The sequence below is a fragment of the Dryobates pubescens genome, chromosome 29 (genome assembly GCF_014839835.1).
Source record: "Dryobates pubescens isolate bDryPub1 chromosome 29, bDryPub1.pri, whole genome shotgun sequence".
Lineage (NCBI taxonomy): Eukaryota > Metazoa > Chordata > Aves > Piciformes > Picidae > Dryobates > Dryobates pubescens.
The window spans coordinates 1,467,334-1,596,613 of record NC_071640.1 but is presented as its reverse complement, the minus strand read 5'-3'; the positions used below and the strand labels follow the sequence as shown (position 1 = coordinate 1,596,613).

The 129,280-nt window shown below is 50.9% G+C and overlaps 1 protein-coding gene across 1 annotated transcript; it reads left to right on the top strand.

Moving 5' to 3' along the window:
- The first annotated feature begins 27,488 nt into the window (after positions 1-27,488).
- MED27 (mediator complex subunit 27) lies at positions 27,489-125,555 on the top strand. Its single transcript, XM_054174462.1, has 8 exons — positions 27,489-27,713; positions 30,796-30,940; positions 67,349-67,479; positions 92,378-92,471; positions 103,032-103,139; positions 110,262-110,303; positions 123,465-123,542; positions 125,334-125,555. The coding sequence occupies exons 1-8, from the start codon at positions 27,508-27,510 to the stop codon at positions 125,466-125,468; spliced, it is 939 nt and encodes a 312-aa protein (XP_054030437.1). The 5' UTR covers positions 27,489-27,507; the 3' UTR covers positions 125,469-125,555.
- The last annotated feature ends 3,725 nt before the right edge of the window (positions 125,556-129,280 follow it).

Genomic DNA, 129,280 nt, shown 5'->3' with positions numbered 1-129,280 from the left:
ACAGGCTGCCCAGGGAGGTGGTGGAGTCTCCATCCCTGGAGGGGTTCAAGAAACCTGTGGCCATAGCACTTGGGGCCAGGGTTTAGTGGCCATGGTGGGGTTGGGTTGAAGGTTGGCCTGGATGATCTTGAAGAGCTTTTCCAACCCAAACAATTCCATGATTCTCTGACCTTTTTGACTTGAAGAGATGGTTTTCCTCTAGGCTAGAGCTAGAAGTAGTGGAAGCAAGATACAGATCAGGCTTTAAGGACTGGAATCTCCAAGCTTTTTCTTGTGCTTCTGCTATTAATTTAATATGCAGTGGAAAAGCAATATCCTGTCTGTCACCAGAGAGGAAGAGAGGAGCGTGAGTGTAAGCACACAGCCAGTGCTGCCTGGGGGAGCTTTCCCCCCTCCATTTTGCTGGGGTTTTTTGGGGGGTGGGGTGGTGGTGGTGAAAACTCCTGAACTAACCCCAAAACTCAGGCGCAGGGAGGATGGATGTGAAACACCGAGGAGGCCAAAGCAGGAGATGTTTCCTCGTGTTTTCCTAGCTCATGGGCTCTGTGTGTAAGAGTGGATTGCATGGCAACTGCATTCACACTTCTCTTTAATAAAAGCTCCAAGCAGATGGCCCCACTATTAACGTGTATCCCCCACATTTGCATATTTCATATTCATGCCAAGATGGCACCGAGCACACGTGGGCTGAGCAAGGCTGAGATAAACACAGTGGCACCAGATTCATGCTCTGATCAAAGGGGATTGTCCCAGCACCCCCAGCAGGGCCTCCAGTCAATATTAGTTATTAATATCGTTACACTCCAGCCGGAGTCAAATTAAGGGCTTCCAAATGTAGTTGGGCAGGGCTCTTAGGTACTACAAGTTGATGAATATGTTATGAATCCCTGAGAGGAGGCTGAGGAGCAGCGTTTGCAGCTGAGCTGCGAGGAAGCCAGCTCTGGAAACGTGCAGACCCCGAGGTTTGGTCCTTGGCTGTCCTGCAGTCGGAGCTCGCTTGAAACCCAGCTCTGATCCGAGACCTGGGTCCGAGCGGCTGGGAGCTGAGGTGCGGTCACATCTTGCCAGCAGGCAAACCCCTCTGTAGCACCTTAGCAAGCATTAGGCACTACAAAGCGGTGCTCTGGAGCCTAAAAAGAGGCTTGGTCCCATTGTTCTAGCCCATTAATCAGGCGGCAGGCTGCACATACTAATGGGCTCCAGCCCGGGGAAATATTTATGAATGAGCATTGTTGTGACTGCAGAAATTAAACACAGCAGGTTTTAAATACACAAGATCTCGGGAAGGAAAACTTGATTATCTCCTGTATCTCTGCTGCCAAATTCAGAGTGAATTTTAAGTGAATCTTAGGTAGTCTGTGCTTGAGTAATTTACACCTCCCTCCAGCTCCCTCCAGCGTGTAAATTACACCTGCTCCCACCTCTGTTGGCTCTGACCCATTGCTCTCAGGGCACTAATGAGATGCTGTGGCACCAGATAATGTGGTTGCAGAGAGGAAGGGGGACTGAGCGCACCAGGAAGGTCCTCAGGGTGCACAAAGCTCACACTCACCTCTGACATCCTTGGGCTATGTCTGCATCTGCAGCTCTCCAGGGGTATAACCCCCCCCAGAGGCACTGTCACAGCTGCTGCCTGCAGGGAGGGGAGGGGAGGGGAGGGGAGGGGAGGGGAAGGGAAGGGAAGGGAAGGGAAGGGAAGGGAAGGGAAGGGAAGGGAAGGGAAGGGAAGGGAAGGGAAGGGAAGGGAAGGGAAGGGAAGGGAAGGGAAGGGAAGGGAAGGGAAGGGAAGGGAAGGGAAGGGAAGGGAAGGGAAGGGAAGGGAAGGGAAGGGAAGGGAGAGAAGGATTAAGGCTGGCAAAAATCTAATAATAATCTCCATAAAAGATGCTACAAAAATCATGAACTGCTGCCCACCTCCAGCAGGGTAGGACAGAGCTTGTGGGACTAAAGAGCAGCAAATGCAATTTGGGTTAGACTTTGGGGGAAATGTTCCATCTGTAAGAACAGCTCCTGCCCAGAATAGACTGGGGAGCTCATGGAATCTCCTTCAAATCCTCCAGGGATGAACAGGTCAGAGAAACTCCTGTCAGGACTGATTTAGGCAGGGTTGGTCCTACCCTGGGGGAAGGAGATGGACTAGGTGACTTCTCCAGATCCCTTTCCCTCTGCTTCCCTGCAGTTCTGTGTGAGCTTGGAGGTGAGACTGGGAGAGCAGAGAGCTTGGCTCTGCATATTGGGTAAATATTTCACATTTAAATGGAGGAGTCTTGTTTGCTTGTCACTCTGTTGTTGTTCCAGCTTAAACCTTCCTCCTTTAAGCTGAATGCTGAATTAGAAACTACAGTGATGGGTGTGTGAGGAGGATCTGAGGAGACAGATCCTGAGACCTTTCCTCTATTGACAGCATTGACTGGAGTGCTGCCTTCAGCACTGCACACTCCTAGTTTAAAGTATGTCTGAAAGGACTCTTTTCAAAGCAACTTTGCTTTCTCACCTTGCAGGAATTCTCCTCCCTGATAAGTTTGTTTGTGTCCTCAAGGAAAAAGGTTCTACAAGGGGAAATGATGCTGACACCAAGAGCAAGGATGAAACCTTGTGCTGCCACAACAAAAGGAAACCATCAGTGTTTAAATGAAGCCAGGCAGTGGTCTGGCTGTTAATTAATGAACATAAGTGGTAAGTGATGGCTTGGATAAAAAACAGATCCTGAGTTCCCAGAATGGTTCTTGCTCCTTATTTAGGTTGGATATTAGAAAGAATTTCTTCCCAGAAAGGAATATCAGGCACTGGAACAGGCTGCCCAGGGAGGTGCTGGAGTCACCCGCCCTGGAGGTGTTTAAAAGGTGCATGGATGTGGTGCTGAGGAATATGGTGCTGAGGGATGTGGTGCAGTGGTGATGGTTTAGCAGCAGTGGTGATGGTTTAGCAGCAGTGGTGAAGTTGTGAGCTCCAGGTGAGCAGCTGGGCTTGATGATCTCAGAGGTCTCTTCCACCCTCAGCAGTTCTATGATTCTATGATCCAGTACTTGAAGAGGGCTACAGGAGAGGGACTGTTGATAAGGGTCTGTGGTGGCAGGACAAGGAGCAACAGTGTTGAACTAGAGCAGAGGGGATTGAGATTGGACATTAGGAAGAAGTTGTTCACTATGAGGATGTTGAGGTAGTGGAACAGGTTGCTCAGAGAAGTTGTGGACACCTGATGCCTGGAAGTGACCAGGCTGGATGAGGCTTTGAGCAACCTCGTCCAGTGGGATGAGTCCTTGCCTACAACAGGGGGTTGGAACTAGGTGATCATTAAGGTCTCCTCCAACCCAAACCATTCTGGGATTCCATGATCCCTCTTAGCATCCCACCAGCTGCTTCCTCCTGGCAGCACAGCCCCTCCAGCATCAGGATGCAGCAGCTCAGGGCTTGGCAGTGAAGGAGGACCCTGGACTGGAAGTGGCAGTGGTGGTGGTGAGCCCCCCAGCAGCAGAATCTCTGCCCACAAATTAACGTGCTCCAGACCCAGGGGTTCTGCACTACGGACCGAGAGAGCTGCAATGGCCCTGAGCGGCAGAACGCTTCCATCTCTGCTGGTGCCGCTCGCAGCCCAGACTGGCAGGCTCGCAGTGCCCTCTAGTATCGCAGCCGAGCAGTGCCCGCCGCTGCCAGCCAGCGCCAGTGCCGCACGCCGCGGGGACCGGGCTGAACTGGGCTGGCTGGAGCTGGGCTGGGGCTGGGGCTGGCTGGAGCTGGGCTGCCTGGGACTGAGCTGAGCTGGGCTGGCTGGAACTGGACTGAAACGGGGCTGAATTATCTGGAAATGGGCTGTCTGGAAGTGGGCTGTGAGCGCTGGCTGCCTCTGCTGCCAGGCAAAAGCAAGACCCGGACCTTTCTGCACCACGGGCGCAGGATAAAGCTCCACATGCATGTCAGGACACAAGTGGAGGTGCAGATCCAAACCACAGAACGGAAGGGCTTGGAAGGGACCTCTGGAGATCATCGAGTGCAACCCCCCTGCCAAGGCAGGGTGACCTAGAGCAGGTTGCAGGTGAGGATCCAAGTGGCGGTGCAGATCCAAACGCACTGCTTAGCGGGTGGCAGTGAGAGGCAGCTTGGGAGGTGCTGCTCAGCAGTTTGTGGCAATTTGGCAAAGTGATTTTAATAACCATTTGCCTTGAGGTGGTCCTCTGCAGCTGTTGTGCATAACCACTACCTAGCAAATTGCACCCTGGTGAAGGAGAGTGAAGGACAAAGGAGCAGAACCTGAGTCATGTGAAACCCATTAGACATTACCCAGGACCACATCCTCACTAGCTGAGGTCACTTAAAGCAAGGACTTCTTAGAGCTGTGACCTTCAGCCTCCCAGGGGTTTCTCTGTGGAGTGGATGCAGGACAATTCCTTGGTGGAATCAGAGGTGGCACCTCCTGCAAGAGTGGGCAGGTTTCTAAGGCACCTCCAGAGATTCCCAGCCACTGAAGGAGCCTTGGGAAGCTGCCTGTGTAAGATGTTGTGCAGAGTTATTGCTGCTCTGAACAGTGCTGTGGGAAAGGTCCTGTTCCTGTGGAGGCAGGAGGAGATTTTTGCCTCCACCCCAGAGCAGTGCTGTGCCCAGAAGTCCTTCCCCAGGAACCTCTTCTCACTGAGCTCTGAAAGAGCTGCTCCATCGGCTGTGACTCTCAGAAGTCCTGCCAGCTGCTGCTGGGGAATGAGCTGCTTCAGGTGATGCCTGTGTCCCAGAAACCCAGCATGGTGAGGGGTGGAAAGGACCTCTGGACATCCTCCAATCTGATGCCTGTGCTCCAGCAGGGGCAGCCACAGCAGCTTGCCCAGGATCACAACGGCCAGGTGGGTTTTGGAATCTCTACGGAGCAAACTCCACGACCTCTCTGGGCAGCCTGCTCAGAGGTTTCTCCTCCTGTTCAGATGGAGCCTCCTGGGTTCCAGTTTGTGCCCATTGTCCTTGTCCTGTCACTGGGCAAAGTTGAGAAGAGTCTGGCCCCAGCCTCTTGCTGCCCACACCCTTTCAGCTCTTGCCGAGCATCCCCTCTGGGGCTGCTTTTCTCCAGGCTCTCAGCCCCAGGGCTCTCAGCCTTTGCTCCTCAGAGCTGCTCCAGGCCCCTCAGCAGCTTTGGAGCCTCCTCTGGACTCTTTCCAGTAGCTACCCTGAGACAGATCTCTGTGGAGAGCTGGTGAAGTCCAGCAGGCACAATCAAGCTGTTGGTTCATGGAAATGATGAAGCTGCACTAACTAAGCAATTGTTTAGTTAATTGCACTAACTAATTGCTTGTTAATATCCCTTTTCAGCTAATTCCCAGGGTTTTACACAGCTTCCAATGAGATCATCATGGACAAAACTGATGGAGCTCTCCTAGAACCCAGAACAACTGGCACCTGCACTTCCCTTTGAGATCCATCACCCCAGGAGAAAGCTTCCTTCACCACAGGCAGCCACTTCTAGCTGCTTCAGCTCCTGGATTGCAAGAGGACACCTGAGCCAGCCTTGCCTGACAGCACAGGAGAGAGCAAAAGCTGGTCAGTGGCAACTGTTGCTAATATTTTTGGAGAGGTTAAGGAATATTTCCTGCTTTGAAACAATCTGGGAGGGGTATCAGAGAGCTTCAAATGAAGCTGGTGCATGGAATGGCCATCAGGCTGTGCCCAGGGCAGGCAGGAGCTAGGAACAGTTGTAGTAAAATGAAAGGACAGTATAAGCAGGAGGTGTAAAAGTTAAAGAGGAGTCGTGAGGTGAGGCCATGGGGATGCAGCTGAGGGCTGAACTGAATCTGCCTTTTCATACTGGCTGGCAGAAATCAGGTATTTGGTGTTGTTTCCTCTCTTTCCTGGTGGAGGTCAGTAGGAAACACACAGATGTCTGTGTTGTCTTCAGTGTCTCAGCTGAACAGGGAGGTGGTGGAGTCACCGTCCCTGGAGGTGTTCAAGAGGGGATTGGACGTGGCCCTTGGTGCCATGGTTTAGTAGTCATGAGGTGCTGGGTGACAGGTTGGAACTGATGAGCTTTGAGGTCTTTTCCAACCTTGTTTATGGTTCTATGAGCAAGGGCTCAGTGGGGATAGCCTACATCCCAAACAACCCTCAGCCTGCTCTGGCAGGAGGTGCCCCTGCCCATGGCAGGGGGGTCGGAACAAGATGATCTTTAAGGTCCCTTCCAACCCAAACCATTCCATGGCTCTATGAACACTGCCCCTCACCCCCCACACCCAGACTCACAGCATGATGACAGCACCTAGGGAGGGTTTTTTCCTCACACCAAAACATTTTCCTGCCCTCTCCTATCCTCTGCACTCAATGGCAGTGCTGAGCTTTCCTCACTGGTGACACAGTTTCCACACACGGAGCCAGGAGAGTCGGAAAGGAGAGGTCTGGAGCCCTTCCTGCTTTACATTCCAGCTCCTGCAAGCAGTGCAGGGCAATGAAGAGCTCTCTCATTGTACATGCAACGTGAAAGCAGCTTGACAAGGATGTCTCTTTACAGCTGAAGTGTCAGCTTGGAAGAGATGGATTGTTGGGGAGGGGGGGGCTGCTGTCTTGAAAGGCAATGCTACCCCTCTCTGCATCATCCTTCATAAAAACTTTAGTAAGTACCTGAAATTCCTTGCACAGCAAAGCAGGCAGAGCCCTCAGCTTCTCAAGGGCACCATGGCTTTGATAATGAATACATTTAAACAAAAGGAAGAGGGGGGGAAGAAGGGAAAAAAAGCCCCTACCAGCTCCTTTGCTGAGCACGAGAGGCTGCAGCTCTCTGCCTTTCATGTTTCGTGGGACGCGAAGGTTCATCACTTATTGAAATGAGCTGGAGGCCGCCAGCAGCATCCTGCCTGGGATTCATTTGCAGAGCAAAATGTTTTCTTTACAAGGGCTTGTGGTGATAGCAGGAGAGGGAAAGGAAGAGGGGAGATTGAGGCTGGAGATTAGGAAGGAATTCCTTGCAGTGAGGGTGGGGAGACACTGGCACAGGCTGCCCGGGGAGGCTGTGGCTGCCTCCTCCCTGGAGGTGTTCAGGGCCAGGCTGGATGAGGCCTTGAGCAAGCTGGGCTGGTGGGAGCTGTCCCTGCCCATGGCCAGGGGCTTGGAACTGGATGAGCTTTAAGGTCCCTTCCAACCCAAAGCATTCTGTGATTCCAGAAAACTTCCAAGGTGCTGCTGTTCCCAGACAGGACCCTTGTGTCCAAGCTGTGTTGCAGCTCTCTGGACTGTCTCCTCCCTCTTGCTGGGCTGCTTTCTTTTGCCAGCTGAGAAACCTCTCTGAGAATCCTTTTTTCTCCTTTGTGTTTACAAATTATATACTTCAGGTGGGCAAATTTCCACAAGACTTCAGGGCTTCAGGTTTGCTCTTATTTCTCCCTGGCCAACAGGCAGATTAATCTGGTGAGAGCTCAACCCTCCACAGCTTCTATTACCTAGAAAGGTTGGACCAGATGATCCTTGGGGTCCCTCACAACCTGGCATTTGAGGAAGTCTGAGGCAAGCAAGGCCCTCTCAAGGAATACCTGAGGTCAGCTAATGAGTGGGCACCCCCTGAGTGATATATTCCTCATCCTTAATGACCTGAACTCCCTGTACATGAGCAACACCTTCAGCTCCAGATGTCACAGGACATCTTCACTGCAGCAGGAGGACCAAAGCTGCCAAGAGCTTGTAGCCTGCAGAGCTGGGCACTGCTGGACAAACCCTGTGGGGAGTATCAGTGAGCTGATGTGAATGAGGCACCTGAATGTCAAAGCCCAGGCACAAAGCCCAAGGGAAAAGGCTGGAAGTGCCACCTGATCCCCATCCCAGGACAGCCAACTGATGCCAAACTGTGCTGGGGACTGAGGGCTTGGAATGAGGAGCAGACAGAATTTGCTAGCACTAGAAAACCCAGGAGAAGTCCTCTCTGTTTCTGAGGCAGCTCTCTTGCCTGCAGGACTCCCCTGACATCCAGGCTAAGTTGTGCAATGGATCCATTCCCATCCCAATGAATCCCTCAAATCCAAGGGCTGCACCCACATCGCCTTGCAATGGGCTGCTTGCTGCTCCCACACACTAACGGGGCTGCTGGGTGTGTGGCTGCAGGATGGAGCTCAATGGAAGCTGCAAACCACTGTTTGGGTGGCTCAGAAGCTCTGTTTCCTCACAATCAATATTGGATTAATGCAGTGGTATTAGAGTGGAGGCTCCACGCTCCGGGAGCTGCTGGCTGTGAGATGAGGCAGGCAGCTGAAGGGTACTTGTGATACCTCCTTGTAATATTTTAACAATCCAGGCAGAGCTTTGTGAGGCAGCTTATTAGTTGGACTGCGAGAAGCAATTGCAGCCAGAGCAAGCCAGGCCTCTCACTCTGATCCTTGCCCCTGCATTTTGATTTCTGGATGAGCTCCCTGGCTGCATGGTGTTGCTCTGCATTATTAAACTCCCACTATTTCCCACTCCAGGAAGGGCTGCATTTAGATTTAGATGAACTTTGGGTGGAGAGGTTAATCTGCAAAGATGCTCTGCAAGGCTGCAAACTATTAATTACTGTTTGTCTGTGTTTGGGCTGAGAACCCACAGCAGCAGGGAGAAAGTTGGTGCTAAGTTACTCGATACCTGCACTCTGCCTGGGGTAGGGCAACTTCCTCTCCCTCTTTTCTCTTTTTCTTTCTCTTTTCCTCTCTTTCCCCCCCCCCCTAAAAAAGGCCAGGACCAAGGCTGTTCAGCTCTTTCTCTCATTGCAAATGGTCTCCTAAGCACAGAAAGGTGGCTTGGGAGGGGGAAGGGTGGGGGCTGCCCTGAAGCTGAGTCTCTCTCCTCAGCTGGTCCCCAACTGTATTCACATTTATGAAGCCATCTAAAGAACCCTGAAGAGCAATATATAACCTGATGATGCAACAAGCCAGGAGACCAGAAAGGAGAAAACATAGCCCATTAAGAGGACAAAGCTAATCAATACTAATAGCAAAGCCTGGGGTTTTAAAAGCCTCTCAATGAAGTCAGGCACAATCTTACCAGGCAGTCAATGAAAAATGAAGTGTGCCTAGGGGGAGGCTGGGGGGCAGCTCAGAGGAGACCTCTTTTTAGGAGAGACTGGGATGGGATGGTGCAAGAACAGCAGCACTCAGAGGGGTGAAATGCTGGCAGCACATGGGAGATCAGTTGGGTCCACTCCATGAGTGTTTGAGGAGCCATCTCCAGCTCCTTCAGATCCCTCCTATTTGCTCACTTTCTATCCTGCTCCTGCCCACCATGCTTTGTCTCCTCTCTGCTGAGTATTTTGCCCTCTTCTATTCCAGCTGGAGGTAGCACCCCCCTCTGCCTCTCACCCCAGCCCTGCTCCCCAGAGCATCCTTCCCTCACCCTTTGCAGCCCAGGCAGGCAGGTGGACAGAAGGGAGAGCAGTGTCCTGCTGCAGAGATGGGCATCCAAACACAGCCACCATGCCAGCTGCAGCTACAGGAGGCTGTGTCAGCAAGTTCTTCACTCTCAGACAAACCTGAGAGGACTCAGCATCTCTTTGCCCTGTGTTTGTGTGGTGCAGAGCAGAGCCAAGTCTAAAGGCATCAGCACTACAGAATTGGTACCAAGAAGGTAAAATGGCAACCAAAGCTTCCCCCACCCCATGTGTCAGCACTGGAGCCTGGCTGGGAGCTGCCTGTGAAGAAGAGGAAGGTCACTCAGCTGCTGTAGTTCTGCCAGACCTTGGCCCCTTCTACTGAATCTGCTACAAAGGCAGAAGAAGGGAGGGGGAAAAAAAACCCACAGACCCAAACCTCACCTCAGCCAGGACTGAGGGAAGCAGCAGCAGCAGCGCTCTGGAGCTGCACTGGGATCCTGGGGGTGGTTAATATTCAGCAGGCATAGCACTAAAAATGCTAGGGAAGAAAAGAAAAACAAAAAGAAGGGGAGGAAAAAAATGAAAAGGCAGCCAAGCCCAAGCCTGCACATAAGTCTTCCTGGCAGAGATATTAGCAGTGACAATGTTGTTTGTACAGCAGACAAGGAAGGGTCCCACAAGAGCAGCACCACTGCCACGCCGCAGCTCGCTGAGGTCATCCTGGGGCACTTGTGGAGAGTCCTGAGTAGCACAGGCCCTGTGCAAGCCCAGGGATTGGAGATTAAAAGCTGTTTGCCTGCTTTGCTGGCCCTCCAAAGGTGACTCTTCTGCTGTGGCACAGAATAGCCTGGTCAAGCTGACACGGTGCCTTTGGTCGGGGATGCAGCATAGACGGCAGCGAACAGTGCCCAAGCCTCCACACAGGCACACAGGGAGAGACCCTGCAAGAAAGCGAATTTAAGCCATTAAAAGCCAACCAGAACTTGAGGAACTCTTTGAAAAGGCCCTCAAGTGGAGAGCAAGGCTGCTGCCATCATAAAAGCAGTATGGCTGGAAAAGGGATTCTTGATGTGTAGAGAAACGCTGTAGTCTCAAATGCCTTATCAGGCAGAACCCCCAAGTCCCTGGGAAGGGCCACCCCTGGCTGCAGTGCAGCTCTGGTCTCTCACCCAGACAGCTCTGATATAGGACTATTGCTGCTCTGCAAGCTGCAGTAAATATTCAGCTGTCAAACTGTAGCTCCCCACTGGCCCCAGAGTTCAGGTTGGAGGCAGGAGGCAGCCTGGCAGAGGAGTCACAGCCCTGCAAGGGAGCCAGAGCCTTGGATAAGAAATGCTGCTTCTCTTTGCAGTGGCTGCATCCTGTGCTTCCCTAAAGGATCACCAAAACCTCCATTCCACGCTGTAAGAAAGGCTGTGCTGGAGGCTGTGCCTTGGAGCAGTGATACTTGCCCTTCAGACTGTGCTCACTGAGAATCTGCCCTCCTGCCACTCCAGCATCTGGTTGTCCAACCCCTCAAGGTCATTCCTCACCAAGTGACAAGTTGTGTGTGAAAAGCCCAAGGTATGGGTGAGAGGAAATGGCCTGAAATTGTGCCAGGGGAGGGTTGGGTTGGAGTTTAGGAAGCATTTCTTTGCTGCAGGAGTGGTCAGGAGTTGGCACAGGCTGCCCAGGGAGGTGGTGGAGTCCCCACGCCTGGAGGTGTTCAGGACACCTGTGGCCATGGTGCTTGGGGCCATGGTTTGGTGGCCATGGTGGGGTTGGGTTGCTGGTTGGGTTTAGAGGTCTTTTCCAACCTTAGTGATTCAGTGATGCTGCAGAATCTCTAACAACAAGCTTCAGGGGGTTTTAAGGAGCAGCCTTCCCAGCCTGCTGCTGGAAGTGGCTGTTTAACTGAGCCTCCCAAGCACTGCAGACAAGACACTCAAATGCATTTCAAATCACCCACAGCAACACTCTGTAGCCTAAGTAGTTTGCCAGCTCTGGCCACAAGAGCACAGGTAAGTGGGCTGGTAAATATTTGATAAACTATTGTTACATGGGCTGGTAAACATAAATATTTAGTACAATATTTATTTACACTTCTCTCCTGTGTTTAGAATATGATCAGCTCTAAAGGCAAGCAGGCACTGGGATGTTTGGTCTAGCACTGCTGCTCAGAGCCACGGGCTTGGGGAAGATGTTTAATGCCTTGTAGTGATGCAGGCAGGGAAACTGAAGGATTAGTGTCTAAGAAATACCCAGAGAGAGAGGCCCAGGGTTCCAGGCACACACTGTAGCCTTTGTGGGGTACTTGCACTGTGAGAAGGCAATGCAAAGCAACCACCAGAATCTCTTTGCTAGCTGGGACACAGAATCACAGAATTGCTTGGGAAAGCCCCCTGAGACCACCCAGCCCAACACCACCTTGGCCACCAAACCCTGTCCCCAGGTGCCATGGCCACGCATTTGTTGAGCACCTCCAGGGACGGGGACTCCACCACCTCCCTGGGCAGCCTGTGCCAAAGCCTGACCAAAGCAGACTGAAGAGGAAAGGGGATTGTGTCCTTCCATTGCAGCATTCAGAGTTCTTCCATCCTTGTTAAACTCACTGCTCTCCCAGCCCTGCTGCTCCTGGTCACTCAACATAGCTCCAGCAGAAGCAATTTGCCTGCAATTAGTCAGCAGAGCAGCTCAGCTCTTGGGCAATCTGCAGTGGCAGCAATCACAGTTCCTGCTCCCCCTCTTCTGTCTCTGAGCAAAGTTCCACATCCTTGTGATGCCAAAGGCACTTGCCCACAGGAGATGACCAACCCTACTGCTGGAAAGCCATTGGGAAAGGCTCCAGAGTGATTTGCTTCAGATGGAATGGCAAGAAGGTAATTTGCAAGGTTTAAAACTTTGTTTGGGAAGCTCACTGCAAAGTTATTCACAGAAACACAGAAGCAGGAGTGAGGAAGAAGCACAAATCTTTGCTTCTGTCACAGAATGGCTCAGGTTGGAACTGGCCTCAGAGATCCTCTACTACAACCTCCCTGACATGGGCAGGGACACCTCTCAGCTAGACTCAGCTGCTCAAGGCTTCATCCAACCTGGTCTTCAACATCCCCAGCCAGGAGGCAGCCACAGCCTCCCTGGGCAGTCTGTGCCAGAGTCTCAGCTCCCTCCTGCTGAAGAACTTCTTCCTCAGCTCCAGTTTGACCCTGCTCTGCCTCCGCTTCAAACCATTCCCCCTTGGCCTGGCTCCAGACACCCTCAGAAGTCTCTCTGCAGCCCTCCTGCAGGATCCCTTCAGGTACTGGCAGGCAGATCTAAGATCCCACTGGACTTGTCTTCCCCAGGCTGCACAGCCCCAGCTCCCTCAGCCTGTGCTCACAGCAGAGCTGCTGCAGCCCTTGGATCATCTTTGTGGCCTCCTCTGGACTTGCTGCAGCAGCTCTGCATCCTTCTTGTGCTGGGGACACCAGAAGTGGGGACACAGTATTCCAGGTGGGGGCCTCAAGAGCAGAGTGAAGGGGCAGAATCAAATAACCCTTGAGGCCAGAGGTTGAAGCAGTTGCCATTTCCTTAGTTTCAAAGGAATGAGCTTTTCTAGGTCAAACTGTAACCTGATGGCTGGCTGCTAGGCTGGAGAAAAGCTGGCCAAGCACTCCCCAACCACAGAGTGTCAGCCAGCAGGGCTGAGGGAGGTGAACTTGGAAAGGAGGAAGAGACTGCAATGAACTTGGGGAAGGGGTTTGTGTGTGTGTGGAAAAAACACACCACACACCAAAACCCACACCCCCAGACCTCAAAAGAAAGCCATTAAGTGCTCTTTTTCATCTTAACCAAGTTCATTGTGAAGGGTGGTTGGGGAAGGGGTAATATGAGACTTTCTTATTGAAAAAAAGAAAAGAAAAAGCAGCTATTGATTGGCAGCAATCAATAGCATTAAAAAGCTGTGTCTTAAGCACCAAGCTTTGAAGGTCTCCACAAGCTTTTTGCCTTCGCCGTCTGTTCTCCTGCCAGGACTTTGATAGCTGCAGCCCTGCAAAGCTGCAAGTGCAGGGATTTGATGGGGGCCAAGATGTGTTTAAACAAAAGGAAGGTGTCAGGGATGTGTTTTATCCCCTCTGCAATCAGAGGGACTCGGAGCACCGGGTGGGTCACCAGTCAGATGGGTCACAGACCACCGGAGCCGGCTCTCCAGAGGGGCTGTGGAGTCTCCTCCTCTGGAGACTTTCAAAGCCTGTCTGGGTGCATTCCTCTGGGATCTGAGATGGTTTGTGTGGTCCTGCTCTGGCAGGGGGGTTGGACTTGATGATCTCTTTGGGTCCCTTCCAACCCCTGACACCCTGTGACTCCCTTCCCTCATCCCCTTAGTGCTCAGTCCAGCTGTTCCCCCTGGAAAGGACTCTTCCAAGGAAATTGCTGTGCTGAGGTCACACAGCAGCACATCCAGGTGGGTTTGGAATCTCTCCAGGGATGGAGACTCCACCACCTCTCTGGGCAGCCTGCTCCAGGGCTCCAGCACCTTAAATTACAGAAGTTCCTCCTCATGTTCAGATAGAACTTCTTGTGTTCAAGTTTATGCCCCTTACCCCTTGCCTTGTTCCTGGACACCACTGAACAAACCCTGGTCTTATCCTCCTGCCACCCACCCTTGAAGTATTGATCAGCACTGATGAGATCCCCCCTGCCTCAAGCTGCTCTTTCCCAGGCTTAAACAGCCCAAATTCTCTCAGCCTGTCCTCCTCACCAGAGATGTTTCAGTCCCCTCAGGATCTTTGCAGCCCTTTGCTCCAGCAAGCCTCTGTCCTTCTTGCCCTTTCCCGAGCAGGTGAAGCTCGGAATTGTTTTCCCTCTCTTCCAGCAAGCTTTTCAGCAGCGTTTTCAGTCTGTGTGCCTCTGTCACTCGGGGAGGAGAGTGCCCAAAATAACCCGGTGAGATCTGCAATTATTGACAGCATTGTAAGCTGTAACAGCCAGGCGTTAAATAGAACAAACCCAAACGCTTTTGAGGGGGACTGTTGAGACATGAATGATAGCGAAGGCTCTTAGTGGGGATTTATTTTCACCCAGGCAAAACTCAGGCTCCTTCTCTAATGGTGAAATACGACCTGGCTCCTGCAGAGAGAGTCGTTTGCTAATTTGTTTAACGTCGTTATCTGCGGCAGAGAAGCCTTGCAAGGGAGAGAATTCAAACGGGCCAGAAAGTGCAGGTTGCTTTAGGGGTGAGGATGAAGCCACTTCTTCTTCTTCTTCAAGGCAGTGATCACATTCCTTTGTTGGCAGCTGTGAATGCTGAGGAGAAAGCAGCTTGTCCTGGTCAAAAGCTGCCTTATCAGTGTGCTATTGGTTTGTAATGCAAGAGATTAAACTCATTTCCTGTCAACAAAAGCCTTCTGCTGAGGCAGGGGAAGTGGCTCTACTAGTACAGTTTTTATTGGGAGGACAGGAATGAGCTATACAGCAGGAGAAATATCCTTTTGCTAGTATCCCCATATAGCTACCTTGGCAAACCCTCCTGGTTTAGAATCCCATCTCCCATGTCTGCAAATAGCAGGAGTTAGCTGGCACAGCTTGGAACAGCTCTCCAAAATAGTGTGGTGGAGAAAGTTAGGGAGGAAATATCTGCTGAGCATGTATGGGTCCTGTGTGAGGGCTTCAGAACAGCTTGGTAAACCTGTTAAGAGATGATTAATCACCAGGGTTTGGATCAGGAAATGACAAGGGTGGCTGCAGAGGAGTGTAAAAAGGAAGTCTCTGTAGGAGAAGAATGTCTGCTGCAGAAGTGATTAGAAGATGAGCCTCAGAAGCATGGGATTGAGAGGGAAGGAGAGAGAAGGGCTGGAAGGCTGCAACATTCACACACCAGGTGAACCTCAGCATGTAGATTCATGGAGTGGTTTGGGTTGGAAGGGACCTTGAAGATCATCCAGTTCCAACCCCCCTGCTGTGGGCAGGGACACCTTCCCCTAGAGCAGGTGGCTCAAGGTCTCATCCAAGCTGGCCTTAGCTTGCTTGGTGTTGGTTAAGACAGTGCCTCTAGAATGCAGTCTGTGATTCTCATCTCCAGGTAGCTCCTGCAGCTGCAACATTCAGGGCTTTTGGCTCTTGTATGAATTATTCTGCTGTGCCTCCCCAGCTGGAGTGGAAGGGGGAGGAGGGGGGAAATCAGGGAGAAGGGGGAACAGAATAGCACTGGTTATGGCCAGTGCTTGCTTTTCCCTTTTCTAATCCACGTGGGCAGTGTCCCAAAAGGGAGTGACCCAAAGTCACAGTGAGGACTGGGGATGAATTGCATCACTCGGTCTGGATGCCAGAAAGATCTCCACAGCGAGGGTAGGGAGACGTGGAACAGGTTGCCCCAGGAGGCTGTGGATGCCTCCTCCCTGGAGGTGCTCATGGCCAGGCTGGATGAGCGCTAGTGCGAGGTGTCCCTGCCTGTGGTAGGGGGCTTGGAACTGGATGATCTTTAAGGTCCTTTCCAACCCAAACCACTCCATGATGACTGGGAGGAGGAAGCTGCAAATAGCAGTGAGGTGCCATGGGCTGTTCCTTCACTGAAGTTCTTTGCTTGCCTCTTTTCCAGCTCGTGTGTAAAACTTACCCCTGGTTTATAGACGCTTCGAATGTGCCTGGGCCACATCTCAGCTACTACCTGGTAAGGGAAACAAGCACAAAGAGATCTTTTAGCTCCACAGCACAGCAGCTGCTGTAGGAATCTGGTCCTGACTGCTCCCCACACTAAGTGCATTTCTGGTTTGTGAGCTGTGATCCATCAGGGAGGTGCATGACAGCTTCTAGAGAAAGCTTTCTTGGTCTCAGAAGGATTCCCACAGGCATTATTCAGCCATCAGCTTCACAGCCTCTGTATCAGCACTTACCCATGGAGTTGGCTGAAGTGAAGAGCAGCATTTATAGAAGTCTGGCTCTGTTTAAAATAGTAGATGTGTTTGAGACAAGAGTCTGCTGCTTGAGAACAAGCAGGATCCACCTTGCATCTGAAGGTTTTGGGGCTTGGGTTGTTTGGGGCTTGCTTGTTTGTTTTCCCTTTTCTTTTCTTGTTTGTTTGTCTTTCAGTTTCACTCTGAGCTCAGAAGGTGACCAGAATGAATCCTGTGTCTTAAGTAAAAAATCCCAGCTGTTACAGAATCACAGAATGGAAGGGTTTGGAAGGGACCTCTGGAGATTATGGAGTCCAAGCCCCCTGCCAAGGAAGGGGCACCTAGAGAAGGTCACACAGCAACACATCCAGGTGGGTTTGGAATCTCTCCAGGGATGGAGACTCTGACACCTCTCTGGGCAGCCTGCTCCAGGGCTCCAGCACCTTAAATTACAGAAGTTCCTCCTCATGTTCAGATGGAACTTCTTGTGTTCAAGTTTGTGTCCCTTACCCCTTGTCCTATCCCTGGGCACCACTGAACAAACCCTGGTCTCATCCTCCTGCCACCCACCCTTAAAGTATTGATCAGCACTGATAGGATCCCACTCAGCCTTCTCTCTTCCCTCAGTCTTTCTTCACCAAAGAGATGTTGCAGCCCCTTCAGCATCTTTGTAGCTGTGCTCGTGGATCTTTGGAGTCTGGAGTGCTCCAAACCCTCAGGGTAATTCTTTCCACTCTCTGTGGGGCTTCAGGAAGCAGAAGAAATCTTTCCAGGATGCGATGGGAATCCTCAGGACAGCACCAGAGAGCATCTTCACCACAGGAGGTCATGGGAGGTTTGCTTTCGAGACCTGCCTGGCAGCCCTTCCTCTTCCCCAGGCAGCTGTCCCTCTTCTCCAAGTTTTCCTTTGCATCTAATGTCTTGGTGGCAGTTCTGGGTGACCCCTCGTAGGCTGAGCTGCAGGGAGATGGCATTTCTGTGCCGTTCCTGCTGCCCAGCAGGAAATGCTTCGTGTCCACAAACAAATCAGCCTCTGGCAGCTTCCCTCTGAGCGGGGAGGGAAGCAATTAAGCAGCGTGAGGAGGAAACCCAAGCTTGCTCAGCGCCTCTCCTGTCCACTCGCTCCTCCTGCAGCTCAGGAGAGCCAGAGCCAAGCAGCTGCTGGGCCCCACTCACCCCTGATCAATAGCAGAAAAGATAAATCTGCAGCAATTGACTGCAGGCTGCACTGCCACTAAGTGACGCTGACAAACGAGGGCTGCTCGGATGCCCTGCGTCTTTATCCTGAGCTCCTTCAATGGAAGCAGTGCCAAGAACAGAGCACTAAACAACCTCTAGATACAAAGGAAAAGATTTTCTGGTTTAATTTTTTTTTTCCTTCCAAGAGGGAAGATGGATGGCACAGCTGGGGGGCTTGGTTTGGGGTTTGGTTGGCGTTTGTGTTGGCTTTGGGGCTTGGGTTTGTGTTGACCTTGTGGCTTGGGTTTGTGTTGGGGTTTGGTTTTATGGTGGGGTTTGGGGTTGGTTTTGTGTTTGGGCTTGTGTTGGGGTGTGGGGTTTGGTTCTGTGTTGGGGTTTGGGGTTGGTTTTGTGTTTGGGCTTGTGTTGGGGTGTGGGGTTTGGTTCTGTGTTGGGGTTTGGGGTTGGTTTTGTGTTTGGGCTTGTGTTGGGGTGTGGGGTTTGAGGTTGGTTTTGGGCTGGGCTTTGGGGCTTGGGTTTGTGGTGGGCTTTGGGTTTGTTTTGGGTGTGGTGTGCTGTTCCCCAGAGACCTTAAATACTGAGGTATGGAACCTGTCCAAACAAACAGTTCCTCCCTGGAATTTGCAGGTCAAGCTCTGTCTCCTTTTAGGAAAGGGCTGGCTGGGCTCTGCTTGCAAACAGAGCTCAATTCCTCAGCATGAATGCACCAGGGGAACTGTAAGTGGAATATGCAGAAATAATATAAATAAGGATTCCCCTCCCTCCTGCTCCTTTGGGGATAATATATCTCTGTGAATTGGATACAGCTGCCAGAGATGGCCTTTCTTCACTTTAAAATATCTCTGACCTTTCCCTGAGCTAAGTGGATGCAGTTTACCAGATTGGGCCCAAGTAGAAAGCAAAGTCTGTTTCAGATAATAGCTTCTGGAAAAAATCCAACCTGCTCTGTCTTGCTGACCACACCACCCAGGGCTCTGCTTCCCCCCTCTAGCCCATGGGTGCTGTTAGCTGGCACACCAGGGTGGCAGCAGCCCAGTGACTAGGACTCCTGCCCCTTCGTGTTGCTCTTGAGTCTGCTGGGCTTGGTGGCACAACAGCCCAGTGGGGCAGATGCTCCCTGGGGGTGCTGGAAGCAAAGTGGCCCCACTGGGTGGGCACCCACTCAGATTCTGTCCTGGCAAAAGGAATCACAGAATTGTTTGGGTTGGAAGAGACTTCTGAGATGCTCACATCCCAACACCACCATGGCCCCAAGTGCCCTGGCCATGCATTCCTTGAACACCTCCAGGGGTGGGGACTCCACCACCTCCCTGGGCAGCCTGTGCCAGTCCCTGACCACTCTGGCAGTGAAGAAATGTTTCCTAATCTCCAACCTAAACCTCCCCTGGCAGGTAGTCATCTATTTGAAGTCAATTTATTTCCACATCACCAACTATCTCCAAGTATTGATGTCCCTTTTATCCCATATTATGAGACAGCAGCAAACACAGTGGAATGCTTTTGACAACACCAAATTGATTAACTTCTCTTTTTTTTCTTTGCTCATGTGGGACATTTTCCATAGCAACATCTCCAGGAGTAGAAGTTTCTGGGCCAAAAAGATGCTCAGAGGACTGGAGCACCTCCCCTGTGGGCACAGGCTGAGAGAGTTGGGGCTGTTCAGCCTGGAGAAGAGAAGGCTCCAGGGAGACCTCAGAGCAGCCTCCCAGAGGCTCCAGGAGAGCTGGGGAGGGACTTTTTACAAGGGCTTGGAGCGATAGGATAAGAGACAATGGCTTTGAGCTGGAAGAGGGGAGGCTGAGACTGGAGATGAGGAAGAAATTCTGTAGAGTGAGGCTGGGGAGGCACTGGCCCAGGTTGCCTGGGGAGGCTGTGGATGTCCCCTCCCTGGATGTGTTCAAGGCCAGGCTGGATGAGGCTTTGAACAACCTGGGCTGGTGGGAGGTGTCCCTACCCATGGCAGGGGAGTTGGAACTGGATGACCTTTAAAGTCCTTTCCAGACCAACCCATTTCTGTGATTCAGTTGTGTCCTGTTAACCTCTGGAGAGCTGCAGTGACTCCTGGCTGCTTTGGGGAGGTTTTTGGATGGGTGCCTGCTACATGGAGCCCACTCCAGAGGAAATATTCTGTTGGTTGTGATCTGAGTTTGGTTTAGCAGCCCTACAGACTCCAGAGAGAGGGTCCTGGAGCAGGCAGCAGGGCTGTAGACAGAGCTATCAATCGAGATGTCCCTCTGTGTGTGTGCTCCCTTGAATAAAGGTCAAGAGGAAGGACTGAATTTCTGAAGGGCTGGAGTTGTGAGTATCCCACAGCTTTCACAGAGTCACAGAATCCTTTTGGCTGGAAGAGAGCTTTAAGATCATCAAGTCCAACCATTAACCCAGCTACTGCCAGGTCACCACTAAACCATGGCCCTCAGCACCACGTCTCCACAGCTTTGGAACCCCTTCAGGCATGGGGACTCCACCACTGCCCTGGGCTGCACCTTGACAAGCCTTCTGGGGAAGAAATCGTTCCTCATAAGCAACCTAAACCTCCCCTTTGATTTATTCAGCCTGGTTTGTCTGGGTTTCTGTTAAAAAGCAGGGCTGGCTGTCCTCCTTCATGGGCTGATGAACAACACTGAGGGCGAAACAGCTTGAAGGAAAACCCTGCTTCATGCAGGCTGCCTTGTCTGGAAGGTTCTCTGCTCTCCTTCAGCATATTTGATTATATTTCTCTTCTGCTGTTGGCTTCTCTCTTTTACAGCTGGGGAAGCAATGAAAGAAGGCATGCAAGGGAAGACAGAGGCAAGGAGGAGAACCTTGCTGGTTCAGGCAGGCTGTTGCTTTAAGGGGAGATCAGCCCAGTCTCATCTGTTAAAAATCCTGCTGAGATTGATTGGTTTATGGAGAGGTGATTATAAAAGCCAGCAAGCAGCTTAATTAGGATGGAGAGTTATGAGAAGTAGTTTGGCTTTTGTGAGAAGTGCTGGAGCAAATGACTCTTGGCAAGGGGCTGGTGGAAGGGGGAAAGGAGCTGGGCAGGATGACTGCCTGCTTAGCATGCTGCATTTGTCTTTAGAAGGGATAAAGCTGAAGATTGCCAAAACCAAGCCTGAACCTGGTTCATGTCAGGCTTTATGGTCCTGAGACTATGCTTTTCCCAAGTGATATTTACTAATCAGGACCTTCAGAACTCTTGGAACTTGTCTCAAGGATTGTTCCTGGGTCAGCTGCTTTTTAAAGAGCCTGGGGGAAAGCAACCTCTGCTTTTCCAAGCTGTAGGTTAGAGTTTGCTCCTGGCAAGAAGAAACATCAGATATTGTACCATGAACTCCATCCTGTTTACTGTCAGCACAGAGGATGCACAGCCATCTAAAACCTTCATGCTCCTGTTCAAGGAAGAGCAGGAGCTGGGGGCTGCGCTCAACCACCTATCCAACAGCCACCAGGCTTCCCCTTGCCTTCTGCAAACTCCTACCTCTGCAAGAAGAGGCTGAGGAGCAGAATTCAAGCATTAGATATGCAACAAATTCTGCTGACTGCTGCTAGGCAGTGAGGCTGGAATGATGGTGCCAAATCCTGGCCTTTCATTGTAATGGAAGTGGAATTTTCCCCAGAGCAAACCAGCCACTGAGAGAAAGCCCAGGGGGCAAGAGAGAGTGTTTGAAAATACAGCCCAGGCATTCAAAGGAGAAGGGAAGTGGTGAAAGTAAAGGAGATACAAATAGCCCAGAACTCCTGCAGTCTCTGGACTGGGAGAACAGTGAGTTTAAGTCACTCTGAGACTGCAGAATCATCAAAACACTCCAAGAAGAAGCAACTGGGTCAGTCTGTCTCAGCCTGTTGCAGAACTACTCAGCCCTTCTTCCTTTTATTTTCTCCCTTCTAATGTCTTTATTTAACCTGCTCAGGGTAGTTCTCAGTTTGGAAATGTGCCTAAAAAGATTATATGTGTGTATATATATATATGTGTATTTAACTTGAACCCCAAGGTTTAAAAGTGCATCTGTTTGTGCTGGTGTTGCCAAGGGACAATACCAAACTGGGAGGCTCGGCTGAGACCCTTGAAGGCTGTGAGGTGATTCAGAATGATGGACAGAGTGAGAGCTGGGCAGAGAGGCACCTAACGAGGTTCAACAAGGAGAAGTGCAGAGTCCTGCAGCTGGGCAGGAAGAATACACTGCAGTAGGACAGGTTGGGAGGGGACCTGCTGGAGAGCAGCCCTGTGGAGAAGGACCTGGGAGTGCTGATGGGCAGCAAGTTCTGCATGGGACAGCAATGCGTCCTGGGGGCCAAGAAGGCCAATGGGATCCTGAGGGGCACTAAGAGTGTGTCCAGCAGATCCAGGGAGGTTCTCCTCCCCCTCTCCTCTGCCCTGATGAGACCTCACCTGGAATATTGCATCCAGTTTTGGGCTCCCCAGTTCAGGAGGGACAGGGATCTGCTGGAGAGAGTCCAACAGAGGGCTATGAGGATGCTGAAGGGACTGGAGCATGTGCCCTATGAGCAGAGGCTGAGAACCCTGGGGGTGTTTAATCTGGAGAAGACTGAGAGGGGATTTAATAAGTGTTTATAAATATCTGAGAGCTGGGGGGTCAAGAGGGAGGGGACAGGGCCAGGCTCTGCTCAGTTCCATCCTGTGTTAGGACAAGGGGCAATGGATATGAACTCCAGCACAGGAGGTTCCACCTCAACATGAGGAAGAACTCCTTCACTGTGAGGATCACAGAGCACTGGAACAGGACCCCCAGAGAGGTTGTGGAATCTCCTCTGGAGACTTTCAAGCCCCATCTGGCTGCATTCCTGTGCTATGACTCTGCTCTGGCAGGGGGGTTGGACTGGAAGCTCTCCAGAGGTCCCTTCCAGCCCCTAACATCCTTTGATCCTGTGATCCTGTGAGGGGGGCATCAACAGAGAGACTGAAAAGCAAGGCAAAGACAGAGGGGTTTTGGTTGCTTTAGAGACTGAGTGGACTAAATGCAAAGTGAATTTGTCTGCAAGCCATCTGTGAGCTCTGGTATGTATTTTTTAATCTTTTTTGATGCCTTCACAGCTCTAATTTTAAGCAGTCATGTAGCCTTTAAATAATGATGGTTTCTTCCCCTTAGGTTTTTCCATCAGATTCCACACTCCATCAGGGAATGTTTAAAGAAAAGAAGGGGCTGAGTGTGCTTCCCTGCAGCTTGCACACACACACACACACACATACAGACAGAGAATAAAACAGCAGCCTTTTCTTTTTGCAAGTCAAATGTGACATATTTTGGGACAGGATTCCACATGCATAAAATAACAGCAGGAGTTTTGCTGGGTTTACTTTTGTGTGCGTCTTTTGCTTTACAGTTCTCATGTGAATTCGGTGCTGGGATAAGGTGTTGACATCCCCCAGGGCTTGAAGCTCCAGAAGCAGCGCAGCAGCACTGCAGTTCTCTTTGAATTAGCCTAAAACTGCTATCAGGGGTGCTGGTTGCATCAGGCAAGAGGGGATGGAAGAGTCGTAATCCACCCAGTCCTTGGTGGGTCTGCAGACGAATCTGTTGTGTGCTGGCTTTTCTCTGGGTGATGTGGGTGCTTTGGAACTGTGAACTGAAACAAAACCTAGAGAAAACAAAGCCTGGAGAAGACTCCAGGGGGACCTTAGAGCTGCCTGCCAGTACCTGAAGGGATCCTGCAGGAAGGCTGCAGAGAAACTTTTCCTGAGTGTGTCTGGAGAAAGGAGCAGGGGGAATGGTTTGAAGCTGAGGCAGAGCAGGGTCAGACTGGAGCTGAGGAAGAAGTTCTTCAGCAGGAGGGAGCTGAGACTCTGGCACAGGCTGCCCAGGAAGGCTGTGGCTGCCTCCTCTCTGGAGGTGCTCAAGGTGAGGTTGGATAAGACCTTGAGCAGCTAAGTCTGGTTGAGAGGTGTCCCTGCCCATGGTGAGGAGGCTGGAGTGGATGATCTCTGAGGTCACTTCCAGCCTGAGCCATTCTATGGTTCTGTGAAAACTCTCTGGATAAGGAACTGAATAACCACCTGAAACTTGTAGTTCCTGCAGTTACAGTGAGCCCTGAAGGGGTCTGGGAGGCCTCCAGGTTTGGTTTTTTTGTGAGGGAAGATCCCTTTGAATGTGAGCCAGGTCACCCCAGAGCCTGAAGCAATACTGAGGCAGCTCCCCCAGGAAAGCTGTTGATAAGGACATCATTGTCACCACAGTTCATTATTTCACTGCTCCTGCTGGCAGGAGTGCTCAGATGAGATTTTCACTCACTGTTGTTGGATGCAGTGGGGGATTCTGATTCAGGGAACAATAGGGAAGAAATAGCACTGAAGATCACATCTGGAAATGCCACCTTGTCTAACAGGAGGCAGGACACATCCTCTTGTCTTGGCAGAAGCCTCAAATCTGAGTCAATAACCCTCCAGCTTCTTTTCTGTTTCGGTCATACCTGTAGGAAACTCTGTGGCTTACTGAAGGCTGAAAACCTGACAGAAATTAAAGCAAGAAGAATATCTGTTACCAATGCCACCACTGAGCACCACAACTGTTTGAACAACAACAAACAACAACCAAAAAAAAAAATCAGTTTATTATATTTATCTGCAGTGCTGTCAGGAATGTTGCAATGAAGCATGAAGAAATGAAGAGGCCCTGGTGATGAATATCAGACCAGCTTGCCACAGAGTAAAGATCAGCATTTATCTCCCTCAGAGGAAGATAAAGATTGCTCCTTATGATGTCAGTTATTCCAAATGTTGTCCAGACAGTTCATGAGAGATTACCTGCACGTGGTATGAAACACAATAACCACCATTAGCTGTCTCTCCTGACAACAGAATTAATCTCTCCTAAATGAGAATGCCTTTCTAATTGGGCACCTCCTTCCCTAACAAATTGTTTACAGTACCTCTGCAAGGAGTCTGAAATCATCTTTTCCCCTTTGATGTTGCTGATTAATTACAGCCCTCTTGGTTCTCAGTAGCTGCAATTTGAGTGTTATTGCCATGCCATACTTTGCTGTGAAAGGTTCACCTGAATTACATGCTCCCCAATCAAGCTTCTGCACTGCTCTGCTCAAGCTGTGTGTGATGTGATGCCAGGCTGGGTTGTTACCTGTTCCTTTCTTCCCTCCCCCTTTCTCTCCAAGTCAGTTCAGAGCTTATGTGTGTTAGGAGGCTGACAGCACCCAAAATGGAATTCTCTCTTTAGCCACAGAACAGATTCCAACCTGGCAGCTCACCTCAGCCTTCTCCCTTCCCTCTCTCAGTTGATCTGCTCGGCACAGCGCGGCAGGGTGTGGAGATAACTGGGTGGCTGTAGTAGCACTGTGTTAGCACTATGGACTGCCAGAGCTCATTACCAGCACCAAGAGGCAGAGTTTATTAGTCTGGTCAGAACACTGAGCTAGCAGAGCAGGTTGCTGCCAGGACTGCAGCTGTGCTGTTTGCATCTCTCTGTGCGACGCTGAGTTGTGCAGCGTGGCTGTGCTGCAAGTGTGCCCTGTGCCTGGGAGGAGACCACCAGGTCCTAGAGACACAGAGTAAGAGAATGGGTTGTGGTGGAAGGGCCCTTAAAGATCACCTAGCTTCATGGGCAGGGACACTTCCTGCTAGATGAGGTTGCTCAAGGCCCCATGCAACCTGGTCTCCATGAAGGGACCATCCTGGACTTCCCTGGGCAACCTGTTCCAGTGCCTCACCACCCTTATGGGGAAGATTTTCTTCCTCATGTCTCATCTAAACCCAGGTTCTTCCAGTCTGAAGCCATTACTCCTCATCTTGTCACTCCATGCCTTTGTCAAAAGTCTTTCCCCAGCTTTCCTGAAGCCCCCTTCGAATCCTGGAAGGCAGCACTGAGGTCTCCCTGGAGCCTTCTCTTCTCCAGGCTGAACAACTCCAGCTCCCTTAGCCTGTCCTTACAGCAGAAGTGCTGCCATCGTTGTGGTCTGCTCTGGCCTCACTCCAACAGCTCTGTGCCCTTCTTCTGCTGGGGACACCAGAACTGAACAAAAAATAATTAATAAAAAGAGAGTAATATAAAGGAGCAGTAAGAGGAACAGGAACTCTTGCCTCCTCCTTTAGCCATTATCTCTAGGTGTTGAAGCAGAATGTTCCTTAACTCCCAGCAGAGCTCTTAGTGTTCTGAGTTGCTCCTTGTCTGTTCAGGAGAATTGGCTTCTCATTTATGCAAGGAAAAGCAGATCCCTGGAGCAAAAAGTGTGAATGCCCTCCTCTGAGTTTCTAAGCCAAAGCTGTGCTGTGCTCTTTGTTCTTTGGGGGCAAGTTCCAAATGGTTCCTCATACATTTCTGAGTTGGATTTCCAGCCACTCTTTTGCCCTCACAGTTTAAAAATAGCAAAACAGCTGCCAAGCTCTTTTATGGTGGGGAGCAGGATGTGAAAATCAGAGATCCTTACGCAGGGGCAGGGATCTTGCAGATAGTTACAATAAATGGGACATTAAGAGCTGGAAAGAGATGTTTAAAAACAATAACTCTTGCATCAGAGGGGGAGGAATGGAAAAGAACCAAACATTTCCAAGGGTTAACATAGAAAATGAGGCTCAACAGGGCTCTGGGCAACCTGATGTAGTTGAGGATGCCCTTGCTTACTGCAGAGGGGGTTGGACATGGTTTAGTGGCCGTGGTGGTGGTGGGTTGATGGTTGGGCTGGCTGGTGCTAGGGGTCTTTTCCAACCTTAACAACTAACTCAACGGTTTTATGACCTGACCTTCATTTTCCAATGTTTGCAAAGCACTGCAAGGTTGAAGAGCAGTATCACAGCACCAAGCAGAGCACTGGTTTGCTTTTGTAGGAGCTGCTTATGCCTCTGATGCCACTGCCAGTCCTTTTCACCCTTAGAGTGCAGCTAAAACAAACAGAGCTGAAACAAACGAAGCATTCTCAGGCCAATAGTCCTCCACACAGAGTAAATTGCAGCACAGGGCTGGGGTGTGTGTGTGTGTGTGTTGTTTTCTCAGCTTCTAAAGTAAATAACAACCTCTTTCATGCAGGTATTAATTAAATGCAGTAAGCACAATCCACACAGCCAGATCCTTTAGTCAGGGGTGAGGTTTTTTTTTCCTCTGTAAAATGGAAATGAATCTGCCAAGGAACAGCAGATGTGTCAGTGGCCAAGTGAAGCGAGGCTTTGCCCTCCACTCAGTGACACTTCTCTGTCATGACACACACACACAAAATGCATCTGCTCAATTAAATATTCCCAGACATGTGAGGTATTGATAAGTGAAACCCTGCTGCTGAGCATGAAAAATGAGGAAATGAAAGGGCTGTGAATGAGAAAAGAAAAAGGCTGTGGCTCTGCTTCTCTGGAGCTCAGGAATGCTGTGGCTTGAGCGCAGAGGTGAAGCAAACCTGGGAGCAATGCAGGCTGAAGAAGCGCAGCTCAGCCTACACAAGCAGTGAGACGTAGAGAGGTGTGCTTCCAAGAGTCAGCAATGGGCTGAGCACACTCAGAGGGGCAAATATGAAGAGGAAAGGGATAGTTCTTTATGCAAAAAAAAAAACCCAAACCAATCAACCAACAAACAAACAAGCAAAAAACCAACCAACCCCCTGCCCCAAAACACTCAAACCCCATAATGAATCAAAGAACAGCAGCCAGAGGCAGAAAGAGCAGGACTAGTTCGAGTGGGGTGGCTGTTTATGGATCTCTAATACTAGTTCTGTTAGACCCAAGCTACCTTTCTTTGGACTGCAATAGATTGCTGAGGAAGGTGCTGTGCTACTGTGTGCTTGCAGGATGGAAGATCATTCTTTTTGCCTCTCCCTGCATAGCCCAGACTCTGGGTGCACTTCGCAGCTGTCTGTAGCATATTTTCATAGACTCATACAACCGCAGGATAGTTTGGGTTGGAAGGGAACCCCAAAGCTGCATTAATCACCGCTGGCTCTTAACCGTCTCCTCGACCTCTGCTGTCACAGGTGGGTGGGCGGGGGCACGGGGCGAGCGGGGCACAGCTGCCTTCGCCGAAGGAATCCCTGAGGTTAGGGAGGGAGGCTAAAAGCTTTTAAAGGCAGCACTTGCGCCCCGGGCTCGGTCGTTGGCCGCCCGGCCGGGGCGGTCCCGGAGCTCAGCGCAGCGCTGCCGGCCGCCCCCTCCCTGCCTCCCGCGTGGACTCCGTTTCCCAGCGTGCCCCGCGGCCTGCCGCCGGGAGAGGCCGGGCCCGGCCGGCCAAGATGGCGGACGGGGTGCTGAGCCCCGGCGTGAACCTGGAGGCCTTCTCCCAGGCCATCGCCGCCATCCAGGCGCTGCGCTCCAGCGTGACGAGGGTCTTCGACTGCCTGAAGGATGGGATGCGCAACAAGGAGACCCTGGAGGGCCGCGAAAAGGGCTTCGTGGCCGCTTTCCAGGAGAGCCTGCACTCCGTCAGCCGCGACCTGGGGTGAGCGGCTGGCCCCCAGGGGCTCTCCCCGCGGTGTCGGCGTGCGGCTGGGCCCCGCGGCTCCGCGGGGGCGGCACGGGGAGGGAGCCGGGTCCCGGGGTTCCCATGGCCGTGCGCTGCTGTCTGCAGGGCCCGTCCCCGCGGAGCAGCCCGGCGGAGCCCTGGCCCCGCCGGGGAAAGTTTTAGGCAGGCAGCTGCGGAGCCTCTGCCCTTTGGTTCTTCCTTCTCCTGCGCCTTAGCCCCGCGGGGTGGCCCCTTCCAAAGCGGGGCGAACGCGGCTCGTCACGTTTAGGTGGGATTCGGTTCTTGTCTTGATTTCAAGAAGAATTGTTTAGGCAAGGTGAATCCTTTTGGTTGCAGGGAGATTTCAACCCCCCCCCCCCCCCCTTTCCCCCCTTCTTTTGAAGCTTTTTGGTGAAAATCCAAAGGCTGTCCATAAAGAACCAATTCGTCACCGAAACTTGCGAGGCTGGGAAGTGAGCGCAGGTGAGAAGGGCTGGTGAGCAGCAGCACGCAAAGGGAGACAAGCTGAGGCTGGATTGTCCCTGTGACTCCTGGTGGTGAGGCCATAACTTTCAGTTATTGAAGCAAACCTCTCTGAGGCTTTAATCTGAAGCTTTCAGGGAGAGGCATTCTTAAAAACAACCCTAAACCCCAGACCCTGTTCACATCAACTTTAAACAGCCTTAGAAGATAGGACTGTTTGTAATGGCTTGATGCATCCCTGGGTTCTGTATCCTCCTGGGAGCCATCAGCCCTGTCCAGAGAGATGCCCAAGGGTAGGTGAAGTGCATAACCAACCTTTCCCACCACATCTTCTGACCTACAGGGATTTGGTGTCCAGGGCCTTGGGTGCAAGGATTTTTCTTGCTGCCTGTGAGGCCTCACTGATTACTTTTTTTCAGTTCTGAAGTGGTAATGTGTTTTGTTCCCTGCTTCTTGCCTTTTGGGAAGGGTGGTAGATGATCATTCCTCTGAGTGATGTTGCTCACAGCTTCATAGCCTTTGCTTTTTACTGTTTCCAGGTTGGGGGAGGCTTCATGGTCTCCTTGGAAGCCCTGCAAGTCCTTTGGTTATCCTTCTTGTTCAGTTTTGTGAGGAATTACCTGGTATCATCCCAAAACCTCCTTCCCAAGCAATAATAGATAGCAATTGGCCCTGACCTAGCTTGTCTCATGTGTAGTGTTTACACTCCTCTTGCTTTCCAGTTTATCAACCACTATTTATTTCAGTGCTGTGATGCTCTTGTGAGTCCCTCTGCAGCCAGCCCCTGTCCTTAGAACCATACCTGACAGGAGCTTCAGCTGCAAACTCCACCAGTTCTTTCTCTGCCATACCTTCCACAGCCATTTGTGGCTATGCTTCTCAGTGCTTTGACCATTTCTTTCCTGACTGCTTACAAGAAAACTTCTTTAAAAGTCTTTTTTGGTTTAGTCTGGAGAAGAAGAGGCTGAGAGGGCATCTGAGCAGTGTCTATAAGTACTGGGGGGTGGGTGTCAAGATGAAGGTGCCAGGCTCTTTTCAGTGGTGGCCAGTGATAGGATAAGGGGCACTGGATACAAACTGGAACCCAGGAGGTTCCACCTCAGCATGAGGAGAAACTTCTTTGGTGTGACGGTGCTGGAGCCCTGGGGCAGGCTGCCCAGAGAGGTTGTGGAGTCTCCTTCCCTGGAGGCTTTCAACAGCCACCTGCATGAGTTCCTGTGCTTTGGCAGGGTAGTTTGACTCAAGGATCTCTGGAGGTCCCTTCCAACCCCTACCCTTCTGTGATTTTGTGCTAGGGAAGTGCAGAAGTCTTTCAGTTAGCAGTTCTCTGCTCCTTGGTGTTTATATTCATAACCTTCATTAAATGCAGATGGAGGCACTGAGACTTTTTTTTCTCTTCAGAGTGATTTCACAAGTCACCCTTTGAAAGGTCTGAATCCTGCTTTTAATTTAGTGGCAGTTGTGAAGTTCAGACTTGGATGGAACATTCAGAAGTCAAAAGGGAAGGCACCTGATTAGTCCTGTCACTTGAAGCCCTGTGTGTGATCTCTGTGCTGAGTACCCAGGGCCTTTCTTCTCCAGCTGATTGATGCAGGTTTTAAACATTGCTTAACTTCTGTTATTATTAAATGGAGAGTCTGACAAATGAGCTGTGAAGCCATGACAGAGGGCTTCACAGTGAGGAGTTTTTATCAGGGGGAAATGGTGCTGCTTTATACTCCAGCTGAGTGTTTCATGCAGGTCATGGAAATCACAGAATGATGAGGGTTGGAAGGGACCTCTGGAGATCATCCAGTCAGAAGTTAACTTCCTTGCACTGAGAACTTGGAATGTGTATGTCTGCTCCAGAGACTGAGTCTACCCCCACTTCCCAAAGCAGCATCACCTGGTGCAGGTCACATAGGAAGACATCCAGGTGGGTTTTGAAAGTCTCCAGAGAAGGAGACTCCACAACCTCTCTGGGCAGCCTGCTCCAGGGCTCCAGCACCCTCACACCAAAGAAGTTTTTCTCCTCATGTTGAAGTGGAACCTCCTGGGTTCTGCCTTGTACCTGTTGTTGAGGCATCACAAACTTTGCAGGACATTCTCCAGGCTTAGGCCTGGTGTCAGTTCTTCATGAGGATGATATTAATTCCTAGCTCATTAATGATGAGGCTTCTGCTTGATAGTTGAAAGGATCTTTCTACTGCTGCAGGCAATGCTGAAGTCAGAATTGTGCAGATTCTGAGGGTGTGCATTGCTCAGATGATGCCCTGGGGTCTGGAAGCTCTTATGAAGAGGACCTGCTGTAGTTTGACTCCTTCTGGGTTGTCTTGCAAAGACTCTTGGTTGGTGCTTTGTCTCCTGAGCAGTGCTGAGCTCCTCTTGCCTTGTGTTTTCCTACAAAGCTGAACAGCTAACAGACCACTTTGCTTTGTTGGGTAATGAGAACAGTTGGCTTGTATCAGGTTGGGGAGGTATTTAAAGCTCCCTGGGATGTTAGAGTTTGTGCATGATTGCTGTCCCTGCAGGACTGTGGATCTCAGATACCTGTACCTGCACAGCTGACCTGGGGGGTGGAAAAAAGGCTTCAGATTGCCCTTTTGTTCTCTTCCAGTGAGCTGGAACGGCTGAGCAACCTCGTGGGGAAGCCATCTGAGAACCACCCTCTGCACAACAGTGGACTGCTGAGCCTAGATCCTGTCCAGGACAAAACCCCTCTCTACAGCCAACTTCTTCAAGCCTACAAATGGTCAAACAAGGTAAGGGAGTACAGCAGTGTGACTGTGTCTCAGTCCCTACAGAAGGTTTGGTTTGTGATTTTGAGCTGGCTTCTGAATGTTGGAGACTGTCAGAATGCAGGGGGTTAATGAAGCTGAGGAGTGTAGAATGGCTCAGGTTGGAAGGGACCTCAGAGATCATCTACTCCAACCTCCTTGCCAGGGGCTGGGTCACCTCTCAACTAGACTTGGTTGCCCAAGGCCTCCTCAAATCTGGCCTTAAACATTACCAGGGTGGAGACTTCCACAACCTCCCTGGGCAGCCTGTTCCAGAGTCCAGAGTAAGAACTTTGCCAGAGCAGCTGTCAGAGCTGCCCTGAGCTGGCTGCAGGTGCATCCCAGCCCACAGCTGTCCTTGCTCATTATAAAGGGGGAATGTTGCTGAGGATGAGGAGCTTCCTGCTTGGGCTCCTCCTGACCCTATTCCTCTTTCTTCTGCTGCTGTACCTTTGCTGGGCTCTTTGGATGCTCTGGGATGAGTTTTGTTGTTTTCAATTCAGCCCAGCTTGCTTTCCCCAGCTTGCCCTTCTGTGCTGGGAAGGGGTCAGTGGGTGACAGAACTGCTGTGGTTCAGTCCCAGACACAGGCTAAATATGGACACAGATTCTGCTTTCAGAAGGCAGAAAGTTTTGGCATCCTGTGTACTCACAATTAAGTGTTCCAGGAATAAAACACAGGAGTTTGCCCCTTTATTTCTGTTATCTTTGACTTCTGTTTCCCAGGTAATATAAAAGATGCTCTTTAAGTTGTACTTAAATAGCTGCTCTCTGCCTGGTGATGGTTCTGAGCTCTGCCAGCAGCCTTTCTGGGGTCTGCAGTGACCAGCCAGGGGTGGTTTCACCCAGGAGATGGGAGAGGTGTGAGCTGCTGGACTTAGCAGCAGCAGCAAAGGCCCTGCTGCTGCTCCTGCAGGTTGCTGCTTCATTCTTCATTGCTCAATCCACTTCTGGAGTTAATTCACTTCCCCCTTTTGGCTGCCTTCCCTTCCTGTTCTGTGTAGCTGGTGTTTTCTGTTGCTTTGGAGGGAGGATTGAGCTGTGGTGATGTTTCAATCCACTTTGTGTCTGTCCCCATTTAATTTTTAATTTGTGACCCCTCTGTGGCTTGCTTGCTTGTATTTTTGATGAGCTGGGATCAGGGCATTCTCCTCTCCCTCTCAGACTGCTCATGCATCACTGCTGGCGTGAATAGCCCCACGGCTGCCCGGGGAGGGGAGACGGAGTGTGGAGTTCTGGGGCTGTGCTGCAGTTCCACAGAGGCAAATGAGCACACAGGCTGTGCTGCATGTTTCAGGGCATTCTGCTTGGTTTTAAGACCTGGGGAGGCTGGTGGCAGTGGCTTGTAGAGCAGCAGTGAATGAGGTTGGTAATAGCAGCTGGGCTGTCTCAGCAGAAGCAAAGTGTTCAGCATATCAAAGCACTGTGGATTCACAGATTGCATCCTGTTGGAGGGGACCCTCAGAGGCCATCCTGTCCACCCCCCTGCAGTGAGCAGGGGCATCCCCAGCTGGATCAGGCTGCCCAGGGTCACAGCAGGTACTAGATAGTTAACCCCCTGCCAACTTTGCTGTGGTTGTTCTGTGTTGAAAGAAACTTAGGACTGAAATGGTTGTTCTTAAAAACAATTCCCAAGCCCAGAATCCCAAAAGCTCAAGCCTGAACACCCTCAGCTTTGCAAAAGTGATCTGATTCCAAACTGGGAGCGGTGGCTGACACCCCCTCAGGCTGTGCTGTCATTCAGTGAGACCTGACCGGGCTGGAGAGCTGGGCAGGGAGAAATTGAATGAAATCCGACAAGGACAAGGGTAGAGTTTTGCATCTGGGAAAGAACAGCCCCATGGACCCCATGGGGACTGATCTGCTGGAGAGCAGCTCTGGGGAACAGGACCTGGGGGTCCTGGGGGAGAGAAGGATGCCCAGGAGCCAGCAATGTGCCCTTGCAGCCAAGAAGGCTAAGGGGTGGATGAGAGAGGCTGTGGTGAGTATGTTGAGAGAGGTTCCCCTGCCCCTCTACTCTGCCCTGGTGAGGCCACACCTGGAATCTTGTGTCCAATTCTGAACCTTCTTTTACCTGCTTCTGTGAGTCTGGTTCTCCTAGTTCCTCTGTTTCTGAGGATCTTATATCTGCTCTGCAGGTAGAGAAAAGTAGAGTAGGGGCAAAAGTAAAAGTTTCCTTGCAGAGGTGCTATGTTGGCAGCAGTTGTTATTTATCAGCACCTGCTATCTTGATATTTACTTACTGTAGTTTGCCCAATAGTTCTGCAGATGGTGAAGTTGTCAGGATAATGGAAGCAGCTGTTTGGCAACACAACAGCTTGTCAAGTGCATTAATTACACACCCATGAAGCTGTAAAGGAACTTTCCTTTTCCAGGTGTTGAACAGAGCTCACAAGCTATAGCTGAAAGACACAGGAAGTTGATCTGACTGCAGGCAAGAGCTAAATGCTGCTTCTGCTTTGCTTTAGCTTCTTTTGGTGTCTGAGGAATCCTACAAGTAAATGGCATTGCCTGAGGGGTGCATGGAGGCATTTAGCAGCCATGCAACAACATTTGGGCCTGCTTGTTAATCCCCCCCCTTCTTCCAGTTTATTCAGTTGTTAACTTCATTCAGTTATTAATTTTAGGTAAGAAAAGAGGTTTTCTTATCATTGTTTTGGCTGGAAAAGACTAAGATCACTGAGTCAAACCATTTACCAAGTCTGGTGCTGAAGCATGTCTCTCTGCATCTTTTAAACACCTCCAGGGATGAGAATAGAATAGAATAGACCAGACCAGGTTGGAAGGGCCCTTCAAGATCATGTCCAGCCTGTCATCCAACACCACCTAATCAATTAAACCATGCAACCAAGCACCCTGTCAAGTCTCCTCCTGAACACCTCCAGTGATGGTGACTCCACCACCTCCTCAGGCAGCCCATTCCAATGGCCAATCACTCCCTCTGTGTAAAACTTCCTCCTAACCTCCAGCCTAAACCTCCCCTGGTGCAGCCTGAGACTGTGTCCTCTTGTTCTGGTGCTGGTTGCCTGGGAGGAGAGACCAGCCTCTGAAGTGCTGCTTCTCAGAAGGATCCATATGTGGCCTCTAATGTAATGGTGAAGATACAATATTAGGTGAGAGGGGAATGAGCTCACATTGTGGAGGGGTAATGCAGCTGAAGTGTTCCTGGGAAGCTAGGAGGCATGTGGGAATCAGAGGGCATCTTCATGGGCACTGTCTGTTCAGTGATTGCAGCTGGATTCTGGGTTTGGGAGCTAAATGCTTCTTAGCTGCTGAATTTTGTGTGTGTGCTGTGATTGTTGTGTCTGAGCAGCTGGGATCTGAGCTGACAGCAGCAGTCAGAAAGGTTTCTGATTTGTTTGTGTGTGGCTTGATGCTACCTGGAGGAGCCAGGACTGGATCTGCAGGGTGCTGCTGCCTTGCCTCCCGTTACCAGGTGCTAGCTGCTTGCATTCTGTTGGAATTCAAAGGAAGCTGCCCCAGGGGAGAATGCATCAGCTACAAGTTTGGATGAAAAGAATGTTTAAAAGTCACTTACAGGAGTGAAATACTGATGAAGTTCTCATCTGGGCTTTTTCTTCCTAAAGAGATGTGACCTCATTTGTGACAGAGCCCTTGAACAGCCTGCTTGCTTCTGGTGCTCTTCAGGACACTTCTAGAAGTGCTCTTCCAAGCTCAGGGGTGCTGCTGCTTGTCTCAGGAGCTGAGGCAGTGGTCTCAGGAGTAAGAGCATCATTTGCTGAGCACCTCTGTGTGTTTCTTGGTATTTGTTCTCAGTATTGGCTGGCAAAGGCATCTTATGGGGTGGGAAAGAAATGGTCAATGATGTGATTAAGCCAATATGACACACCTCATAGAACAGGAGTGGTTGGAAGGGACCTTAAAGATCATCCAGTTCCAACCCCCAGCCATGGGCAGGGACATCTACTCAAGACCCTGTCCAACCTGGCTTTGACTTCCAGGCTTGGAGCCTCCACAGCTTCTATGGGCAACCTGTTCCAGTGCCTCACCACCCTCCTAACTGTCTTCATCATGTCTCATCTAAATCCAGCTTCTTGAAGCTGTTCCCCCTCACCTTGTCCCTCCATGCCTTGGAGAGACATTCCTCTCCATCTCTTCTGCAGCCCCCTTCAAATCCTGAAAGGCTGCTCTGAGGTCTCCTTGGAGCCTTGTCTGAGGGTGAGTTACTTCCCCATCTACAAAACATTTAGGAAAGCTTCTGATGGTGTAGCCTGACCCAGCCCCAGTAATGCTGGAGGCCAAAGCAGCTGCAGGGTTTTGGAATCCCTGAGTCTGAGCTTGTTCCTGAGTGGCACAAACTTGGTTTCCATCTGCTGCCTTGGTAAGGTGGTGGGTTTTCTTTCCTTACCTGTGGTGTGCACTTGTTCATCCTCTTTGCCCTTGGCAAAGCATTTGTCAGCTCTGGCCCTGTGCATGCCCCAGGCAGTGCCTGTTGAGGTGTTGCCATTGCAGTGGAAGGGAAAACACCCAGCGTGGTTCCTACCCACTGAGCAAGGCAAATGCTTTCTGGGGTGAGCTTCCCCTCTCTTCATGGGGTGCTGTCAAGTAACTCATGCCCAACATCTGAGCCTTAATCACTGCTAGAGGATTGCTTCCATGCTCTTATTTGAAGGGTATATGCAAAATGCATCAGCTACCAAACCCCAACAGAGTTTGCCTTTCTACCACACTTCAATATTGAGTTTGGTGGAGAGCAGCAAACAAATCTTCCCTGAGCTGCTGAGCAGTAGCAGAGTTTCCTTGCCCAAGTGAAAATTCTGTCTTCTAGATGTTGTCTTTCCTTCCCCTGCCCCCCCTTTTGCAGTGAAGACTCTTTCAGACTTAAATGCTGTTACCAGCAGGAGAAGTGAAGGCAATTGAGAGCAACTGTAGCCTTGAACAGATATTTTGAATCTTGTCCTTGATTTTTAACTTCACTGAAGCACAGTGTTTGCTCTTGCATGGGCTTTACAGTGTCAGGGTATTATAAATGTTCCAAGGGGACGTGAGGAAGAAGTAGCCCAGGGAGGTGGTGGAGGCCCCATCCCTGCAGGCATTCCACATCCAGCTTGATGGGGCTCTGAGCAGCCTGATCTAGTTGGGGGTGTCCCTGCTTACTGCAGGAGGCTTGGACTCTCCTAGGATGGTGAGGCTTGGACTCCCCTAGGATGGTTTGGGTTGGAAGGGACCTTAAAGATCACCCATAGGCAGGGACCCCTCCCACCAGCCCAGGTTGCTCAAGGTCTCATCCAACCTGGCTTTGAACGCTTCCAGGGAGGAGACATCCACAACCTGCCTGGGCAACCTGTGCCAAAGTCTTCCCACCCTCACTGTCAAGAATGTCCTCCTAATCTCCAGGCTCAGTCTGCTCTCCTCAAGCTAGACTGGAAGAGCTTGGAGAGTCCCTTCCAACCCAGTGCAATCTCTGATTCTGCGAAGTGACCAAAGCCGGACAGGAGCTGTCAGCAGCTTGCGTCCAAGTAACGTGCTGGCGAGTGCAGGAGGCCCCGAGAGAAGTGCTGCTGGGCTGCATGCTGCAGCACATGAGGCTACTTGGATTTGCATTTGTTACCTCCTGGCTTCCTCCTTGGTTTTCCATAAATTCCAGCTGGAGCTGCTGCGATTGTCAGTAATGAGGCGAAATGATTTTCTGTCCCGTGACAGAGGAGCAGAGGAACAGATAGGCTTTGCTTATTAAATTATTGGGATGTGTCCACTGATAAATTATTTGTCTAAATTGGGTTTGTTGGAGGTCTCCAAAAGAAATCAATAGAGCCTGTAGAGAAAGTCCAGACTGGTTACAGCTGCCCTTGGTAGCTTGCTATTGATTAGACACAAATATTGAGTTTAATGACAATAAATGACATGAAATGTTAACCAGAACAGGAGGGGAACACTGCTCAAGCAAGCTTTTTTTTCCTTCTTTGTTCATCCTGATTGTAAAGTGAAGTGTTCATTCCAGAGAGCATTAATTCTAGTCCTGGGATGTGCTCAAGCAGTCAGAATGTAATGTAGTTTTCCAGTGGCATGGACAATGTAACTGAATTACTGCCTTGGCAGCTCTCTGGAAGTTCAGGCAGATGGCCAAGAGTTTTGTCCTTTCAGGACTTTCTTCATCCAAAACATGCAGTGCTACAGTGGGGTGAGGCAGTGCTGTGTGGAGATCAGAGAGGCACAGAATGGTAGGGGGTGGAAGGGACCTCTAGAGATCGCTGAGTCCAGCTCCCCTGCCAGAGCAGGGTCACCCAGGAACACACCCAGGTGGGACCTGAAAGTCTCCAGAGAAGGAAACTCCACAGCCTCTGTGGGCAGCCTGCTCCAGCAGCCTCACACCAAGGAAGTTTCTTCTCATGTTAAAGAGAGTCAAGGCTCTGCTGGAGAGAGTGGGACAAGGAGCAGTGGATCCGAACTGGAACACGGGATCTTCTGCCTCAACATGAGGACAACATCCTCGGCTGTGAGCCTCCTGCTGCAGGCTGCCCAGAGAGGTTATGGAGTCTCCTTCTCTGGAGACTTTCAACCCCTGCCTGGATGCACTCCTGAGTGACCTGCCCCAGGTAATCCTGCTCTGGCAGGGGGGTTGGACTTGGTCTTTTGAGGTCCCTTCTGACCCATAAATTCTGTGGCTCTGTGACCACCAGCATCTGGTTTGTTCACAGAAGGGAACTAATGGAAAAGCAAACCTGGATTTGAAGTGCCAAGTCCCCACAAGGACTTCTCCATTGCTCTCTGGAGAGCAGGTTTTAATTGCCTCTGTAAGAGCAGAATCCATTCTTCAGAAGGGAGCTGGAGTGGAAAGGCTCTTGAGGATTCCTGACTGTGGGAGCTGATATTCCTGGAGAGATGAATGATCCTTGTGCATGGGGCACAAAGATGAGCCAAGGGCTGGAGCAGCTCTGCTGTGAGCACAGGCTGAGGGAGCTGGGGCTGTGCAGCCTGGAGAAGACTCTGAGGACCTCAGAGCTGCCTTCCAATACCAGAAGGGATCCTGCAGAATGGACTTTTCCTGAGGGTGTCTAGAGACAGGCCAAGGGGGAATGGTTTGAAGCTGAGGCAGAACAGGGTCAGACTGGAGCTGAGGAAGAAGTTCTTCAGCAGGAGGGAGCTGAGACTCTGGCCCAGGCTGCCCAGGGAGGCTGTGGCTGCCTCCTGCCTGGAGGTGTTCAAGGCCAGGCTGGATGAGGCCCTGAGCAGCTGAGTCTGGTTGAGAGGTGTCCCTGCCCATGGCAGGGAGGTTGGAGCAGATGAGCTCTGAGGTCCTTCCCAACCTGAGCAGTTCAGTGATTCTGTTCTTGCTTATGAATGTTTGGTGTAACCTTGAGCAAGATGCAGGACTTCTCAAGTTGGTTTTGTATTTCCCAGTGCCTCATTTCCCTGCAGGATAAAACAGCCTAACACTTAACCTACTTCTTGGGAGAGTTTCTAGTCTAAATGTGTCTCAAGTGCATTGGGTTCTTTGGCCAGAAATGCTTTGGAAGTGCCAAGTATTGTGACTAATGTTTGCCTGGCAGGCTGCAAAAATTGCCCTTTATGGGCTTTTAATTTTGTGCTGTTTCAGGCAACTGTTTGGGTGAGATGCCCTTGCTGTGCAGAATGCCATCAGCAGTGGGGGGTGGTTTGTTTGTTTAATGGGAGCAGGAAACAGGTGGTTACCTCTCTGCTTCCAACTGCTGGAGATATTAATTACTGCTCACTTCTCTGCCTGGAGAATATGGAATTTTGTTACTGCAGGCTTGATTCTTAGTGGCAGGGGTGGCAACTGCAGGGAGTGTGCAAACCTATCCTTGAGATGGGGAGGTGGGGGGAAAGCACTGGGGAAGAAGCTGTGATGGGGAAAATTTGTTCAAAATGTAAAGGGGAGAGGCAGGAATTTCAAAGCCTAATTATGCTTCACTGGAGAAGGAGGAAGGAACTCACAGAATGGGTTGGGTTGGAAGGCACCTTGAAGGTCATCTAATTCCCTGCCATGGGGAAGGACACTTCCACTTTTCCTCTGAGGGTCTTTGAGCTCTGCAGTGATAGCTGAAAAGATGATAGAAAACAGTGAAAGCCAGGATGAAAGTGGGGGAGCAGCAGTGAAAGTAAAGGCAGAACCAGCTGCAGGTTGGATGGGGTTTCTTCTCCCCAGAGATTCTGCCTCAAGCAGCACCTGGGAGCATTAGGGGTGGATGAGATGAGTGTTGTCCATCTTCTTGGAGAATGCATCTCCCCTCCTCAGCTGCAGCCCTGGGAGTCTGCAGCTCCTGGAGGTGTTTCTCTGCCTTTGATTCCTATGCTTGTTTTGAACAAAAGCCCAACCTGGGGCTATCTTAACAGTTTTATTGGTACCATCTATAACTATAAAAGTGGCTTTGACACCTGATAGTTGGAACAAAAGGAAATGAAAATTACCAATTCCTTTTTTTCTTTGCACTGCTGGCAAGCTGCTTTGGCAGGTGAGACTGTGCCACAGCACCTGCCTTGTGCCAGCCTCTGCCTTTGACTTGCTCTGACGGGAAGGGCAATGAGGCTGATGCAGGGCCTGGAGAACAGGGCTGGTGAGGAGCAGCTGAGGGAGCAGGGGGTGTTTAGCCTGAAGAGGAGGCTGAGGGGAGACCTCGTTGCTCTCTACAGCTCCCTGAAGGGAGATTGGAGTGAGGTGGGGGGTTGGTCTCTTTAGTAGCAGGTGATAGAACTTGGAGAAATGGCCTGAAATTGCACCAGGGGAGTTCTGGGATGGATATTAGGAACAATTTCTTTGCTGCAGGATTGGACAGGGATTGGCAGAGGCTGCCCAGGGAGCTGGTGGAGTCCCCATCCCTTGGAGGTGTTCAGGGAACCTGTGGCACTTGAGGCCATGGTTTAGTGGCCATGATGGTGCTGGGTTGAAGGTTGGGCTCAGGGATCTGAGAGCTCTCTTCCAACCCAGCCAATTCTGTGATGTTTTGGGAGCCTGAGGTTAGTTTCTTTCTTTGGAAGGGTGCTGATTAACTTTTTGCTTAAAGAGAGCTCAGCAGCCTTTGACTGTGGCTTGCTTGTTAGCCACTTCGACTCCTTTGTGATCTTCTCAGAGTTGCAGCAGTGAGAATTCACACCAGGATGTTACTGTGAAATTGTTTGGACACCTCTCACTTTTTTTTCTTTCCATGTTTTTGTGTGACTGTTTTGTTGCAGCTCTGAAGTGGCCTGGGAGCAGGATTCTGTGTTTATGAGTTTTGGTTTGGGTTTCTTTTTCCTGTTGTTGTGCCTGGTTGGTTGGTTCTCACCAGGATTTTACAAGGCTCTGAGCAAAAAATAATGCTGTGAGCAGCCCTGGTCTCACCCTAACAATGGGAAGTGATGTATCAGTGCACACCATGCTCAACCACAGCCCTCTTGTCAGCTGGGGAGAAACTATTTAGTGCTTTGCTAATGAATGGGGGGTTCCCCCCCCCCACTTTCTTTGAGTATTTATATTCTAGCTGTTAGCTTATTTCAGGATGGAAATGATTGATGTTGCTCTATTTTAACCAAAACACTTCTGCCCACTCCTGGTTCTTCCTCCCATAAGTCCTTTTTTCCCCTTCCTGCAAGAGCTCTTCGTGCAGTTGATGTTGGATGGCTGAATTATGCAATGTGGACGTCAGTGAGCACTTTCTGAGCTGCAGGGTGGGATCAGCAAACCAGCTTGGTTAAAACTGCTTTGCTCTGTGTAGAGCAGCCCTGGAATCACACTGAGCCAGGCACAGGCACACAGATCAAGTGTGTGGCTTAGTGAAGTCGTGGTACAGCCACAGCTAGATTGGGAAGAAAAGGCTTTGCTTGTACAACTTGAGAAATGGCACAGGATGCCATCATGGTGAGGTTGGAAGGGACCTCTGAGCATCATCCAGTCCAACCCTCCTGCTAAAGTAGGGTCACCCACAGCAGCTTGCCCAGGATCACAAAGGCCAGGTGGGTTTGGGATCTCTCCAAAGGAGGAGACTCCACAACCTCTCTGGGCAGCCTGCTCCAGGCCTCCAGCACCCTCACACAACAGAGGTTTCTCCTCCTGTTCAGGTGGAACCTCCTGGGCTCCCATTTGTGCTCACTGCCCCTTGTCCTGCCCCTGGGCAGTACTGAGAACTCTGGCCCCATCCTTCCTCTTGCCTCTCAACCTTTAGCTCTTGCTGAGCATTGCTCAGATCCCCTCTGGGGCTGCTCTTCTCCAGGCTCTCAGCCCCAGGGCTCTCAGCCTTTCCTCTTCTCAGTGACATTCCAGTCCCCTCAGCACCTTTGTGGCCCTTTACAACAAAGTGTAACTGCAAATCCTTGTTGTCAAGGGATCAGTTGGAGACTTGTGTAGGCCTGCAGAACAAGAGCAGGGTTGTAAGAAACCCTGGGACCCAGCATGCCTTTGAATTTCAGCTTTCCCTGCCACCCCAGCTCTCGGTGGCTCACACTGGTGCCGCAAGCCTGCCTTACCTGCTAGCTGGTGGCCACTGTGAAAGCACAGAGGATGATTCCAGAGCCTCAAAAGTTGTCTCAACTTACTTTGAGGCAAGGTAAAGGTGTTTGTAAAGCATTTGGGGACCTTCATGTGAAGGGCATTGAAGGCATATGAGCACCAATATGAAATCACTGCTGGAGGTGATAAGCAGCCCATTGCTATTCTTTCTGGGGAGAAGATTTCCTTTGAGCTCCTAGAGGAAATCAAATAAAATGGAAAATTTCATGATGTCACCTTGTTGCTCTCCACTGTTGTTGTTGTCAGCTCTTTTTGTGTGACTCCTTTGGTGTGTTTAATGCAGAGGTGTTGCTCCTCTCTAATCTTGTTTGGACTTCTCCGTCGGGCTGCGCTGAAGTTGGCGGCCGCGGTTCGCGGTGCTGCAGCTGCTTCAATCACACAGAAGCAATACCCGATTCTTCCCTCTCTTATCTTCATCAGATACTGCTGAGAACTGGGCTGCAAACATGGAAAGCACCTCAAAGCTAATAAAATTGACAATAGGCTGGGGAAGGAGCTGTGTGTGATGAAGAAGGCAGCTGGGGTCACTGGTGTGGCTGCCGCTCCGTGGAAGTGTGCTTTGCAAGGATGTGGCAGCAGTTTGCTGTTCAGCAGGAGCTGATGCTCAGCTTCTGATGTCTGTAGGCCAGAAGGTCTGGGATGATTCTGGAAATCTCTTGCCTCTTGGGATTGACAGATGCTGGGTTCTGTTTTCCTGGGAGGAAGGGATAGTCTTGCCCTGCAGGAGTGGTGTTGGTTTGTTGTTCTGGTGCTGTGACCATCAAGAGTTGCCCAGGGAGGCTGTGGATGGCCACCCCCTGGAAGTGCTCCAGGCCAGGTTGCATGAGGCCTTGAGCAACCTGGTCCTAGTGGAAGGTGTCCCTGCTCATGGCAAGGGGGTTGGAGCTGGATCATCTCTAAGGTCCCTTCCAACCCAAACCATTCTGTTCTGAGCCTGCTTTTTGGTTTGAACCTAGAAGGGCACTGCAGGAGCTGAGCACTTGCTCCCAGCTGGCTTTTCAGAAGGAATTTGCTCATTGCAAAATAGTCCTGTGATAAGAATATGAAATTCTGCTTGATGATTGGAAGCAGGTTGTCTCTTCTCCCCAGGGCTGTGAGATTCCACTGATAACATAAATAAGCTATCAAGGAAGTGCAGGAGCTGTGGCCATTTGACTTTTCTTTGGGGTGTGCAGGTGAATTTTGCTTCAGCTCCTGCTGGTACCTGACCAGGTTTTTAGGGACACTTGGTTTTTCCTCTGCTGAATGATGCTTGATGAGCAGCTTCTACAGAAGACCAAGACACTGGGGTACAAAGCTGCCTCTTGAGAAATGGCTTAGGGTTTTTTCCCTCCCCTTCCCTCCTGCCCCTGTAATTCTCCTGTCTTGGGGCAGCTGGGAGTAGAAATGGGGAAAGCTACTATTCCAAATGTGGTACTGAACTGCAGCCTGTGTGACTTTATGGCTTGCTTGGTAGCTGCAGGAGCAAGTCTTGGCTCTCCTGGCAGCCTGAGTAGTGCCACAGCCAGGCAGGCTGGGGGTTGGTGGAAGAGCAGAGACAAGATTATGAATGTTGCCCCCAGCTGCTTCCCTCCTAACTCCATTTGAATCGGGTGCCTCTTGTTGGTAGGAGCATTTAAATCTATCAGAGCTGTGAAATCCTGAGGTTGGGGAGATAAAGATGATTTATCAGTCCATGTTATCACTTCCTCTGCCAATACAAGATTAGCCCAAGCATGCTTAGCAGTTGGTTTGATCTTATCTTAAACACCTGAATGGGAGGGATCCACTCAGGCACCAAACCAGGAGTAAAACCTTCTCCCCACTGCCCTTTGTTCAGTTAGAGTGCACCTAGCAAAAGCTGTCCTGTGAATGAATAAAAGCTGGAAGGAAAGCTGCTTGATTCTAGCAGGGGCTCATCTTCTCCACTTCTGAGCTCTTCACAGAGAGATCAAAAGTTTCTGTCCCCTGAGCAGCAGTTGCCTTTTGTAAGGTTTTTGGCTTGGTGTGAAGCATCCTGGCAGGCTGTGGTGCTCCACTGAGTTTGAGGACTCAGGGACTGAGTTAAATGCCTCCAAGTAGACAGTGTGAGCTGAGCTGACAGGTGAGCTGGCACAGGACTGCGGCTGCTGCACGCTTGCCTGGTGCCTCAGTGAGTTCAAAATGCATTCCTTGGAGTGTTTCATGTTTTATATGCTCCTGAATTGGCCTCTTCCCAGATAAGTCTTCTTCAAAAGCACATAAACTGACAAGCTGACAGTAATAACCAATAGACTTATTGGGTGGAATGAATAGAGATCATGGTTATGAAAAGTAATGACCACATGGCCCTGCTGAGGCTGCTTTCAGGACGACTCTAGCTTTGGAAAGCAGAGCAATGGCCACAGCTTACAGCATGCAGTCAGACCAGAGGGCTCTTTGATGCTCAGAGCTGCACTTTGGGACAAAGCCAGCCCCAGCCTTGATTTGTTTGGTGGCTGTGTTTGCATTCTCTTGAGCTTCTCTGACTGGCAGTGCCATGGTGTGAGGTGCTCTCTGCACTGCATGGGCTGCTAGACACAAAGGAGTTGATCCAGCTGGGACATTGCAGTGGGTTCTAAGCTGGATGGGTTTGCTTCTTCAGTGCCTGTGGAACTCAGTGCTGAAAACAGGCTCTGAAATAGTGTGGCCAGCTGGAGGAGGACAGGGATTGTTCCCCTGTATTCAAGACTGGTGAGGCCACACCTTCAGTACCAGGTTCAGTTTTGGGCCCCTGACTCCAAGGATGACATTGAGGGGCTGGAGCAGGTCCAGAGAAGGGCAACAAAGCTGGGGAAGGGTCTGGAGAACAGGGCTGGGGAGGAGCAGCTGAGGGAGCTGGGGCTGTTTGATTTGGAGGAAAAAAAGAGGCTGAGGGAAGACCTCATTGCTGTCTACAGCTCCCTGAAAGGAGGTTGGAGTGAGGTGGGGGTTGGTCTCTTCTCCCTAGGCTGAGGTGATAGAAGGAGAGGAAATAGTCTGAAATTGTGCCAGGGGTGGGTTAGGCTGGAGATAGAGAAAAATTGCTTCAGGAGTGGTCAGGGACTGGCACAGGCTGCCCAGGGAGGTGGTGGAGTCCCCATCCCTGGAGGTGTCCCAAGAAACCTGTGGCCATGGCACTTGAGGCTGTGGTTTAGTGGCCGTGGTGGGGTGGGGGTCACTGGTTGGACTGGGTGATCTTAGAAGGCTTTTCCAACCCAAACAATGTTATGATGCCATGAAAGCCTCTTAGGAGCTGCAGATGTGCCCAAGGAGGAGCTGTCTGTAGGTGCTGGTACAAGAGATGAGTTCAAGTGAATTATTTTCATCTCTCTGTCAACAGCAATTGAGTTTCTTTCCCTTCTTGCAGCTCCCTGCCACTGCTAGGGGAGATGCAGAGCAGAAAGTATCCTCAGGTGTCTTGAAACTTGTTTTAAGCTGCCCATGCTTTGAAACTGTTCAAGAATCTGTGATATGAGCTGTTTGACATTTTTCCCTTTCCAAATGCTGAAAGGAATAAATCTACATAAAGAGTGCTGAAAGGGAGAGAATCTTTGCCACAGTGTCTGGAATCTTGGAATGCTCCTTTAGTTTTCTCTTTTGGCTGACCACCACCAGAAGCAGCTGAATCAAAGAGCTGCTTTTAGCTACCAAATGGATGGTTTGCTTTTGGGGGTGTGGGGGGTGGGGGTGTGTCTTGACAGCTGCTTTCTAGTTTTAGTCTCGTTCAGGTTGAAACAGCTGTTCCTCATCTCTGCAAACCAGGGGGGTTGGGTTTTTTGGATGGCAGTCTTGATGTTCCCAGAGTCACAGAAACATCAGGTTGGAAGGGACCCTCAGGATCACCAACCAATAACCCTGCTCTGCAAGGTTCACCCCTAAACCACAGCCCCGAGCACCGCATCCAAACGACACAATCCACACATCAGCTCCGGCGGCCTCCCCGGGGTCTCCGGCGGCCTCCCCGGGGTCTCCGGCGGCCTCCCCGGGGTCTCCGGCGGCCTCCCCGGGGTCTCCGGCGGCCTCCCCGGGGTCTCTGGCGGCCTCCCCGGGGTCTCTGGCGGCCTCCCCGGGGTCTCTGGCGGCCTCCCCGGGGTCTCTGGCGGCCTCCCCGGGGTCTCCGGCGGCCTCCCCGGGGTCTCCCATTTCCCACTTGGCTTTTCCTTCTGTTACAGTCTCGCAGTATCACCAAGGTTGGAAGAGACCTCAAAGATCATCGTGTCCAACCTGTCACCACAGACCTCATGACTAGACCGTGGCACCAAGTGCCACATCCAGTCCCCTCTTGAAGCCCTCCAGGGATGGGGACTCCACCACCTCCCTGGGCAGCACATCCCAGTGGCGAACGACTCGCTCGGTGAAGAACTTTCTCCTCACTTCGAGTCTAAACCTCCCCTGGCACAGCTTGAGACTGTGTCCTCTTGTTCTGGTGCTGGTTGCCTGGGAGAAGAGACCAACCCCCTCCTGTCTACAGCCACCTTTCAGGTAGTTGTAGAGAGCAATGAGGTCACCCCTGAGCCTCTTCTTCTGCAGGCTAAGCAACCCCAGCTCCCTCAGCCTCTCCTCACAGGGCTGTGCTCAAGGCCTCTCCCCAGCCTTGTTGCCCTTCTCTGGACACCTTCAAGTGTCTCAATGTCCTTCCTAAACTGAGGGCCCCAGAGCTGGACACAGGACTCAAGGTGTGGCCTAACCAGTGCTGAGCACAGGGCACAATGACCTCCCTGCTCCTGCTGGCCACACTGTTCCTGATGCAGGCCAGGATGCTGTTGGCTGCCTTGGCCCCCTGGGCACACTGCTGGCTCATGTTTAGGCTCATGTTTCTGCTGCAAGAATTCTTCATTCAGAGGCAATGTCCCTTTTGTCTCAGCTAAGGAGCAGTGAAAAGGAGAACAGCTTCCACCCTGCTCCTGTGGTTAGCTCCCAGAGCTTGGGTAGATGTTTCTCCTACATGACTTGAGGAGAAACACCCCGGTGTGCTTTACCATGAGTGACATTTGTGTTCTGCTCCTCCCTTCCCTCCCCATCTGCTTTCAGTTGGGTTCTATTTAGAGGTTTCTCTGCACTCAGACCTAACAAGTTCTCTGCCTTGCCTTCTGGTTTACTTTTTACTCTGCACTCACATCTTCTATTCTCAGGCTTTGCAGCGTAGCGCTCGCAGTTTGCTCGGTGCCGTAGCTGCTGTCTAACTGCTGTGGAGAGTCCCTGTTTGCTGGCGGGGGGGAGCTTGGCTGCTCTGCCTGGTGCCTCTTCCAGAGGTGTTTGTAGACATTTCATAGACCACAGAGCTGATCAAGCCCTCTTGTGCCTGGTGAAGCAAAAGCCAACCTTCCGCTGCCAATCCTCTGCCGCTGCCCTGCAGCGCAGTTAATGACTTCAAGCTCTCGCTGTGTGGTTGGGTTGGGGCTGTGGTGGTACTGTGTGGCCACTTCACATGCTTGGGGAGCCATAGGATTGCTCTGGTTGCAAAAGCCCTCTAAGATCATCCAGTCCAACCAGCAACCCAGCACCACCAGAGGCACTAAACCATATCCCAAGTGCCCCAACCCTGGAGGTTTCTTGAACGCCTGCAGGGGTGGGGACTCCTCTGCCTTCCTGGGCAGCATATTCCAGTCCTTGGACCTTCACCTGAAGGGCATTCAGGACACATGAGCAGTGAGGTGGCTGATGGAGGTGGTGAGCATCTCATTGGTGTCTGTATATGGAGAAGAGTTTTTACAGCTTCTAGAGGAAATCAAATCAAATAGAAAATTGCAGGCTGGGGAGAGTGAAGGCTTTGGAAGTGGCAGGGTGCCAAGCTCCCAGGGACTGCAGGCACTTGGGTTGTGCTGCTGCTTCTTTCCTCTCTCCTTAGCTCTTGGGATGAGGTTTCACAAGACACTTTGTTGTCCACATCCTTGTTTTCCCACCTATAAAATCAGGCTTGTGCTGCAGACTGAGTACTGCAGGAAATCCTAAGAGGAGGATCACTTGTGGTGCTGAGCCCACTCCTGAGCCCAGCAGGGACCAAAATCCATCCTGCCAGCCTCCTTGGGGCTCTTTTGTTGAAGCACAACCTCAGCCCAGGCGGAAGCTTTGCTGCTTCAAGAGCTGCTCAAAGCAGCTCCAAGTTCAGTGTTTGCTGGCAGAGGCTCCTGGAGTGTTTATCAGGGCTTTTTCTTTGCCTTTTGCTTTTTCCCACAGTCTAAAGGACCTGGCTGGACGTTGGGTTAGGATTAAGTGAGCTTAGTGGCCTCTTCTTTCCATCCCTCTTGTGTACCTTGTATGAATACATCCTAATAACTATTGATACTGCATTCATCCTGCCAGGAGCTGAGACCTTTAGTGTCTGCTGATGCTGCACTTCTGGTGTTATGGCTTTGCTGCTTTTTTTTTCCCCTGTGCAAGTAAAATCAATTGGAGACAAATCTTGGTAACATCTCCAGCAAAAACGAGATGAGTGTCCCAGGCAGCCCCTGGAAGGGGCAGAAGTGTGGCTCTGCTCCTAGCTCACACCCCCAGGGTTGTGCCAGCAGAATCGATTCGTTGATCTACTAGATTTTAAAGGTCAACTGTAATCACTCTGTGAGAAGATTGAAGAAGATAGAAAATTGCTACTCTGCTTCCCTGGGTTGTATCCTGGCTTCTGGTGCTCCTTGCTTTTCCCCTCTACAGCTTCATTTACTCAGCCAGAGCATCACTGTATGAAGGGCACAAGTCCTTGGGCTTGCTTTCTCCTTTTGATGAAGGAGCTGGCCACAACCTCCCTGGCAACCTGTCCCAGTGTCTCCCCACCCTCACTCTAAAGAATTTCTCCCTAATCTCTGGACTAAATCTTCCCTTTTCCATCTCCAAGCCATTGCCCCTCACCCTGGCACTCCCAGCCCTCGTCAAGTCCCTTCCCAGCTCTCCTGTAGCCCCTTCAGGTACTCTAAGGTCTCCCTGGAGCCTTCTCTTCTCCAGGCAGAACAATCCCAACTCTCTCAGCCTGTCTCCACAGGAGAGGTTCTGCAGCCCTCTGATCATCTTGGTGGGCTCCTCTGGACCCACTCCCAACAGTCTGATGTCCTCCTTGTGCTGGTGGCACCAGCACTGGAGGCAAGAACTTGCTGCTCTCTGCAGATCTTCCACAGAGAAGTGTTTTAAATGGAAGAGATGTAATGGTGTGGGAGCTGGTCCTGAGTGGGGGAGTGCTGCACTGCTGAGGGAACATCACAGACCACAGAATGGTGCTTTTAGCTGTTCCTCAAACGTTGCAAAGTACCTTGATGATTTGCTGCTCCTCCTAACTGCATATTTGATGATGGCCACGTCCTGCAGAGGAGTTGGTTGCACTAACAGTGCAGGGGAAGATGATTCCTTTTAAAAGCCATTTTCTCCCCCAAAACCTTGTAGAGAACATTAGCTGGTTGACAAAGGTTATTTGTAGTAGAACTTCCAGGCCCTAAATTCCCTCTGAGAACTGTCTTTTAGCGCATTTTTTTCCCCCCTCCCTATGTGCTAACTTGCAAAATGCAGTAATCCCCAGCTGGCTGGGAAGGAAGGGTCTGTGGCTTTTCACTGAGCAGCCCTGACCTGCTTTTAAACTGGCAAAGAGCAGTGGCAGCAGGCTCTGCTTGAGTGGGCTGAGGAGGTGGTGGTGGTGCATTTGTTGGAGGTGGCCCTTTCTGCCCAGGCATTCTTGCCCTGATGGCTTCCTGGCAGTCAGTGTGGGCTTGGCTTTGTCAGGCACAGTGTGAAGGCTGGAAAACTGCTGGCTTGTGTGCACTGCACTAATGGTAAATGGGGGGGGGGGGAGGGGAAATGATTATTTATCTATTGAAATAAGGAATTGACCAGGTAAAGTTCTCAGAGGCTTGAATGATCCAACTGGAGTAGCAGCAAATCCTTGGGGGGTTTTCCTGCTGGCTGGTGGAGTCAAACAGTGCCTGGAGTAACTGGGTTTGTTCTCTTGCAAGTTGCTTAACTCTGTTTAATGCTGCAGAATGGGAACTCTTGATGCCTGCTTTGGGTTTGTTCCACAAATGAAGTAGATCTGCCAGGGAGAACCCCCCCCCCAAAACTCAACAATCCCCTTCTTGGGGGTGCTACCCAGTTGCAGTCTGTGCCATCTCCATGGTTTTGAGGCTTCACTCTGCAGCCTGCACTCAGCACACTTTTATTTAAAGCAGAGCTAAAAGTAGCAGTGAAGAGCTGACATTCAGAGCTGCTGGGTGTGATGCAGAATGGCTGGGAGGGGGATGAGACAGGAGAGGAGCACTGCTAGTCCTGCCTGGATGAGAATCATGGTGTCTTGGAAAAGACCTTTAAGATCATCAAGTCCAACTCCTGTTGAACTCTACCAAGGCTGCTGCTAAACCACCTCCCTCAACACCACACTGTAAACACCTCCAGGGATGGGGACTCAACCACATCTGTGTGGAGCCTGTCCCAGTGCTTGAGAGCCCTTGCAGTGAAAAAGTTTCTTCCAATGTCCAACCTCCACCTTCCCTGATGCAGACTGAGGCTCTTTCATCCCCACTGGTCTCTCTCCAGCAGTTCCCTGTCCCTCGAGCTGGGGAGCACAGACCTGGATGCAGTATTCCAGGTGTGGTCTGACCAGGGTAGAGTAGGAGAAGTTGAATGAATTGTGGGTTGTTGATGTTGCTGAATTATTGGCTTGATGAACTCAGCTTTGGGAGGCAGGGACTGCCCTCATCCACAAGGGATTTTGCAGCTAGAGACGTGACAGAGCTAAGCTAATCCTGGTTTGAGAACAGCAGCACTTTCCCTCTCCTCAGCCCTGTTTCCTGCAGTGCTCACCACTGTCATGCTGCTGCTGCTGGGATTTCATACAGAGAGATCCTTTGGGCCCTGCAAGTATGAGCTCTGCTGAAGAGTTCAGGAGACTCTGGGAAAACAAACTTTATGCTGTACTCAGTATAGAATTGGAGTAACAGGGAAAACAGCCTAGAACTGGGCTGGGAGAGTTGGGGCTCTTCAGCCTGGAGAAATGAAGGCTCCAGGAGAGCTTAGAGCAGCCTTCCAGTTCCTGAAGGGGGCTTCAGGAGAGCTGGGGAGGGACTTTTGACAAGGGCTGGGAGTGAGAGGATGAGAGGGAATGGATTGAAGCTGGAAGAGGGGAGACTGAGACTGGAGATTTAGCTTTTCCCATGGCTCGAACTGTGTCCCACAGCAACTTGACAATGGCTCAGGCTCCAAGTGCTCAAACTCTTCTGTTAACATCAGTGCAAATTCCTGGCTAAATAAAGACTCTGTAGTGTTTTTCATTTCCAAAAAGTACTTTCCACATTCTCTTGTGGCATTTAGTGATCAGAGAATCATAGAATGGCTTTCCTCTCCATGTGACCTCCAGCAAGTCCTCAGACCTCTTTGCATCTCATTCAGTGCAGCTGGAAAAGCTAAGTAAACAGCAAGAGCCTTGCTGGAAGCCAGGAGCCTCAACTGAGTTATTCTGGGGAAATGAAATAAATCATGAACTAGAATCAGGTGATGCAGATTGGGTTGCTCCAAAGAGAAAAGAATTCTGTACATCCTAGAATGGCTCAGGTTGGAAGGGACCTCAGAGGTTATCTGCTCCAACCTCCCTGCCATGGGCTCTCAACTAGACTTGATTACCCAAGGCCTTATCCAGCCTGGCCTTGAACACCCCCAGCCAGGAGGCAGCCACAGCCTCCCTGAGCAGCCTGTGCCAGAGTCTCAGCAGCCTCCTGCTGAAGAACTTCTTCCCCAGCTCCAGTCTAACCCTGTTGTGCCTCAGCTTCAAACCATTCCCCTTTGCCCTGTCTCCAGACACCCTCAGGAAAAGTCCCTCTGCAGCCTTCCTGCAGGTGCTGGAGGGCAGTTGGGGTACTGTGGAGCCTGTGGGGTGGGAAGGTTTTCTGCTGAATACAGTGCCAGCTGCAGCTGTGGTCTTCAGAAGCCTGGCTGTGACCCTTGGCTCTTTCTTTCTCCTCCCTGCCCCTCTGCTGAGCCCAGTGGAGAGCAGGATTTGCTTTCTTGCCTCAGCTGCCTGGGTGTTACCTTGTGAAGCAGAGCAAGGTCGTGTGGTTTGGATGGCAGCAGAGGAGCTCTCAGGTGGTGTCTGAGCTGTCAGAGCTTCTCTCTCCCCTGTGATCTCTGCAAGGTTTCCATGCTGCACATGGTTAACTGTGGGTTGGTGTAGCTGTGCCTGTGCCGCCGCTGCTCCTCCTGAAATTGGTACTGTTATATTATTAATAGTGCAGATGATGCCAAGAAGGTGTCTTGCATTTAATGCAGAACATGAGAAGGTTGCCCTCCCCCCTATGAAAATTTCAAATTGGAGCTGAAGATGCCTATGAAAATTTAAAGGGGACAAGGTCAGCCTGAGAAATCACTTACTTTAAACAGCAGCAAATCATCTATTTTTAACACCAAACTTCCTTACCTGTGCAAATAACATTTCCACCTATTAACATTTGAAGGAAAAAAGGAGGTTTGAAGCAGGGTTTTAATTGTGAGACTACTTAGTTGCCATTTGTCTAGGTGCCTGTTAATTTGAGCTCTTTGGGTTGAGAGAGACATGAGGGCTGATCAAAAGCATTTGGCTTCCTGTGGCTCCCGTCTGATCAAACCAGTTCAGTTTCTCTCATTCAGAAGAGGAAAGCTAACAGGTGACTCACTTGCTTTGTACCAAGGTCTTTAGTGAGGAGGAAGAAGTGGAGAAGAGGGCACTTCATTAGAGCAAGCAGAGCCCCCCCCAGAAATGCAGTAATTGAAAGTGGAAGTTTAACAAATGCAGAGTGCAGCTGAGAGCAGGCTTTAAACACTCAGGGTAATTAAGCACTGGGAGAACTGGAGAGGGGTGATGTGGGGGCTCTGCTCCTCTGGAAGGTTTGAAAGGTGAGCACATGCAAATTCTGGGTTGTTTTTCCCCTAACTACATTTGCTAAATTATAACCACAAAAGTGACTGAAATTAGGGAAGAGGCAGGACTAAAAGGTTCCTCCAGGCTGACTTCATTTCCTAGGGAGCTCGTGGAAGGAGTCAGCTCCAGCTGGCCAGGCTCTTAACCACGGTGTGAGTTGTCTGTTCTGTGCTCTCCAACTGCATCCCTTCCACTTTGAGGACTCCAAACCAGAGGGGTCTGTACCCATGAGCACATAGTATCAGTCAGGGTTGAAAGGGACCACAAGGATCAGCCAGTTCCAACCCCCCTGCCATGGGCAGGGACACCCCACACTAGATCAGGCTGGCCAGAGCCTCACCCAGCCTGGGCTTAAACACCTCCAGGCCTGGGGCCTCAACCACCTCCCTGGACAACCCATTCCAGGGCTTCACCACTCTCATGGAGAAGAACTTCCTCCTCACCTCCAGCCTGAATCTCCCCACCTCCAGCTGCATTCCATTCCCCCCCACCCAGATCATAGAATTTAATCTGAAAGCTCAGAATCTGTTTTTGTTTTCAGAGATGTCTTTTATTTCCAGTCAGTGGCTGATGAAGAGAGAGCAATGGTGAACTGCTGCCAACTAATCCCTTGTTTCTAGTGAGGGGAGAGGTTCCAACCTTGCCATGGAGAGTAGGGTTAGGGGGGAGCTGAGAAGAAGCTCTTCAGTAGGAGGGTGGTGAGACTCAGGCTGCCCAGGGAGGTTGTGGCTGCCTCCTCCCTGGGGGTGTTGAAGGCCAGGTTGGATGAGGCCTTGAGCAGCTGAGTCGAGTTGAGAGGTGTCCCTGCCCATGGCAGGTGGGTTGGAGCAGAGATCTCTGAAGCCCCTTCCAGCCTGAGCCATTCTATGATTTGACTTAAAGCCTTTCCTGGCTGCTTCAAAGAATCTCTGAGCATCTGACTGCAGTTTTTATCTCTAGGAAGTCTACTACAAACATAGTAAATAGTGAGAACCATTTAGTATTCTTAAAAATCTGAGGTTGCTGTGCTCCACACCCAGCACTGTTAGAATGAGAATTGTGAAGGTAAATTTAACTGCATTTGCAAAGAAGCAAGATAAAGCAGGAGAACCTCAGAGGAGACAGGAGAGAAGCAAAGTGTGGGCATGGTGTGAAATGCTGTAAATAACATTCTGTGCATGCCTAGCAGGTGCTGAGGAGCTGCCTCTTCAGCCAACCACTATGAGGATTTGAGGTACTGTGGAAAGAAGCACAGAATGCTAGGTGTTGGAAGGGACCTCTGGAGATCAAGTCCAATCCCCCTGCCAGAGCAGGTCACACAGGAAGACAGCCAGGTGGGTTTTGAAAGCCTCCAGAGAGGGAGTCTCCACAACCTCTCTGGGCAGCCTGCTCTAGGGCTCCAGCAGCATCACACCAAAGAAGTTTTCTTGTCATGTTGAGGTGGAACCTCCTGGCTTCCAGCTTCTACCCATTGCTCCTTGTCCTATCACTGGGCACCACCACAAAGAGCCTGGCACCTTCATCTTGACACCCACCCCTCAGATACTTACAGACATTGATCAGATCCCCTCTCCTCCTCCTCCTCTCCAGACAAACAACCCCAGGTCTCTCAGCCTTTCCTCAGAGCAGAGATGTTCAAGTCCTCCAACCATCCTTGTAGCTTCTCTTGGACAGCCTCCAGCAGATCCCTGTCTCTCTCAGACTGGGCAGTCCAAAACTGGATGAAATCCTGAATCCTTAGCTGAGGCAGGCTGATTTGGTTTGCACAGGCAATAGGGGATTCAGGCATTTCCTCCTCCCTGAGTTCTGCCTCTGTAACCTGAGCAACTCGTCCCATTTCTAGCACATGTAACTTGGAGAGCCACCACTCCTGCCCTCCAGGGGGCAAACCTTTCTTAGGTCAGCACAGCAGCTCAGCTCTCTTTGCAATCCTTGTGTTCCAAAGACAATGGAAAGCCTTGGGAGCAGATTCCTTGCTTTGGGTTCCAGCGAGAGGGAGGTAAATAAGCTGATTGCTGTGCCCTGGTAGCTGGAGGCCAGGGGGGGTGGGACCTGTGCTTCCCTTCGGCGTGCAGCTGCATTTGAGCCCCTCGCCTCCAGCAGCCACCTCCTGGCAGCAAACCTTGTCAATAGAGAAGCCTTCAGCACTTCATTATTGCTACAACCTGAGTGCATTTGCAAATTAATTGATGTGTGGGAGGAAAGGCAGCTGCTGCTGTAGAAGCCCTCCCCTCTTGAAGCAAAACTAGCAATAAACTGGGGGACTGTAGTGAGCTGCTGCAGGTGTTGGAGCTTCTCGAGTGCCTTCTTGGCCATTTTCCTTTGCTACCATTTTTTTTAACAATACTTCTGTGTTTCTTCAAACTGCTCACTGAAACAGGGAATCACAGAATTGTTTCTGTTGGAAAAGCCCTCTGAGATCATCCAGTCCAACCATCAACCCAGCACCACCCTGGCTCCAAGTGCCATGGCCACCTACTTCTTGATCACCTCCAGGCATGGGGACTCCACCACCTCCCTGGGCAGCCTGTGCCAATCCCTGACCACTCTTGCAGCAAAGAAATTGTTCCTTGTACCCAACCAGTTTCAGACCATTTCTTCAAGTTCTATCACCTGATACTAGGTAGAAGAGACCAAGCCCCACCTGGCTCAACCTCCTTCCAAGGAGCTGTAGAGCACAATGAGGTTTCCCCTCAGCCACTTTTTTTTCTCTAAATCAAATACCCCCAGCTCCCTCAGCTGCTCCTCACCAGCCCTGTTCTCCAGACCCTTCCCCAGCTTTGTTGTCCTTCTCTGGACTTGTTCCAGCCCCTCAATGTCCTTCTTGGAGTGAGGGCCCCAAGACTGAACCCAGTATGTGAGGTGTGGCCTCACCAGTGCTGAGCAGAGGGGAGAATTGTGACCATGGAAACAATCAGCATGCTAAAGAAAATGACATCTCTACTTCTATATGGGGAGCTAGCAAGCAGGTTTGTATTTCTTGCTGGCTCAGCACCAAAAGAGCTTTAATTAGACCCATCATGAATGACTGGGAGCATTTAAAAGCCTATTAATTAACTAAATTACAACAGAAGATTGTAACAGCATTGTAAGCTCCCATGAAAATAATGGGAAGTGTGTTCCATTGGGTTTATTCCTGAAGGCACTTCTGAGGTCCCCCAGCTTCATCTCAAATACTTTGGATAGGATGGGAATGGATTGAAGCTTGAGGAGGGGAGATTGAGACTGGAGATTAGGAGGAAATGCTTGTGAGGCTGGTGAGACAGTGGTTGCCCAGGGAGGCTGTGGCTGCCTCCTCCTTGGAGCTGTTCAAGACCAGGCTGGATGAGGCCTTGAGCAAGCCAGGCTAGTGGGAGTTGTCCCTGCCCATGGCAGAGGGGGTTGGAACTTGATGGTCTTTAAGGTCCCTTTCCAACCAATCTGTGAAGTCTTCAGTGCTGACTAGAGGCAACTGCAAGTCCACTTCTTGTGCCATCCCACCAAGCCTTCTGCTCGGGCTTGGTCTCTCTGAGCTGCTGTTTGACCTGTAAACTGGAGTAAGTCCTTGCAGTGGTGGGGTGGAGGTGTTCTGTAGCCTGCCTGGCTCACTGTGGTGTTTCCTTGTTGTTCTGCTTTCTGAGCAGTCAGCTTACCCCAGCAGGGCAGCTGAGAGTAAGAAGCTGGGAGCTATTTTCAGCACTCAAAGATTCCAGCAGCTCTCGAGCTGTTACTCTTTGTGCTGTGCTAGGAAGGGGGGGAAAGAAGTGTAGCACAAGAGGTGTTTGTGGGAAGCATATGGCTCTGACACGAGCTCAGACTACAGTCAGTTTTGGATTTGGTTGTAAAACATCTCTGTGCTTTTTGCACTCCCTAGTCAGAGTGTGACATCTTCAGCAGATGGACAGAGCAACTTTGCAGAAGCTGTGGCTTTCCTTGCAGAAGAGGAGATGAGATTCTCATCTGTAAAAGTTGTGGAGGAAAACCTCATCTGTCTGAGCCTGTGGTGTGCTTGGGTGGATGTGCTGGATGTGGAGCTGAGCACTGGAGTTAGGGGCATTTGGGGCTGTATCTTTGCAGCTGGAATGTCAGGTCTGCTTCTGTAGGTGCTTCAAGCCTTATTCTGTGGCAGAGCCATGTGGAACAAGCTGCTTGTTCTAATTCCCCTTCTCTGTTCTGGCACAGTTGTGTTTCCTGCACTGTCAGGATTTCACAGGATCCCAGCAGGGTATGGTTGGAAGGGACCTCTGGAGAGCATCCAGTCCAACCCCCCCTGCAAAAGCAGGGCACCCACAGCAGCTTGCCCAGGGTCATGATGGCCAGGTGGGGTTGAAAGCTCTCCAGAGGAGGAGACTCCACAACCTCTCTGGGCAGCCTGCTGCAGGCCTCCAGCACCCTCACAACAAAGAATTTTCTGCTCCTGTTCAGGTGGAACCTCCTGGGTTCCAGGTTGTGCCCACTGCCCCTTGTCCTGTCCCTGGGCACCACTGAGGAGAGTCTGACCCCAGCCTCTTGCCCCCCAGCCTTTATCTTTTGATGAATATTGCTCAGCTCCCCTCTGGGGCTGCTCTTCTCCAGGCTCTCAGCTCCAGGGCTCTCAGCCTTTGCCCCTCAGCAGCTTTGCAGCCTCCTCTGGATTGAACTGGAGAGCCCAAAACTGGACCCAGTACTCCAGACATGGCCTGGGAGAAGAGAACCTGCCTGAACCTTCTACTTACAAATTAGAGCCAAGCCTTGTTTCCAACCGTGATTAACCCTGCTGGGGTGGCAGAAGTGCCTTTGTTTGTGTCAGTAGCTTTGCTGGCCCCCCCCCTCCCCACTTTCCATCCTCTTGACTATGAGAGATTTTGTAACTAGTTTGGAAATGCCAGGCTGTGATGTATGGAGCTCTTTAACATTTCCTTGATTTATGTGCACTCTGCTGAAAAAAAGCAGAGGAAGCATATTATTGTGGGGGGAAAAAAATGGTGCCAGTCTTCAGGGTTGGGTGCTTTCCCCCCCCCCCCCCCCCCCCTAGTTTTAGTTAAAAGCTGTACTTTTATCAATCAAACCTGATAGATTCTTTTCTTTGTGTTTTTCATTCCCCCCAAACATTCATAACTTAACTCTTTGAAGCCTGAGGAAATCATTTGACTAAGGGCTTTCAGTAATGTCTTCCAGGGGGTTTGAAGGTCTAGCTTGAGGCTTTGAAATGTCTGACTTGGAGCTTGAGGAGGGGAAATTTAGGCTGGCTCTGGGCAAGGAGGGCTCTTCCCATCAGCATAACAGCAATTGTGTGCTTGCTTTTTTGTTTAATGTGGGCTGAAGAACCTCCCCTGTGGAGACAGGCTGAGAGAGTTGGGGCTGTTCAGCATGGGGAAGAAAAGGCTCCAGGGAGACCTCAGAGCAGCCTTCCAGTAGCTGAAGAGGGCTACAGGAGAGCTGGAAGGGGCTTTTTACAAGGACTTGTAGGGACAGGGTGAGAGGGAATGGATTGAAGCTTGAGGTAGGGGAGATTTAGGCTTGAGATTGGGAAGAAGTTCTTTGCAGTGAGGATGGGGAGAGACTGGAACAGGTTGTGGCTGCCCCCTCCCTGGAGATGTTCAAGGCCAGGCTGGATGAGGCCTGAAGCAGAAAATGGTTTGGATTGGAAGGAACCTTAAAAGATCATCCAGCTCCAGCCCCATGCCATGGGCAGGGACACTTCCCACCAGCCCAGCTTACTCAAGGCCTCATCCAGCCTGGCCTGGAACACCTCCAGGGAGGAGGCAGCCACAGCCTCCCTGGGCAGCCTGTGCCAGTGTCTCCCCACCCTCACTGGAAAGAGAGTTCTTAGTTGATTGACAATTTTGGTTTAGCTGGAGAGACTTTCCAGTGCACCTTGTCAGAGAAGGGAGAGCTCAGACTGCCTCTAGTGAGCAGCAGGCTTGCTCTGTCTCCTAGAAGCCAAGGTGAGGTTGAGAACAGGATTCAGATACCTAGCATGAATTTTTAGCCCCAGGATGCTTGAGTAAGGGCAGAAAAATTGCCTCCTGGGGTAAAAAGCTTCAGGCTTGATGACCATGGCATCTGAGGGCTGGATGCAGCTGCTGAAGTGTTGACCAGAACCCTGAAGAAAGTGCCACCAGTTCTGCTATCTCTGCATGGTAAAAAGCCAAAGACTTGCAAGCAGTATTGGAGTGAAGGGAGCACTGATGCAGTCATTCATCAGCAGAACTTCAATGTTTGTGAAAGGAAGGCATGGGAAGAAGGTGCTTGGAGGCTGGAATCTGACACTAATTGAAACAGCACTCTCAGCAAAAGCAGGGATTCAAAGACAATGGAATAAAAATGTGGTGAAGAGAGAGATGATGAAAGGAAGAGGGACACACAGCAGTGCATTCCTGCTCCTGCATCTTTGCCTGTCTCAAATCTGAACTTGTTTTTGTGTTCCCTAGCCTTGGGAGGAAGGAAGAGAGGCTGAAGGGAAAAGTTGGATTGCCTGTGAGGGGCACTTGCAGGTGGATGTCCTCAGGGTGCTCCTTACCTGCTGTCTCGTTGAGCAGAGTGAGGCAGTGGCACTGTGCCTCTCAGAGAAGCAAACAGCAGCTGTGGCACGTGAGAGGCTGTGAGCAGAAGTGTGAGCTCCTGTGTGCCTCATTCCAGCTGCATCAGGGGGGTTGGGAGTAGATGCAGTGACTTCCAAAGATGCAGCAACAGCCCAGAAGCCAACCTTGTCCTGGGCTGATCCTCAGCAGCATGGGCAGCAGGTGGAGGGAGGGGATTCTGCCCCTCTGCTCTGCTGAGACCCCACCTGCAGTGCTGGGGCCAGCTCTGGAGCCCCAACACAGGATGGGCACAGAAGTGCTGGAGTGGCTTCAGAGGAAGCCATGAAGGTGAGCAGAGGGCTGGAGAGCCTCTGCTGCAGAGAAAGGCTGAGTGTTGGGGTTGTTCAGCCTGGAGAAGAGAAGGCTCTGGGGAGAACTTAGAGCAGCATTCCAGGATTTGAAGGGAGCTGAAGGAGCTGGGGAGGGACTTTTGATAAAGGCATGGAGTGACAGGACAAGGGCTGGTGGAAGAAGCTGGATTTGGGGTAGAGGAAATCCTTCCCCATGAAGGAAGTGAGGCACTGGAACAGGTAGCCTGAAGAAACTGTGGAGGCTCTAAGCCTGGAAGTGTCCAAAGCCAGGTTGGATGGGGCCTTGAACCCTGACCTGGTAGGGTCAGACACAGAGGGACAGGGGCTTGGAACTGGGTTTTTAAGGTTCCTTCCAACCCATTCTGTGACTCTATGAACTTATGCACAGGGATGAAAACCCAAATGGCATGGGAGTGGGGGGCAGCCTTTGTTCCCACCATGGGCAGGAATTTGTTGATTGAATGTCCCTGTAATCTAGAAAGAGTTTGGGGGGAGGCATAAATGCTTTTGAAAATACAAACAGCAGAGTGGTGTCCTGGTGGAACTGTAAAGCAGAGCCAAGGCCCAACCCTGAGCTTTGCTGGGTGCTGTTACAAGGAGCTGGAGGCTGCCCCTTTGGTTTCTTGCTGCTGTTTTGGCCAAGCCAAGACTTGAGCTGTCCTGAAATGATCAAACATGGTTTGGAGCAGAAGAGAATTTCCAACCCCAGCCTCATTATGTCTGAGAGAAGCTTAAAAAAGAAAAGAGAGAGGGGGGAAAAAAAACCTCTCAATTAAGGTGGTGTAATTTCTCTCTTCCCTGCTTTGGTCTGCAGAGATGAGACTGGGGGAGGGTCCTGCTGGCTTGCTCCTTGCTCTTCTCAAAAGAAGCAGCAGAGTTTTGTCATAATGGGCAAAGCCCTCGTTAGCTGCTGGGGAGAGAGCTTAATGATGAGGAGCAGAGCTCTGGGCATCTTGGAAGGAGACTGAGGGGCACGTGCTTGGTGGTGCAGGGGGCTGCAGGGCTGGGGGGGGCTGGCAGCCCCTCCTCTGAAACTCCATTTCTGGGATTAAAAACTGTGAAGTCCACTGGCTTCCCTGGGGGCATCAAGAGGAGTGTGGCAAGCAGGTTGAGGAGGTTCCCCTCCACCTCTGCTCTGCCACAGTGAGGCCACAGCTGAATTACTGTCTCCAATGCTGGGCTCCCCAGTTCAAGTTCACAGGTTGGACTTAATGATCTCTGAGGTCTTTTCCAACCTTATTGATACTATGATTCTAAGAAGGACAAGGGCTTGCTGGAGAGGGTACAGCAAAGGGCTGCAAAGATGCTGAGGGGACTGGAGCACCTCTGTGGTGAGGAAATTGAGACAATTTGGGCTGTTTAGTCTGGAGAGGAGCATCCTGAGGGGAGATCTCAACAGTGCTGATCAATACTTCAAGGGTGGGTGTCAATAGGATGGGACCAGGGTTTGTTCAGCATTGCCCAGTGACAGAACAGAGGGTAACAGGAGCAAACTTGAACATCAGAAGCTCATCTGAATGGGAGGAGGAACTTCTTTAATTGAAGGGTGCTGGAGCCCTGGAGCAGGCTGCCCAGAGAGGTGGTGGAGTCTCCTTGCCTGGAGGGATTCAAAACCTGCCTGGGTGTGTTTCTGTGTGACCTTCTCTAGGTGCCCCTGCCTTGGCAGGGGGCTTGCACTTGATGATCTCCAGAGGTCCCTTCCAGCCACTACCCTGCTGTGCTTATTCTCTCTATTTAAGATGCTGCTTCTCTGTTTGTGTCTGGTCAGGAGTTCTTTGCATGAGAACGGTGGAGAGTGAGGATGGTGAAGAAAAGTCCTTTTGCTCTCACTCTCCAAAGCAAACCTATTGCTGCTTCAGAAGCTCTAAATAATGATGATGCCTACCATGGAGGTGCAGCTGTCTGTTGACACAATCAATTGTCCATTTCCCTCCCCCCCTACCCTCTTGTCTTCTTCCTACCCAACCTATTTTCCCCAGCCTTAAATGGCCTTGTCAGTAAGTGGAGTGTAATGACTTGTTTGGTCAGCAGTCAGCACATGCAAAACCTCCAGCCCATGAATTATGGAAAGTAAAGACCTTCAGACCCAGCATGATTCTAATGAGGAAGCTTTAATTTGAGGAGTTTTAAATTAGCACCATGAAGCATGGCTGCAGGTTCAGAACATCACCCACGGTGCTCCTGCAGCTGCCTCCAGCCAGTGGGTGCTGGCCAGAGGAGCCCCACTGCACTCTGCTGCTTTACAGCCTTTAGTTGCAGTGGAAGTTCTCAGCTCCAAGCCTTGCAGATCTTCTTGCTCTCTGCAACTCCCTGAAGGGAGGCTGTAGCCAGGTGGGGGTTGGTCTCTTCTCCCAGGCACCCAGCACCACAACAAGAGGACTCGGTCTCAAGCTGTGCCAGGGAAAGTTTAGGCTGGAGGTGAGGAGAAAGTCCTTCCCAGAAAGAGGAATTGGCCATTGGGATGTGCTGCCCAGGGAGGTGGTGGAGTCAAGAGGGGATGAGGGGATTGGATGTGGCACTTGGAGCCATGGTTTAGTTCATAGTATCAGTCAGGGTTGGAAGGGACCACAAGGATCATCTAGTTCCAACCCCCCTGCCATGGGCAGGGACACCCCACACTAGATCAGCCTGGTCAGCCTCATCCAGCCTGGTAGCTGTCAGAAGGTGTTGGGTGATAGGTTGGACTTGATGATCTCTGAGGTCTTTTCCAAGCTTACTGATTCTATGATTCTGCAGGGACTGGGACCTTTTGGGGGCTCAGAGAATGGCTCAGGTTGGAGGGGACCTCAGAGATCATCAGCTTCCTCCTCCTGTGCTCACAGCAGAGCTGCTCCAGCCCTTGGCTCATCCTTGTGGCCTCCTCTGCACTCACTCCAGCAGCTCTGTGTCCTTCTTATGCTGGGGACAGCAGACCCAGAGGCAGTACTCGAGGTGTGGTCTCTGGGTAGCAGATGAGTGCTGCTCATCTGGGGGGAGGCTGGTTCTTGCTTGTTTGGGTCGGTTTAGGGACTGCATTGCCTTGTTGCTGGTTAAGAAGAGACTCACCAGGGCAAGATAAGTAAGAGAGATTCTGTGATTAACCTTTAAAGCCATATCAATGCTTCTGGAACTCACTGCAGGCTGTGCTTCTCTAATGCAGCCTGCCTTTAACTAGTTGAGGTGAATGCCAAAGCTATCTCTTCTGTGAATGGAGGGATTGCCCTCCTTACAATTACAACTGTGAGAAATGTGACTCCAAAGTGTGAGCTCTGCGGTGATGTTTCCCTGAGGGAGGAAGATTGAGAGTCGTTAATCTCTGAATGTGCTTCTCAGCTGCTGAGGAGCACCCTGAAAATGTGAATTGCAGCACCTGTAAACCATTGGTGCTGATCAGCCTCACCCTGAGCTGGCAGTGCCCAGGAGGCAAATCATGTCCTAGGCTGCAGCCAGAGCAGTGTGGGCAGCAGGGCAGGAGAGGGGATTCTGCCCCTTGCCTCTGCTCTGCTGTGACTCCATCTCCAGTCCTGCCTCCAGTTCTGCTGTCCCCAGCAGGAGAAGGACACAGAGCTGCTGGAGAGACTCCAGAGGAGGCTACAAGGATGATCCAAGGGCTGGAGCAGCTCTGCTGTGAGCACAGGCTGAGGGAGCTGAGGGTGCTCGGCCTGGAGGAGAGAAGACTCAAGGGGCAACTCAGGGCTGCCTGCCAGGACCTGAAGGGATGCTCCAGGAAGGCTGCAGAGAGACTTTTCCTGAGGGTGTCTAGAGCCAGGCCAAGGGGGAATGGTTTGAAGCTGAGGCAGAGCAGGGTCAGACTGGAGCTGAGGAAGAAGTTGTTCAGCAGGAGGGAGCTGAGACTCTGGCACAGGCTGCCCAGGGAGGCTGTGGCTGCCTCCTGCCTGGGGGTGCTGATGGCCAGGCTGGATGAGGCTTTGGCTAATCAAGTGTAGCTGAGAGGTGTCCCTGCCCATGGCTGGGAGGGGGCTTGGAGCAGATGGTCTCTGAGGTCTCTTCCAACCTGAACCATTCTGTGGTCCAAGAGACCCCTGCTGCCATTAGCAGAGAAGAATGAAGGGATTTCAAACAGAACAAGATGTGAGACCAATCCCAAGCCCTGGTTTTTATTTACCCTCAGGTAAAGCTTTAGTGTGTACTGAAGTGTTATTTTTCCGTCCTTCTCCTCCTCCAGCCCTGAGAGCTGGAGCCCTTGGATTTGAGTTTTGGGTTTTTTTTTTTTTTTTCCTTTTTCTTTCTTTCTTTTTTATTTTTCAAATGTGGAATTCACACATTTCACTTGGAACCACAGCTTGAAGGAAAAAATACCAGCTCTCATGAGCCTCATCAGAAAGCTGTGCAAGCTGGCACTGGTGTAGATCCTGGCTGCTGTTATACATGGATTTTTTTTTTTTTAGAGGTTTTAGGGGCTTTTTTCTGTGGCAGTGGTGCTGCTGGGGTTTATTGCTTCCTCTTCTGAAACAGAGTTTTGTGTTTCATCTGCATGGATCAGGAAGAGGAAGGGGGGTGGGGGGGGAATAGCACTCTGGTTGAAATTTTACAGGGGAATGTTTGATTAGGAAGTAAAGAGTTTAGCTTAACAGGAACCACTTGGAATCCCCCAACCTGAAGGAAGTGGATTTTTGCTGCAGTAGAGCCTCTGAATGCTGGGGCAGTCTCTAGCTGCTGCTCCAGAAATGGTTTGCAGTTCTACCTGGTGCTGCAGCAGTGCTGGGGTTCAGGGAGTGGTTAGCATCTTGGATTCATGGGATGAGTTGGGTTGGAAGGGACCTTAAAGATGATCCAGTTCCAAGCCCCTGCCATGGGCAGGGACACTTCCCACCAGCCCAGCTTGCTCAAGGCCCCATCCAGCCTGGCCTTGAACACCTCCAGGCAGGAGGCAGCCATAGGCTCCCTGGGCAACCTGTGCCAGTGTCTCCCCACTCTCACTGCAAAGACTTTCTTCCCAATCTCTAGTCTCAATCTCTCCTCTTTCAGCTCAAAGCCATTGCCCCTGATCCTGTCACTCCAAGCCCTTGTCACAAGTCCCTTCCCAGCTCTCCTGTAGCCTCTTCAGCTACTGGAAGGCTGCTCTAAGTTCTTCCTGGAGCCTCCTCTTCTCCAGGCTGAGCAACCCCAACTCTCTCAGCCTGTCCTCAGAGGAGTTTTTGGTTTGGTTTCTGCTCTTCTGAAGAGATGAAGAAACAATTCCTCAACCTCTTCAGTTAAGACCCCCCCCCAAAAAAAAAGGCTGCATTCTGTGCACTCCATTCTGTGATGCTTTAATAATGCATAAATCAAGCTGGACAGAAGCTGCCTGTCAGTTTTATTAACTTTGACCTTTTCTCCCATTATAAGGAAGGTTTGGTAAATATTTAATGGCCCTTATAGATTTTGCCAGTTGGATTTGCTTTCCTAGGAGCCAGGGCAGATGATAAAGAAATAATTAACCAAAATAGCCTAATCACTGGCAGGCAGCCTTCAAGGGCAGAGTTGCTGCTTTGGAGTAGGGTTATTTTTAATTCCTTTTCTTTCTGTGCCTCACCATGAAATGCTTGGTTAGCCAGGAGGTTCTGAAATGGTTTGAAAAGGGTGGGTTTGAAATGGAGCTGTGATTAGCACCTGCCATGATCTCCCTCACTGAGGGAGTGTCCACATGGTGGTTCTGTGCCTGTTGGTGCCTTGCTGCACAGAGGTCACAAGTGAGGCTTAGATTTACACAAGTGAACCCCAAAAGGTTGAGACTGGAGGTGAGGAAGAAATTCTTGACAGTGAGGGTGGGGAGACACCGAAACAGGTTGCCCAGGGAGGCTGTGGCTGCCTCCTCCCTGGAGGTGTTCGAGGCCAGGCTGGATGAGGCCTTGAGCTGGGCTGGTGGGAGGTGTCCATGGCTAGGGCAGAGGGTTGGAACTGGATGGGCTTGGAGATCCCTTCCAACCCAAACCAGTCTTTGAATCTGTGAACAGTGTCAGCAGCAGAGAATGGCTGAAGGAGGGCTGCTGCTAATGGGATGCAAGAAGAGCTGTTCCTGCGTCGGGGAGGGGTCTTGTGCCAGAGCTGTCTCTGCCTTTAATTCCCTGCATATTGCACTCACTGCAGATTCTGCTAGTGAAGATTGAAAACTGAGCCCCTGACACTTTGAAGCATTGCCTCTCACATCTGCTGGCCACTGCTCTCATTGATTTTCTTCATTTCAGAAATCTGTCAGAGAAAACCAAATTTGAGCAAAATTTCTTGCTCTGAGTGGAGCTCTTGGGGCACTCCAGTGCCCCCCTTCTCTGGCCCTTCATTCTCTTCCCATTAGCAGTGCAGTGTGTCTCCGTGGTGTGCCACGGCCAGGAGCCTGTGGCAAAGCAGCCAAGGAGGCCAGGAGCCTGCTCAGCAGCCTCCTGGACGTTCTCAGCTCTCCCACTGGAGTCAGATTGGCTCACAGCATAGCTTTGCTCATTCTGCTCGCTGCAGATCACTACCAGGCTTTGTTTTCCTCACTCTCCTAGATTCACACAATCACAGAAGAGATTGGCTGGGAAAGAACCTTAAAGATCATCCAGTTCCAAACCCTTGCCATGGGCAGGGCCACCTCCCACTGGAGCAGGTCCTTCATGGCCTCATCCAACCTGGCCTTGAACAGCTTCAGGGAGGGGGCATCCACAGCCTCCCTGGGCACCCTGTGCCAGTCTCTCCCCATCCTCCCTGCAAAGAATTTCTTTCAGTCCATACCCTGCAGCTTTATCTCAGTCCCCTTTGTTTTCTCAGCACTTCCAAGCTTCTCTAACTGTAGCCTTTTTGTAGGTCCAGACCATGGGGGCAGAGTTGTTAAGGTGCTGCACAGTTCCCCTTGCTCAGAACAAATCTTGAGACAAGTTGATGAAGACCTTGATGTGGTGGTGAAGGAAATTGCATGTCTGGTGCTGAGTCTCATCCTCCCTCTTGGGTACTGAGGTGCTCAGAGTGGGAATTGCAGCTGCTTGGAGGTGAGCTTGGAACCTCTTGCACCTGAAGCTGGTTTCAGTTCAGATCCAGCACTTGAGCTGCTCTGCAACCTGCTAGCAGTGGGAATGAGCTCCAAATCTTGCAGGTTCCTGTAGTGTCCTTCATAAACTTGTCTGAAGGCTGTAAGGAAAAGTTAGAGGAGAGAGCTGCTGAATGTCAGTCTCGCTGCACTGCTCCAGAGATGTGCTCACAGGGCTTTTCTGTGCAGGGGGAAGAAAGTTGTCTGTGGTCTCTGCTTTCAGAAGGAAAGATGAGTGTGAGTTGTGAAAAGCTGCCTTGTCTAGTGAAAGGGCTGCAGTGCTGCCTCCTTGCTTCTCCCAGAAGGAAGAGTGCTTCATCCCTTGAGGGCAGAAACAGGCTGAACATTTCCAAGCACGCCTGAGATTCAGGAGAGTTAGGACTTGAGGGGAAGGCTTTGATACCTCACCTCTCTTGCCCTCTAGCACCATTTCCTTGTAATACCTATTTCACAGCAGCCTTTTTCAATATGCTTTTGTTGGCATCATCTTGCATCCAAGCCACTGACAGGGAGCACCATACCAGCTCACCTGGGAGTCCTGGTGGGCTGCAAGTTCTCCATGGCACAGCAGTGAGCCCTTCTGGCCAACAGGGCCAATGGTGTCCTGGGGTGCAGCAAGAAAAGTGTGGCCAGCAGGTCTAGGGAGGTTCTCCTCCCCCTCTACTCTGCCCTGGTGAGACCACAGCTGGAATACTGGGTCCAGTTTTGGCCTCCCCAGTTCCAGAGGGACAGGGACCTGCCAGAGAGAGTCCAACAGAGGCTAAGAGGGTGGTGAAGGGACTTGAACAGCTCTGCTGCAAGGAGAGGCTGAGAGCCTTGGGGCTGTTTGGCCTGGAGAAGAGAAGGCTGAGAGGGGATCTGATCCATGTCTATCAGTCTCTGGGGGGTGGGTGTCAGGAGGACGGTGCCAGGCTCTTTGTGGTGGTGCCCAGTGATAGGACAAAGAGCAATGGGTAGAAGCTGGAAGCCAGGAGGTTCCAGCTCAACATGAGGAGAAACCTTTTCACTGTGTGGGTGCTGGAGGCCTGGAGCTGGCTGCCCAGAGAGGCTGTGGAGTCTCCTTCTCTGGAGACTTTCAGACCTCACCTGGATGTGTTCCTGGGTTACCTGCCCTGGGTGACCCTGCCCTGGCAGTGGGCTTGGACTTGGTCCCATCCAAACCCCTCCCATTCTGTGATTAACTTGCTGGCTGCAGTGTGGTAGGGGCAGCAGAGGTGTGCAGAGTCAGAGCACTGCATGTGGGCATGTTTTCACCTCTCTGCCTTTCCCCCCCAGCTGCAGTACCACGCCGGGCTGGCATCCGGCCTCCTGAACCAGCAGTCTCTGAAGCGCTCGGCCAACCAGATGGGGGTGTCTGCCAAGCGCAGGCCCAAGGCCCAGCCCACCACTCTGGTCCTGCCTCCTCAGTAAGTCATGGAATCTTCTCAAGAGCTTGCCTGGGGGAGGATTGCTTTTTCAACTCCTGATTTTTAATGATTGATTCCTTTGCATCATCACAATAGCAGCTTTGTGCTTGCCTCTTGGATTTGTGGGAGGTGGGCTGCAGAGCCTCCCCTGTGGGCACAGGCTGTGGGAGCTGGGGCTGCTCAGCCTGGAGAAGAGAAGGCTCCAGGGAGACCTCAGAGCAGCCTTCCAGTACCTGAAGGGGCTCCAGGAGAGCTGGGGAGAGGGATTTTGTACAAGGGCTTGGAGTGACAGGACGAGGAGCAATGGATTGAACCTGGAAGAGGGGAGATTGAGACTGGAGATTGGGAAGAAGTTCTTTGCAGTTTGGGTGGGGAGGGAGACACTGGCACAGGTTGCCCAGGGAGGCTGTGGCTGCCTCCCTCCTCCTTGGAGCTGTTCAAGGCCAGGTTGGATGAGGCCCTGAGCAACCTGGGCTGGTGGGAGGTGTCCCTGCCCATGGCAGGAGGGTTGGAACTGGATGAGCTTTAAGGTCCTTCCCAACCCATTGTGTGCATGTATGACTTGTGGTCCTTGGCTGGATGGGCTGCCACGTGGAACCACAATTGTGTTTCTTCTGTTTATGGAGGCACTGTGAGACCAGAAAGGTTGCAAGGGTTCATCTTTGCAGCAGGTCCCAAGTGTTTACCACAGGAGATTGTCATTGAGGAGTGATGCTGCCCTGATCGCTGTGACGTGAAGCTTCAAGCAGGACTTTTCTGAAGGTCCTAAAAGGCTGAAGCCAAAAAGTCTTTGGTGTGAGAGCTTTCTGGACAAATGTCTGCTCAGAGTCCATCTGTTCACCATCTGTTAATTCTGCATTGGATCTAAACCTCTTTTACAGGTGACAAGCAATTATGAGGACACTTAGAAACTGTTTGAGGACACAGAGTATCAACACTTCAGGCACTCTGTGTGCTGGTGCCAAAACCACACAGAGATGTCCACATCTAAGCTTATGAATTACTAAAAGTGCTTTAAAATATTTAGCCACCTATAAGAAAATGATTATTCTGGAGAAAATGGTGTGCTAAGCAATTGTTCAGGGCACTGAGCAGCCTTGGAGCTTTGGGAAGTGCCTCCCAGGACAAGTCACTGATGGACAAACACTGCTGCTGAGAACTGTGCTCTTGGGATAGTAACTGCCCTGAGTGCCCAGCCCTGCACTGCTGAGACCTCACCTGGACTTCTGCATCCAGCCAGAAGAGCCTCAACACAAGAGAGGCATGGCCCTGCTGGTGCAGGTCCAGAGGAGGCCAGGAAGGTGATCAGAGTGCTGGAGCATCTCTGTGAGGACAGGCTGAGAGAGCTGGGGCTGTTCAGCGTAGAGGAGAGAAGGGAGACCTTAGAGCAGCCTGAAGGGGCCACAGGAGGGACTTTTTATAAGGGCTTGGTGTGATAGGATGAGAGGCAATGGACTGAAACTGGAGCAGGGGAGATTTAGGCTGGATGTCAGGAGCAAGCTCTTCATGGTAAGAGTGGTGAAGTACTGGAGCAGGTTGCCCAGGGATGTGCTTGAGGCCCCATCCTTGGAGACATTCAACATCAGACTCCATGTGGCTCTGGGCAACCTGCTCTAGGTGTCCCTGCTGGCTGCAGGAGACTTGGACAAGGTGACCTTTGAGGCTCCCTTCCAGTGGGATGCAGGCTCTGAATCTGAAGTTTAGAGCATCTTCCTTACATGAAATGGGGTGGGGGGGGAAAGTGAGTCACCAGGGAGAGCTTTCCCCTTGTCTATTAACTTCACAGAGCTGCTACTTCAACAACCCATAAAGAGCTCTATTGCTTCACCAATACAGCAAACAAGCAGGAGGGCTTTGAGGGGCAGCCTTGACAACCAGTGGTGTTCCTCTGACACCTGGGAAAGAGCAGGGTGCACTGTGACAGACTGGCTAATGAGATTCCTCCCTTTGCTGGGCTGTCAGGTTTGTCCAGAGCTTGGCATGGACATCCCCAGACATGGACATCTCTAAACCAGGCTGCTGTGCTCCCAGTTGTCACAGAGTCACAGACTGGTAGGGGTTCTTGTGCTGTGGTCTGCAAGTGAGAAGCTGTAGGTTTTCACTAGTAGATCTCTGGGACAGCAGCAGCAATTTTGACTCAAAAAGCTGTTTTTCAGCAGGAAGGTCTCTGCCCTATGCATCACTACCAGAACATTCCCAGCCTCTCTCTTTTCCTTATCTGAGGGCTTCTGAGGGTGCTGAACGGCTCTGAGGACCTGGTGGTGAGTTTTGCTTTCCAGAATTGGTTTTCACTGGCTCAAAGTGCAGAAAGGAATCCAAGATTGATCACTGTCTCATTTCTAGCCAAATGTAGCTGTATGAGAAGATGACTAACTGCTGGCTGCTCTGTCCCTCCTTCTGTCTGCTATTAACAAGCCATCTCCCTGTACTTGCTAATAGATGCGTTCCCTCACATGCTTCTCATCTGGCTGCTGGCTCCTTCCTTCTGTTAAAGAAGCTCAGAGCAGTGTTTGCTGAAGTGCTGAGAGCTGTCAGCTCCTTCCAAGTGACTGGGGAAGCACAGGCATCCAACCTTCTGAAAACCAGGAGGGCTTCAGCTGCTTTGAAAATCAATACGTGCGAGAAGCGATGGCTCCTCACTTCCCCTCGGTTCATCAAAATTAAAGTTAATTAAAGATTGGCAGTGCTGCTCAAGAGCAAATTTCCACTCAGGAGGACAGGCTGAGGGAGCTGGGGCTGTGCAGCCTGGAGAAGAGAAGACTCCAGGGGGACCTTAGAGCTGCCTTCCAGTACCTGAAGGGATCCTACAGGAAGGCTGCAGAGAGACTTTTCCTGAGGGTGTCTGGAGACAGGGCAAGGGGCAATGGTGTGAAGCTGAGGCAGAGCAGGGTTAGGCTGGAGCTTAGGAAGTTGTTCTTCAGTGGGAGGGTGCTGAGACTCTGGCACAGGCTGCCCAAGGAGGTTGTGGGTGCTCCCTCCCTGGGGGTGTTGAAGAAACTTGTGGCCATGGCAGCTGGGGACATGGCTCAGTGGCCATGGTGGTGCTGGGTTGCTGGTTGGACTGGGTGACCTCAGAGGGCTTTTCCAACCCCAACAGTTCTGTGATTCTGTGAACTCTGAGCTGTGCTTTGGGGCCTCCAGTACTGAGGAGCAGAAGAGCCAAGTGTGTGGCTGGCTTCCATTTTTGAGAGGAGTCCTCAGAAGTTCTTTGTGCACTTCTCCAATTGTTCTCTCCCCTGCCTGGCAAAGCTGCCTTAAGTATCAATATTCATTAAATACCACCCAGATGATAATGTAATAAAGCAATAATCCTCAGGCCCACAGCTCTGCTTCTCTCCAGAAGAGCTGAGGTTGAGGATGTAATTAAAAATTAAAACTCTGTTTGCATTCTGGAAGATGGAGATGTCTTCTTTGGACATGGTGGGGAATTGTGTTAATAAGGAAGAGATCAGTTGCCAATAACTCTCAATACTGGGAGCTCATTTCATATCCCTGTTCACGTTTAAGGTGCTCCTGCTTCTTCCTTGAGCTTGACTTTAGCAAGACAAAGCAAGAGGAACTGTTGCTGAAGGAACATGTTGCTGAAGGAACATGTTGCTGAAATCTGGGAGCCTTTTTGCTCCACAAATTAATCCTTTTTTATATGAAGGGGGGGAAAAAAAGATTGGTGGTGGGGGAAGATGAATTAGTTCTTTGTGTTGTAAGACAATCATTTACAGGAGTGCCTTTAATTACTCAGCAGCCCTGGGGTGGAAGGTTTCGTGGTGGTGTTTGGTTTCTCCTCCCGTCACTGGGCTGGGTTGGGTTTGTTTGCAGCCTGGATGGATGAACAGCTGTGCTGCAGATGTTTAGCAAAGCTCTGTCGGTGGCAGCTGCTGTGTGTTGCCCTCCAGTGAGGCTCCATTGATCCCAGAGCTGTCTCTGTCGATTTCAGAGCGTTCAGAGTTTGTGTGAGCATCTTGCAGGGTCTCTTTGCTGGGCTCTAACCTGGCTGGCTGGGCCCAAAGAGGTGTGATAAAGGGAGTTCAGTGCAGCTGGTGGCTGGTCACAGGCAGTTTCCCCCAAGGTACTGGGGCCTGTTTAACATCTTTGGGAGGGATTTGGATGGGGAGATGGAGGGCACCATCAGCAAAGGTGCAGAGGACACCAAGTTGAGCATCAGTGTTGATCTGCTCAAGGGGAGGAAGGCTTTGCAGAGACATCTGGACTGGTTCAATCAATGGGCTGAGGTTAAATGAGATCAAGGGCTGGCTTCTGCACTTTGGTCACAGCAATCCCAAGCAACACCCCAGGCTTGGGGCAGGTGGCTGGAAAGCTGCAGAATCCCTTCCCTCCCTGCTGCCCAGGCAGGTGATGGCTTGTTCTGCGTTCCTCAAGAGTATTCCAAAGCAGCCCAAAGAGGGCATGTGGAGTAGGGAGGATTTTTAGGGATATCATGAACCTGTTCAAGGTGTCACCTCCAGGATTGCTTCAGAGAACAGCAACATCCTCAGTGAGCACTCCAAAGCATGTAGAATATAATAGAGAGTAACAAGCAAACAGGAAGGCTTTGTTTTGACAGCTCTGGTACAGGAAGAGAAGTGCTGAGAAATTCAGATCATAATGAGTTTCAGCAGCTCTTGAAGATAGGAAGGTTTCAGGTTATTTTAAGACACAGCCATGTTTTGGTTTATTTGGGCTTTTTGTTTTCTTCCTCAGGTTTCCCTTCTGCCTCCCAAGCAGAGATGACAACGTTTGCTTTTAGGCAAGTTGTGCAGAAACAAGTCTGGCAGGTCAGAGAGGTTCTCCTGCCCCTCTGCTCTGCCCTGGTCAGGCCACATCTGGAGTATTGTGTCCAGTTCTGGGGCCTCAGTTTGAGAAGGACCTCAGGGAGCTGCTTGAGAGAGTCCAGCACAGAGCCACAGAGCTGCTGCAGGCAGTGGAACATCTCCCTGTGAGCACAGGCTGAGGGAGCTGGGAGCAGAGGAGCCTGAGAGGTGTGCCCTTACTGCTGTTGATGAAGATGTGCAGGGCAGTGTGGGGAGGTTGGAGCCAGGCTCTGCTCAGGGATGGCCAAGGACAGCACAAGGGGCACTGGGTGCCAGCTGGAGCAGAGGAGGTCACAGGAACAGAAGGGAAAACTTTTTCCCTGTGCGAGTGACAGAGGCCTGGAGCAGGCTGCCCAGAGAGGCTGCAGAGTCTCCTTCTCTGGAGTCTTTCCAAACCCACCTGGAGGTGTTCCTGTGTGCCCTGCCCTGGGTGACCCTGCTCTGGCAGGGGGGTTGGACTGGCTGATCCCTGGAGGTCCTTTCCAACCTCTCACATTCTGTGCTTTAGTTTGAGTGGGGACCTTGGGTACTTCTCAATTCCATAGCACAGAGTAACTCTGTGATAAAGCAGCAGCCTGGCTCCTTGTCTCCTGTACTTGTCTGCATAGGAATTCTTCTCCTGTTAATGAATATCATCAGGAACATTTGGGTTTAGTCAAAATCCCTCCTTTGGCCAACCTGTGGTGATCAATGCCTGCTGGTTTTTTGTAATTACTTTGTAAGGAAAAAAACCACCAAAAGGGGGAAAAAAACCAACCCCCAAACCTGCAGCTGGAGAGGACTCAATGGAATGAAATGAAATTCAGCATGGAACCACAGCCAAAGCAAAGCATTGATCTGGCCTAACAAAACACAAGGTGATTACAGAACCCCCTGCTGTCAGAGGCATCAACATATTAGGAGATTAGAGGAAGATTAAAATGTTTGAAAGAATCCTGGTTTTAAAGCTGCAGAGGACAGCCAAGGTGGGGGCTCAGAGCTGAGTGCCCAGGCAGCACCAGACTCAAGGAGGGCAGGCACTGCAAAAGACCCAACCCCAAACCAGAGCAAAATCCAAACCAGTTCCCCCCAAAGTCATGCTGTACCCAAGGAGGGGGGAGCTGCAGTCTGACATCTTTAACAGGGCTTCTGCTGTTGGATCATGCAATCACAGAATGGCTCAGGTTGGAAGGCACCTCAGAGATTGTCTGCTCCAACCTCCCTGCCATGGGCAGGGACACCTCTCATCTAGCCCAGGTTACTCAAAGCCTCATCCAGCCTGTCCTTGAACACCCCCAGGGAGGGAGCATCCATAACCTCCCTGGGCAGCCTGTGCCAGAGTCTCAGCACCCTTCTACTGAAGCACAACTTCCTCAGCTCCAGTCTAACCCTGTTGTGCCTCAGCTTCAAACCATTCCCCCTTGCCCTGTCTCCAGACACCCTCAGGAAAAGTCTCTCTGCAGCCTTCCTACAGGACCCCTGCAGGTACTGGAAAGCAGCTCTGAGGTCCCCCTGGAGCCTTCTCTTCTCCAGGCTGAGCACCCTCAGCCTATCTTCATAACAGAGCTGCTCCAGCCCTTGGATCATCTTTGTGGCCTCCTCTGGCCTCTCTCCAACAGCTCTGTGTCCTCCTAATGCTGGGGCCACCAGGACTGTCCCAAGGCTGGTTGAATACTGCAGTCTTAAACCCCCTCCCTCAAACAGCACAGCTAAAAAACCAGAGGGGTCTGAAGCACTCATGGCCCAATCACAGCTTCAGCACAAGCTTTGATATCATTATTAAGCTCATACAAATTTCCCCTCTTATCTGGCTTGTTCTCTGCTCTCTAATTAGTCCAACCATGGCTAGTTTGTGTTCCTTTTTTTGGGGAGGGGGACCCACAGAAGCAGGCAGTGAGAGCAGTGTGTGCAGGCTTTAATTACACATGAAAGGCTCTTCCCCCTTAACTTTGTGTTTTCCTGAAAGCAGAGGGATTCCCTAGGGTGCCACATCAGTGCTGTGCTCCAAGTGCTGCCAGGGCATCTTCTGTGGAACAGCAGTTAATTAATAGCCACCTCTTAATGGCAGGGCTCTCACACAAACATCACCTTTAAGGCAAGCATACATCAAAACAGGCTGAAGTGTGCCCTTTGCCTGCAATCCCCCCTGGCAGCCAGGCTCAGCACACTGCTCTGCAGCTGGGAATGTTCCAGAAGATGCAGATGAAGGCCAGGATGTGGCCCCAGGTTTCCCCAAAAGCTTCAGCTTGTTCCCTGTGGCAGCTGCTGTGCAGCCAGGGAGATGGCAATGGTCTCCAATGCCTCTGCTCAGCCACCCAGGGCTGCAGACCAGGCTCAGAGCATTTGCAGGATCAGTTTGGGGAATCCAGCAGCACAGTGTCAACAGCAGTGGGGTCCAGGCCTCTCTGGGCAAGCAGCTTCAAGGCAGCTGTGGTCACAGAGGTGTTCACCACAGCTGAGCTAAGGCTGAGAGCTGATCTGATAGCTGAGGCTCTCAGGGCACTGCTAAGTGAAGCTCTGCACGTGATGAAAGCTTCATTGCATGCAGTCCTCTTCCACAGTGGCTGCTTGGGGCATCTCCTGAGAAGGGGGTAAATAAACCAGGCCTTTCCCTCCCTCTTCACATGCACTGGGAAGTTTTACTACACAATTAATGCTTCTCTCAGGAGCTTCCTAGGGAGGATCTCCTCCCCCTCTGCTCTGTCCTGGTGAGGCCACATCTGGAATAGTGTCCAGTTCAAGAGGGACAGGGACTTGCTGGAGAGGGTACAGCAAAGGGCTGCAAAGATGCTGAGGGGACTGGCACACCTCTGTGATGAGGAAAGACTCAGAGAGTGGAGGCTGTTCAGCCAGCAGAGGAGAAACCTGAGGGGGCATCTGATCAGTGCTGATCAATACTTCAAGGGTGGGTGGCAGGAGGATGGGACCAGGCTTTGTTCAGTGGTGCCTAGTGACAGGGCAAGGGGTAATGGGCACAAATTTGAACACAGGAAGTTCCATCTAAGCATGAGGAGAAACTTCTTTGCTGTGAGGGTGCTGGAGCCCTGGAGCAGGCTGCTCAGAGAGGTTGGTGGAGTCTCCTTCTCCAGAGGGATCCCAAACCCACCTGGATGTGTTCCTGTGTGACCTCCTCTAGGTGACCCTTCCTTGGCAGGGGGCTTGGACTCCATGATCTGCAGAGGTCCCTTCTGACCCCTACCACTCTGTGAAGTTCTGTGAGGACCACCACAGGGTGGCCCTGCCACAGCACTGCCTTGAGCTGCTGTGCTCAGCCCCCCTCGAGCAGCCAGGGTGTGGAGTTTGGGAGGGACACCAGGTGCCCTTTCTGCCTGGCAAGGACATGGAGCAGAACTGCTTTGCTCTGCTTTCTTTACTTGCTGTTAAAAATAACTGTTATTACTTTTTAATTTCACTTCAGGGCATTCTCTGGGTATTCAGGTGTTTGTGAGGATGGGTTCAACAACAAGAGGCTTGGGTAGCACATTCCAGCTGATGACTTCATGGTTCTCCTCTCAACACTACCAGGCCCTAGAGTTGTACTTTTTAATGGGTAGTGAAATAACAAATAATTTAACCACCTAAAGAATTTTGGTAGGGAGTTGAAGATTTGGTCCTGAGTGGAATTCTTTTGCTAGTCCCATTTTCCCAGCTGCCAGAGGGGAAAGTAAATACAAGGCAACCCTAGGAAGCTTCCCTGGGTGAAGGGACTTTGGCTTTGTCCCTTTAGAGGTGCTGCTCTGCTGCTCTTTGCATTCCTGATGGTTACACTTTGCAAGTTAAATCTTCTTCCCTTTTCTCACTGTTGGTTTGATCTCCTGATGGGTAAGGTGGGAATAAACCACTGCGGACAAGGAATCACAGAAGTGCTTGAAAGCACTTTGAGAGGTTCACAGGTTGCATTGGGTTGGAAAGGACCCTCAAAGGTCATCTTGTCCAAGCCCCCTGCAGTCAGCAGGGACATCTCCAGCTAGAGCAGGTTGCTCAGGGCCACATCAAGTCTGATCTTGAATGTCTCCAGGGATGAGGCCTCAACCACATCCCTGGGCAGCCTGTGCCAGTATTTCACTACCCTCACTGTGCAGAACTTCCTTATGATGTCCAACCCAGATCTCCCCTGCTCCAGTTTCAAACCATTGCCTCTCATCCTGTCCCCACAGGCCCTTCTGAGCAGCCTTTGGCTCAGGGCAACTGGCTGCTTTGCTGAGTTGCTCTGTGCCTCGGTTTCCCCACGTGAGCTGTAGGAGTGGCATCCCCTGGGAGCCATGCAGGGGTGTTGAGTGGGGCTGGAGTAGTATTTGTCTAAAGCTGGGCTGAGAGAGGGCTTGAACTGTGAGGCAGAGGCTTTGATCTGTGGGAAGAGGCTTGGATTTTGTCTTTTATTATCAGTTGTTCAAACCCAGTTAATTTGGTAGCCCATTCAAAGCCCAGGAGTGTCAGGTTGTGAGGAAGGAGTGACCTTCTGATCCCTCTGTGCAGCACCTAATAGGAAGCTCTCTAACTACCCACTGCCAGCCTTCAGTCTGCTAAATGGGTGGTGATGCATTATTCTGTGTGCTTCGTGTTCTTGCCTTGAGGTGATCACTTCAGCAACGGAAGACAAAGTGCAGACACATGAAATAATTACACAGCAAGCCTGGCTGGAGCCTGTCAGCCTGTGTCAAGCTCCCCAGACTTCCTGAATCTCTGAATTTCTTGAGCTCTTTTGCTGGCTGTTGCATTCAGTGTGTGGTGGTAAAATCAAATCTGCTCCAAAGGTAGCAAAGGCAAATACTACCCCTCTGTGTTGGTGTGTTTTAACTCAGGAGTTAAGCTGTGTGTCCAAAATAGCACTAGGCAAGTGAGAGCCCCTCAAGCCAAACACCAGACTTTGCTGCTTCCCTGTTTCAGAGCCTCCTTTCGTTTTGGCTTTTGCAGTTTGACAGTTGCTCAGCAAGGAGGATGTTGTGCTCATGACAAATTTGTAAGAGCCTTGCAGACAGGGCTCAGAAAAGAGCCTTTGGTGAAGGGCTGGATGGCAGATCGAACCTGGGGGGAAATGTGGGGGTCCTCAGCTTGCATGGGAGACTCAGAGCTGGAAAGCTCATGGCTGTGCCTGGGAGTGCTTTAAATAACACCCAAGCTTGAACACTGCTTTTGGGAATTCTCATCTGTGCTTCAGTTTTAAATTGAAGGGAAGGAAGGAGGAGGTGAAGCTGCTTGGCCACGGGCTGCTGAGGTGTTAGCAAGGAGCTCATTGATGTGGAGGGTGAGGGCATAATTCCTGGCTGTTGAGCATGGGTTGGGTGTTTCAGATACTGAGATGTGACCTGGTCAATCAAAACTGAGTACAGAAATTGAAGCTTGAGGAGGGCAGGTTGAGACTGGGGATTAGGAAGAAATTCTTCAGAGTGAGGGTGGGGAGGCACTGGCACAGGCTGCCCAGGGAGGTTGTGGCTGCCTCTCCCCTGGGGGGGTTCAAGGCCAGGCTGGATGAGGGCTTGAGCAACCTGAGTCTAGTTGAGAGGTGTCCCTGCCTGTGGTGGGGAGGTTGGAGATGATCTCTGAGGTCCCTTCCACCCTGAGCCATTCTGGGAGCCTATGATTATTTGGTTTAAATCTCAGCTGTGCCTCAAGAGCCATTTGGATGTTGATGCTTCCATGTTCCTCCCTCCTTTGGAAGCTGCTCTTCATTTAGACAGAAGCTGACTCCAGCAAGGTGGTTTTCCAGCTAAGAGGTGATGAGCACATCTCCTGCTGTCAAACCTGAGGGATGCCTGAGGAAGGGACAGGGACTTCCTGACGTGCCAGAGCAGCCGTGGCTCTTGGCTGCCCCTTGGCAAGGGAGCCTGGTGACAGCCAAGGCCAGGCAGGAGGATTTTGCCATCCCATTGTGCTGGGAAAATGAAAATGTGTTTTTGGTGCACAGATAGCAACTTCAACACCACAGACAGAAAATCAATTACCATTTTTTGCTAGGGAAGCTAAAATATTATCTGCTGCTGCTAATTCCTGCTTGTTGCTCCACAACTGCTGCCTTCCCTCTTGCTTTTTTATGAAGCCAGCAGTGAAGACAGAAATCCTGGAGCCTGAGTGCTGTGAGCTCCTCCTTTCTCTCCTGCTGTGCAGAGCAGAACCATGGTTGAATCATCTCTCTCTCTCTGCATGGTTGTCTTCAAGCCATTTAATTTTTGTCCCTTAGGCATCATCCTCCACCAGCAAACCCTGCTGCAAGTGGAGCACTGTTTGCTTTTGCTGTTAATCACTTTGCTAAAGGTCAGCATATACCAGAGCTTAAAGAGCTGCATTTTGCACATCTCTTGGGTACCTTCTGCTTTGTCCAGGGGGTTGGGCTCTGATCTCCAGGAGTCCCTTCCAACCCCTACCATTCTGGGATTGTGCTGAAATTCTGCTCCATACATCTTCAAGTGCTTGTGTAAAGCAGCTACCCAGACAAGCTGGCTGTTGGAGGATCTTTACTTTTAAGGTGCCTTCAGATCTTTAGCATGTTCTGGTTGGTTAGGTTGGAGAATTCCAAGGGAGAGTTTTTCTCTCTCATAGATCTGTCTAAAGGGTTTACTCCCTTTGCTTTCAAATCATTGAATCATAGAATGGCTCAGGTTGGAAGGGACCTCAGAGATCACCTCCAGCCTCCCCACCATGGGCAGGGACACCTCTCAACGAGCCCAGGTTGCTTGAGGCCTCATCCAACCTGACCTTGAATACCCCCAGGCAGGAGGCAGCCACAGCCTCCCTGGGCAGCCTGTGCCAGAGTCTCACCACCCTACTAAGTGGTACTGAAGAACTTCTTCCTCAGCTCCAGTCTAACCCTGCTCTGCCTCAGCTTCAAACCGTTCCCCCTTGGCCTGTCTCTAGACACCCTCAGGAAAAGTCCCTCTGCAGCCTTCTTTAGGTACTGGAAGGCAGCTGGGCTCCTGTGGGGCTTGTGTGGGTGGGGAGGTTCTCTGCTGAATGCAGTGCCAGCTGCAGCTGTGGTGCTCAGAAGAATGAAATGGTTAAACAGAAGCTGACTGCAGAAACGTTTCAGTGCAGTGAGGAGGGAAAGCCAAGTGAGCAGGAACGTTGAGCTGCTTTGCAACAGCTGCAGCTTCAGTGATGTTTGGCAGTATAACTGCAGGCCAAGCCTTTGAGGTGAGAAAAACCATTTGGTAGCATTTTATCTGTTTCTGCAGGGCATCAGCTTCAACTGGTGGGCTCTCAGGAGCTACATGGCAGCTAATTAATCATTAATTTGCTGTCCCCTTACTAGGTGAACTGGTACCCTGGTAGCAGCAGGAAGTGCAGCCGATGGTTGCCTAACGATGGCAGGAGCTGCAACAGCCCTGGCCCTCCTGGTTGAGTTCAACTTTCCCCTGGTTGCTGGTGGAAAAATCTTTGATGTGAGGTTGTTGGGAGTGAGAGCTCTGCCTGCTACCACAGGGGGTTTGCAGCTCCCTGTGCTCACAGAGCTGAGTCTCTTCTCTTCTTTATACAGGATCAGTTCTCCATGGGACAGCAGAGAGCCAATGGTGTCCTGGGGTGCAGCAAGAAAAGTGTGGCCAGCAGGTCTGGGGAGGTTCTCCTCCCCATCTGATTCGGTGGTGGTGAAACCACAGCTGGAATACTGGGTCCAGATTTGAGCTCCCCAGTTCAAGAGGGATAGGGATCTGCCAGAGAGAGTCCAGCAGAGGCTGAGAGGATGATGGAGGGACTGGAACTGACCTGTGAGGAAAGGCTGAGAGCCCTGGGGCTGATTAGTCTGGAGAGGAGGCTGAGAGATGATCTGATCAATGTCTGTGAGTATCTGGGGGGGTGGGTGTCAGGATGAAGGTGCCAGGCTCTTTGTGGTGGTGCCCTTTGATAGGACAAGGAGCAGTGGGTAGAAGCTGGAACCCAAGAGGTTCCAGCTCAGCATGAGGAGAAACTTGTTTGGTGTGAGGGTGCTGGAGGCCTGGAGCAGGCTGCCCAGAGAGGTGGTGGAGTCTCCTTCTCTGGAGACTTTCAAGACTCACCTGGATGTGTTCCTGGGTGACCCTTCTTGCATGGTCCTGCTCTGGCAGGGGGTTGGACTCGGTGATCTCTGGAGGTCCCTTCCAGCCCCACCATTCCATCACCCTGTGATCTGCTGCTCAGGTGTTCTGATATCAAACCCTCCTGCAGCTTTTGCTCTGTGATGAAGCAGAGATGTTTTTAATTGGCTGGGGGGGGGGTTTGTTCATGCTATCATCAGACCTTTTCCTACAGCAACACAGAGCTCTCTGTTGTGTGTGTGGGGGGGGAATACTTCAGAGCATTTGCCTAGAATGCTTTTAATCCAAACCTGATTGACCTCTTCCAGAAGAAAGCTTTGAGCGCAGGCAGTGTAACTCCAGGGTGTAAACAGCCATCTGAAGGCAAAATAGAAACAGCAAGTTTAAAACAAACCCCCCCCATCCCAAAGTAACCTTGCCTTAAAATGCAGCCTGGTTGCTCTCCCCCTCTCAGCTGCTGCCTGTGTGCAGGGAGTGTCTTTAGGCCCTGTAAAAATCTAATTAAATCTTCCCCTGGCAGCGGTTCAGAGCTGACCCTCGCTCCCGGAGCAGCTTATTAGAATAATGAACCACCCCCTGCTGAGAGGCAGCGGCCCTGACAGACAGCCCAGCCACTGCCTCAGCAGCCTGGGCTGTCTTCAGAGGCTGCAGAGAAAGGATCATTTATTGTCCTTTCAGGAGCAGAGCTTTGGAGATGCCATCTGACAGAGCCCAGCTTGTCGCCGCTGCCCCTCTGCCCGGCCCCGGGCTGCTGCTGTCGCTCACTCACAGGGCACTGCACAGCTTCTCTTCTGCCTTTCTTCCTTCTCATCCAGCCTGGCCTTCAGCACCCCCAGCTTCCCTGGGCAGCCTGTGCCAGAGTCTCTCCACCCTCCTACTGAAGAGCTTCTCCCTAAGCTCCAGTCTAACCCTGCTCTGCCTCAGCTTCAAACCATTGCCCCTTGGCCTGGCTCAGACACCCTCAGGAAAAGTCCCTCTGCAGCCTTCCTGGATGACAACAAGAGGTAGAAGCTGGAACCCAGGACATTCCACCTCAACATGAGGAGAAAGCTTTTCCCTCTGAGGGTGCTGGAGCCCCTGGAGCAGGCTGCCCAGAGAAGTTGTGGAGTCTCCTTCTCTGGAGACTTTCAGAACCCACCTGGATGTGTTCCAGGCACTGGAAGGCACCAGGGAAGCTCTGCAGGTGAAGTGGAGCAGGTACAGGAATCCACTTGTGAACAGAACTCTCTCTGCTTGCCCTGGAGCTTGTTTGGCTTCAGCCCAGGTTTCAGCCCTTTTGAAGCACTTTAAGCTCTCTGCCTGTTCCTCACAGTGGAGCAGCACAGGCAGAGCAGAGAGTCCAGCCCCTGTGACCACAAAGGCTGTGTGATCTCTGCTGTGCCTGCAGACTGCTCCTTGTGTGCCAGGGGAAAGAACAAATTGAGGGGGAAGCTGATTACAGGGGTGGGAAAGTGGCCAGAGAGGAGCAGGGAGTTTCTGCAGGTGCTCTGCTGAGCTGGCTGCACTGGGGTTGGCAAGCCCAAGAGTGACTGCAACCAGAAGCCTCTTCTTTCACCAACTCTGGTGTTTGAAAAGAACTTTTTTTGGCCTTTTTTTTTTCCCCCTGGAGAATTTGCTGAAGGCAATGAGCTCTCCTCCCCCACGCTGACTTGCAGTGGAAGCCACGCAATTAATTTCCATGAGCCCTATAAAAAAAACCCCTCTGAGCCTAAGGAACAGCTTGTCAGGCTGAAGGAGGAGTGGTGGAAGTGGATTTCAGAGAAAAATCAGATTTTGAAGGACTTTTCTCTCTCTCTGCACTGGGAGAGCCTTGGCTTCACCAATGCCCAGTTGTTGTGCTGTGTGGTTTTGGTACCGGAGCGGGAAGGTGACCTTGAAGGAGGCTTTTGCTAAACCTCTGAGTTTTTAGGAGAGATTTTTCCTCTCTGTAGTACCACAGGCAGGTTGAAATCCTTGGTCAGAGCATAATCCTGAAGGGAAGAAGTCAAGGCTAAGCATGCAGTTCCTTCAAGAAGCAGGTGATGCCAGAAGATGGAATGGGGGTGAGGAGGAAGTTTGTGTGCTGCACTGCACCCAGCTGGAACCTTCCTTACAGTAGCTCAGCTCTTCTCTTTCTTCACCTTTAATTCCCTCTTAATTACAGAAGAACAAATTGATCTTAAGTGTCTTCAAAGACTGCTGCCAAGTACCCTAAGTACCCTTAGAAGCTGTGCTGTGAGGATTTGTCTGCTTTTGCCCCAGTGGATTGTTTTAATAAAGCAGTAGGTCTTGAAGTGGCTGCTTCAAGTCTGTTGATGAAGCCCAAGATCTGAGTCTCTTTCCTGTGTCTCTCAGTAGTAGGACAAGGCAGAATGGGTACAAGCTAGAGCACAGGAGGTTCAGCCTCCACAGGAAGGAGAAACTTCTTTGCTGTGAGGCTGCTGGAGGCCTGGAGCAGGCTGCCCAGAGAGGTTCTGGAGTGGGCTCTGGGCATCCTAGTTGAGGATGGCCCTGCTTATTGTAGAGGGGGTTTGGACTAGATGACCTTTGGAGGTCCCTTCCAACCCAAACCATTCTAGGATTCTTCTTCTCTGGAGACTTCCAAAAGCCACCTGGATGTGTTCCTGTGTGACCTGCCCTGGGTGATCCTGCTCTGGCAGGGGTGGGCTGGATAATCTCTGGAGGTCCCTTCCAGCCCCTAACATTCCTTGCTTCTGTGATACTTCCTGCTCCTACATATTGCAGCATCTTGTTCTCATTCTAAGGGAAGAGACCAGAAATTGTCACTGTGAGGACTTGAGTGAAATGACAGAGGCCATGTTTGCCATGCCTTTATGTCTGTGATGGGTTCTTTTTTGTTGTTGTGCTGCTTTTTTCCCCTTCTTGCTAATTTGTCCTTCAGATACTTCTGAGCATCCCTAGATAAAAGGTGTCAGCACGTTACAAGCCTGAGAAATCCCCTTGGAAGATCCACCAGGAGGCTGCTGCAGACTCTGAGGTGATGGGCAGCACTGGGTCCTACTGAACTGGTACAGACAAAACCTGTCTGACCAAATGCTCTGCTCTCCTGCTCTGGATTTAGCCATCCTCCAGAGGGGGTTATCCTTAATCCTTCCCTCCCAGCCTCTGGAATCTGTGCTGCCTTCGCCGTGCTCTGGGACTCGATGTGCCTAACAAACAAGCACTGAGATCTCTCCCTTCCAGCAGTGCTTGTCATATGGTCACAGTGTATGAAAAGGTCTAACTGTGCACAACCTGCTGTGCTTCCTCCTCATCAATCTCTCCACCCAAAGGTGAAATCTCCCTGCTTGGGAGAGCTGCAGAATACAGAGCAGGTATCATGCATCAGCTGTTGCTTTTCATCAAGGAGCTAAGTACTGTAATTTCTGCTCTGTTGAGGGAGAAATAAAGCACAAAGAAAGTAAGTGAGAAGACTTTGCTATTGAAGCCATTCTTCAATAGCAGAGCTGAAAATAACAAGTTATAAAACCCTGAAGTGTAGCTGGAGGAGGCTGAATGGAGGAGCGGCAGCGTGCGGTGCTGGGCAGCCTCAGGCTCCCCCTGGGCAGCCAGGCCACACAATGGGACCCTGCCCCTCTGCAGCAGCCACCTTGGCTTTGTTTGGGAACCCAGCTGGGCAGGTGGGCTAAGGACCAGCCCAGCATCATTTGGAGGCCTCAGCTTAATGCATTCTGTGGAGCCCTTTTGTCAGAGCACCGTCTGGTGTTTACCGAGCAGCAGCAGGGCGCAGTTTGATCCCCATCCCTCGCTGCAGGGCTGGCTGCTGAGCGCAGCAGAGGTGGTTTCACCTGGCACTGCAGAGCCAGGCAGCCTCAGGTGAACTCTGCTGAGCCAGGGCTGCTGGAGGGGATGGGAATCATCCCTCTGAGCTGCGTGGAGCTTGTGCAAGCAGTTGCTGATGCGATGCAGCAAGACGAGTGTGGCCAGCAGACCCAAGGGACCTCTGCTCTGCTCCAGTGAGACCACACCTGCAGTATTGTGTCCAGTTCAAGAGGGACAGGGAGCTGCTGGAGAGAGCCCAGTGGGGGCAATAAAGATGCTGAAGGGACTGGGAGATCTGTGTGATGAGGAAAGGTTGGCAGCCCTGGGGCTGTTGAGCCTGGAGAAGAGAAGGCTGAGAGGGCATCTGATCAATGTCTGCAAATATCTGAGAGGTAGGTGTCAAGAAGAAGGGACCAGGCTCCTTGAGGTGTGACAGGACTAAGGGCAGTGGATACAAACTGGAGCTCAGGAAGTTTGACCTCAACACCAGGAGAAACTTCTTTGGTGTGAGGCTGCTGGAGCCCTGCAGCAGGCTGCCCAGGGAGTCTCCTTCTCTGGAGGCTTTCAAGGCCCACCTGGATGTATTCCTGTGTGACCCTGCTCTGGAGGGGGATTAGACTCAATCTCTGGAGTCCCTTCCAGCCTTTACCATTCTGTGATTCTAGGATGTGTTAGAAAGTGTTTTGTTTTATTTTTGAAAGGCCAGCTGGATCTCTCAGCCTGAATTTCTGCCGAGGACTTTGGGTCCAGCCCTGCTGTTGTGTGTGTTCCAATGCAGGCCAGCAGGTAGGACACACATTGTGTGACAAGTTAGGAGCAATTCAAGACCCATCTCTGTAGATAAAACAGATGTCATCACTCTCATTCTCATCCAGGCCCCTGAAGATTACTGTTGTTAGCATTCGTTGGTGGGCTGTGGAGCCAACATCTCCTTTCAAGTAGCAGGACAGACAATGCCTCTGTGCTCTGAAGTGTTGCCTCTGAAATCCCTGACTGCAGAGCTGGGGGGGGGCTGCTTTCCCTCTCGAGCTGCTGTATAAAGGAGTTAATGTTTTCCATGTAGTACAGACTGCTTACAGGCTCAGGCAAGATCCTGGTGATGACTGCAAAGTAGATGCCTGCTTTTGTTATCCAGCTTTCACACATTCTAATGTCCATATTCCTCTCTTGATTGCTGCTGTGAATTAGAATCATGAAATGGCTCAGGTTGGAAGGGACTTCAGAGATCATCTGCTCCAACCTCCCCTGCCATGGCCAAGGACACCTCTCAACTAGCCCAGGTTGCTCAAGGCCTCATCCAACCTGGCCTTGAACACCCCCAGGCAGGAGGCAGCCACAGCCTCCCTGGGCAGCCTGGGCCAGAGTCTCAGCTCCCTCCTGCTGAAGAACTTCTTCCTCAGCTCCAGTCTGACCCTGTTCTGCCTCAGCTTCAAACCATTCCCCCCTTGGCCTGGCTCAGACACCCTCAGGAAAAGTCTCTCTGCAGCCTTCTACCCTTCAGGTCCTGGAAGGCAGCTCTGAGGTCCCTCCCAGAGTCCTTTCTTCTCCAGGCTTTGAATCATAGAATCAGAGGGGCTGGAAAGGATCTCCAGAGATCCAGTCCAAGCCCTGTGCCAGGACAGGATCACCCAGAGCAGGTCACAGAGGAACAAATCCAGGTGAGGCTTGAAAGCCTCCAGAAAAGGAGGCTCCACAACCTCTCTGGGCAGCCTGCTCTAGGGCTCTGTCACCCTCACACCAAAGTAGTTTCTCCTCATGCTGAGGTTGAAGCTTCTGTGTTCCAGTTTGTATCCCTTGTCCTATCACAGGGCACCACCAGAAAGAGCCTGGCACCTTCATCCTGGCAGCCACCCCTCAGATACTTACTGATCAGATCCCCTCTCAGCCTTCTCCTATCCAGAGCAAAGGGCCCCAGGGCTCTCGGCCTTTCCTTATCACACAGATGTTGCAGTCCCTTCAGCATCCTCCTAGCCCTCCATTGGACCCTCCCCAGTATACCCCTGCTCCTCTTGAACTGGGGAGCCCAGAACTAAAGGCATTTGGAAGAGTGTTCCACAGGAGCACAACCAAGACACTAAAATGTGGTTGGGACTTGGGCTGCAAGGGCTCCCTTTGCAATTCCAGCTTCTCCTTAGCAGAAGTTAGGCTGTTTGAGGTGGTGCCCTGGAACTGGATGTTGTGAACAGATGTCTTCTTTCTCTCTGTCTTCACAAAGCAGGGTGAGAACATGTGTGTTTGGAGAGTGCTTTCAAGAGGTGTGCTTATTTAATGTAAATGTGCAGCTGTCTGGAGCTGGTTTGAGTCAGGGGCAGGTTTGCATTTCCTCAGCCTTCAGCATGAGAACCTGCCTGCATTTGGAGCTTCTCTGGCAGCTCCTCTCTTTCAGGACCTGCCTTGCAGGTTTACACCACACCACCTAGCAGTGAAGCACTGAAGGAGTCAGAACTGTGTGTCTTGTATAAACCCTCCCCCCCAACCATCCAGTAGCAGCAACACATTTCCCCCTTCTAACCCAACATTTTATTGCTGGAATGGAATGACCCCAACACACATTAATCCTGGCCCATGATGCATGGGCCCAGCAGGAATTGTGCTGGCACACAGGCAACTGACTCATGAAACCACTTTAGATTTAAATTAATACATTTCTCTTCTCCTTTTTTTTCCCTTCATGCCCAAAGCCAGCTCAGTTGTGTGCTCCAGCTCCTCCAGCACAGCAGAGCTGAGGGGGCTGGCTGCTGCAGCGTGCAGGAGGGGATGTGTCACTGCCTTGTGTCACTGCCTTATGTCACTATTGGTGCTGAAGACTGCAAATTTGTTGAATCACAGCCTGAGGTTTCTAAAATGTCTTTGTAAATCCAGCCCCTCAAACACTCTGCCTTGGCTTCTAGGGAACTGGCCAAACCCATTGCACATGAATCCTTCAGTGCTGCAGCAGGTTTGGCCTTTTGTGAGTGAGAAGTGCAGATGGTGAAGTGTTTGATCCAGCTCTCTGTGCATATGCTTTTGAAGCAGACCACCCTGTGTTTATGTGTAAACACTTTGAGACTATTTAGGCACAGAACTTAATCTTTTGCATCCACTCAATAATCAAATGCAGTTCCTCTGTGACCAAAATAACATCCCCAGCACGGTTGGAAGCAAGCTGAACTTGCAGGAGAAGCTGCAAACCTGCCTTGCCTTGGGTTTGGTGAGACCCCACCTGCAGCACTGCCTCCAGCTCTGGGGGCCCTGGCGTAGGAAGGACCTGGAGCTGCTGGAGAGGGTCCAGAGGAGGTCACAAAGGTGATCTGAGGGCTGGAGAACCTCTCCTATGAGGACAGGCTGAAAGAGTTGGGGCTGTTCAGCCTGGAGAAGAGAAGGCTCCAGGGAGACCTTAGAGCAGCGTTCCAGTACCTGAAGGGGCTCCAGGAGAGCTGGGGAGGGACTTGTGACAAGGGCTGGGAGTGCCAGGATGAGAGGCAATGGATTGAAGCTCGAGGAGGGAAGATTTAGACTGGAGATTAGGAGGAAATTCTTGACAGTGAGGGTGGTGAGACACTGGCACAGGTTGCCCAGGGAGGCTGTGGAGTTACCCTGAAGGTGTTCAAAACCCATGTGGCCATGGCACTTTGGGCCATGGTTTAGTGGCCATGGTGGTGTTGGGCTGGTGGTTGGACTCTCTGATCCTGGAGGTCTCCTCCAGCCTTCATGATTCTATAAATCTTTGCAAATTTGTTCCTTAGGACCTTGGTCCAGGCTGTCTTAGCAAATGTGTTCCTTACTCTCCACAAGCTGCCTCTTTCCACACCTGTGGATTCATTGTCAAGGCTCTCCAGAGCTGGAACTGCCTGGTGCTGATCTTAAGCCCCACAGAGCTGGACAGAGTCAGCTTTGCCCCTGCTGCCCTCAGGTTGCCCGGTGGCAGTTGGGAGTCAGGCAGCCACGGCCAGGAGGTGATGTTATTGCTTTCTCTGTGGTGAATAAAGATTCCACAGCAGGAAGGGAGGCACTGAAGGAGCAGCAGAGACCAAGGTAGGGCACAGATGAGTAGGGAACAGAAGGAAATGAGAGGAGCCAGGAGGAGCCTGGCTGGAGTCTTCCACCAACAGAAACTTGGAGTTTGGGTGAGAAGAGAGAGGGAGCTGCTGAAGCAGTTTGCTCAGGAAGGACAAAAGGACAGTGTAAACAACTGAGAGAGAAGACAGCCTGGCAAAGAAGCTTGGAGCTGGAGGAGAAGTTGGTCAAAACAAGCAAAAGATTTTAGTACTGGGGGCAGAAAAGGAGCATTTTGGTAGAGATTGGAGAGAAGGACAGAGCAGAACAGGAGCCTGGATTAACAGTGGGGAAAAAAACAACAGCAGAACCTGTGGAATGTGGGGAAGGAGGCAGAGCCTCCCAGGATCAAGGTCCAGATGTCCTGGATTGTGCCAGCTGGCCCAGCTAGGCTTGAAGTCTCTTTCTCAGCGTGAGGGTTGTCAGATTTCTTCTCAGGCTCTTCATTGCCCACCCAAGCAGGAAGGGGCATCTCACACAGGCTGCCAGAGGTCACCATTTTTAATCACTGTTGTTAATTGATGCTTCTGAAAAGCTTTCTATCAACCTGAATGTGCTACCTGCAGAGCCTTGCTCAGCAGGTAGCTGAATCAAATTAAAACTTTAATTCATTGATTAATAAATCACAGCAGAGCTGGGACTGCCTCAGCTGTTCTGAGCTGGAGCATTTCACTGATCAGGTGGCCTGGAAACTATTTCATTTCCTTGTGAAATCTCTCAGTGTGAGGCTGCTGGAGCCCTGCAGCAGGCCGTCCTGAGAGGTTGTGGAATCTTTTTCTCTGGGGACATTCAAGGCCCTCCTGGATGTGTTCCTGGGTGACCCTGCCCTGGCAGGGGGGGTGGACTGACTGATCTCCAGAGGTCCCTTCCAACCCCTAATATTCTGTGATCTGGGAGCCAATAATTAGAGTGCTAGGAAGTCAGAGAAGGTGTGGAGAGTTTCCCTATGTCCTGAAGCCAGGTTCAAGAGACTTGGAGAGTTTTTCTTCATCTCTCAGTGGTGTTTCCCACTGACTGTCTAGGAGAGGTCATGCTCTTGTGTGTATTTTTTCCCTCTGTCTCCCCAGGAAAATCTTCTTGCTTGCAGAAGCCCTCCTCAGATAATTAATGCCTGCATTTCTACCCTTTTAATTGTTGTATTGAGTGGAGGAAATGAACAGCATGCAGCTTGAACACTCTGTGAGATGAATGCTCCTGAAGTCTTGTTGAAGCTGTTAAACATCACCTCACATTGGATTGCTGGATCTGGTCCAGGGAAAAGAAAGAGGGGGGTGGGGGGAAAAGGAGAGAGGTAAGGAGAGAGGTCACATTAGAGAAGGAAGCCATCTGTCCAGTGTGGAGCTGCAGGGCATTCCTGCTGAATTCCTTTGCTAGCTGAGTGTGGGCTGGGGGCTTTTGCATGAATCAGAGGGATGCTACAGGACCATTTATCTACAGGGATGGCTCCTGAGTGCTTTCTGCCTTGTCAGCCTGCTGCTTTAGTACAAAACTTCTCAGTTAGCATTCACAGAGTCACAGAATGCACTGGGCTGGAAGGGAGCCTCAAAGGGCATCCTGTCCAACCCCCCTGCAGGCAGCAGGGACATCTCCAACTGGATCAGGCTGCCCAGGGCCACAGCAAGTCTGACCTTGAATGTCTCTGGGACAGAGCCTCAGCCACATCCCTGAGCAGCCTGTTCCAGTGTCTCACCCTCACTGTGCAGAACTTCCTCCTGATGTCCAGCCTGCTCTACCCTGCTCCGGTTTCAAACCATTGCCCCTTGTCCTTTCTCCACAGGCCCTTCTGAACAGCTTCTCCCCAGCCTTCTTGTAGGTCCCCTTCAGATACTGAAATGCAGCTCTAAGGTCTCCCTGGAGCCTTCTCTTCTGAAGAGTGAGCAGCTCCAACTGGCTTCACAGCAGCCCTCTGATCACCTTGGTGGCCTCCTCTGGACCCACTCCAGCAGGTCCATGCCTCTCTTGTGTGGGATGCCCCAGAGCTGGATGCCGTGCTCCAGGTGGGGTCTCAGCAGAGTAAAGGGGCAGAACCCCCTCTCTTGGCCTGCTGGCCACACTCCTCTGGATGCAGCCCATCAACCAGCACCCCCAAGTCTCTTTCTCCAGAGCTGCTCTCAACCCACTCTGCACCCAGGCTGGATTTGTGCCGGGACGATGGAGAAGCCCCAGGGCGACGGTTTGTCTAGACGCTCTTCAGCCCTTTGTGGGTGGAACAATGCCTGCTTTAGGACAAGGAGGAGAAGCTACCACCATACAATTTCAGCTTGTCTTGAATTCTGAGAATTCCATGGCTTTTTACTTTTTTTCCCCTTCCTTTTAAGCCATGCCAAACGTTTGAGCAAATCTATTTCCATTTGCCTTTCCCCCGCCTCGCCTTGCTTCTCCGGGGTTTGTAAATGCTGCTCCCGAGCTGCAGCCTTTGTAAGTAGGAGAAGACTGAGATGTGGTAAGAATGTCAGGGGGGGGAAAAAAAAGTTAGAAGTGCTTATTGGCAAAGTAAAATTAGCCTTTTCTCCATCCTTAAGTGCTGTGCTTATCTGAGGTGGATGGAGTAAAAGGTTCTGTAACAAAAATAGGAGCTCTCGTAGCTTTGAGCTGGAAGCGATGGGGCAGGGATGTGTCGGTTGTGCCTCTGCTCATCCTGGCACTAAATGACTGCTTTTTGGGGTTGGCAAAATAAGTTCCAGACAGCAGCTTTCTCTGACCCTCTTTCCAGACAGCCTCAGGAGTGCACTTTGGCTTGTCTTGATCATATGTTCCTCAGTTTTCTCTGCAGTCATCACCAGTTACACTTCTACATTACTTTGCAGCGTCTGATTTATCATCCCCATCCCTTCACAAGATGTTTTACCAGATGTCCTCTCTGAAGGACATATCTACAGAAGAATTCTGCTTTAGATTAGGTTGTTTGTCATTTGATGGTTGGGGCTGCCATGTAGTTGGGCTAATTGAGTAATAATATATTCATCTTTGAAGGATCCTTCTGTTCTGATGAGTCCTCAGGACACCCTGATGCCTGCCTGAAGGAAGGCAAAGGGGCACAACAATGATAAGCACAGCAGTGCTCTTCTGTCACACTGCTCTTGGGTTTTCTCTGACATCTTCTTGACTGGAGAAGAGAAGTGAGGGTGGGGAGATGCTGGAACAGGTTGCCCAGGGAGGTTGTGGCTGCCTCCTCCCTGGAGCTGTTCAGGGCCAGGTTGGATGAGGCTGTGAGCAGGCTGATGCAGGGGAAGGTGTCCCCTGCCCGTCCCAGAGGGCTGGAGCTGGATGATCTTTCAGGTCCCTTCCAACCCAAACCATTCTATGAATCTATAAAAAGCTCTGAGCCTTCCCAAAGGAAATCCTCCTGGTTCCTCAAGGGTTTAGTTTTCATTCTGTTCTTTTGTCAGCTGCCCTGTGAAGAGTGATACAAAATTAACTGTGTGAGGAGAACCTTCTTGATTGGAGTTTTCTTTCTGATTATTTCTAATCCTTTGGATGAGTGGGAGGAGAGATCATCCAGTGCCAGCTCCCCTGTCATGGGCAGGGACACCTCCCACCAGGCCAGGCTGCTCATCCAGCCCAGCCCTAAACACCTCCAGGGATGAAGTGTCCATAACTTCCTGGGCAACCTGTTCCAGTGTCTCACCACCCTCATAGTAAAGAACTTCTTCCTGATGTCCAAGCTAAGCCTGCCCTGGATGACGGAGGCTGAGTGGCAGTGGCTGTCAGCCTCATGCTCCATCTCCTGCTGATGGCAGTCTGGGTCTTGGATGGGTCTTTTGCAATCATGCATTAAGAGGAGTGTGACCAGCAGGTTGAGTGAGGTTCTACACCCACTCTGTCTGCCCTGGGGAGGCCACATCTGGAGGATTGGGTCTGGTTCTGATCTCCCTACTTGGAGAGACAGGAAACTACCACAGTCCAGCAGAGGCTACAAAGATGATGAGGGGACTGAAGACTTTGATAAATCCTCTGCCTGTTTAGTTCCTCAAAAAGAGAGTCAGGAGATGCCATCCCAGGGATTCCTATGCTGGAAGAGTCATTTTGATGATGTATCCTTCAAGCTCCTGAGGGGCAGGCAGGACTTGGAGGCTGGCAGATTTGGACCCTAAATGGAGTGAGTGTGTTTGAAGGGCAGGGCAGTTGGGTTTGAAGCATCTTGCAGAGGCTTTGGTGTGCTTCCTCTCACTGAGGACTTTCTGCCCTATGCCTGCATTCATGTTTTGAAGAGCATGCAGGTGGTCAGAGGGTTTGGTTCAGGAGAGTGCTGTGGACACTGTGGGCAGGAGCCTGGCTGCTAACCCTGCTGTTTGCTGCCGTCGGTAGGTACGTGGATGACGTGATCAATCGCATCGACAGGATGTTCCCCGAGATGTCCATCCAGCTCTCCAGGCCCAATGGGACCTCAGCAATGCTGCTGGTGAGTTGCATCATCTAACCCCCTGCAGGGGGAGTTCTCAACTGGCTGAGTTACCATTCCTGAAATGCTGCTTGGTGATGATGAGGTTTTAAACAAACTCAGCACAGCAGCACAGGGTTCACAGAGTCCCAGAATGGGTTGGCTTGGGAGGGACCTTAAAGGTACCTGGTTCTTACCCCCCTGCCATGGGCCCAAGTTGCTCAGGGTTGGCCTTGAACACCTCCAGGGAGGGGAGCATCCACAGCCTCCCTGGGCAGCCTGTGCCAGTGTCTCCCCACCCTCACTCTAAAAACGTCTTCCTAATCTCCAGTCTAAATCTTGTCCCCTCCAGCTTCAATCCATTGCCTCTCTTCCTGTCACTACAAGCCCTTGTCAGAAGTCCCTCCCCAGCTTTCCTGTAGGCCCCTTTCAGGTACTGGATTTTTCCTTTATCATAGAATCATCATGGAATGGTCTGGGTTGAAAGTGACCTCCAAAGGTCCTCTAGTCCACCCCCCTCTGCAGTCAGCAGGGACACCCCCAACTAGATCAGGTTTTGAAGAGGTTAACTGAGTCAGAGGTTCAAGTAGACAGCCAGCATTGAAACATTTCATGTGCAGTGGTTGGATCCACCAAGTGGAACACTAAATTCCAGAAAAGAATTGAATTCACCAGTGCAGACTTTAGAAGTTTTAAGTCTTGGAGGTTGTTGCCTTTCCTCTTAAGCTGACTTCGGTATTTAGAAACTGGTTTGCTGTAGTAAAATGTTTGGGGTTCACTCCCTTTACTTTTAAACCCTTTCCATTCTCTTAGAGCTCTTCTTTGGGCCTTCCACTTCTGGTGGCTTTTTGAGGTCAGAAACCAGCTGATGCTTTTCAGTCTTCAGGCCCAGTTGGGGAAGGAGGAGGATAAGAGATTAGGTAGAGTGAAGGTTGCTGCAGAAGCCCCTTCTACAAGCAGTAGTAATTTAGTCAGCTCCATGTTGCTGTTGCTCTCCAAATCAAGGGCATGATTGCTCCAGGACCATGGTCCTGTACTGAGGCAGTGCTGTGCATCTTTCCCTTGGATCAGAGATCAAAAAGCTTGTTTTTGAAGTATTTTTGTACGTGCCTGTGTGATGGGTTTAGCATTTCTTCTTCCAGGCAGGTTTTCCTTCTTTCCCATCTGTCTCAGTTGATGTTGCCAATATGGCACTTTCCATCTGGCCCTGACTGCTATGAAAGCTTTTGCTGTTTTCAGCCCCAGATCATTCAGTGCAAGGTGCTGCAGGATGGGCAGTGTGAAGAGCACCTCCCCCAGAAGGGAGGTTTCTGCAGTGCTTGTGATTTCTCACACTGAGCTTCTCCCAGGTTAGGTTTGGAGCTGCTCCCCTGCAGCAGGGCTTGCCACAGCACCACACGAGGCAGGTCGTGCTGGGGCCACCTCAAAGCATTTCACAACTGGTCTCTTTGTCCAGAGTTAATTAACTGTCTGTCTGGTATCAAACTGCTGTCACCCTGGGACTATTCACAGCATACCTGCTGCTGCTCATGGAGGTCTTGGGTGCAGAGGTCATGGAATGCTTCCAGTTGGAAAAGACCTCTAAGATCATGGAGCCAAACCATTCTCTAACTCTGCCAAGGCTGATGCCAAACCATGGCCCTCAGCACCACAGCTCTGCCTCTGTGAAACACCTCCAGGGACAGGGATTCAAGCACCTCCCTGGGCAGCCTGTGCCAGGCTTTGAAAACCCTTTGGGAGAAGAAGTTTCTTCCAGTGTCCAACCTAAACCTCCCCTGGTGCAACTTGAGGCCATTTCCTCTTGTCCTATCGCTTGTTACTAGGGAGAAGACTGGCTCCAGGCTCCTTTCAGGGAGCTGTAGGGGGCAATGAGGTCTCCCTTCAGTCCTCCTCTTCCCCTGACTGAACAACCTCAGCTCACCAGAACTGTTCTCCAAACCCTTCACCAGCTTCATTGCCTTTCTCTGGACCTGCTCTAGCACCTTGCTGTCTTTCTTTTAGTGAGGGGTCTGAACCTGAACCCAGTTTAGTTGCATCTTCCAGCACAATCATTGACCAGACAGGAGATCTGTTCCTCTTCAAAGGCACTGCTAACCAGGCTGCATATTTTAGGAACCTACAAATGTCTGGCAGGAGATGGAGAAGGGGAAGGGAATGTCTGGGAGATTCTGTGAAACCTCAGGAGAGCTGAAGATGTTACCAAAGAAAAGTCCTTAATCCAGAAAGTGTTAGCCCCAGCTCCATGTGCACATGGAAACCAGTTTCCATCCTCAGCTGCAGAGCTGAGCCTTTGGTGGGCTAAGGTCCTCCTGGTGTTTCAAGAGGAATCATTAGCAGCCATGTGAGCCTGCTGGCCCTTTCTGGTGGGGAACCTTTGTGTTTAGCTGGCTTCTCCCTAAGCAGGGCACAGCTTCCACAGAAGCTGAGAACTGGAAGCAGAAAGAAAAAGAAACTGTTCCTGAGAGCATCAATGCTGTGTCTTGAAAGGCTGCTGCCTCCTGCTCCTTTGAGGCTGCTGCTTTCCTCCAGGTGATACAGAGGGGTTTGTGCTTTAGATTCATACCCAGCAATTGTAGCTCATTGCTCTGGATTTATGGGCCACAAACCAAACACAGAAATAATTGAAACCTTTCAGAGCTGGGTGAAATCCTCAGCTGCTTCTAAAAACAGTTGGTTGTGGCATTTCAAGGTGCTGTTTAATCCCAAACTTCACCAGGGATTTCCTCCCCCCTCCCCCCAGTTAATCTTTTAATCTCCCTATGCATAAACCAACCCAAGAAAAAAAGCCTGAACACAGATTGTATCAGCTCTAATAACAGGGTGATGCTAAATTAATTTGCAGCAGCAGCAGCAGAGGGAACTGTGGACTCCTTAAGGTGTTTGTGAGATTTGGTTGGTCAGCTGCCAGGAGTTGTAAAGGGATAAACCTCACAGAATCCCTGAGGCTGGGAAAGGCCTTTAGGGTCATCCAGTCCAACTGTAACCCAACTCCCTTGACCACTAAACTGTATCCTGAAGCACCACATCTACAGCTTCTGGAGCACCTCCAGGGATGGGGACTCCACCACCTCCCTGGGCAGCCTGTGCCAATCCCTCCCCACTCTCTCAGGGAAGAAGTCTTTCCTGGTGTCCAACCTGCACCTCCCCAGTCACAACTTTACCATTCCCTCTCAACTTATCTCTAGTTACTTGGGAGAAGAGACCAGCATCAGCCTCACTCCATCCAGCCTCCTCTCAGGTAGCTGTAGAGAGCTGTGAGGGTGCTGGAGCAGGCTGCCCAAAGAAGTTGTGGAGTCTGCCCCTGGAGAGATTCCAGCCCCACCTGGCTGTGTTGCTGTGTGACCTGCCCTGGGTGAGCCTGCTCTGGCAGGCACTGTGGGCTCGATGATCTCTGCAGGGCCTTCCCAACCCCTACCATTCTGTGATTCTCTGTGAGCAGGAGGTGGCAAGTAGATTGTAAATTACTCTCCTGCTTGTCTGATGTAAGAGTAAGGAAGTTGAAGAAGAGTCTTGTGATGGGAAAATGAGCAAGAGTAGAAAAAGCAGAGAGAGACCCCTGAGAAACCTGCTCAGTGCTGCGCCCTCCAGGGGGTTCCAGTGCCCCAGGGTCGCTCTCCAGTCCCCAAGCCTTGCAGACCTGTGGTGGTATTCCCACAGGCTTCTGCTCTGCAAGAGCAGACTTGGGTTTCCTCCCTGAGAAATTCCTCTCTGCTGTAATTTAGAGTGGGGGAAAAAAAAGAGCCAGAGTCCAGTTCCTGCTCTGCAGCCAGGCTGGGCTAGCCTGACCCTTCCACCAGTGTGAGTGGCCTCAAGGACCAATATCCTGTGCCAGGTTCTTGCCCTTGTGGAGAGGCCCTGCCATGGCAGCAAGGGGGAGGATCAGCAGCTCCTCCTTAACGTGGGGAAACCATTTCAAGCCCTAAGTCTGTGCTGCCTTTTTCCTCAGGCACCACTGCAATTAGGATCAGCTAATGAAAGGTAAATTCCAGCCCTCACACCCAAAGCCAGAAATCCTTGTAAAGAACCTAATTAGAATGGTTGTTTATTTAGACTCTAATGGCTTAATTGCATCTTCTCTTGCTATTTACAAATAGGCATCATTAAAGAATAATGAGCATGTGAGGGATGGAGCAGTGCTCATGGCAGCAGCAGATGAGACAGAGGGGAAGAGATAACGAGGTGGAAGTCTGGGTGGGGTTTTGTGTTTAATACAAAGCCTTGGTCTGCCATGTATAGAAAGGTGGTGTGCAGGCACTGGGCTGATGAGGAAGATACACAAGTGGGAGGATAAGCTTTTGGCTGGCTGTGTAGAATCAGCAAATCAGCTGGGTTGGAAGAGACCTTTAAGATCATCAACCCCAGCACTGCCACGTTCCTCAGAACCACAGCTAAACAGCTTTGAAGCCTCTCCAGGCATTTGTCCAGCCTGTTCCAGGGCTTGACAAGCCTTTTGGGGAAGAAATTGTGCCTCATGCCCAACCTTGAGAAGAGAAGGCTTAGGGGAGACCTTAATACCACAGAGTAAAGGGTGGATGGAGACTGCCTTTTTACAAGGAGTCCCATGGAGAAGGCAAGGGGTGATGGGGACAGGTTACTGCTGGGGAACTGGACTCTGATTGGAGTCCAGAAGAAAATGGTTCCCCTTGAGAACAGTTGGACATTGGAATCATCTCCCAAGTGGAGTGCTCTACACTGGACAGCTTTAAGACTCAGCTTGGCAGGTGCTGGGCCAGCTCATTTCAACTAGGCTGTGACCTAGAAAGTTTGGACCAGATGATCCTTGGGGTCCCTTCCAAGCTGGCATTCTGTGATTCTATGAACTGAAACCTCCCCTGGGACAACTTGAGGCCATTTCCTCTTGTCCTATCATTTGAGCATCCCAAACTCAACCATCCCAGAAGATGCAGGGCAACATCTCAGGGGTACCTGAGGTGGGGAGCTCAGCACAGGGTGGCATCACCTGAGCCACATCTCCTTGCCTGTCCTCACTCTGCCACCTCAAGTGGTTTGCAGTATGAATGCTCTGAAGTCTCAGAGGAAAGCCTGTAACAGGGACTGCATTCAGTACCTGAAGGGATCCTCCAGGAAGGCTGCAGAGGGACTTGTCATGAGGGTGCCTAGAGACAGGACAAGGGGAAATGGTTTGAAGCTGAGGCAGAGCAGGGTCAGACTGGAGCTGAGGAAGAAGTTCTTCAGCAGGAGGGAGCTGAGACTCTGGCCCAGGCTGCCCAGGGAGGCTGTGGCTGCCTCCTGCCTGGGGGTGTTCAAGGCCAGGTTGGATGAGGCCTTGAGCTGCTGAGTCTAGTTGGGAAGTGTCCCTGCCCCTGGCAGGGGAGGTTGGAGCAGATGAGCTCTGAGGTCCCTTCCAACCTGATTCTGTGACTTGGTGAGGGCTCAGAGAGGCAGTGAGGATGGCACAGAGCAGGTGTCTGGCCTCTTGCTGGAATCACTCTGAGTGTGCTTCCATCTCTGGTGTGATGTTGCCCGGTTCCAAAGTGAATAAAAAGCAGGCACAAACCTGTGCTGGTTTTGACACAGGTGAGCAGGTACCCACCTGGAATGAGCCAGAAGGTTTGCTTCCTTCTAGCTCTGCATTGCAGAGCATCTGCAGCTCAAATCAGCAGCAAATTCCCTGGGATGCTGAGAGGAAATCTGGAGCTTGGGGAATCCTCTGCAGAGTGCTGGAGCTTGGTGCTGTCAGCAAAGGTTTTCCTAATACCAAACTTCTAAATAAAACTGAAAAAGGAATGTTTGTTAATGCCTGCTTCAGGCTGGGTCTGAAAGGGCTTTTCATGTGGTATCAGCTTCAGTGGGGAGGCGAAATGAAAGGGGGGGAGGAAATCTCCAGCTGCTTCCTCCCCTTCCTCCCAGCAGGATTGTGGCCTGGGAAATGGATTTTGATCTCAGCCCTGATCCTGACTGACTTGCAGAGGTGCTTAGCTCCTGTCCCCAACCCTCAGTGACTTTCAATGGGAACTTTTGGAGCAGTCTGACAAAGAAATCCTCTCCACCAATTCTCCCTGATTATTCTGTTTCCCCCCCCACCCCCCTTCCCCCTTTCCTGGCACACAGCTTCCTGTCAGATGCTCTTGGAGAATTATCTTAGTGATAGACAAAATATTTTTAAAACTGGGATATTTCAGGGAGATTTTTTTTTTATTCTCTTTTATTTGATTCAATTCTCTTTTATTTTATATATCTTTGTCCCCAAAAAAAGAAGAGCTGCATCATATTGGAGATTTCACTCAGCTGCTGCCTGGCCTACCTTCTTCAGCTGGAGCTTGCTTTTTTGGGAAGCAAGGGATTTAAGGATGACTTAAAGTGGCTGAATTTAGAAGGTTTGAGTTAAAAGGAAGTTTAGAAGGAAGATTGTTATTGCCCAGCCCTAAAAACCCTCTTCCAGCCTCTCTCACCTGCTCAGCTGCCCTTGCACAACAGATATGGAGCACTAGAGGGTGAGGTGATTCTGGAAACACAAGGAGCACCATCAGGGGGGCTGTTGGAAGGTGTCCAGAGAAGGGCAACAAAGCTGGGGAGGGGTCTGGAGCACAGCCCTGGGAGGAGAGGCTGAGGGAGCTGGGGTTGCTTAGCCTGCAGAAGAGGAGGCTCAGGGGAGACCTTCTTGCTCTCTCCAACTCCCTGCAGGGAGGTTGTAGCCAGGTGGGGGTTGGGCTCTTCTCCCAGGCAAGCAGCACCAGAACAAGAGGACACAGTCTCAAGCTGTGCCAGGGGAGGTTTAGGTTGGATGTTAGGAAGAAGTTCTTCCCAGCAAGAGAGATTGGCCATGGGAATGTGCTGCCCAGGGGGGTGGTGGAGTCCCCATCCCTGGAGGTGTTTAAAAAGAGCCTGGATGAGGCCCTTGGTGCCATGGCCTGGGTGATTGGATAGGGCTGGGTGATAGGCTGGACTGGATGCTCTTGGAGGTCTCTGCCTGATTCAGGGCTTCTGTTTCACTCACAGCTGTTCCTATTTCCAGCTCCCCCGGCTCTGGGGCATATGTTTTGTATTATTATTATTGTATTTTAGATATTTTTTTTTCCCCCATTCATATTAATTGAATTTTAAAAGTGACCTTGGCCATGTATTGATTTGAATTCAAGTTTGCTCCATCAAGGAGGAGCTGGCATGCATCCTTCAGGCAAAGTCTCCCAAAGCCAAGTGCTGCCTTAACAGGATATCGACAGCAGAGGCTGAGATTTAATAGGAGAAGGTTGGCTTAGGAAGGAAATTGTTGCCTCTTGGCCATGACTGAAAGGAGGCTCCTTGGTGTAAGCAAAGGAGCTCCTTTCAGCTGCTCTCTGTGGAAGTGCAGGGACAGGGAGTTGTAGAATGGGTTGGGAGGGGCTCCCCCCAAGGTCAGAGTATCATAGCATAGTACCATAGTGTCAGTCAGGGTTGGAAGGGACCACAGGGATCAGCTGGTTCCAAGGACACCTCCCACCAGCCCAGCTTGCTCCAGGCCTCATCCAGCCTGGCCTGGAACACCTCCAGGGAGGGGACATCCACAGGCTCCCTGGGCAGCCTGTGCCAGTCTCTCCCCACCCTCACTGTCAAGAATTTCTTCCTAATCTCCAGTCTCAATCTCCCCTCCTCAAGCTTCATTGTCCCTCATCCTGTCACTCCCAGCCCTTGCCAAATTCCTTCCCCAGCTCTCCTGGAGCCTCTTCAGATACTGAAATGCTGCTCTGAGGTCTCCCTGGAGCCTTCTCCAGGCTGAACAGCCCCAACCCTCTCAGCCTGTCCTCACAGGGGAGGTTCTCCAGCCCTCTGATCATCTTTGTGGCCTCCTGGACCTTCTCCAGCAGCTGCAGGACCTTCTTGTGCTGGGGGCACCAGAACTGGATGTGGTGGTGTAGGTGAGGTCTCAGCAGAGCAGAGGGGCAGAATCCCCTCCCTGTGCTGCTGCTCTCCCTGCTTTGGATGCAGCCAGCACACAGCTGCCTGCTGGGCACCAGGTGCCCATTGCCAGCTCATACTGAGTGTTTCAGCAACCAACACTCCCCAGGTCCTTCTCCTCAAGGCTGCTCTTGAGCAGAGCAGGCACATTGCAGTGCCTGGTGATGAGGGTCCACCTGGGTGAGGCTTGACCTGCAGGAGAGACCTGTGCAAGTGGAGCTGGGACTAGAACCAGCAAATTGCCTTTTGCCCAGAGCCATTAGGGTTTTATTACCTTCTTTCAGGTGAGCTGTAGGGACACAGGTGTAAATTATATCCCATCCATAGATCTTTCCTGCACATAGACTCCAGTTAGCTGAGTGGAGCAGGCACTGAAAGAAAATGGTCTGCTGGAAAATAGGAGCTGTGTGATGTGGTTGAGGTGAACTAAACCATTAAGTCCTGCAAACAGGTCTGAGTCTGGATTATTAGAGGGGAAAAAATAAATGATATCCCATTTGTTGTGCACCATCTGGGATGTGCTTTGCCCTGGAAATAGCTGTGGAGTGTACTCTGGGCTGCCAGATCTTAACAGCATCCCCCAGCCTAGTGGCAGCCTGCTGCTCAGCCTCTGTGCTGCTAGCCTCATTCTTTCAGTGTCGGTAGAATGATGAACTTGTCATTCCTCTGAGCTACACCTGGTCCTACAGAATTTCTCCTTCTGTCAGGCTTAACTAATGATAGGTCTGAAAAAGCAGCTGAAAGTCCTGATCTCTCTTCCAGCCAGTTTTAACACCTCCAGGAATCCCACATCAAAGCAGCCACACAGAGTAGGAAACCTTCGTGCTTGCGGTGCCAGAGACCTGCAAGAGCTAATTCAGGCAGCCCAGCACCGACCTGGCCAAAGCTGCAGTGCATTCTGCTCTTCATCAGCACCATGCCTGCCTGCCCCTGCTGCTGGGCAGGACCCCCTTGAATGCTGTCCAAGCTGAGATTGCAACAACAGAGGCTTTGTAGAGCCATGGAATTGTTTGGGTTGGAAAAGAGCTCAAAGATCAAATCCAAGCATCAACCCCACCCCCACCATGGCCACTACACCTCAGCCCCAAGTGCCATGGCCATAGGTTTCTGGAACACCTCCAGGGATGGGGACTCCACCACCTCCCTGGGCAGCCTGTGCCAATCCCTGGCCACTCTTGCAGCAAAGAAATTCTTCCTCATCTCCAACCTAAAGCTCCCCTGCACAATTTCAGGCCATTTCCTCTGCTATCGCCTGATACAAGGGAGAAGAGACCAACCCCCATCTCACTGCAGCCTCCTTAGGGAGCTCACAGTTCTGGTACTCGTTTAAGGACAGGGTCTGGATGGCTGTGACAGGTTCTGAAAGTGTGGAGTGAATCACTGGGAGGGTGTGAAAACAGAGGACTTGGGAAAAGGCAAAGGCAGTGAGCTCATGCAGAAGCATTTGGAAAGCCTTGGTGCAGGTAAACCTCGTGGGGAGGTTTGAGGCCAGCAAGAAATACATTCCAGCGAGCTGGAGTGCCAAAGTTGGGCTTTCTCAACTTGTTTTGTTCCACTGTTCACTCTGAGGACTTTCAGGAACATCCCACACAGGCTTCAGATCAGCTTCATCCTGTTGATTTCTCTTTCTCTACCTGGCAGCAGCGATGTGAGATGCCATGGGTGTGGAACGTGAGGGAAGAAGGGAGCGTGTGGAGGCAGCAAATACTGCCCAGAGAGCTGGGGGCTGGGGGGCAGCCTTTGTGCTCTTCCATTGATCAGATTTCTTCCTTTCTTTCTTTGAAATGGCTGCTTTTCCTCTTGCTTCCTTTCCCCACACATGGTTGGTGTCTGAATTCCTGAGAGTCAGTTCTCAGCAGATCCCTGTCCCAGCCAGTTGTCCACAGAACTGTCAGGGCTGGAAGGGACCTCAAGGCTCAGCCAGTCCCAACCCCCTGCCATGGGCAGGGACACCTCACACTGCAGCAGGCTGCTCACAGCCACCTCCAGCCTGGCTGCAGACACCTCCAGGGCTGAGGCTTCCACCACCTCCCTGGGCAACCTGTGCCAGGCTCTCCCTACCCTCATGGGGAAGAGCTTCTTCATGGTGCCACTTTTATTCTTTCTGCTTTTACCACTTGCAGAGAAGAAAAGGAAGCCTTTGCCAATGTCACATTTCCCCTTCTTAGCTGTAGTTTCCCTTTAAATAATTTCACTTTATCATTAGGCCTACACTGTTTTCCCTCCAACTCCTTTTCAGAGCCAGCATTAGAAGGCTCTGATTCTGCTTTCAGCTTCTCTATGGTGTTTTTTTTTTCCCCTCTAAGTGGAGAAGATCAAATCCACTGAAAATAATCACATTTGCTGGTGGTTTTTGACAAGTTATTGAGTTGTGGTGTTAATAAATTGGAGAGAGTTGCTTGGCAGTGTCATCCCTGCATTTTTTGCATGGAATTGTGTGAATTTGTACCTTTTCAGTTGCAAATGAATTGTTTGTTTGTTCTGCACTTCCCAGCCTGCCTCTGCTTCATAAACCCAGGGCCTTAGATCTTGTGTTTTGGTCTCTCCTATAAAATATTGAAAACTGAAATTGCATCAACTTCAAGCTGTTAACTTGACACCATCCATTCTCCTTCAGCTTGTTTTGTGTTTGGGGGTTGGGTTTTTTCCCCCCTCCTCACTTTGTCCTTCTCTTGTGCTTTCCAGGTTACCTTAGGAAAAGTATTGAAAGTGATAGTGGTGATGAGAAGCCTCTTCATTGACAGGACCATAGTGAAAGGCTACAATGAGAATGTCTACACTGAAGATGGGAAGGTAGGTTCCTGGCTGCCCAGCAGCACTGAGGGTCTGGGGCTTGCTTTCAGCTGGTGTTGAAGTGCCAGAGCAGGAGGAATCCCATCACGGGTGTGCTGGAAACAAAGCTGCCCAAAAAGGCTCTGTGGCTGCTTTGCAGAGCGCTGGCCTTTAAATTTCTCACTGCTTTGCTTGGAGCTTTCATACCCAAATGTCTGACTTCTTTCTGAGCTCTGAAGCCCTTCCTTGAATTTCTAATTCATCACCTTAGACCCCAGTTGCCTCCTTAATAATGTCTACTGAGAGAAGAGTTTTTCACTCCACCAGCACATCAATAGCCCAAGGTTCAGCTTGCTCTTTTCTGAGAGCTACTGGGAAATCTTGGGCTAGTTTTGTGCTCAGCTTGCTGAACACAAGGCTGCACACATCATTGCTGGGGAGTCCTCACTCCTCTGCCCATCACTGAGAGCCCATCTTGAGGAGCAGCTATTAAAGCCAACCTTCCCTGCTTCAATAAGTGATTTGTTTTATGAACGATTCACCCTGCTTGAACCCTCAGATCCTGCCTGCACACACTCCATATGGCTCCTTAGCTCCTCAGGAGATGCTAATGGGAGCTGACTGCCTTCAGCTGCTTTCTCTTCTCGGCCTGGAATGGTCTCTCTCACCCAGCCACCGGCCAGAGCTCTCCTTTGGCAGCAACACCGCGGAACACCTCCATCTTCCACGCTTTCTCTCTGGAGCTTTCTCTTCTGATTATGAAGCCTATTAAAATAAAAAGTTCATTATCTCAAGATGAGCACTTGGCACCCATAGGCCATGTTATAATGAGGTGAGACTTTCCCTTCCCTTGCAAAGCACTGAGTGTGGCTTAGCAGACAGAGGCACGTCGTGTGCTGACCCCGGAGTTCAGCGCCTCCGAGTCCCAACCTCCTCTCCCTCAGAAAAGCCAGGAGCTGCTGGAGGAGAGAATAGCACAGCTCTATTTCCCAGGTGAGAGGTTTCTCACTCAGAGGGAGGGGGATTGGCCTAAGAAGTAGGAAAACAAAACTTGCCTGGGTTTGATTGGCACTATTCAGACCTGCAGGTTTAAATACCACAGTGCTGCAGGAGCAGCTGCAGCAGCCTGCCTGGGCATCAGCATCTAAATACAGCCCCAGAGCTCCAGCCCCTCTTCACCCCAACCTCTGCTCCAGAGTGGGATGAGAGTGCCTAAGGAGCACTGAGAGTGCCTGATGGATCCCTGTGTCACACTTCCCTTGGGGGGTGCTCATTGTCTCTGCTGAGCCCAGCTCCCTTGAAATGTAGCAGTGCTCTGGATGCTGAAGAGCTCAGTCACAGAGCTCCTTTCTGAAACTCAGCATCTGGCACTGGGCTTCTGCTCAGCTCAAGGTGAACTCTCCAGAGAGCCCTGCACAGTTTCTCTGTCACTGTTTGCTGCCATGGGGAGAGTGGGACTGAGCAGGGCCAGCTTTAGGCACGGGGCACTGACCTTTGCCTGCTGTCAGTGGGGAGCAGTTGAGCTTCTCCAGAGCATCCCTGCTGACACCTGGCTTGTTTGCTTGCTCTGAGCCACTCTGCAGGGGAATCTGTTTTCTACTGACTTAAGCTTTCTGTGTCCAGAGCTAGGCTGTGTGACTGCCCCCCTGGGGCTGCAGGAGCCTCTGAACTTTAGGTGGCAGGTTGCTGTTCCACTGGGCCAGCCCAGGGCTTGCACAAAGCTGAAGCTCTTTAGGTATAAATAGGAACATTGCATTTGACTTCAGTAGGGTTGGAGTTGCAGCCACTGAAATCAGGAGTACATTTGGCTTGGAAGCTGAAATAAATGCATAGCTTGCTAGTTTTGCCAACTGGAGCACATATTGACAAACAGTGAGCTCTCTTTTTTTTCCCCTCACTAATTAACTACACTGCTAATTAGAGAATAAGAATGAGATTGTGCTCTTGTAATGCTTCACTTTGCTTACTGTGCCTGCTGGGAATGAGTGATTACAGGCAACTGCAAACAGGCCATTCCAGTCCCTTCCCTGGCACAGCAGATGCTGGTGGGGAAGTTACTCCAGTGAGGTTTCACCACCCTGTCCTAGCTGCTAAGTTTCTAGACCAGGAGAGGGAAATGCAGTGGCTGTGAGGCCATCCCACAAGATCTGACCAGGCTGGAGAGCTGGGTGAAGGGAGAACCTCATGAAGTTCAATAGGAGTTCTGCATCTGGGCAGGGATAACACCAGGCACCAGTACAGACTAGAGATCATCCTGCTGGAAAGCAGCTCCATGGAGAAAGACCTGAGTGTCCTGGTGGGCATCATGGCATCAAAGTATGGCCAGCAGGTCTAGAGAGGTTCTTCTCTCCCTCTGCTCTGCCCTGGCAAAACCATTCCTGGAATACTGGGTCTGGTTTTGGGCTTCCCAATTCAAGAGTCAAGGATCTGCTGAAGAGAGTCCAACAGAGCCTAGGAGGGTGATGAAGGGACTTGAACATCTCTGCTATGAGGAAAGGCTAAGAGCCCTGGGACTGTTTAGTCTGGAGAGGAGAAAGCTGAAAGGGATCTGATCAGTGTCTGTAAGTATCTGTGCCAAGATGAAGGTGCCAGGCTCTTTGTGGTGGTGCCCAGTGATAGGACAAGGAACAAAGGGCAGAGATGAGTACAAACAGCAGAAGTGTTGGTAGTCTTCTGGTCCATTGGTCAGACAAGTCTAGAGAAACCAGAGCTGGGAGTCTCTCCTGGCTGTGGCATTGTGCATGGAGCAGGAAAGCTGAGGCTGCAGTCCCTGGGTTGCTTCAGCTCACTGTGTGCCTGTGGAGGCTGGCAGGTTGAGTGCTGCTGCACCGAGGTCTGGTTGAAATGGGTTCTCCTCCTTACAGGTTTCAACACCTTCAAAATGAAGGTGAAAAAAAGCAGAAGTCTGGAGCTTGCAGTGGGTAAAGGCACAACATTCTAGAGGCTGGTTTTCAGGCTGTGCTTATACAGACAGTTGCATTTCTGAAGTGCTTCATGTACTTCCCTCCTGAATTATTCACCAGCCCTGCAGAATGTCTCTGCCAGGCTGCCAGCTGCATAACTTAGACATTTCTGGTGACACACTGCAAAAACAATAGGTGAGATCTGGCAGCCTCTTGTCTTGTGGTGGCTTCTGGCTGCTGCTGGCTCTGCAGTCTCCTCTCTTGCTTACCAGGCTAACCCATTGTGCCCACCACAGCCTGATGCTTCTTAATTAGCTTCATGGTTTTAGTGGTGGCACCATGCTGCCCTCAGTTTCAGACTCTGACATACTCCTTGTGCACTGGGATTTAATCATGGATGGTAATTAATTACTGGTGGTGTCCTGATTCCTGAATAAGTGAAGCTATGCAGCTCACCCTTCCAGGGCAGCTTTGTTTCAGCTGAGCCATTAGTAGCCCAAGTCTGCCAAGAAAAACCAACCCACAGGGGAATAGTTTTGGCATACCAATGCCATGCATCTCTCTGGATGCATAGGCCATGGCTTAAAGCTGCTGTTGCTCCTGCAGGAATGGACTTCTCAGAGGCTTTCTGCACACCCTTCTCCCTTCTGGAGCAGGTGTTTCAAAGGAGCCCCAGGATCAGCTGGCTGGAGGCACAGCAGTTTGGGTTTCTTCTGGCAGCTGCCTTCGCAGACTCCAAATCCAACCAAGTCTGTCCCAAACTTGCACCTCAACAGGGGGCCTTTAGAGTGTTTCTTTTTGGATGCTGAGACCAAGAACCACCTCAACAGGGCACATTTAGAGGGGGTACTCCATGCCTTACTCTGTAGGCAGAGAGCAAGAAGCACCTTGACAGGGAGCATTTAGAGTGGGCACTTCCATGCTTTCCTGTGGGTGCTGACACCAGGAGCCGCCTGGACAGGGCACGTTTGGAGTGGGTGCTTAACACCACTGCTTAGCCAAATTCCTACTTTTGCATCCCTCAGCCTTCCCCAAAGGAACCTAAGTCTCTCAGCTGAATTATCATGGTAAGGAGCTTGGGTTATGGTCACCTTTAGAGTGGGCACTTCCATGCTTTCCTTTGGGTGCTGACACCAGGAACCGCCTCGGCGGGGCACGTTTGGAGTGGGTGCTCGACAGCACTGCCCGGCCAGGGTCTTACTTTTACAACCCTCAGCCTTCACCAAAGGAACCTAAGTGTCTCAGCTGAATTATCATGGTAAGGAAGTTGGGTTATGTTAATGCTGTGGCTTCCTTAATTACCCCATATCAATAAAAAAAAGAGGCAGCTTTTAGCCTCCTAGCGTAAGAGAGGCAAAGCAGTGGTGGTATCAAAGGAGAGCTTCAAAGACAGGCAGAGCTGTCTCTCGGGTAATTTCTGATCCCTGCATTCTTTCCACTTCAAAGCTGGGGGGGGGGGGGTGTTTGGGTGAAGGGGGGGTTGAATCTGATTCCTCTAATAAGTGCTGGCACCAGACCTGTTTGATATTAGATGCAGGGAACATTCTGATTTGTTATCGCCTTTGAAATCGTTCAGACGACCTTCAGCAAATGGCCTCTTGTTCCTCGGGCTGGGGGAGAGTGGGGCACTGGGAAACCAAAGGGAAGGAAAAAACCCACTGAAAAACAAAACCCCCCAGTTTAATTCACATGCAGAGGATGGCCTGGAATTGTGCTTTCAGCAGGGCTTTTTTAGTTACAGATGTGTGTCTTGATTGAAAGTGAAAAGTTGAAGAATAATAGAGCCGTAACGATGCATTCTTTAATCCCCCCCTGTCTGAGGGGGAAAGGTGGGCAGGCATTTAGGAGCTGTGCTTGGGGGGCTTTGGTAGCTTTGCCTTTTGTCTTTCTCTTGTTGCTTTTTCTTTCCCTTTTTTGTTGTGGTTTTTCTTCTTTCTTTCTTTTTCCTCCTCCTCCTTTTGAACTTGTCCCTACGACAGACACTCATTACCTCTTCAGCTTCTCAATCTTCCTGCCAGCTAATGAACATTCAGGACCTGTTGGGTTCATCTTAATGCAGCATCTGAAGCAGACTTTGTGGTTTTTTGGGTTTGTTGGGGGTTTTTTTTCAGCTCTTGAGTCTAACTAGAGAGGATCACATCCTTGGTTTGATCACTAGAGATTAGCAAAACCATACCTACAGCTCTGTCTCTAGTCAAAGGAAGCCTTCAATTACATGCAAAGAGCTTTTGGAAAGGAGGGATTCATTTTTTATTTTCAGGTGTAGACTTTTCTAAGCTGGAAATGAGAAGCTTCCTTCCCAACAGGCACAGGTTTGCTCTTACAGGGGAAATCAAGCTCAGGTCCAAGTCACAGAATGCCAGCTTGGGAGGGACCCCAAGGATCATCTGGTCCAACCTTTCTAGCTCACAGTCTAGTTGAAGTGAGCTGGCCCAGCACCCTGGCAAGCTGAGTCTCAATACTGACCAATGTAGGGAACTCCACCACTTCCCCTGGGAGATGATTCCAATGTCCCAACTGTTCTCATGGGGAACAATTTTCTTCTGGATTCCAATCAGAGCCTCCCAGCAGTAACCTGTCCCCAGCACCCTTTGTCTTCTCCATGGAACTGGGAGTCTCCATCCTCCTGGTAGCCAGGTCCGACCCTAGCTGTGGTGGTGGTGGTCACACAGCTCCTTGATCCTGCCCCAAGAGCCAGTAAATGTAAAAGGTTTGTAGGCAGCTGCCTCAGGCTACTTCTGCCTTCATCTAACCTGGAAAAGGCATTGAGACATCAGCTGCCTTTTGTCTCCCGGCAAGGTCAGCTGGAGGAAGCTATGAAGCATCAGTCCTGGAGGTGCTTTTAAAGTATTTATCATTGCCTCCTGTCCAGGCTGAGGGCTGGGGTTCAGGGGTCACTTCTGTACCACTAGTCAGAAGTGAGCCACTGAGCAGGGTGAGACCTTCCAGCACTCTGAACATTTTTAGCTGTGTGAATCAATTACTTGGGTTCAGCATCGTTTCCCCTCTCCACCTTCACCCCTCCTCAGATGTGTTTTACTCACCTCAGGACAAGAGGAAATGGCCTGAAATTGTGCCAGGGGAGGGTTAGGTTGAAGATCAGAAAATTTCCTTGCTGCAAGAGTGGTCAGGGACTGGCACAGGCTGCCCAGGCAGGTGGTGGAGTCCCCAGCCCTGGAGGTGTTCAAGAAACCTGTGGCCACAGTGCTTGGGGCCATGGTTTAGTGGCCAGGGTGGTGTTGGGTTGAAGGTTGGACTGGATCATCTTAGAGGCCTTTTCTGACCCAAGCAGTTCTGTAATTCTCTATTCCACAGGGCTGAGCTAAAAGCATTCATTATCTGTCAGTCAGGGTTGTTCTCCCTGTGAGCCATTTGGGTGCTGAACCAGGCCCAGCCTCCCCTCCTGCTTTCCAGGGCTAACTTCCTGCGGTTTTGCTCTTTCAGCTTGCATGCAGTCGAGCCAAACCTTGAAGTCATGGATGTCTGCAGTTATCCACACCCTCAAATCTCTTGTAGTGTGGGGTTGTTGTTTTTTTTGCCTGCAAATGTAAATGCAGTTTCCTAAGGGATGTTTTATTTGGCCCCAGCAGAGCAGTGCTTTGGCTTCATTCAGCTAAATGCTCTTTGTGTCGTTCGGAGCTGCATCGCTTGTTCAGACACGAGCATCAGCTTCAGCAAAATGCCCTCATTTTGGAAACACTCTGAAGCTGAGGAATATTTGCATAGCTCAGCCACAGCCCTGTACAAATGAAGATTTTGCTCTTTTAAAAGACCACATTAATTCAACAGGTCTTGTGTCTGTCAGTTCTGTGATGAAAGCGACGGCCTGGGCTCATTCTTCGGTGCAGTATGAAGGAAACCTCACAGCATTCATTGCCTTGCTTGGGTTACGGCAGGTAAAGGCAATGGGGCAGGACAGTGAGCTTGGATTTACATCTCCAGAGATCTCCTTGGCTGCTCTTTTGGTCTGAACAGCTGCTTAGCTGCCCAGAGAGGTGGTGGAGTCTCCATCTCCGGAGATATTCAGAGCCCCCCTGGACGTGTTCCCGAGTGGCCTTTTGTCAGGGGTTGTGTAGCAGATTCAGCTCAGCCCATGGCACCACCTCTGGGTGACCCTGCCTTGGCAGAGGGCTTGGGCTCCAGAGGACCCTTCCAAGCCCATTCTGTGTTAGCTGCTTGTTCTCCATAAAGCTGCTTCTTCATGTGTGGTAAGGCCTGACTGTGTTTTTCCCTCTTGCAGCTCGACATCTGGTCCAAATCCAACTATCAAGTGTTCCAGAAGGTAAGGCTCACCTTCCCCTCGCCACCGAGCGTGCAGGAGGCGTGCAGGGCTTTTCTGTGCAGCAATTCTGAATGTGTTCCTTTCTCATCACAATCTGCAAAGGAGGGAATGGCAGCAGTAGGTATAAAACTGTTGAGCAGCTGAGAGTGGATCTGGGGAGGATCTCTGGCTTGCTGTTTTCCAGGCAGGGAAGAGAACATTTCTCTTTGAAGGCCTCTTGTCAAAGCGCTGCAAGTTCAGACTGAGCGGGGTTTAAATTCCGGTTTCCTTTACCTTCAGGCCACAGTTCAAGGAGCTTGAGTCTCCAGCTAGTGCACAAGCTTCCTTTCATCTGCTTTTGGAGTTTGTCTAACAAACAGGGGTCAGGGACTCAAAAGGGCATGAAAGCAGGGGTCAAGAGTGTGGCATGTGGGCTGTTTGTGCATCTTCCTCCCAAGGTTTCAGATGCAGGCGGAAGGGAGGAAGCTCGACCTGTGGTATTAACCTGCTGGAGATCAAAGGACAGCTTTGGGGAGGTTGGTTGCTCTCCCTCTCTGTCAAGCATTAAAGGAAAAATGTTGCTGCAGATGATTCTTTACCCCTGAGATCAGTGGATTCAATATTCTTTCTGGTTTTCTCACTCCTCAGAAATACTTGGTGTCAAGTAGAGTAACAGGGCAGGGAGTAAAGCAGTGTAGATCCCAGGAACTTCCTTAGTAGGGTGCTAAAGGAAAGTAGCAATGGAATATATCTATGGTTCTGGAATTAGGATGATGGAATCCTTTTGGTGGGAAAGACCTTGAAGATCATCAAGTTCAACTCTTGTCTAACTCCTCAAAGCTAAACCAGTCAGGTGCATCATCTTTCAGATTGGACATCAGGAACAATTCCTGTCCTGCAAGCAAGGTCAGGGATTGGCACAGGCTGCCCAGTGGGGTGGTGGAGTCCCCAGCCCTGGAGGTGTTCAAGAAATGTGTGGCCATGGCACCTGGGACATGGTTTGGTGGCTGTGGTGGTCTTAGGTTGAAGGCTGGACTTGCTTTTAAAGGTCTTCTCCAGCTCAAACAATTCTATTGTTCTATGCTCTCCCTTCCCCCTCCTCTAGTCTAATTCTGCCTCTCCAAACAAATGCAATACAGCCTGAACTTCAGGCTCCTCTTGTCCAGTTCTCTCTTGACAGATAGTACCAATTGTATGACTATTCACCTCAAAAAACAGAAAGAAAAGGGAGCAGAGAAGGGCTTTTCTGTGCCCAGTTGAGCAGCTGCCTGCCTTTTGTTCCAGCACTCTGCTCCCAGCCCTGTCACTGTGTTACCTTGGGCCATTTAACCTCTCTTTGGATCCATTTTCTGCATCCTTTAGGCTGGGGCAATACTTGCTGACTTCACAGGAGCTGCTGCTGAATTGGTTGCCCAGTGCTCTCTGGTTCTTGCATGACAAATGTGATCAAAATGCAAGGTGATGGTGCTCTCTAATCAATAGATCCTGTACTATTGAGCTGAGAGCTGGAGGAGTTGAGGCTAAGACCTAAGTCAAGTTTTCAAATGGATAATAGAAAATGCTGTGGTTCAGCATAGTTAAGTTTCCTCTGATGCTGGGCTTGCTTTGGTTTCCTCTTTATCCTCTGAAGCTGCACTTGCACCCATTTCTGACACCCAGGACTCATTCAGCAGCAGCAAATTGAAGGGCATTGACGAAACAGTGTCAGAGAGATGATGAGGTTGTTACTAATGTAAGGTCTGTGCTGCAGCATCTTCAGACCAAATGTTTTCCTGCCATTAAAAACTCATCAGTGGATGTGTCAGAGCACATCTGAATGTTCTTGAAATGTGTTTCTCATGGCAGTCACCAGTAACACCATGTGGGAGTGCTGTGCTGAGAAGGAAGAATCCAGATGAGTAACTGCTCCACCACCCTTAGCACCCCAAAAGCAATCATCCCTCTGAAGGGCAGGGCTGTTGCTCTTTAAAAGCTGCACCAAGTTCTCCAGCTCTGTCTTCACTGATAACAGAACAACATCTGGAGCTCACAAGGTACCTGCCAGTGGTAGCTGCAGACCTGTCAAATTCTCCCAGGGCTGCAGCTTGACTTTCTAGGTTAAGGACCAGAGACCTCTGATCTTTAGTCCAACCCTGTCAAACAAAGCTAAATTTGTCCTGACTTTGTTTGCAGCTGCTGGCTGTGTCAGCAAGCCTCTGCTCTCCTGAGCAGGCAGGGTACCTGTGTGTGTGAGCTGAGGGGGTGGCTCCAGGAGGGCCATTACCGTTCTAATGTGTGGTCATTGCCTAAGCTCCCTGGAGGCTCCTTGAATCAGGTTCTGGGGTGAATAAGCTTTGCAGGCATTGAATCCAGCAGCAGGGTTAGATTGAGAGAATGGAGCTGGGAAATGAGAGAGAGAAAGCTGAAAGGGCAAAAGAACAAGGAGCAAAGAAACAAAGAAAAGGTTTTTCAGACTTGCTTGTTGGTCTGACATTTAAACTCCACAGGAGCAGCCACTGTTTTCATCTTAAACCTCCTCCAATTTAACACTTTGCTTCTCTTGATCCACCAGCACAAGGGGAGAACACCATGGGAAATACCCAAACACTTGGGGGCTTAAATCTTGGTGGGAAGAATGTTTCTGAGAGCTGCAGAATTCCAGCTCCCTGTGTAGAGGATTGAAAAATGAACATTGGAGAGAATGGTGCAAAATGCAGAACTTTGCATGCAGCAAAGAGGTAAAAATGGAGAGCAGGGCAGCTGCTGTGAGTGGATCCAAGCATCAGCTGTGTGCTTCATCAAGAGCAGCACAGCTGGCTTTGAATCATGGAAAGCACTGGGTTGGAAGGGACCCTCAAAGGGCATCTTGTCCAACTCCCCTGCAGGGACACCTCCAGCTAGAGCAGATTGCACAGGGCCACATCAGGTTTGACCTTGAATGTCTCCAGGGATGGGGCCTCACATCCCTGGGCAACCTGTTCCAGTGTCTCACCACTCTCATCATGCAGAACTTCCTCCTGATGTCCAACCTAAATCTGCCCTGCTCTAGTTTCAAACCCTTGCCCCTTGTCCTATCCCCACAGCCCCTTCTGAACAGTCCCTCCCCAGCCTGCCTGCAGGTCCCCTTCAGGCTCTGAAATGCAGCTGTGCTGTGTGATGCCATCCGTAGGGCTGCTCAAGCCCCACACAGGCTTTAAACCCATCCTGATCTCAGAGTCCCCTCCTTACTTACACCTAAATGCTCTGTCCAGTTTAGCATGCCACGAACTGGTTTGGTTCTTGACTCCATCTGCTCCTTCCCAGGGCCTGTTTGAAGCCAAGCTGTGGGAAGCTTTGTGCCTGCCCAGCTGTTTGTGAGCGAGCTGTGGGATCCCAAAGCGCTGGAGCAGGGCAGCACAGTTTCCCCCCACTACAAGGGCACATAAGTATTGTAATGTATGAAGATGTATTCTTGTCAATAATCTCAGGGTACAATCACATGCAGGATGAATGCATGCATGAGACAAGTGTTGGGCTATTGATGATGTCTGTTCAAGGAGAGGAGATGGACTGTTCCAGGGTCACCTGCGTGATTTGCTCCCATGGCATGATCGCTGCTCAGCTCTGTGCAGAGAAGGCAAAATAGAATCTCTCTGACTCAGTCCAAAGAAGCAGAACAAGCAAAACAGACATTGCAGCACTCTCTGAGCTCTGAACACAAGTGATAAATCCTCTGCCTCAGAAGTGGTGGTAGTGCTTTACTGAGCTGGGGGTGGAGAAGGGTGTGTGAAGCATCCACACGGAGTTCATCAGTCCCTGCTCACACAGGCACCATCAGTCATCCTCCACAGTGCCTCTTGGGCACCAGGTTCTCCCCCAGAGGAACTCAGATGTGGCCCTGGAGAGCAGCTTGAGGAATGGGAATCTGTGGAAGGAAACAAAAGGGCTGGGAAGGGGCCCAGCACTACTAACTGCCTTTTCTTGCTCCTGCAGAGCTCACTGCTCCAGGCTCCTCTCTGCTGAGGCCATGAACTTAGCAGGCTTTAAAGAAAAGAATTAAAAACCTTCCAGGGGATTTAGAGAATCCCTTTATATGAGATGGAGTTGTCAGTGCTGCACTTGAGGGAATAAACCAATAAGTGGCAAGGAAAGTTCTAACTCTTTACAGGAAGCTTGGCATCTACTTTTGCAAAGCATATTGACTGGCAGTGAGGTAAAACACTAGGAGAGAGACAGCTCCCTGAGTTCAGCTGGGTGCTGTGTGGGTGTCTGGGTTGGGTATTGATGCCAGGTGTAGCTTCATACATCTGTGGAACATGCCCAGTCTGTGCTGGAGCAAGGCTGAACCATAGCTCTTTGCTTTTGTGCTGCTGCTTGTAGGAAGAGGAAGCTCTTGTTCAGCTCTTGTCATAGAATGGTTTGGGTTGGAAGGGACCTTAAAGACTCAGCCAGCTCCAGCCCCCTTCCCATGGGCAGGGACACCTCCCACCAGCCCAGCTTGCTCAAGGCCTCATCCAGCCTGGCCCTGAACACCTCCAGGGAGAGAGTATCCACAACCTCCCTGGGCAACCTGTGCCAGTGTCTCCCCAGCCTCCCTGTAAAGAATTTCTTCCTAATCTCCAGTCTAAATCTGCCCTCCTCAAGCTTCAGCCCAATGTTCTCATAGGTTTGATCCAAAATCAGTCTGGTTTTTGTTCCTTGGTGTGTACAGTGCCCTAGACAAGGGAGCAGAGATGCATCTGGGCAGTCCATGGTTGTGATCAACTTGAGTTTGGAAGCAAAAAAGAGAAAAAAGCCAAATCTGAGGAGATATTTAACAGCCATGGCAGTGCTGGGCTGACAGCTGGAGGAGGGCAGGTTTAGACTGGAAGGATTAGGAAGGAATTCCTTGCAGTGAGGGTGGGCAGACACTGGCACAGGTTGCCCAGGGAGGTTGTGGATGTCTCCTCCCTGGAGGTGTTCAAGGCCAGGCTGGATGAGGTTGGAACTGGGTGATGTTTGGGGGTTCCTTCCAACCCAACCCATTCTGGGGTTGTCTTTTCCCACTGAAACAATTCTGGGACTCTATGATATAATTAACATCAAGAAGGAAAGCTTTTGTGCCCAGACAGAGTTTCTTTGCCAGAGTTCTTGCTTTCCCTGCAGCTGAGGCCCCCTTTTGCTCTGTCTCCAGGTGCTCAGCTTAACTCCAGCTGTTTTGTTCAGCAAAGCTGTGCTTCCATTGCCTTTCCATTGCCTTTCGTTCCTTAAAGGCAGAAGTTCCAACATCTGAATTGTGAAATATTGAACTTATCTGCAAGATCTCTTGAAAAAAACCCCAAAAATCCATTTCAAGGTCCAGAGCAACAACCATCCCAATCAATGTGCTCTTCTGAGCAGGCTCCAGCTAAGCAGAGCAGGAGGAATTAGGAAGGGACCGATAGCCTGGGCTGCAGGAGGTGAGGCACAGCAATAAAAGGGAAGTTAATAAAATCAAACCCCACAATGTACCAAAATCTCATCCTACACCCACAATAAATTAGTTTGTGATTCCAGCTTGGCTGGAAGAAGAAGAAAAAGTGTGTCCCTTAAGCGAGCTGGCACAGCTGCAGCTTGTTTTGCTCTGCTTTGGGCTGAAATCGTTTTGCCATTACTGAAGCTGTGTATTGATCTCTCTTTTTTTGTTGTTATTATTATTTGCCTTCCACCCCTCCCCCCTTCTCTTAAGATTTTGGGGGCAGTTTGTGCTTTCTCTCATCACCTCTGGGATCTTGGCTGAGGCAGAGCAGGCTTAGACTGGACCTTAGGAAGGAGTTCTTCAGGATGAGGGTGGTGAGACTCTGGAGTAGGCTGCCCAGGGAGGTTGTGGATGCTTCCTCCTTGGGGTGTCCAAGGCCAGCTTGGATGAGTCTAGTTGAGAGGCATCCAGCCCATGGCAGGGGAGTTGGAGGTTGGAGTAGATGATGGTTTAGTTGATTAGATAGTGTTGGATGGTAGGTTGGACTTGGTGATCTCAAAGGTCTCTTCCAACCTGGTGTATTCCATCCCATTCCATCCCATTCCATCCCATTCCATCCCATTCCATCCCATTCCATCCCATTCCATCCCATTCCATCCTATCCTATCCTATCCTATCCTATCCTATCCTATCCTATCCTATCCTATCCTATCCTATCCTATCCTAAGGTCCCTTTGCCCTAAGGCATTCTAGGACTGTCTGACACCACGTTCCTTGCAGGGTTGGGCTTGGGGGGTGTCTTTCCCCTACTCCTCTCCCTCAGATTAGACACCCACTTTGATCCTTTGTAGAAGCACTTTGTTTATGGTAGAAATCACCTCGGTTTGGTTCCAAAAAAAAGCCATTATTAGTGTTCTAGCAGTGCTGGGCTGGCTTTTATCTCCCTGTGGAATCTCATTAGCTTTACATTACAATAGGAGCAGCATATGTTCGACACTGCCAAAGTGGCCACTCCATTTACATTTGTTAATGGCACTGGGCTTGATTATTTTTGTTGAGCAACTTCCTTCAGTGCCAAGAGGGAAAAAAAACCAAACAACAAAAATCTTTGTTGTTCAGTGGGGGGAGGAAGAAGGGAAACAAAACAAAACAAAACTCTGGGGTTTGTTAGAAGTAGAAATAGAGCAGACGGAGAGCGGCTGCTCATAAATATCTTCAGAACTTGCTCTTCTTTGACATGTCTGCTGCTACCCCATCAAACAACATCCTGAAAGGGGAGAAAAACCCACCCAGAAAAACCACCTCAGCTCAGGGCTTGGATTGCAGTCAGCTCCCAGGGCTGCAGGAGAGGTGTTTAGGGAGCTCTGCTGCGCTGTTAATGCCGTTCCTCAGGTTCTTTCTAATGGAGTTGTTTCATAGGGTGGCCGTGGGGGGGTTGGGTTGGTGGTTGGACTTGATGGCTCTTAAAGGTCTCTTCCAAGCAGAGTGATTCTGTAAATGGCTTCAGTAGGCTGAGGCCCATCTCATGAATTAATTTTGTGAATGGAGTGGGGCCAGAGGAGGCCACAAAGATGATCAGAGGCTGGAGAACCTCCTCTGTGGGGACAGGCTGGGAGAGTTGGGGTTGTTCAGCCTGGAGAAGAGAAAGCTCCAGAGAGGACTTAGAGCATCCTTCCAACAGCTGAAGGGGGCTGCAGGAGAGCTGGGGAGGGACTTTGGACAAGGGCTGGGAGTGATAGGGTGAGAGGGAATGGATTTCAGCTTGAGGACAGGAGGTTGAGACTGGAGATTGGAAAGAAATTCTTTAGAGTGAGGGTGGGGAAGCACTGGAACAGGTTGCCCCAGGAGGCTGTGGATGCCCCATTCCTGGAAGTGTTCAAGGCCAGCTTGAGCCTTGAGCAACCTGGGCTAATGTGAGGTCTCCCTGCCCATGGCAGAGGGTTGAATCTGAGTGATCTTTGAGGTCCCTTCCAACCCAAACCATTCTGTGAATACTTTCCAAACTCAGCAGCTTGCCCGAGGTCCCCAAAGTTCTCCCTCTCCGACGTCAGCATCACATGAATGGAGCTGGAGTTAGTTGTGCTTCGGTGGTGGGGAGCAGAATCTGTTTCTAAACTGGTAGTGAAGCTCAGAAGTGGATCCTGTGTGGGCCAGGCTGATGTGCTGCAGCGTTGTGAGGAGGAAGCCTGCGTGGTGTGAATTAGAGCCTGGCTGTGCACAGAGCTATTGAGGAGCACAGCTTGGACACATTCACCTCCCAGAATAGCTCCACCAGCCTCATCTCTCTCTTTCTCCTTCTCCATCCAGTGAAAGCCTTCAGCACAACTCACAGTGCTGAATTAGACTACATCCCAGCTAGGAACGAGTGCAGTGAGCTGGGAGTAGCAATTGTGGCTGCAATTCATTCTTCATCTTACTCACAGCTTGCTGTGGGGTGGGGGCAAGCCCAGGGAAATGCATGGCCCAGCCCCCAGCAGAGCACTTCCTCTTCTCCCTCCTGCAGCTGGAAAATACAAGTGAATCGCTAAGCAGACAACCCCCTCGTTGGGATGCTTTGATATCACCGATGTGGACCATTAATGGGTTTACAAGTTACTAATGAGGGCCATTAATAGATTTACAAGTTCCTAATGAGGACCATTAATAGATGTACAAAGTAGAGATGTGAAGGAGCTGAGCTGTTTGTCTTGTCCTGAGTTCTGCAAGAGCCCAGCCCAGAGGCCTTCAGCACTCAGCCTGGAATTTCAGCACTCAGCCTGGAATTTTAGGATAGAGCCTGGAATTCCAGCATTAAACCAGAAATTCCAGCATTCAGCCTGGAGTTCCAGCATTCAGCCTGGAATTTCAGCTTTAAACCTGGAATTCCAGCATTCAGCCTGGAATTTTAGGATAGAGCCTGGAGTTCCAGCATTCAGCCTGGAATTCCAGCATTAAACCAGAAATTCCAGCATTCAGCCTGGAGTTCCAGCATTCAGCCTGGAATTTCAGCTTTAGACCTGGAATTTTAGCATTCAGCCTGGAATTTTAGGATAGAGCCTGGAGTTCCAGCATTCAGCCTGGAATTCCAGCATTAAACCAGAAATTCCAGCATTCAGCCTGGAGTTCCAGCATTCAGCCTGGAATTTCAGCTTTAGACCTGGAATTTTAGCATTCAGCCTGGAATTTTAGGATAGAGCCTGGAGTTCCGGCATTCAGCCTGGAATTTCAGCATTAAACCAGAAATTCCAGCATTCAGCCTGGAATTTTAGGATAGAGCCTGGAGTTCCAGCATTCAGCCTGGAATTTCAGCTTTAAACTTGGAATTTTAGCATTCAGCCTGGAATTTTAGGATAGAGCCTGGAGTTCCAGCATTCAGCCTGGAATTTTAGCATTCAGCCTGGAATTCCATCATTAAACCTGAATTCCAGCATTCAGCCTGGAATTTTAGCATTCAGCCTGGAATTCCACCATTAAACCTGAATTCCACCATTCAGCCTGGAATTCCACCATTCAGCCTGGAATTCCAGCTTTAAACCTGGAATTCCAGCATTCAGCCCTGGAACTTCCAGCATTCAGCCCTGGAATTCCTGGGCTCCAGCAAATTGCTAAGGATTGAGGAAGAGTCAGAGGTGTCAGAAGCTGTCCCTCTAGAGCCAGTTCAAAATGGGCCTGAGTTAAACAGGGGGAAAAGCCCAAAGCCAAACCAAAGCATTTTGCCTCCCCTGATCCTTTCCTTCCTTTAAGTCTCCTCCTCAATACAATTATTTTGTTCCTTGTTATAAATACAGATTTTAGGGTGGGTTTTGTTTTTTTTTCCTCTTTAATTCTTCTTCTTGTAGGATTTTTCTCTTTAATTCTTCTTCTAAATACAGAAGGTTTTTGTTTCATTCTTCTTAGAGATGTAGATTTTTTTTTCCCCCTTCAATTCTCCTTCTTCTAAACAGAGGTTTGATTATTTTTTTTCTTTATTTCTTATTCTTACAGATTTGATTTTTTTCTCTTTAATTCTTCTCCTTGGAGATTTTTTTCCTCTTTCATTCTTCTGTAGATTTTTACTCTGATTCTTCTTCTTCTCATAGATTTTGTTTCTTTAATTCTTTTTTCCTCTAAATGTAGATTTTTTTCTTTCATTCTTACATAGGTTTTTTTTTCTCCTTAGTACTTCTTACAAGCATAGATTCTATTTTTCCTTCTTCCTCTAAATACCTTTTCCCCCTTTAATTCTTCTTATAAATATAGATATTTTCTGTCTTTAATTCTTACAAGCATAGATTCTATTTTCTTCTTCCTCTAAATATCTTTTTTCTCCCTTTAATTCTTCTTATAAACATAGATTCTATTTTTTCTTACAAGCATAGATTCTATTTTTTTTGCTTCTTCCTCTAAATGTCTTTTTTTCCCCTTTAATTCTTCTTACAAGTATAGATTTTTTCCTTTAATTCCTCTTATAAATATAGATTTTTTTTCCCTTTAATTCTTATAAATATAGATTTTTTTTCTCTTTAATTCCTCTTCTTATAAATGTAGATTTTTTTTTGCCCCCCTTTAATTCTTCTTCTTATAAATGTAGATTTTTTTTTTGCCCTTTTAGTTCTTCTTCTTCTAGATTTTTTTTTCCCCCTTTAGTTCTCCTTCTCATAATCACAGCATCACCAAGGTTGGAAGAGACCTCAAAGATCATCAAGTCCAACCTGTCACCACAGACCTCATGATTAAACCATGGCACCAAGTGCCACATCCAATCCCCTCTGGAACACCTCCAGGGATGGGGACTCCACCACCTCCCTGGGCAGCACATCCCAATGGCTAACAACTCTCTCTGGGAAGAACTTTCTCCTCCCCTCCAGCTTAAACTTCCCCTGGCACAGCTTGAGACTGTGTCCTCTTGTTCTGGAGCTGCTTGCCTGGGAGAAGAGACCAACCCCCACCTGGCTACAACCTCCCTTCAGGTAGTTGTAGAGAGCAAGAAGGTCTCCCCTGAGCCTCCTCTTCTGCAGGCTAAGCAACCCCAGCTCCCTCAGCCTCTCCTCCCAGAGCTGTGCTCCAGACCCCTCCCCAGCTTTGTTGCCCTTCTCTGGACACCTTCCAGCAGCTCAACCTCTTTCCTGACCTGAGGAGCCCAGAGCTGGACACAGGACTCAAGGTGTGGCCTAACCAGTGCTGAGCACAGGGCACAATGACCTCCCTGCTCCTGCTGGCCACACTATTCCTAATGCAGGCCAGGATGCCCTTGGCCTTCTTGGCCCCCTGGGCACACTGCTGGCTCATGTTTAGGCAGCTGTCAATCAGCACCCCCAGGTCCCTCTCAGTTTGGCAGCTCTCAGCCACTCCGACCCCAGCCTAATAAATGTAGATTATCTGTTTTTAATTCTTCTTCTTACAGATGTCATTTATTGTTTCTCTGGAACTCTTCTTCTTCCAAATAGAGATTTGGGTTTTTTCATGGGTGCTCTCTTCAGCTCAGTTTCCCAGCTGGGAGCCTACTGCTGTGGCTCTGCCTGGGAAGGCAAAAAGCTTCCTAGCAGAAAGCTTTTTCCTAAGGCAGGAGTTTAGAAACCCAGCATCACATTAATTGATTCCTGGCTTCAGAAGGAAAGGAGCTGGGAGCTTAAAGCTCATTTGTTCCATGCAAACAACCTGACCAGGGCAGCAGGAGTTAAAAGAGTTGAAGTTTTCCCGTTAAAAAATGCAATTTTCTGTTAAAAATGCAGCTGAGTCCAGGGGGGTTTAGGCTGTTGAGAGGGGCTTGGGCTGTGGAGCTTGGGGTTGGGGCTTTTGGTTGGGCCTGGAGGGGTTTTGTGGTGGGGTTGGGGGGTTTGGTTGGGCTTGGAGGGGTTTTGTGGTGGGGTTGGGGCTTTTTGGTTGAGTTTGGAGGGGTTTTGTGGTAGGGTTGGGGCTTTTTGGTTGAGTTTGGAGGGGTTTTGTGGTAGGGTTGGGGCTTTTTGGTTGAGTTTGGAGGGGTTTTGTGGTAGGGTTGGGGGGTTTTGGTTGGCTTTGGAGGGGTTTTGTGGTTGAGTTGGGTTTTGATTGGGTTTGGAGGGGTTTTGTGGTGGGGTTGGGGCTTTTTGGTTGAGTTTGGAGGGGTTTTGTGGTAGGGTTGGGGGGTTTTGGTTGGGCTTGGAGGGGTTTTGTGGTAGAGTTGGGTTTTGGTTGGGTTTGGGGGGGGTTCTGTGGTGGGGTTGGGGGATTTTGGTTGGGTTTGGAGGGGTTTTGTGGTGGGGTTGGGGCTTTTTGGTTGAGCTTGGAGGGGTTTTGTGGTGGGGTTGGGGGGTTTTGGTTGGGCTTGGAGGGGTTCTGTGATGGGGTTGGGGTCTTTTGGGGTTGGGCTTGTTTATTTGATTGTTCATGTTGTTGTGGTGGTGGTTTTTATGGGTTGGGGTTTTCTGTTGTTTTGTTCCCTGCACTAAAAGAGACCAAAATCAAAGCTTTTGAGTTTGGGTGTGTGTTTGGTTGGGGCTTTTATTAAGTCTGAACCTCTCTTCTTATAAATTACTGTTCCAGATTGAATTGGGCTGTGCTGCCCAGGTGGTGGAGTCACCATCCCTGGAGGTGTTCAGAAAAGGCTTGGATGTGGCACTTGGAGCCAGGGTTTAGGTAGTCAGGAGGTGTTAGGTATTAGATTGGACTTGGTGATCTCTGAGGTCTTTTCCAACCTGGCTGATTCTGTGACTCTCTGATTTTAGCTCTGGTATTGACAGTGGTTATTTTTTCCTTTGCTGAGCAACTCATCCCAGACTCAGGGAATATATTTGCTTCATAAACAAACAACCAAAGCAAAACTGGGAATATTTAGTGAGAAACCCCAAGTCCCTTCCTCTCTCATGCTTTCAGTGACTTGGCTTGGTCATGATTTCTCACTGAATGGGTTGGGCTGGAAGGGATCTTAAACATCATCCAGCTCCAACCCACTGCTGTGGGCAGGGACATCTCCCACCAGCCCAGGTCACTGCACCTCCAGGGAGGAGGCAGCCACAGCCTCCCTGGGCAGCCTGTGCCAGTGTCTCACCACCCTCACTACAGAGAATTCCTCATCTCCACACTCAGTCTCCCCTCTTCCAGCTCAAAGCCCTTGCCCTTCATCCTGTCACTCCCAGCCCTTGTCAAAAGTCCCTCCCCAGCTTTCTTGTCACCCCTTCAGGCACTGGAGGGCTGCTCCAAGGTCTCCCTGGAGCATCTTTCTGATCATGGATTGATAGAATGCTTTGGGTTGGAAGGTGTCTCCCCACCCTCCCTGCAAAGAATTTCTTCCCCATCTCCCATCTGACTGTGCCCTAATTTCACAGAGCAGGTGAGATTTGAGTCCCAGAGGCAGAGATTGTGCTCTCCTGCTGCAGACCTTTGGCAGCTGGGCTGATGCTGTGCTGGGGACGCTTCCGTTTTATAGGCTACAGGAAATGATAGTTCCTGTTTACAGCTGTGTTGATAGCCCAGCGTGGGAAGCAAAGCCTCTTGGTTCGGTGTTGTTCCATCAAGGTGGGCTCTTCCCCCATCAAGCTGACATCAGCTGCTGGTCCTGATCCTGTTCCCAACCCTTTCAGCTTTTATCCTGATTCTGAGCTTCTGTGTTTGGTTTTCCTCCCCGCGCACGAAGCTGTCGTGATCGCTTCAGCTGATCCTTGGATGAAGCTGGCAGAGGGAATGGAAGCTGTCAAAACCCAGCCAAAATTACTCTGAGAGTGTCCCCACAGTCACAGAATCCTTTGCTTTGCTGCTGCTTTGTGGAGTTGGTGCTGTTTTCCTGCAGATCTCAGGCTGCCTGGGCTGAAGCGCAGGATGTGTAGGTGACTGCTGGCCTCCTGTCTCTGCAGGTGACAGATCATGCCACCACTGCTCTCCTGCACTACCAGCTGCCCCAGATGCCAGATGTGGTGGTCAGATCTTTCATGGTAAGTGCATTGGGAAGGGAATTTTCCCCACAGTGAACTTCAGCATGCTTGCAGTGATGCTTGGACTGCATCATCTGTGAGTTCTTTTCCACCTAAACGTTCTGATGCACTTGGGACTTCTCCCATTTGCCCGAGCTGGCCAGCAGGGAACGCCTCCAGTTCTCTGTGTCTGATCCCTGGCCAAGGATGAAGAGCTCACTCCCTTCACCCTGGGGTCATTGGAGTGGGAAGACTGAGCTGTATGTGGAGTGGGCTGTGGATGGAATGTGCTTGTGGATACCTCCTCCCAGCAGCTGAGCCTGGCTGAGAGGTGTCCCTGCCCACGGTGGGGAGGTTGGAGCAGATCATCTCCAGAGGTCCCCTCCAACCTGAGCCGCTCTGTGAACACTTTGGTTTCTCCTCTCAGCAGGTGTCTCAAGTGCACATTTTAACTTCATTTACCTCCTCTTTTGTGTATTCTGGTTCAGAAAATGTGATTTCTCTGTAGTGCAAGCAAAGCTCACCCAGGCTGAAGTAAACAGCAGCACTTTGCTTGTCCTGTTCTGTTGCCCTTGTCCCCACACCCACTGCTGAACCCAGGGAGGATCCAGTTCTTGTGGAGGAGAGTTATTGACAGGCAGAGGCTGGGTTGCTACAGCAAGGGCTCTGATGAAGATGGAAGGATTTGTTTCAATAAACTCCTCTGACCTCTTCTTCAGAGAACAATTTGCTCTCATCGATGGGATTGTAACTGACAAGATTCATGTGCAGCCCTCAGAGCATGAATCTGCTGCTCTGGGTGGGGTTTAGCTGCTGGATCCCCTGGGGCTGGGGACTGGGTCCTGCAGTGCTCCTTGCTGCATGTGGCAGTGGGGAGGATCCACTTCAGAGGCAGGAGCTTCACCTGGGGACACCTGAGCTGACACCTGGAGGGTCAGCAGCAGCCCTGTTGGTATCTGTTTGTCAGTCTAACCAGATTCCAAATGGTACAGAGCTCTCATGACCAATGAGTATTGATCCTAAGATCACATTAGAGAGGAAGCTCATTAGCTTGCTGTGGAAGCCCTTTTATCTTCAGCCCTGAAGAGTTCAGCCCATTGCAGTGTGACTGCAGCAGGGGGGTGATGGATGGTCATGGGGAGAGACAAACCAATATTTGCTTGAAGGAGGAACCCATCAAGAGCAATCAGAGTCCAGGAAAACTATGAGGAGCATGACAGATTCCCTGATTGTGTTGGGTTGGAAGGGACCCTCAGAGGTCATCTTGTCCAAGCCCCCTGCAGTCAGCAGGGACACTTCCAACCAGAGCAGGCTGCCCAGGGCCACAGCAAGTCTGATCTTGAATGTCTCCAGGGACAGAGCCTCAACCACATCTCTGGGCAGCCTGTTCCATTGTCTCCCCAGCCTCACTGTGCAGAACCTCCCCCTGATGTCCAACCCAAACCTCCCCTGCTTCACTTTCCAACCGTTGTCCCTTGTGCTGCCACCATAGGCCCTTCAGAGCAGCCTCTCCCCAGACTTCCTGTGGGCCCCCTTGGAGCATTTGCCTTGCAGTGTGGTTCTCTAGCTGCAGATCCCTTGCTGCTCAGGGTGTGTGAATTTCTGTTGACAGCTTTGCTATGGTGACTCAAAAATGCTGAGCTGATGAACCAAGAGGGAGCTGAGCTGTGCAGAGCCCCTGGCAGCCCCAGCAGCAGACACCTCCCGGGGCCTCGCCAGAGCACATCCTCTGTCCTTGCTGTGTGACAAGAATGGTGACCAAGGGGAGCATCCATGTCCACTTCTTTCATTCCTCTCCCCTTTTGCTTTCAGACCTGGCTGAGGAGTTACATCAAGCTGTTCCAGGCCCCGTGCCAGCGCTGTGGGAAGTTCCTGCAGGAGGGGCTGCCTCCCACCTGGAGGGACTTCAGGACGCTCGAAGCCTTCCACGACACCTGCAGGCAGTAGCAGCCTGGGTGCCGAGAGGAGGAGTGGCTCTGCTGGGCTGGGGAGAGAGCTGCTGCTTTGTGAGGTGGTGCCCTCCCTGAGCCTGTGCTCAGGTTGCAGTGGTGCAGTTGCCTCTGCAGGGCACGGGTGAGGTGAAGCTGTGTGTGATGGCTTCCTGCTTCTGGGCTGCAGGGATCCACCCTGGGGGAGGTCTGCCAGGAATAATCCTTCCTCTGAACCAAAATATCTGTGTACAGGCTGTGGTTTGTGACACAATTTGCAATGCTGATGACTTTTGTAAGCCTGCAGTAAACTTTTCTACTCCAGAACTTGTGCAGTTCCTTGTTTGGCCACACCTGAGCCAAGAGGGCTGTTGGACTTCTCAGCACTGCTCCTTCCCCTGGAAAACTGCAACCCTTGAAAGACCTCTGCTGAGCCCCAGCTGCTCTTGGCACACACACACACTGTGTCCCCTCAAGGAGTTCAAGTGCCCATGCAACACATCAGCCAAGGGTGAGAGCCCTCCTGGGAATCACTGCACTTGGGAGGGTTGGGAATGTTCAGCTCCAGCCAGCCTCAGTTCTTTTCCCTGCACACAAAGATGAGGAAGGTCTCTGGTCCTGTTCCAGCTGAATCTTTGCTGGCCTGGGGCTGCAGTGGGTTCAGTGTCTTCTCTGGTATCTTCTTGAAGCTTCAGGAGAGGAGGCTGAGACTGGAAATTCCTTACAGTGAGGGTGGGGAGACTCTGGAAGGGTTACCCAGGGAGGCTGTGGCTGCCTCCTCCATGGAGCTGATCAAGGCCAGGCTGGATGAGGCCTTGAGCAGCCTGGGCTGGTGGGAGGTGTCCCTGATCATGGCAGGGGGTTGGAACTTGATGATCTTCAAGGTCCTTTCCAACCCAAACCATTCCTGTGATTCTATGAAACTGAGGAACAGAGGGTTTGGAAGCTTTCATCAGAGCAGAGTCAGCTCTTGGCTCAGGAGGAATTTACCAGGAGGTGGAGGAGAGCCTCCCTAGCCCTGCTGGCAGCACTCTTCTTGCTGCACCCCAGGAGACCATTGGCCCTCTTGGCCACAAGGGCTCATTGCTGTCCCATGGAGAGCTCCCAGCCCCTTTGGAGGCACAGCTTTGTGTCTGCAGGAGGAGCAGCTGTGTGTTTGCCTGGGGACCTTGGGGAGCTCTGCTTGGGGTTGTTGGTTCTTTTTCACCTTATTATTCTTCCCCATCCCCAAACAGAAACATTCCAGAGCAGGGGGGGTAAGGGCTGAGCCAAACCCAGCCACAGCTGAATTACCTAATGAAAACTTGGTGCTATTGCTTGACCCAGGTTGCCTTCTGAGTACAAAGATCAGCCAAGACAGCACAAGGTGTGCATCTCAGATGAGAGGGAGCCTTGTAAATAAGCAGCCCTGCTCTGCAGCCCGTTGCTGTGCTAATTAGGAGCCCTGGCTTTCTGATGGGCTAAGCACTTCTGGTTTGTTGTTCCTTGCAAAGGTCACAGTGTGGTCTCCAGGCTGCTTTAGGTGCTGCTGCCTGCTCCCTGCTGCTTGTCCTTAAATCATGGTGCAGGGGAAGCAAGCCCTGAAGTTTGCAAAAGTATGAAATGTGGCACCAGTGCCTTGGCACTTGGAGGTAATTAGTTGCAGCAAAGAGCATCAGCTGCTCCCCTGTGTTAATTGAGCCTGAACGTTTAAGCCTGTGATTGGTGAGGCTGCTGGGGAGCCATAAAACTCACCCTGGGTACCTCTGAGCAAGGAATAATTGTCCTACAGAAGTGCAGAGCAAACGTGTTGGGCACCTTCCTGCCCCCACAGACCTGCCCTAGAGGGGGGAAGCCTTCTCCCCTCCTAGGGAGGAGCTGATCTGCAGCCCTGCAGAGCCTTGCAGAGGTTGGAATGTTCCCATTTGGGGCAGTGGACTTGGCTGGATTCTTCTGGAGGTAAGGAATTGCAGCAGGTTGGCTGCAGCCTGTGCTTGTCTCTGCCTGGTGGCCTTCCTGCAGGCTGGACTGCTGGGGGGCCAGTGCCTGGTGGTGGCTGAGGTGGAGATTGCCAAGCAGAAGCTTGGAACAGGAACTGGGAGGTTTGAGCTCAAAAGCTGTTGCCAGAGTGCAGCATTTGGATGTTCCTCCTCTGCTTTGCAGCTTGAATGCTGCTCTTTGTTCTTCTTCCACCCTTGGAAGGGATGGGGACACAAAGGGAGTTAGCTGCAGGAGGAGCAGCCTTGCTCTCTGTTACCAGTGGAGTTTTTAAGACAAACAGGGAGGACTCAATGATCTTAGAGGTCTTTTCCAACCTGTTCCATGACTCTATGACCAAAGAGTGCTTTGGGTCTCCCAGAGCATCCTCTAGAGCTGCTCTTCTCCTGATGGTTATTTCTGCCAGGCAAGGGCAGCCTCATTTAACAGAGGAGAGAAGAGGAAGCTCCTGCAGAAGGAGCAGAGGCTGGGGCTGTGTGTGTGGTGGAGCTGCATCGCTCCTGGGTGGTTGCTTGCAGCTCAGTGACTCCTCAGTCCCACGGCAGGGAAGGCCCTGGGGTAACCTCAGCGTGGTGCCGCCCCCCTCAGAGCACCCAGCCTTGAACTGCATCCCTCTGGGAAGAGATCCTGGGGCAGCCTCCCGTGGGCAGCCCCCAGCAGCCGTGCTTGGGGTGCTGGCAGGGGCTGCAGGTGACAGGATCCATCTTTGTGGCCAGGAAGGCAACTTCAGCAAGGTGGAAGTTCCCCTCCGGGAGGGGAGCCGTGGCAGGCACCCAGCACAGCCCGCAGCCAGCACCCCCTCCCTGCCTGCCAGCACCCCCTGCCTGCCAGCACCCCCTCCCCAGAGCACTTCAGCTTCTCTGCCAGTTGTGGACAAATGGAGCAGGCTGACTTTTTAATTTTCTGCTCCCAGGTCTCCCTTGTCCCCTCATGCATTTTTCATCAGAGCTCATGGCTCCTGCCCTGGGAGCAATATTGATCGACTGATTAAGCCATCAAGCCATGGCAAACAACTTTAATTTTCTGACCAAAGCCTTTTAGTTCCCTTCCCTTTCTTGGGTGTTTGTTACCTTCTCCTGCAAGTTTTTAATGGCTGCTGGGAAACAAAGGCAGTTGGTGAATCAGTCCCCCAGGTTAATTGGGAGCTGCACACCACAGAGAGCAATCCCAGCCAGCTATTAAACCACATCGTGGAAGGAGAGAGAGTGGGAAGGGCTGGGGCTGCTGCTGGGCTTGAAAACCAGAATCATCCCTGCCCAAGCTTTTGGAGGAGGGCTTAAAGCAAGCTCGGGGTTCTGGGCTTTAGTCTCTCCTTAGATTTTACTGAGGAGAGAGGAAGGCTCCTTGGCAGTGAAGCTCCTCTGGCCATACCTACAGTGCTGGGTCTGTGCCCATCAGAGGTCACACACCTGGCTGAAGGCTTCGGCGTGGGCTGAGGTTCAAGCCCAACAGAAGCAGTTCCCATGGGGGAGGAGGAGGAGGAGGTTTGAGGTGCTGAGCTCCCTGGTGAAACCTGCTCTGAGGCATCTGTGAGGCTGCTCTCTCTTCCTTTTCCATGTGCCTGAGCTAAATCCAGCAGCTGAGGCTGTGCTGAGGGCACATGGGCAGGGGTGCAGGTGGCACAAAGGAATGTTTTGGGGTGGGCAGCACCTCTGAGTCTGTGATCAGAGAGTTGCTCTGCAAAACCTGAGGGCTGGGCCCAAGGATGGAGATGTTTTGTCACTCAGGTGCCGAGAGCAGGCAGCTGGAGCTGAAAGACATCAGTGTGGCCATGCTTGGGGCTGTCCTCATTCAGCAAGTTCCTCCCCCCAGCACAGGAAGGCTTCCAGGAAAGAAGGAATATGCAGCAAATAC

What these genes read in the sequence shown, in the direction of transcription:
- MED27 (XM_054174462.1), top strand. Translation starts at nt 27,508, where the DNA reads ATGGCGGACGGGGTGCTGAGCCCCGGCGTGAACCTGGAGGCCTTCTCC. An exon ending in TCCGTCAGCCGCGACCTGGG is followed by an intron (nt 27,714 to 30,795) that starts GTGAGCGGCTGG and finishes GTTCTCTTCCAG; the next exon opens with TGAGCTGGAACGGCTGAGCA. An exon ending in ACTATCAAGTGTTCCAGAAG is followed by an intron (nt 110,304 to 123,464) that starts GTAAGGCTCACC and finishes CTGTCTCTGCAG; the next exon opens with GTGACAGATCATGCCACCAC.